Source organism: Mastigoproctus giganteus, chromosome 6, assembly GCF_048544385.1.
Source record: "Mastigoproctus giganteus isolate SK-2022 chromosome 6, ASM4854438v1, whole genome shotgun sequence".
NCBI classification, from domain to species: Eukaryota; Metazoa; Arthropoda; class Arachnida; order Uropygi; family Thelyphonidae; genus Mastigoproctus; species Mastigoproctus giganteus.
This window is the reverse complement of record NC_143580.1, coordinates 55,772,229-55,916,407: the sequence shown is the minus strand read 5'-3', so window position 1 is coordinate 55,916,407 and position 144,179 is coordinate 55,772,229. Positions and strand designations below refer to the sequence as shown.

The 144,179-nt window shown below is 37.7% G+C and overlaps 2 protein-coding genes across 2 annotated transcripts; both read right to left on the bottom strand.

Annotated features, from left to right (window-relative positions):
- Positions 1–1,016: 1,016 nt before the first annotated feature.
- On the bottom strand, positions 1,017–7,442 carry LOC150084295 (general transcription factor II-I repeat domain-containing protein 2A-like). Its single transcript, XM_090376176.1, has 3 exons — positions 6,952–7,442; positions 5,982–6,062; positions 1,017–1,164 (listed from the first exon to the last, which is right to left on the bottom strand). The coding sequence occupies exons 1-3, from the start codon at positions 7,440–7,442 to the stop codon at positions 1,017–1,019; spliced, it is 720 nt and encodes a 239-aa protein (XP_090232302.1).
- A 46,878-nt stretch (positions 7,443–54,320) lies between these two features.
- LOC150084294 (uncharacterized) lies at positions 54,321–137,430 on the bottom strand. Its single transcript, XM_090375970.1, has 6 exons — positions 137,386–137,430; positions 125,949–126,051; positions 119,806–121,130; positions 117,341–117,425; positions 95,830–95,879; positions 54,321–55,134 (listed from the first exon to the last, which is right to left on the bottom strand). The coding sequence occupies exons 2-6, from the start codon at positions 126,038–126,040 to the stop codon at positions 54,542–54,544; spliced, it is 2,145 nt and encodes a 714-aa protein (XP_090232096.1). The 5' UTR covers positions 126,041–126,051; positions 137,386–137,430; the 3' UTR covers positions 54,321–54,541.
- Positions 137,431–144,179: the final 6,749 nt, after the last annotated feature.

The following is a 144,179-nucleotide window of genomic DNA, read 5'->3' as shown; positions in this document are numbered from 1 at the left end:
CCTCTCTTCTACTTTCCCTCAAAAAAAAAAAAAAAAACACACAAGAAAGACAGAAATCAGTCGCGTACAAAACAAACATTGTTCCATCTTGTCTGCATATGTGATATAATTCATTTAAAACTTTCTTAGTTTTTAAATTATTCTCTAACTGAGCATTTATACACATTATACTAATCGCGTTACCCTTCTTGTAATGATATACAGTATTAATGCTCTGTATATTATATGTAAATCCAAGGGCAAGACCCCCAGCTACCACCTGTAGAGCATAAGTAGGGAATGTTCTGCATACACGATGCATAGCCAACAAAACTGCCCGTTGTATCGAATGAAGTTTGTTCATAAACCTAATCTTGATTACCAGGTTGATGATCTTGATTGTCTTTTTACTTAAATCCCAATCTACTCTAGTAATCCTCATTAATGCAGCACAAAATGCCCTGGCTTTATTAGCCAATTCGTCCAGATAAAGCGAAAAGTTTATTTTGTCGTCTATTATTCCTAAATATTTGCAGCTTTTTACGTATTTTATTTGCTTATCGTAGATTAGGATTTTTGGTGGACGGTCATAATTAGATGATCCTTTAAATGTCATCGTTTTAGTTTTTTTTACTAGATATACCTCATCCTAGAGTTCCAGGAATACATATGGTCAGATCATCTGCATAAGCTATTCGATGACAGTGTTCATATTCATTACAAGATTCCAGCATACTGGACCCAGGACTGAACCCTGGAGACACCCCTCTGTATACCATTGCATCATAACTAAGATGATTTACCTTCCCAGATATTTTCCGATTAGAAAAATAACTACGTAAAACATAATTGTCTGGAACAATTCATTTTCACCAAGGCACTTAACGCACTCTCCCACCACAATGAGTCAAAGGCTCCCTCAAAATCAATGAACATCGTCCAAACACATTTATTTGTGGAAGTTCTATAGTAACTAATTAAATCTTCGATATCTTTTGCAGATTTCTCTTGTCCAAAACCATATTGGTTAGTTCCATCTAACGCAACTCATGTATTCGTATTGCTAATAGTCTTTCAGATACTTTTCCTAAGTTAGCCAGTAATGAAACAGGCCTATATGCCTTGGATCCTGAGAACTCATACCAGGTTTCTGTATTATTTTTAGTATTGCAAAAATCCATAATTCTGGAAATATAAATTCCACTAAATATTTATTATACATATTAAGAAATATGTCTGGATAAATTTTAAATGATCTGACTATAATCTCATTTTCAATCAAATCCCATCCAGGGCACTTTTTAAACTTTAAATTAGAAATAATTGTTTTTAATTCTTGTAATGTAAAAAGATCTGTATCAGATGATGCGTTATATAATTTGTTTTTCAGTCTAATTTCAGATTGCACATCAATATCTTGATCCTCAACGTCTTCTTGATAAATATTTCGAACCATTGCATTAACTGAAGATGTCCAGTCTAGTGTCTGCACATTATTTATCTTAACACTGTAGAAAATATCACCTGGTTGAATTTTATTTCTAGATAATTTGTATATTATTCCCCAAGAATCTTTATTCCCTGTCTCCTTAACTAATTGTCGCCATGATTCTATTTTGTGCTCCTTAATTGCCATATTGTTCATCACAAAGCATCTGCTACCCTCACCATGCGAACTCCACAAAGACCACACAATGGGAATATAAGGTCTTCACGAAAGCCATTGAACTCGGACGCCAACTAGAAAATATAGCTGTGTTGGTGCTAGGAATACAAAGGATGGAAGCAGAAGGGCTGGAGCAAGCCATGTGGTCCGACGAATCCCAAGTTATGATTTTCATATGGAACTTCTTAAGTTATACATTATTCTCTGATTATATTCAAGCACGACTACACAGATTTACGGGAGTTTACAATTAATGATTTTGACAATTAATGTTATCATTAACCATATTTAGCGGTCACGTGGATTCGAGCAGACGGCTTGCTCAAATGTTTGCTACTGTTCGTGTAATTCTGAACTGACCATTGCATGTCAGACGTGGAGCAGCTTGTAAGATATAAAATTCGTTGGTCCATTCTTTTTTCACTGGCACCACGAATCCAGCTTGATGAAACTGGAGTCAAATGAGAGGGTCACGTGAAAGATAGAGTCCTTCTACATTATTCACTTCCAGATCATCTCTGGCTAGATGAAATACTTAGAGAACGGTATGGTGGATTGTTGAGGTGTGGAGGGCAGTGAAGCAGAATCCGAGCCAGATTTCAATCCCCTGGACTTTGCTTTCTTGAGTTATGAGGGGGGGGGCTCCAAGTACGTAATACAGTGGTTTTCAACCGGGGTGCCGCAACAACATTCCAGGGGTGCTACGTAATTTGGGTTTAAGTATATATATATAATCGGATCTAACAGGCAGAAAATTGAGTAGGGGTGCCGCAAAATAAAATAAATTACTTAGGGGTGCCGTTATTAAAAAAAAAGGTTGGAAACCACTGACCTAATACAATGTCACGATAGCTCTTTTGGCACACCGTGTGGGAAGCTTCGGTTCAAATCTAGTCGAGACCGGTAGAATCTTTATGGCATTTTAGGTGTGTTCTCCCTCGTAGGTGAGACACGAAACAGGAGACACCAACCACGGGGGACACAAATATAAAATCACAGTGAATAAGAAGATTGGATCTCATAAAATTCATCTGTAGACAGCGGATTATTGAACACTGGAATAAGTTCCAGGTTTGACTAAGTTTAGAGCAGAATTCGATATTGTGGGAATGGAAATAGCATGATTGTTGTTATTATTGTTTTAGAAGCATCTGCGACTAAGGCCTTGTTTTTCCATGTATAATTGTAATGACTGTCTGTAAATTGTGTGTGTTCTGAGGTCGAGTTTCGGCTCTCTGGACGAAAAACCCGAGTTTCCTGGAAAAAAATCCATGCTCCCCTTGCCTGAGACCAACTAACTCAGCCACGTTGTGAAAAATACCCATAAAAATTCCTCCCGTCATCGACGGGATGCGAACTCAAGATTCAGGACCCAGGTCTATGGGGGAGGACAGTGATCCTTCCAACTGTGTTACCCACGAGGGCGAAATAGCATGAATATTTTGTTTTATACATTGTGGGAATGGGAGTAGTATGAATATTTTGTTTTATTATTATTATTATAGCTTTTCCTTCTTTATGGGATTTTTTACACCACGTGATGTACACCCCACTGTACTGGTACGAACAGTGGCGTAGCTACCATGTAGGCAGGCAAGGCAATTTCCTCCGGGCCCGGGCCCTTTAGGGGCTCGGCGTCTTTGGTTGTCTTCTCTTTTTGCTATTTTCATTAAGTAGGGGCCCGAACATGTTCTTTGCCTCCGGGCCCGAAAAAGGGTAGCTACGCTACTGGAAACGAAATGCATGGAATAGGCGAGAATCTCTCTCTTACTGTCCTACAGGTGTTCAGGATTGCGGCTTTCTACAGTTCTATGTAAATATTCTCTAAGAGGCGTATTGTTGCTAGGTTCTTATGGAGGCTGTTTGACACCACCATGCTGATGGTTCACACAAGAATCGGGATGGTCATTACTTGTTCCATATGTCACATATCTTTGACTTCATCGCTCCCAGGGTACACGGTATTTTCATTATTAGCATAAGTTAAATTAAAGATTTGCACATAACATTAAAATAATTTTCTATATCTTTGACTTCCTGATCTTTTCCTCGTATGTTTTCTGGAGGTTATTGGTGTTGGGCACTGCCATGTCAATCAGGTAGGTAGCCATTTCCTTCTTCTCGATGAGGATTATGCCTGGTGTGTTGTGCGGGATCGTCTTTTTCGCCATTATGGCACGGTCCCAGTATATGTGAGTAGAAGTCCCTAGTATGGCCTGAGGCTCGTACTAGACTTCTACTCATAAACTCCCTTTGATCAGTTGGTATTTTTGCACTAGCCTCTGATGTATTATCCTAGCCACCTGGTCGTGTCTATGAGTGGGTGATCACCCTACATCCTGCTGTGATGCGCTGGATTGTAAATGCGATGTATTTGTATTTCCTTTAGGTCCTAGTGTTGATTACCTGGTCTTGAATGACGAACATGAATCCTCTGGTCCCGGGAAAGAGCCCCCCGTTCGTAAGCTAAGCGATGGAAGCCACCTTATCTATGTAGTCTTGACGAAGATCATTGTAGTGTCTGCCATGGAATGCCTTCTTCGCCCATCTTTCTGTCTTTGTTTCTTCTGTCTATGTCTTATTAATAATATTTAATTATTTTTTTATGCTTGATGATGCAGAAAAAGTTTGCTTCATTTGAATCATTTGGCTTTACTTATACTAATACATAGTACTTACGTACAAGTTAGTGCAATTGCATCATTTCTGTACGTATCCAATTACTTAAGTAGTTACGAATTGGCATCATTTAAGTATATCTCATATTGTAAATATCTTCACAACAAGTTACCATCATATTGCACTACCTTGAGTAAGTAACGATTCACCAAAGGAGAAGACTAGTGTTATTTATTCTCGGCGGATTGTTACTTATTCTGGGTTGTCATCATTGCAACACCAGGGTACTTGCCCACCCACCGATGAGGGGCCAATAAGCTCCTACACGGTGCCATATGGATGGTGGTATTCGCCGAGAATAAGTAACAATAGTCTTCTCCTATGGTGAAGCGTTACTTATTCGAGGTAGTGCAATATCATGGTAACTCGTTGTGAAGGTATTCACAATATGAGATATACTTAAATGATGCCAATTCGTAACTACTTAAGTAGTTGACTACGTACAGAAATAATGCTATTGTACTAACTTGTATGTAAGTTAACCTCTTTTGTAAGCTGAGGCTCTAGACCTAAATTACATTGTAATCTAACAAATAGTACTTAACTTCTTCAAGAAAATTAGAAGTTCTTGGTAACTTTACCATTTTTTAGTGATATATTTGCATATTAATTTGATCCACTGTAATTAATATTATGCATTTTCTGTCATTAGAATATAAACACTAGTTTGAGGACGAGGCCAGAAAGATAAGTCTACACAAGCGGGAGCTATAATTGCCAAACTAAATACACCACTGTGGGAGGTTCCTGTAAATGTTGCTTTTATGCGTCGACAGCTGGGGTAATTACTGTTTCCTGATCCCGAAGGTCTGCAAACTCAATCCAACAGTGACAAACTTCCTAGAAGCAGCCATGGCAAAATGGTTTGGTTTGTTCTTGGTTTTTGTGGCGCATGTGCGACTAAGGCTATGATGCGCTTCGCAAAATGGAGTACCACCATCAAGGTTGAGAACATTACAACCAGACGGATCCTCATCAGGAGAGAAATCTTTCAGGGAGGTGCCTTGAGCCCACTGTGGTTCTGTCCAGAACTCAACCCGCTATCCGCCTTGCTCAACATCAAGTATGGATTTTTTCAAGGAAGAAACAACTTGTACACCCTCTCCCACCTGATGTACATGGATGACATCAAACCCTAAGCGGCGACCGAGAAGCAACTCCAACAGCTACTCCAGATCACCGAAGAATTCAGCAATGATATCAAGATGTAATTTCAGCAATTAATTCGACAATGACATCAGGATGGAATTTGGACTAGACAAATGCAAGACCCATTGATTGCATCAGGGAAAACCAGTCGCCCGAAACTACCAGTTGCAGACTGATAAAGAAATTGAAGGAATGACAAGGGAAAGACCTATAAATACCGAGGGATGGTGCAAGTTCAGCAGTTAGAGCACGGAGAGATCACGGTCTACGTGACCAAAAAATAGTCGGTCTCAGGAGTGGACAGCAAGGTTCCCCCTCGGAAACTAGGGTTTTCGTCCAGCATAACAGGCAAATCGACCAGAGAACATACGCAATTTATGGACATAATAAACATGGGCAAATGAGTTAGTTCTCGAAAATTGGATTTTCTTTTAATTTCATTAAAAGAAAATCCTTTTCTTGACAAAGGTCAAACTTGAGTATTTCGGATCTCATCTCAATAACTTACAGCCACTGATGGTAATCCAACCATACCCTTAAACCACCGCCTCCAAATGTCTCTCTTTCGGCAATGTCAGCAGGATGGAATCTGAAAAAAAAAAAAAGCTTCGTAATCGTTAGGTTTCTTTATATGGACGACCACCTGTTTCCCTTAACCTTTATACACAAAAGATTTCGAGTGAATCCTGCATCCCGACGCATTACTGGACACACCATCTTGTAAACTCCTCTGTCTGTGGCCGTCTCGGAGTATACACAGATTAATTTAACTGGTGTTTTTTGCTGATTACCATTGGGTTTTGAGCACTAGTCGATTCAAAATGGTTTAGTGTGTTCGGAAGCAAAGAGGATTGCGGACTGCCTAGACCAGGCATGGGCAACCTTTCCTAGTTCGGTGGCCAAATTATCATTCTGTCTCAAAGTCAAGGGACGGACCAAATTATTAAATAAAATAAATTAATATTAAATGAATTAAAACAAGTTGCTACTTCATATTTCATTTATTTATAATATAATGCTTTGGTATAAAGCTCTACAAAAATTTTATAATATAATGAACGACATAACAATTTAATGTGAAGATTGGCCTTGTACTTGAACTACAAGACTATCAATATTGACGTTAATATTACTTAAGGTTAATCGCATAGAATTTTCGAGGTTTTCGTCCGTTATTCTTGTCCGAATTTTTGATTTATTGTATTTCATCCTCGAAAAACACTGTTCACACATATGTGCTGACAAAAAGACAAATGATTTTTCTTGAAAAGGCGCGTAAATTTGTATATTTTTATTCCACCAAATAAAATTTATAAAAATCCATCAAAGCAATGTTGTTAAATTGTGATTTTAGCACTAAATCCACCTGAAGCTCAATAAGTTCTATCTGTAAGTTTCCTGGCACATTATTTACATCAGCATCCATCGGACGAGCAAATATAGCGAATGTGGAGTCTTTGTTTTGGAAGTCGGCAAACCTTGTATCAAATTGCTCTATTAGTGCCTCCAGTTCTTCTCCATAGCAATTATAACGGATATTTTTATCAGTTGGTAGAGTAGGAAAATGATAACAATTTTTAGCTCTTATCTGACTTTTCAACAATCTTAGTTTATTACAAAAAGCTTTGACATGTCCATGCAGTTCATGAACCAATTGTCCTTGTTTTTGCAATTTGAGATTCAGTTCGTTTAGGTATCCGGTGACATCTACAAGAAATGCTAAATCACACACCCACTCATCATCTTTTACTTGGTTAATTGTGTTTCCTTTTACATCCATAAAATCTGCAATGTCTTGTCTCAGATCATAAAATCGTTTTAACATTTTACCTTTACTCAACCACCTCACTTCACAATAATAAGACACATCTTCATAATCCGAAAATAGGTCTGCCAAATACTCCTTAAATTGGCGGTGATTAAGTGCACGTGACTTAATAAAGTTAACACTGGCTACTACAACTTTCATAACATTTGTGAATTTAATCGATTTTGCACACAGATTTTGTTGGTGGATAATGCAGTGAAAATTTGTTAAATTTTCATGATGGATCTGTAGTTCTATTGCTCTTTCATGAACTATTCCAGTAAATCCCTTCCGTGCACCAATCATTGCAGGGCTCCATCAGTGCATATGCCAGATAGTGAACTCCATTTAAGCCCAAATCTCTCGAAGACTGTGCTGACTGTTTCAAATATATCTTCACCGGTAGTTGTTCCTTTTAACGGCCGAAGGGCCAATAATTCTTCTGTGATGTTGAAATCCGCATCAACTCCTCGAAGAAATATTGCTAGTTGTGCTGTATCGGAGGCATCGGTGCTGTCATCCAAAGTAATTGAAAATGCTTTCAATCTAGCAATCTTCTCTTTTAAACTTTTTTTTGATATCATCAGCCATAATTTCTATCCGTCGAACAACAGTACGTGTCGACAAACGAATATTCTCGAAGTCTTTTCGTTTCAGGACATATTATACTTGCAACATCCAGCAGACATTCTTTGATAAATTCTCCTTCACCAAATGACTTAGAATGCTTAGCGATTTTTTCGCTTACCACAAAGCCGGTTTTGACAATGCTGTGGTGCAGCGTTCTTTGCTTGTTGAACATTTGCTGCTGGGTATCCAAGTTCTTCTTCTTCAACTTCTGTATTTCATCTTTTCGTTGTTGTTGTTGTTGTTTGGTTTTTTTTAGGAGCATTAGCAACTAAGGCCATATTGCTCCAGGATATGCGGTGGTCATTCCTTAACCTTTCCGCATCCTCCGTATTTGGTGGTGACGGGCTCGAACCCCGGTCTAATCAAGAAGCGTGCGCTACGCACTGCTGCTCCTTCCCACCTGGCTACGGAGGCGCCCTCATCTTTTCGTAGTTGTCCATCAATTTTTTGGTGATCCGCATGTCTCGAAGTGAAGTGTCTCTTCAAGTTGTATTCTTTGTTGACAGATACGGATTCCTTGCACAGCAAACATACAGGAAATCCTTTATTCAGAATAAAATAATAATCCTCCGTCCAGTTGTCTTGAAATTTACGATTCTCTGCATCTACTTTTCTGTTTTTTTTACATTACCAAACATGACAATGTTTGGTAATGTAAAATTACCAAACATTGTCATTTTTTACATTACCTGACATTGTCCCAAATTTATAAGCGATATTCAGAACTGTCTTCTACACCGCAGGCACTGAACAGAATACAACATCAACGCAGGCACCGAACAGAACACACATCAATGCAGACACCGAACTGACACGTTGTAACACGTTCACACACGCCGCTAGTCAAAGTGAGAAAGAGACGTTGGTGGGAGAAAACATGGTGTGTTTTGGGCAAGACATATGATGTCAGCTTAATGTGAGTTAGTAGAACACGCCATGTTTTCTCCCACCATATGGTTGTTGTTATTTGGTTTTTAGGAGCATTAGCAACTAAGGCCATATTGCTTCGGGAATATGCGGTGGTCATTCCCTGACCTTTTCGCATCATCCGTATTTGGTGGTGACGGGCTCGAACCCCGGTCTAATCAAGAAGAGTGTGCTACGCACTGCTGCTCCTTCCCACCTGGCTACGGAGGCGCCTCTCCCACCATGAATCAGACAAGCTTCGCTGAAATAGATTAGGGCCGGATCAAAAGAAGTAGAGGACCGGGTATTGCCCATATGTGGCCTAGATGTTGACCAAATACAGAAGTGCATTTTGTCTGCAAATTGCTTGTATGCTCTGCTCGGTTTTTTTGTTGTGCTAAATGAAAAAATCCGAGTTTCCGGACGGAGGGGAGAGAAGAGAGGATTGTCAATCATCAATATCACTGATCGGAAATCGGTTCGAGTCCTGTACAGGCGCGGAAGAACTTATTTTCACTCGGATCTGAGTTAGTTAATCTGTCGGGAATAATAATTCTCACATTTAACTTTGGCCATAGCGCACCTTATCTTGTGGTATGCCAGTTCCTATGGTCTTAGGTCTTATATCTGTATAAATGAGTATTCAGGGCAAATTGGGCTATCGTGGATGCACAGTTGGTAGGATTGCCGTCCTCTCCACAGCGGCTAGGAAAGATCTCAGCTCGAGTCCCGTCAATGACGGAGAGGACTTTTATGGACCTTTTCACAATGTGGCTGAGTAATATCTTGGAAAATTGGGTTTTTTGTTCAGAATACTTGGATTTTTTTTTGTCCAGCAAACAGAACATCAACCTTAGAACACATGCAATTTAAAGACACGGAGCAAAATGGCTTTAGTCGTTGATGTTCCTAAAATCCAACAACACCTATTGGAAAAGACCTGTAGTTCGAATCTCGTCAATGACGAGAGCAATTTTTATGGTCTTTTTCACAACGTGGCTGAGTTAGTCGGTCTCAGGCGAGGGAAGCATGATTTTTTGTCCCTCAAATTTGTATAGCAAACAGCAAATGGACCACAGAAAACCGCAATTTATAGACATATTATACACAGTTCAATATGGCCGAAGTTGCTGATGCGCTTAAAACCCTACTACAACCAACCAACCTGGGCAGATTGGCTTGTTGTGCGAACTGAAAAAAAAAACCCTGTTTCTGTTCCTTGAGACTGGCTACTACAGCCTACAGACACGACTGAAAAGAAACCTTTAGAATTTCCTCCAGTCTCTGACGGAATTTTAATCGTGACCTTTCCAAGCAAGTGACAAGTGGTGAAACACTCGGTGGCAGTCCCATAGTGGGTGTCACGACAATTTGGGAGTGTCGTATGGTGTTCAAAAGGAGGTCACCACATTTTGTCACATATCAGCATTGTTTTTCCATTCTGATCTCCTTTTATCGCGTATACTGAAAACGAACTTCCCCTCCCAAAATGATAAATTAATATGTGCTTCTCTCCCATGAATAAAATTAAGATTTTATTTGGTTGGAGTTGGGCAAGAAATAAATATGCTTTACTTTTCAATAATTAAATTGTAATCTACATATAATTAGGACCCTAAACAACTTTAGAAAATAAAAACTGTTTCATTAGAAATAACCAAAAAAAAATTATAACCTGAAGTAAAATTTAAAAAATAAATAAATTGCAATTATCGAGGTTGTTGTAGTAGAGTTTTAGGAGCATCAACAACTAAGGCCCTGATGCTCCGTGTATATTGTCTGTAAATTGGTGCGATCTGATGTCGGCTTTCTGTTTGCTGGGCCTGTTTGCTCGCCTGAAACCGACTAACTCAGCCACGTTGTGAAAAACGTTTTGACGGGACTCAAACAGGTCATTTCCACCCGGTGTGGTAGGACAGTGATCCTACCAACTGTGTTACCCATGAGGGCCTGATTTTCGATGGGTTGTAAGTTAAGAAACCCTAGATTAATGTATTAAAATTTTGCATTTATTTCTTCAGGTGCTTCATAGTTGGAAACCAATGTGTTCCAAACACATTACTTCTCTTTGAAATTCAATAACTGACGTCATCGATTTTAGCTAGATTTAAGGGGCTAGATTTCTTTATATTTGTCCAGTGACATGAAAAATAAAAGCATAAACCATTATTATAAAACAATTAATTAATACAGTTTGGAAAGAAATATTTCCAATTTAAAGAGGGGGGGGGGTTAAATGAAAGAAAGCCTAATACGAAGAATATCATTATCTATTTATTACGGGTTGTATTTTAAACCTAGTGGCAGTTTTGTAGGGTTAGTCCTAATTTCACAGACATGTATAAACAATCTTTTGGCGCAAGATAGCAAAATTAGTGGTCAACGGCATTCTGTCCCACCCTTTTTAACGAACGCTGTCGGTAGATAGATGAGCTGCTGTCAAGAACTATCGTAAGTGACAATCGCACCCGGATCCACCTGCAACCGTGACCTCTTCTGGAAGCAAAGGAAGTTGTCAAAACTGACGGGCCGAGAAACAAGGCGTACGCTATTTCCGCAGTCGATTATAAAAACCCCGGAGGCTGCAACATTCCAAACACTCGAAATAGCGTACATGAGAGTCATCAACAGCAAGTAACCCAAGTTGATGGAGGACGCTTCACGGCAACACCTGTGTAAACAAAACAAAAACAAAAAAGAAAAAAACAGTAATTTCGATAATCAACGTGTAATATGAGCGGAAGGACAAATAGGACGTTTTGAAACATGTCAGCAATATCCTGGCAGATGTCATTTCTTCAAACGGCTTGTGGAGGATAGGGTAATTAATATTTAAGTATACCATTTGAGCTATTTATACTACTCGTGCTTGTGGCGCCATCTAAAGGTCATTATTTAAAATTAATCTTACAAATGGAGAATTTGTAACATTGATTTAAATATTGCTAAATTTTTAAATGTTTGTTTCATTATCAAATATAAAATTGTATGTTTTTAATAAAATGAAATTACACTTAAGCCGTGTGTTTATTATTGGCTAATAATAATATATTAATTAAATTCAAACAAGACATAATTAGGTTAAAACGACAGGGGCTCACATCGGGTGAGTAAGGGCTTATACTCACCAGTCCTGAGTTGAACATCATCAATCTTCTCTCTCTCTCTCTCTCTCTCTCTCTCTCTCTCTCTCTCTCAGGGTAACTCGGAAATTTTTTTTGGCTGATGCAGCATAAGCCTCAGGCTTCATTGCACAGTTACACTATATGGTGTACTATAATACAAGTACGAACCCTAGGTAGTACTGGAGACCCGAACCCACAAGCTGTACTGTGAACGCGCCATAATAACGGATAGGACAATCCCGCACAACAGATCGGACTTAACCCTTGTGGACAAGAAGGAAAAGGCTACCTATCTGATTGACATAGCGGCACCCAACACTGGAAACCTGCAGAAAACACATGGAGAAAAAATCAGGAAGTACACGAACCTAAGACATGAGATCAGAGATGTGGCATATGCAACAAGTAACGACCATCGCGATCATAGTGTCAACCACAGGTATGGTGCCAAAGACCCTACATAACAGCAACGGGTCTCCCAGCGAACACCTACAAGGAACTCCAGAAAGTCGCAATCCTGAACACATGTAGGATAGTCAGAGTCCCTCGACCAACAGTAACACCAGACATAACAACGACCACCCTGTGTACTTCGTAGCAATACGCGTCACGAAGTGGAACCCTTAATCAGGGATAAATAATATAAGAGCAATAATAATAATATATCTTGTTGGTTGGTTTGGTTGTTATAGGTTTTTAGGTGCATCAGCAACTTAGGTCATATTGCGCCGTCTGTAACATGTTGTAAACTGCGTGTATTCTCCGGTGGATTTGCTGTTTGCAGGACGAAAAATCCGAGTTCCCGGTAGGAAAAATCATGCTACCCTCGCATGAGACCGACTAACTCAGCCAAGTACTGTGGTGAAAAAGGCCCTTAAAAAAATTCTTCGAGTCATTCGAACTCAGACCTGAGTTCGCACCAGAATCCGAACTCAGATCTTTTCCACCGCTATGGAGAGGAAAGTGATTCTACCAATTGTGCTACTCACGAGGGCATCAACTTGTATTGTCTTCCTCGTATGATTTCTGTGGAATTTACATTTAAAAAAAATAAATTGTATTAGTGTTAGCCCTGTGGTGCACGGAAGCCTCAGGTTTTTGCTGCGAGCCAAAATAATAATAATAATACCATCCCGACCATCATGTCAACCACTGGTATGGTGCCAAGGATCTTACCTAAGAACCTAGCAGATATAGGTCTCGATGAGAACACCTACAACGAACTCCAGAAAGTCGCAATCCTGAACTCCTCAAGGATAGTCAGAGAGTTTCTCGACCAACCGTAACGCCAGATATTAACAAGCACCCTGTGTACTTGATAGCAATACTCGTCAAGGGATGGAAGAACCCCCCAATCAGGAAGAAATAATAATTATAATTATAATTATTATTATTATTACACCTATGCAGTCTCAGTGCTAACATACTCCTTCGGGGTCATAACTAACACTGAACTGGAGGTTATTATGAGAAAGTCAAGGACAATGATGACCAAGAGCCGCCAATACCACCCGAAATCTGCCGTGGAGAGACTGACAATTGCACGGGAAGGAGGAGGAAGGGGCTTGACAGACCTCATTGAGCAACAGAAGACAGCGATAGTTAACCTGAAGGATTACTTCCAGACACACACAGCAGTACTCCACCAGGCCATAAGGAAGATAGACAAGCAGCATATCCCACTCAACCTAAGCGAGGAGTGCCCCCCCCACAACCAGGAGGTACAAAGAAGCTAGAAAGATGGGCAGAGAAGTACTCCATGGCAGACACTACAATGACCTCCATCAAGATCACAGATAAAATTGCTTCCAAAGCATGGCTCACAAGCGGGACGCTCTTCCCCAAGACTGAAGGATTCATATTCGCCATCCAAGACCAGGTAATCAACACCAGAAACTATAGAAAATACATCGCCAAGGAGCCCAGAGTGTCCGATGACATATGTCGACGATGCCACCTGGCCTCAGAAACCATCCAACACATCACCGCAGAGTGCAAGGTGATCACTCAGACTGAGTACACTCATAGACACGACCAAGGTAACCAGGATAATACATCAGAAGCTAGCAAGGAAATACCAGTTGATCGAAGAAAGTGTACCGTACTAAAAGTACGAACCCCAGGCAGTACTAGAGACCCGAACCCACAAGCTGTACTGGGACTGCGCCATAATAACGGATAGGACAATCCCTCACAACAGACTGGACTTAACCCTTGTGGACAAGAAGGAAAAGGCTACCTATCTGATTGACATAGCGGTACCCAACACTGGCAACCTGCAGAAAACCCACGGGGAAAAAATCAGGAAGTACACTAACCTAAGACAGGAGATCAAAGAGATGTGGCATATGCAACAAGTAACGACCATCCCGATCATCGGGTCAACCACAGGTATGGTGCCAAAGACCCTACATAACAGCCTAGCAGTAGTAGGTCTCCCAGCGAACACCTATAAGGAACTCCAGAAAGTCGCAACACCTGTAGGATAGTCAGAGAGTTCCTCGACGAACAGGTAACACCAGACATAACAAAAGCCACCCTGTGTATTTGGTAGCAATACACGTCACGAAGTAGAATCCCCAGTCAGGGAGAAATAACATAAGAGCAATAAAAATAATAATTATTATTATTATTAATGCAGTAGAGAGACAAACAATAGCTCGGAAAGAGAGAGGAAGGGGCCTGATAGACCTGATAAAGCAACAGATAACAGCGATAATTAACCTGAAGTATTACTTCGAGAACAACACAGCACCACTCCTCCAGGCCATAAGGAAGATAGATAAGTGGTATACCCCACTCAACCTAAGCGAGGAGCCCTCTCCCACCCAGACGGCACAAGAAACGAAGCTAGAAAGATGGGCAAAGAAGACACTCCACGGCAGACACTACAATGACCTCCATCAAGATCACATCGATAACGCTGCTTCCAATGTATGGCTCACAAGCGGGACGTTCTTTCCGGAGACTAAAGGATTCATGCTCGCCATCCAAGACCAGGTAATAAACACCAGAAACTATAGAAAATATATCGCAAGCGAGCCCGGAATGTCAGATGTCACACGTCGACGATGCCACCTGGCCTCAGAAATGATCCAACACAGGAGGACGTAAGGTGATCAACCAGACTGAGTACCCTCGTAGACAAGACTACGTAGCCAGGATAATACATCAGAAGCTAGCAAGGAAATACCAGTTGACCAAAGGAAATGAACCATACTACAAGTGCGAACCCCAGGCAGTACTAGAGACCCCAACCCACAAGCTGTACTGGGACCGCGCCATAATAACGGAAAAGACCATCCCGGACAACAGAGCGGGCTAGCCGGGTGGGTAAAGTGCCTGCCTGGCAACCCAAAGGTCGCGGGTTCGAATCCCGCCTCGGGCTTGGATCAGAGTAGAAAATGCAAAAACCTTGGCAGGTGCAATATGGCCACAGAAGCCGATGCAAAAAAAAAAAAAAACAGACCCCAGACATAACCCTTGTGGACAAGGTGAAAACAGAGGTGCCCAACACTAGCAATGTCCAGAAAACTCATGAGGAAAAAATCAGGAAGTACACGAACCTGAGACATGAGGTCAAGGAGATGTGGCATATGCAAGAAGTAACGACCATCCCGATCATCGTGTCAACCGCCGGTATGGTGTCAAAGACCCTACATAGCAGCCTAGCAGGAATAGGTCTCCCAGAGAACACCAACAAGCAACTCCAGAAATTCGCAATCCTGAACACCTCTAGGACAGTCAGAGAGTTCCTCGACCAACAGTAACACCAGACATTACAACCACACAGTGCACTTGGTAGCAGTACACGTCACGAAGTGGAATCCCCCGAACAGGGAGAAATAATATAAGAGCAACAATAATAATAATAATAAAACAAATTAATAAATTAATAAAATTCCAACACGATCGAGTAGGATCCTGGAATTAGCATAAAAATGTAGCAGCAGTAATTGTCGCAGGTTCAAATGTATAGAAAATTCTTTGTGCGCTGCAATTCTATTCATATCAGGTGCAGCTAGGGCAGCTTTTCGAAAAGATGATTTTCATCTGCCAATCCTGTCTTCTCTTTGTCTTCTGCACAAGTGTATTGAACCACCTTTTCTTCGTTGTCTATTTTTCATGGATGAATCACAATTTACAAGAGATGCAAATCTTTAATTTTCGCAATCACGAATGGAGAAGGGAAAATCCTCCGATTGTATTATCAACCAATCAGCAAAGTTTCATTGGGTTGGTATCACTGACTACTTGAATAATACATTCTACCTGCCAAATGCATTTAATGGAAAAATTACAGGCATTTCTTTTTGAAGGATCTCCCTGCATTGCTGGAAGGTCAATACTACAGGTCAATGCTGAAAAAAAGTCGTGAGTTAGGGTTAAATTTGAAAGTGTCTGCAATTCTGCCCAAACACGATAGAACGGAATATATGACGAGAGCTTTGTCAATCAATTCGGCACTAGAGAGATTATGCAAGGCTCAAGGGGTAGAATTTTTTTCAGCGTGGTCTGTGCTTGCTATCAGAAGAGACTCCAACAGGGATGGGATACACTTAATTAGAAAGGGTGCAAAAATATTTGGTGATGCTATCGATGCAGTGTTAGGTGAGTCGGCTACCGTTAATCTTTTATTCTCAGAATAAAAGGTTAACGGTAGCCGCAAGCAGAAGCGAAAGTGATTCTAGCACTGCTTCTATTGTAATGAGCAGTAGCCTAGACAGCAAGTTGCTGGGAATTTCAAGAGCTGCTGGGAGTCATCATGGAACAAGTAAATACATGGGCTGTGTTAGGGTAACTAAGAGTGAGAACAAGTGCAGGTATACTTGCATGTACACTAAGGCTAGAAGTACAGTAAATAAAATTGATGAATTTGAATTTGCATCAACGACAGATATTGTTCGGATATCAAAGACATGGTGTCACATAGATATAAGCAGTGCAGAATTGGAATTTGGGGAGTACAATGTGTACAGAAAGGACAGAGTAGAATGTGTACAGAAAGGACAGAAAGGACAGGCAGGGTAGGAAGGGAGGAGGGGTTATGCTGTTAGTTAAGAAACAGATAAAAATCTAAGGAAGTGCATCCAGTTGACATGGGTGGACAATGCAATGTTGAGTCAGTTTGGTGCGACATAAACACTGGGGAAGAGAAAATGAGAGTAGGAGTATGTTATAGGCCTAATGACGCTGATGAGTACAATGAACAGTTGTGCACAGAAATAGAATTGGCCAGTAAATCAGAATGTCTTGTAATGGGGGATTCTAACTTTCCAGATATTCACTTGAACTTGCGGTTGGTCACTTGCACGCTAGCAAGACCTTTGCGGACTTACTGGAGGATTGTTTTCTACAGCAACATATTCGAGGGGCAACCAGAGGGAGTAATACCCTTGATCTCATTATTATCTGCAGTGATGACACATGCATTAGGAATTTGCAGATAAAGGACCCGCTAGTTGATAGTGATCACAGTGTACTGATGTGGGATTTACCTAAAGATGTAACTACGATCAAGAGTAAAGGGAAAGGTTTTTGTTTTCGTAAAGGTGATTACAGAGGTCTCAGATAGATTTTATATTCTATAGAGTGGGATCAACTGATGATGTTACCAATGGTGAATTCTAAATGGGAAGCCTTCGGGGACTTAATCTTGGAGACTACTAGGCTTTTCATACCAACTAAGAAATACTGTTCAAGGTTCAGGCCTAAATGGATGTCTGATGAATTAATGAGGTTCGTGGCAGAGAAGAAAAATGCATGGGATGCATATAAATTAACAGGCCACACAGAAGCCTACAACAGATATAAGCTAGTCTGTAATCAAGTCACAAAGCAGGTTAGGCAGGCGAAGGCAGGTTGCGAGAAATCTTTGGCAAAGGACGCAAAGAAAAACAGCAAAGAGTTCTTTACTTATGTAAACTCTAGAAGGAAGGGGATGAATCAGATTGGTCCATTAACACAGATGGTTCGACTATTGATGATCCTGCTCAAGAACCTGATTAACTGAATGAGCATTTTGCATCGACATTCACACATGAGGAGTTATTCAAGGAGGGGAATGCCACAAGTTTATCAAACTATAACATGGACCTAAGTGATTTTGTGATAACTGAGAGCAAAGTGGAGGAGAAATCGTTGAAGTTAAACATAAAAAAGGCATCTGAGACAGATGGAATCTATTCAGTTACAATGAAGGAGGCAGCAAAGGGAGTAATAAAACTCTCAGCCATAATTATGAGAGCATCCTTAGAGTTAGGGGAGGTCCCCATGGACTGGAGATGTGCAAATGTATCTCCAATTCACAAAGGGGGTTCAAAGGGTGACACAAAGAATTACACACCTGTCTGTTTAACTTCTGTTCCGGGGAAAATAATGAAGTCACTGGTTAAACAGGTGATACAGGATCACCTAGATAAGACTGCAGCAATAGTTCAGACACAACGTGGGTTTGTTAAGGGGAAGTCTTGTCTGATCAATTTGATTGGATACTACGATGTGGTCACAAAGGAACTGGATTCTAAAAAGAATTTTGATATCATATACTTGGATTTCAGGAAAGCTTTTGATACTGTTGCACATGGAAGACTGCTGTACAGATTGGAGCGATATGGCATTAAGGGCAAGTTACTGCAATGGATAAAGGGATGCTTGAGTGGGAGAACGGCAGATAGTGGTAAAAAATAGACACTGCTCTATGTGGACTAATGTTATTAGCGGAGTTCCCTTGGGAACTCCGCTAATAACATTAGTCCCATTAACATTAGTGCTGGGCCCATTGTTGTTTTGTACATTTATCAATGATATCGATGAAGGTATACCAGGCTTAATATCCAAATTTGCAGATGATACAAAGCTTGGTAGGGTTGTTAACGACACTAAAGACAGTATGCTACTGCAACAGGATCTAGAAAAGTTAGGCAGTGGGCTGAGAAGTGGCAACTGAAGTTTAACATTAACAAATGCAAAGAACTGCATATGGGTAGCAGTAACCCAAGAAAAACGTACGAACTCTGTAGTACTACACTCAGGGAGGTGGAGAATGAAAAAGACCTGGGGGTAATTGTGCAGTCAGATATGAAGTTCTCTGAGCAGTGCAGACAGGCTGCCAGAGCAGGTCATGGAGTATTGTTAATGATGTACAGGAATTTTGCTAACAGAGACAAAGAGAGAGGTCATTATCCCTTTATATAAAGCAATGGTCAGGCCACACCTTCTCTGGAGGCCTCATTTTCGGAAGGATGTAGAGTTGCTAGAGCGAGTACAGAGAAGGGCAACAAGATTGGTGAGAGGAACAAAGGGGTGCGCTTATGAAGAAAGGCTTAAGTTCTGCAAGTTGCAGCATCTGGAGACTAGGCACCTGCGAGGTGATCTGATTGAGGTGTATAAGGCCTTGAATGGTTTGAGCAGGCTCAATGCTGATGGGATATTCCCGCTTGCTCAGACTAAGAACCTGAAGGGGCGTAGATTCAAATTGAGGAAAGACAGTTGTAGAATAGATGTGCGGACGTTTGCCTTTAGCCAACGGATAGTTGATTGCAGGAACAGACTTCCATCTGTTGTTGTGGAAGTCGATAGCTTAAATAAATTTAAGGCTGAACTAATACAAACATTTGGAGTGACCGGATGGGTGAAATGGGAACTGTTTTTTTTTTTTTTTTTTTTTGGCTGATGCTGTATAAGCTTGCTTTCTTGCATCATATGCCTCAACTAATGCTAATGCTAAGAAGTTCTATTGGGAATACGCCACGAAATGTGGTTCATGCATGATGGGGTTTACCCATTTTAGTCTAACTTATTGAGAATAAGAATCGTACATTGCTAAAAGAAGACCAATTGCATGGTCATCAGTTTTAAATCCACTGGAAACACCTTAACGCTCTTGTTTACGCTACCTATGTTCGTATTGTACATTTCTCCGAGAACGGATTATGGGTAGCTGTCAAACAAACTGAGAAAACAGTATTATGAAAATTTCAAATGTGTTCAACAACACACGAGAAGACACTCTGAGGTGTACTGCTGTTCAAAGAGGCCATTTCAAACACTTGCTCTGAAGTAGATATAAAGGAAATTGCCCTTCGTTCACTTACGGCGTATGTTAATTAGTTAAAAAAAAAAAATTAGCATGACGAACATCCTTACTTCAGGCGAGGACGTAGACTCAGAAGGGAAACGTTTCCGCACTTACGTCCATATGAATGCCCTGCAGGTAGCACACTGGATGTCTTCGCGCATATTACAGTTGATATAATCACTGTCTCCCCTCTATTTCCACACTGAGCGGAAAAGATCAGATTCGAATCCCGTCAAAGATGTGAGGACAACATGGTTTTCTTTTTTTCTCCCAGAAACTTTGACTTTTACTCCAGCAAAACTGGCAAATCGACCATAACACACGCCATTTAGACATATTACACTGATCGTAAAAATTAACAGAAAAAGTTTTTCATGAATATTTTATTGTGAACAACGTCGGCGAAAGCGAATATTTGATATAATAGGCATCGTGGCATGCAAATTCCGAGTGTCCAAGAGAAATCGATCCACCACCTTACAGAGCCGCACATTATGCAACTTATTCATGCCTATAAAAATACGGGTTCCGACAACATCTCCTCATTCCCGTTTGTTGACTTGCTCAGTGGAACAGACACAACTCCAGTACTCAGGATGGCAAGTCATCGGAAGCCGGGCAGTCGCAGGTGGAGGTGGCACGTTAGCTTAATGTGTCGTCGGCACTATGGAAGTAGTTTCAGCAAATAGGAACCACTAGAAGAATTGGCAAAGGTCGCTCGAGGGCAACATTAACCAGAACAGACCGATATCTGGCTCTAACAGCAACACGGAACCCTACGATGCCCTATCATCAACTGTTTTTTGACGGTGCTGCGACCACAAGTGAAAACCTTTCGAACTGGATTGTGTTAAGAAGACTCAATTCAAGTGACTCTACGCAAGGAAGCCAGCGGATTGTGTTACATTAACCCAAAACCACCGCAGAGCTCGAAATTGGTACCATGAAGATGTGACTTGGAGCCCTGAAAAATTAGTATTAGCATTAGTACAGGCATATGATGCAAGAAAGAAAGCTTATCCAGCAAAAACAAAAAAAAAAAAAAAAAAAAACACACTTTCCATTTCACCCGCCCATTCGCTCCAAAAGTTTGTCCAGTTCTTCCTTAAATTTATTTAAGTTATCAACTTCCACAACGACAGATGGAAATTTGTTCCAGTAATCAACCACCAGCTGGTTACAGGCAAATTTCCGCGCATCTATTCTATAACTGTCTTTCCTAAATTTGAATTTATGCCCTCTGAGGTGCGTAATCGGAGCAAGAGGAAGAATCCCAATGGCATTGAGCCCAAACCTTATACACCTCAATCATATCACATCGCAGGTGCCTACTCTCCAGACGCTGAAATATGCAGAAATTAAGCCTTTCTTGGTAAGAGCAATCCTTTGTTTCCTGCACCAATCTCATCGTCCTTCTCTGTACCCGTTCCAGCAGCTCTACATCCTAAAATGAGGCCTACAGACCTGTGTGCAGTACTCAAGATGTGGTCTGACCATTACCTTATATAATGGGATAACCAGTTCCTTGTCCCTGCAAGCAAAATTCCTGTATATCTTTGGCAAAACTCGTGAGAGGACAGAGCAGCCTATCTTCACTACTCAGAGAACTTCATATCAGACTACAAAATGACCCCAGGTCTTTTTTATTTTCCACTACCCTGAGTGTAGTAGCACACGGTTGGTACATTGATCTGGGGCTACTGCAACTCAGATTCAGTACCCTGCATTTGTCAATGTTAAACTTCAATTGCCCTTTCTCAGCCCATCTGCCTAGTTTATCTGGATCTTGTTGCAGTACAATACATTCATTACTGTCATTAACCACCTTGCCAACCTTTGTAACACTGAAAACTTAAGACATTAATCCTGATAGACCCTCATCAATATCAATCACAAATACAGAAAACATTGGGCCAAGCACTGAACCCTGTGGCGCTCCCTAAAAACATTAGTCGAGGAGAAGCAGTGGATATTGATAACCAGCCTTCTCCCACACAACTATCCCTTTATCCATACAGTAACTTTCCCTTAATGCCACACAGTTCCAATTTAAACAGCAGTCTTTTATGTGCAACAGTATCAAAAGCTTTCCTGAAATCCAAGTATATGAAATATGATAAGGGCACAAAAGGTGATATCATTGCACACGTTGGCACTAATGACATTAAGTGTAGGAGATCTCCGCATTTACTTAGCAAGTACAGGTAAATTTTTTTAAAAAAAGTCGCGAGTTAGGGTTAAATTTTAAAGTGTCTGCAATCCTGCCCAGACACGATAGGAAGGGGTATATGATGAGAGCCTTGTCAATTACGGCCCTGGAGAGATTGTGCAGGGCTCACGGGGTAGAAATTTTCACAGCGTGGTCTCTGCTTGTTAACAAGAGAGATTGCTTCTACAGGAATGGGATACACTTAAATAGAAAAGGTGCAAGAATTTTGCTAATGGTATCGAGGCAATGTTAGGTGGGTCGGAAAACTGCTAGCGTGGGGGGATTCACAGACTAATAGATTAAGAGTAGCCACAGGCAGAGGTGGAAATGATTCTTGCACTGCTTCTACTGGAATGAGCAGCAGCCCGAAAACCAAGTTGCTGAGGGTTTTAGAAACTACTGGGAGTCATGAAACAAGTAAATACATGGGCTGTGTTAGAGTAACTAAGAACAGGTGCATGTATACTTGCATGTACCAATGCTAGGAGTATCGTAAATAAATCTGATGAATTTAAGTTGCGGGTTGTCATCCAAGGCGGATATTGTTGGGATATGAGAGAAGTGGTGTTACTCAAGATATAAGGGATGCAGAATTCGAATTTGGGGAGTACAATGTGTGCAGAAAGGACAGACACAATAGGAATGGGGGGGAGGGGTTATGCTGTTATTTAAGAAACACATAAAATCTAAGGAAGTGCATCCAATTCATGCAGATGGACAGTGCAGTATCGAGTCAATTTGATGTGGCATAAGCACTGGGAAAGCAAAAATGAGGATAGGAGTCTGTTATAGGCGTAACGACTCTGATGCGTACAATGAACAATTATATACAGAGAAATAGAGTGGACCAGTAAATCAGAGTGCCTTATAACGGGTGATTTCAACTTCCCAGATATATACTGGAACTTGTGGGCTGGTGACTCGCACAGTAGCAAGGCTTTTGTGGATTTATTGGATGATTGTTTTCTACAGCAGCATGTTAGAAAGGCAACTAGAGGGAGTAACATTCTTGATCTGATTATAAGCAGTGTTTATTCAAGCATTAAGAATTTACAGATAAAGGAACCACTAGGAGGCAGTGATCACAGTGTACTGATGTGGGATTTACTTCAAGATGTAACTGCCATCAGGGGTAAAGGGTAGGGTTTTTGCTTTCGTAAATGTGATCAGTGGTCTCAAAGATTTTTTAAGTTCTATACAGTGGGACCAACTGATGTTACCAACAGCAAATTCTAAATGGGAAGCATTCAAATAAGTAAATTTGGAAGCTACTAGGTTTTTTGTTCCAACTAAGAAATACTGCTCTAGGTTTAGGCCCAAATGGATGTCACATGATCTAATGAGACTCGTGGCAGAGAAGAAAAATGCATGGGTTGCACATAAATTGTCACGCGACAGAGAAGCCTATGGTAGATACAAGGTAGTCTGAAACAGGGCTCCCACTCACAAATTTAAAAAAAACTTAGATTGCAACTTAAATAAACCCAAAAAAACCCTAGTTTTCATCATATAGTATAGCAACACAAATAAGATAAAACTTACCATGCAAAAATATCTTTTATTTAATTGTAATCAGAATTTTCATCCCATTCAGTTCCCTCCACATTTATTTTTTGAAGTTCTTTCATTTTTTTCAAACGTTCTTCGTATCTTTTATGACAAGTTCCATGTATGACTTCTTTTTCCAATTCTGATTTAGGTTTCCATGTATAGCAATTTTGATTAGATCTATTTATCGCCTGTTTTGCCATTAGTCGATTTTTCACAGTTTCTGGTTTAAGGGAGTTTGTGGCTTTTGTTTTTATAGGGTTTACTTGGGAGAAGATTCTTTCTATGCTTGCCGAAGAGTGAGGTAAAATAGTTAGACTGGTCATAAAGTTAGATAAAATCTCATATTTAGAATTATTAAAGCCATCTTTTACATTACGTAACAGATACCAAAACTCAGGGATGGTTTTGTAAGAGAAATCTAAATCTTGATTTAAACGAAATGATCTCCATTCATCATCTAGAAGATCTAGTTTGTCTTCAGAAACAAGGTGAGGGAACTGCATTGCTAAATGGAAAATTGAGCATGGCGAATTGGCACAATCATGTATCACTGCTGGGTCAAGAACATTGAGACTGGTGATAATTCCATCATTTAGAGGAAATCTTTTTCTGATTTCCATACAAAGTTCAACAAGAAATTTTAAACAATCATTTTTAAACCTGCTTTCACTGTCACCTTATTAAACTGCCACATTTTTAAACCTGCTTTCACTGTCACTGTATGGCCTTATTAAATTCAACTGGTGTTGAATTTAATAAGGCCATACAACGGCCTCCCAAATATATTTTATTCAGAGGTTTATGATTTATTGCATTGCTTGGATCAATTTCAACCAGCTTGCACGAAGTAATGACTTCTTTTATGAAAAATCTAAGAATATTTTTATACTCAATTGAAACCATTGAATGAAGTAAGTGCAATCTGAAATGCTCAGATTGAAATTCAATATTCAGGCAGTTTATTTTCTCCAGTACATATCCTAAAAACAACAACATATGCTTAGTTCCTTTGGTGATCATAGTATTGTAAATATTCCCTGCACCATCGATTTTATCAATTTTTGATTGAGACTGAAAATAAAGAACTAACGCATCCCACTGCTCAATAATAATTTTTATTACATTGCCACGGGATAACCAACGTGTTTGTGCTAATTTGGGGATTTTATGCTTAGCAGTATCTACAACATCTTGAATCATTTTGAACTCGTTTAATCTTTTACTACTATGGGAAAAATAACAAGAGATATCTTTTATAAATATTTCTAGATATGATGGTAGTACCTTGACTGAATGACTAGCGCATAATGCAAAAGAATGGCAAACACATCCCATTATAAATACTGATGGTACATCCTTTTTTAGCAATGACTGGAACTCACTCTTAGTACTCATCATAGTGGCACGATTATCACTATCAAAGCCAACGAGATTACTTATTTGAATGTTTTTTTCTATGAAAAGATCTTTTACAGCTTGATAAAGCCCTTCTGAAATACCATTTTCAACACAAACAGTGTCAAGTAACACATCTACAACATCAAGTTTTTGAATATCAAAATATCTAACAACAACAGCTAGAACTTGTGATAAAGATAAATCTGTACTTTCATCTATTATCATTGAAAACTTGTTGTTTCTGCATATGTTAGAAATGTATATTTTTTCATGATAGGCTATGCCATCTTGTATAAGATAAGAGACTTTAGTCGCCTTCATCTGAACTTGTTTTGCAATATTGCTATTATGAAATGCTTTCTTACATGTTTCTATAAGGTGATCACATTGCGCAAATGGAACATTATGCTCAGAAATGAGTGCAGCAATTGTTAACTCTGCCTTTGTTACGTCTTCATTCTCGTAGGTTTACGTTTTGTGAAGAACGTGTCTAACGTTGAACTTGTCTTAGCAATATTTGCACTTTTTTTTGTTTAACTGTATTTTTATGCGCTAGTAACATCGATTTATTGGCATTCTTTAATTTCATATCACAACAAATACAGTAAGACGCACCTTTTTCATTACTGTCTTCTTTCAACCAATCCTTTAATTCCAGATCTTCTAACCATTCATTTCTAAAATTTTGAGTATACCACCGTTTACGCAAAACATAAGCCTTTCTTCTTACGAAGAAAGGCTTAAGTTTTGCAAATTACAGTGTCTGGAGACTAGGCACCAGCGAGGTGATCTGATAGAGGTGTATAAAGCCTTGAATGGTTTAAGCATGCTCAATGCTGATGGGATTCTTCCTCTAGCTCAGAGGAATCACCTGAGAGGGCATAAATTCAAATTGAGGAAAGACAGATGTAGGATAAACGTGCAGAAATTTGCCTTTAGCCAGCGGGTGGTTGGTTGGTGGAACAGACTTCCATCCCTTGTGGTGGAGGTTGATAGCCTAAATAAGTTTAAGGCTCAGCTGGACAGGTATTTTGAACGAACAGAGGAGTGAAGTGGAAGTGGTTTTTTTTTTTTTTGGCTGATGCTGCATAAGCTTGCTTTCTTGCATCAAATGCCTCTACTAATGCTAATGCTAATGCTAATGTTTACTCATCTTTCTCTGTGGGGAACAAGTTTCAGACATTGTGGGCAATTTGTGGGTATGGCTAATTAGCAATTATCTTATTTAAAATGTTCTATAAAATAAAAAAATAAATCACTAATCCATTAACATAAAATAGAAATAGTCACTACAATTTAAATTTATTATATCACTGTATGTAGTATACACATAAATGTAAAAATCACCCCAAATAATGCAATAATACCACGAACGATCACAAAAGACTGTGCAGTAAAGACCGCCTTCCGCCTGCTCAATAGGCTGCGCATACATGTTAGTAGCACGATCATGTATGCTTACATGTATGAACATGTAAGCGTAATTTCATAGTGTAGAACCCTGCGAAAACTTTGAAATCCTTTTACATTTGTAGTATTTTGTACAAGCACTTGAGATATTACAAATTATGATTAGAATATAAAATTAAGAAAATTGTAAACTGTTATTAAATGTATTAAATTTTATTGTATTTACAAGAAATAAAAATAAATTTTGACTTAAAATTAAAAATTACCGAAAAAACCCAGATAATGAGATATTTTTGTGAAAAAAACCTATCAACCCAGATGACAATCAAAAAACCCAGATCTGGGTGGAAAAACCCAGGAGTGGGAGCCCTGGTCTGAAATCAAGTCACAAAGGAGGTTAGGCAAGCGAAGGCAGATTATGAAAAATCTTTGTCAAAGGATACAAAGAAAAACAGCAAATACTTCTTTACATATAAAAACTCTAAAAGGAAGAGAATGAATCAGATTTGTCCACTTGATATCAATGGGTTGACTGCAGATGATTATTCTCAGATAGCTGCCGAACTAAATTAATATTTTGCATCTACATTCACACATGAGGAGTTATTCAAGGAGGAGAGAGCGCGATGTTTATCAAACTCTATCAGGGAGTTAAATGATTTTATAATAACAAAGAGGAAAGTGGAGGAGAAATTGTTGAAGTTAAACTTAAGAAAGGCACCTTGGGTAGATGGGATCTATATAGCTATATTAAAGGAGGCAGCAAGGGTAGTAAGCAAATTATCAGCCATAATTATGATAGCATCATTAGAGTTAAGGGAGGTCCCCATGAACTGGAGATGTGCAAATGTATCCCCAATTCACAAAGGGGGATCAGAGGGTGATAAAAGTAATTACAGACTTGGTAGTTTGACTTCTGTTCCAGGGAAAATAATGGAGTCACTGGTTAAAGAAGCATTGCAGGATCATCTAGACAAGGCAGCAGTAATAATTCAAACACAGCATGGAGTTAGCAGTTTGTCAAGGGGAAGACTTGTCTGGCCAATTTGATTGGATACCATGACGTGGTCACAAAGGAACTGGATGCAAAAAATAATTTTGATATCATATACTTCGATTTCAGGAAAGCTTTTGATACTGTTGCACATGGAAGACTACTATACAAATTGGAGCAGTATGGCATCGATGGCAAGTTGCTACAATGGATAAAAGAATGGTTGAGTGGGAGAAGACAGAGTGGTAATCAATTGATACTGCCATACATGGACTAATGTTATTAGCGGTGTCCCTCAGGGTTTGGCGTTGGGCCCATTGTTGTTTTGTATATTTTTCAATGATTTTGATGACGGTATATCAAGCTAAATGTCCAACTTTGCAGATGATACAAAGGTTAGCAGGATTGTTAATAACAGTAATAACAGTATACTGCTGCAACAGATTCTGGAAAAGTTGGAGAGATGGGCTGAGAAGTGGCCACTGAAGTTTAACATTGAAAAATGCAAATTACTGATAAGGGGAGCAGTAGCCCCAGAGAAATGTACCAACCGGGTGGTGTTACACTCGGGTAGTGGGGAATGAAAGAGACTTGGGGGTAATTGTACAGTCAGATATGAAGTTTTCTGTCAGCATAGACAGGCTGCCAGAGTAGGTCATGGGGTCTTCTCAACGATATACAAGAACTTTGCAAGCAGGGATAAGGAGGTTATTATCCCCTTCTATAAGGCAATGATCAGGCCACACCTTGAGAACTGTGTACAGGTCTGGAACCCTCATTTTAGGAAGGATGTAGCGTTACTAGAACGAGTACAAAGAAGGGCATCAAGTCTGGTGAAGAGAACAAAGGGATGCCCTTGAAAGGCTTAAGTTCTGTAAATTGCAACTTCTGGAGGCTAATCACCTGCGAGGTGATCTGATTGAGGTGTATAAGGCCTTGAATGGATTGAGCAAGCTCAATTCTGATGAGATTCTCTCTTGCTCAGATTACAAACCTGAGGGGGCATAGATCCAAACTGAGGAAAGACAGTTGTAGAATAGATGTGCTCGAGTTTGCTTTTAGCCAGAGGGTGGTTGATTGTTGGGACAAACTTCCATCTGTTGTTGTGGAAATTGATAGTTTAAATAAATTCAAGGCAGAACTAGACACACATTTGGAACGAATGGATCAGTGAAATGGGAAGGTTTTTTTTTTTTTTTTAAGGCTGATGCTGTATAAGCTTGCTTTCTTGCATCATGTGCCTTTACTAATGGTAATAACCAAATTATTTTTTGCATCCAGTTCCTTTGTGACCATTAATAACACATTAATATCCTATCAAATTGTTCAGACAAGACTTCCCCTTAACAAACTGATGCTGTGTCTGAACTATAACTGCAGTGTTTTATAAATGATCCTGCAATGCTACTTTAACCAATGACTCCATTATTTTCTGCGGAACAGCAGTTAAACGAACAGGTGTGTAATTGCGCTTATCACACTTTGATCCCTTCTTTGTGAATTATATTTGTACATCTCCAATCAGCGGGGGCCCTCTCCTGAATCCAAGGATGCTCTCACAATTATGGCTAAAGGTTTGCTTACTTCCTTTGCTACCTAATTTAATATAACTGGATAGATCGCATCTGCCCCAAGTGCCTTTCGTATGTTTAGCTTCAACAATTTCTGCCCCACTTTGCTCTCGGTTATTATAAAACCATTAGGCTCCCTGATAGCGTTTGATAAACTTCTGGTCTCTACTTGCCTACAAAATTCCGCCATGTATGAATGTAGATGCAAAATACTCATTCATTTTGTTAGCTACTTGAGTAGGATTATCAATAGCCGAACCATCAATATCAAGTGGACAAATCTGATTCATCCCCTTCCTTCTAGTTTGCAGAAGTAAAGAAGCGTTCCAGTTTCCAACAGCAAGAAGGGAAGAAATGGTCATTTCAAGAGCAAGAATAGGTCATACTCATTTACCTCAACTTCATTTACTCACAGGAGATGATCCACCCGTGTCCACATTGTTCTGTAAATCTGACTGTTAAACACATTCTCATTGAATGCCCATACTATAAACAAGACAGAAATACAACCCTGCTATCATTGATTAACCTTCGGAAACCAGTAACTCTAGAGAATGTCATTGGTGTTTTTGTTGTTTTTTCTTTGCATCCTCTGCCAAATATTTCTCCTAATCTGCCTTCGATTGCCTAATCTCTTGTGGTGATTTGATTACAGACTAGCTTTTATCTACCATAGGCTTCTTGTGTGTCTAAAAGGGGTACAGTTCTGTTTCTGATGAGTCCTGATTTAGTCTATAAATAGATTCTAGATGTTATTTCATTTGGAGATACGAGGAATATGGTACCTTCCCTCCAGCATTAGAGGAAGGAACATTTATGGTGGAGAAGATGTTCTTGTGTGGGGCGGAACTATGATCAACGGCCGCACTTCACCATGTTTTTGAGAGGGGTTCCTCAACTTCGCAGAGGTACCGAGAACATACTGAAACCCTACTATGTGCGACTTTTTAGAGGTGCGTTTGGTCCAGATTTTCTTTTCATGCACGACATCGCCAGTGCACACAGAGCTCAAGTACTTTCTTTTTTTTAAGTTCTTGAGTCAGGGTGGCACCTAGGCATATGCCCATCTCCACCTCGAACACCTGCGACAACACAAAACCTCTATGAAACGGCCAGAAAAAAGTGTATCAGGCCTCTTCAAACTAGCGAGCAGCCAACACCTTGGCAGCTGCCGTCTAACGCCCGTCCCAAGCTCAAGAAGCCAGGTCCGGGTCCATTATTCACCGTCAGTGCTCAGCGCATTAAAACCCCGCACCTGTCGGAAGTAGTGCAATACCGGTGGGTACGACAGCTCAAGTACTTTCATTTTCATTTGAGTGAGCTTCCATCTCGGTTGCCACCCGGATTTCCATCCATATGCAACCAATTCTCATTTAGTATATCAGTCTTAAACCTTAGTTGTAAAAAACCAATATATAAAGACCAACTGGTCAACTCAAAATCAATAAATCAAAAACTAATCGACCATTCAGCCTTGTGGTGGGGATGGGCAATCACACCACACACCACAAGTTACCGTCCCCACCACGAGGAGGTAGGTCACTACTACCACCCGGGCATCGCCCGGCAGCGACTATAAGCCATTTTGACAAAACTTAAAAAAGAACAAAAGAATTCGTAATTTTCAAAAATATACATCAAATTTGCTTCTGTGAGAGCCAGTGTCCCAAAGTCCAACCTCGCTCTTAAATCCTCATATAGAGGACAATATAGCAAAATGTGAAGGCCAGTCTCAGTCTCTCCACACTCACAAGACTCCGTAAGGGTCAACCCCAAACGAAACAGCCTTGACCTCAGGCCATGCCCCGTAACGACAGCAGCAGTCGCAAACCCAAATTGGAGCCAGGAACATCGTTCCCTACTCACAACATGGACCAAGGGCATAAAGGTATACAAATGACGACCTTTCTCAGAGTTTGTCCATTGGAATTGCCATATGGTACTCAACTCATCATTGATTCGCCCCCGTTCCGCTCTTATACCAGGGAAACCAGCCAGCCGCCCCACCGGGCACGACCGGACGCCAAAAATCACTCTGGTAATCCCCCGCTTAAGGGCATATCGCAGAGCAAACTGCGCCACAACCAACTCCACAGGCATCTTCCCTGCAAGGACGCACAGAGCATCCGTGGACACAGTTCTACAAGCCCTGGTTATACCTAAGAGAGCAAATCTCTGTGCCGAAGACAAGATTCTACGAACATGAGAATGTTCTATATACCCTCCCCAAGCCCCAGCAGCGTAAGTCAGAATCGGGATAAAGATATTATCATAAAGTAGGTGGAGGGCACCACCCTTTATACCCCATTCAACGCGCGTGACTCGCTGGAGCTTGGCATATAATCGTTTCACCTTATCTCGGACATAGGCAGCATGTGCTACCATAGAAAGTCGCTCTCCCAGGACAACACCCAGGTACCTAGTCTTTTTAACCACTCTAAGCGAGAGATCACCAGAACGACACAAAGGAGGGCGAGTTCCACTGAGGCGTCCCCTCAAGAGAACTGCTACAGATTTTTCAGCTGAGACCTCCAGCTTATGCTGAGCAGACCAATCTAACAATTGGCTTAGAGAAGCAGCTACACGCTCCTCGAGCATCCGGCGGGACTCTCCACACACCAAGATAACTAAATCATCAGCATAAGCTATTCTGGTCATACCTTCCACTGCTTGCATTTGTAGGAACTCATCGAGAACCCAATTCCAGAGAGTCGGCCCCAGAACCGAACCCTGTGGACATCCTCTATGCACTCTTCTCTCACACTTCATGAAAGGAGTACAAATGAGCACATATCTCTCTCGGAGATAGTCCTCAAGAAGACGGTATAAGTTACCCGGACAGAGGGACGCCCTAGCCCTGCGCAGGACACTGCCCCACCACAGAGCATCAAACGCCCCCTAAAGTCCATGAACAAGCCCAGGACATATCGACCAGGCAGCTCATTAACACCTTTAATCAAATTATAAATGGCATTCTCAGCAGAGGAGCCAGCCTTAAAACCGTACTGATTGCTGGCCACCAGCCCCCGACCAGCATAATGAACCATCAGCCGACCAAGAACCAGCCGCTCCAGCAACTTTCCGATAACTGACAAAAGAGCTGTTGGGCGATATGAACGAGGCTCATCCACGGGCTTCTCAGGACTCTTGAGAATTACCCTCAAGTTAGCCGTCTTCCATACTGCCGGAAATACTCCTTCACGAAGACATGTATTGAAAAGGTCTAAATACACATCAGGACTCGCCTGACACGTTTTCCTTACCACAGCAGTATCAATATTGTCCAGTCCCGGAGCACGACCTTCCCTGGTCTGCTGTAAGGCTAACTCGAGCTCAGCGGGAACAAAAGGAGACTCGCTCCCACAAGTAACATAATCTAAATTCTCCTGAACAATCTGACTCTGCAGCAAATTATTAGGAGAATCTTCAACTAAAATTGAATTGATCAAGCAGGAGACGGAGTCAGCCCATCCCAAGGTCACTTTGTCAGACACCACAAACGTGGACATAATCTCACCACCATAGATTTTATCGGTGACAATCTTATAGACAGAAGACCAAGGATCAGCCGAGCTCCTCTCCTGCACATAATTTCTCCAAGAAGCTCGTTTTAACAACATAATCTTGTTCTTATAATCATTCCTTTTAATCTGATACTGCAAACGCAGCTCAAATGATTCCTGAGTAACACCTCCTCTCATATTGAAATCTCTTACGCGCATGTTGCAGATCTTTCCGCATACGCGTAAGTTCTGGTGTCCACCAGGGTACCGATCTTTGCGGTCTTCTCTTCTTCCGCAAACACTGCTTACACAGGTCCTGCAATACACAAGTTAATTTCCAGGCTTTCTCTGACGCAGTCAGATCATGCCACATATCTAATTGATCAATTTTGGAATCCCATAGAGCGAGAAACCTGATCCAATTAACACCACGCATAGAGTATCTATCGACATCACTCCAGTGCCTCATAGGCTCCCCTGTTGCAATATCAAATGAAATCACTCTATGATCACTTGTTGTGAGACAATCCCGCACCCTCCGATTTTTAACTATCCTCAAGATGGATCTCGAACAAGCAGTAACATCTATAAAGGACTCCCCCATTACAGAGGAAAAAGTTGGCAGTTGCTCTGAATCATTAATCACCTCCATGTCTGCAGCAGCCAAAAACTCTTCCAGCTCTACACCTCTATCATCAGAGCTCTGGCCACCCCACAGAGTAGATCCAGCATTTGAATCCATACCAACAATTAATTGAACTGATTCAAGCGTACTCAGAGCCTGCTCAAGATATCTTATATACACCGCCATTAATTCCGATGGCCTACAATACAAGGACACAAAATACACTCGACCAAATCCCCCAATGACCTCCACACATACACCATATGATGTAGTCAGAGTAGACACAACAGTTACTGTCAACCGTGAGTCAGCTATTATTATTGCGGCACTGGGAGATCTGGAAGCAGCTACAATTCTGTACCCTGATGGATAACAGACCACCTTATCTCTAAGCACATAAGGCTCTTGAAGCAACACTAGATCAGCTCGTTCCTCCTCTATAACTCGTGTCAACTGCGAGGCCACACTAATCGCTCTCTGACCATTTATCTGAATTATGGAGTAACTATTCTTACTCTCCATAATCTATTCTGCGTTTCAAGATATCTAAAGCCCTAGCATGTTCTGGACATATCTTATCAACAGCAGAATGGTCAGAGGGAAGTTTTCTCCTCCAGCAGTTAACACACTTCGGAGAGTCCTCCCGCTTTTCACAACTTCTAAAAGAGTGCCCCCTCTCAGAACAGTGACCACAGAACGACTCACCTTTACAATGTTTAGCAACATGGCCAAAGGCCATGCACTTATAGCACTGTGTGGGAACAATCAGATCCCTCACCCTATGCACACTCCAATCCACATATATTCTTTCCTGGGCGATCAGAACTCGCCTGATCAAGCCCGAAGTTTCAACAATAAAATTATAGCCAGTTTTACCTCTGGCTTTATTCTTAGTCACAACAGCCGTCTCACTACGAAACTGCTCCTCCGAAACCTCAGTTCCACTAAGATTACGGGTCCAAATCTCCTGCAGGAGATGTTCTTGATTGACATCCTGGTCTAAGTCAAAAATAACAAGTTTCGGTCTGATCTTTAGAGACTTTTCCACTACCAAGCCTAGTTCACCAAGCCGGGAGCACTCCTTGATCTTACGAATGCCTTGTTCTGTGGCCGCCTCCAAGGCAACCCGACGATCCCGAATAGGCCTCACACCTATCACTTTTGTATCACTCAAAGCCGGACGGATAGTCTTCAGGAGCTCCGACTTCACATCTTCACTGGTCCTGAATTTCTCCGTTGTAGCCTTAATGATCACAGTCTTTGTCGCAACTCTCTGAGTGGTAAAAGCCATTACCGCATCAGAATATGTCCTTTCAGCTGGTAATCCATCAGCAGTCCTCTCCTTCAATAAAGCTTTCAACACAGCATTATCTACTAGAGTCTTTTGAACCACCTCTTCAAGGTGGTCCCACAATGTTAACATCTCATCTAACGCCGTTGCCGGCACTTTATGTCGCAAAACTAAAGTTCGGAAGCTTTGTCTCACTTGCTTAAGGTCCTCAAACCCATCACGGGGAGTACCCTCTTGACTTTTATCATGAGAACCAACTTCCTCAGCTGTTTCTTTTCCTTTAGCCCGAGGGCGCAAGGATCTTGTGACACGAGATTCACTCATATCTTCTTCATCCTGCACCTTTTTCTTAATCTTATGTTTTCGCTTCTTTTTAGGGACAGCTCCCTCACTAGGCCCAGCAGCTTCTATCTGATCTTCCTGAAGCTGAGATCTCATCATAAGTTCTTTTCGCTGTATTTTCTTTGAAGCCATAAAGATCAAAACAAACAAATTAAATAACAATATAACTATATTAAACCTAAAACAATACTAACTAATTACCAAATGATATGAAAGCTCAAACAAATTTTAAACCAAAAAACGAAAAACCAAAAACACGAAATTTTGAAGTAAACCTAAAAAAGCTCACTCTGCCAGCTGGGGAAACCCCAGCTGCCCGGCCCAGACCACTTGGAGGTGGAGCTTCTTCAGAACAAATTGATCAGCAGGGAAAAAGCAAGAAATAGTCGATTAAACAACCAAAAGAAAACACTATAATCACCTTGCAAAAAACCAACTGCTATCAATAAACGCTCTGGCACCTGGGCCATGTCCGGGTCCATTATTCACTGTCAGTGCTCAGCGCACTAAAGCCCTGCACCTGTCGGAAGTAGTGCAATACCGGTGGGTACGACAGCTCAAGTACTGGAGGAATATCTTGAAACTGAAGATATCCGACTGCCATGGCCAGTACGATCACAGACTTAAATCCTATCGAGCTTGTGTGGCACGCCGTTTGGCGTCGCATTGCTCATTGACGGCCAACTCTTTGATTACTTGGTGAGCTAAGGTCTGTGCTGGTGGAAGAATGCGATTTATTGCCAAAGAACCGTATTGACACCCTTATGTCGAGAATGGTTCACCACTGTCAGACCTGTTGACTCATTTGAAGGGATCGTACGCCATACTATGTCATGTTACCCTATTTTAGTGCATCTTGTATCGACTTCTGTAATGAAGAAACAGCTAGAAACTTCGGACTGGTATAAGCCCTATAATTGTCTCTTATACCAGTCCGAAGTTTCTAGCTGTTTCTTCATTTCATCCTTATTCTATGGTACACCACACCAAATTTTCTCCTGCTTCATAAAAAGCTGCACGAGTTACATCACGTTTTCTATTTCTGCAAAATTTACAGAACATGTTTTTGTATTCTGTTAATTTCGCAGTGGCAATCGTGCAGTATATATAATGCGTAATATAGTCTGTCATTGATCCGCACTGGATGAAAGAGGCCCGCTAAAATCACACTGGATGAAAGAGGCCCGAGTTCGACTGCCATCCGTGATGAGAGGAATATTTGCGGTCTTTGGTTTTATTTCACAATCTGGTTGAGTTACTCTCATGCAAGGATTGCACGTTTCTTTCTCTCGGAGACTCAGGTTTTTTGCTCAGCAAACAGGCTAAATAATACTCAATTACAGTTGACGCTCCACAGCCTTAGTTGGTTCGGCACTTAATGCACACCTAAGCTATTAAGACACACACCCAACTTGCTATTAAGCCATTAAGCAGAATCCATATGAACGTTTTTCATCTCTATGCTCGGCAGGGCATACTTGCAAAGCCTGACAAGTTAGGTGCTAAGCACCAAAACAACTGATTATGAGGCGGTGGTATATCATGTCTGTAACTGGGTGTATTCTTTGATCGGTTTGCTATTTTTCTAGAGAAAAAAAAAAAAAAAAACGCGAAAACCTTGCTTGAGACCAATTAACACAGCCGTTATGAAAAAATGTCCATAAAAATTCCTCGCATCATTGGCGGAATACAAACTCAAACCTTTTCCATCCAGTGTAGGACAGTGATTATAACCCCTCCACTAGCTGAGAGGGCAAGTTTGATGGGATCTTACAAGACACTGTATAAAAGTATTTACAACTTTAGATGAGGTATAAATTGCACTGTGCTGTGAAAATTTCTGAAAAATGTCACATTAGAACGGTACCTAAAATATCAGACCATTTTTCATTTGTTTCAAAAGTGCACAATTCTTTTCCAGAAGAATGCCTTTTCCCATTGTTGCAGCAAACATAATGTATGAAACTGTTGTGAAACTCTTTTAGAGATTCTGTTTCTGTCTTAATTTTTCCTCCTAGATTTCCTCCACGGATAAAACGCTAGTGGGTAAAACTTTGAAGTTCTTCACCCTTTGAGTTCGCTATCAGCTTGGAACACCAACTGATTTACCCATCTTGGAGAATTTTCTAATCTCAGGCATGGCATTATGTAGAACTTGGCTATTTTGCACTTTTGTCAACCCCAAAAAAAAAAAAAGAAGCAAAAAATTTAGAACAGCAATATGGACTTGACATGATTCTGATAATCTGAAGACTTGTCTACAGAAGACTCAAGAGCCTAGAAACTATCAGATTCTTGGAGTCTGCTGTATAATGGACTTTTCCATCTATTTCTGAAGATTATTATCACGGTTACGCTTCTTACATAGTAATAAGAGCATTCACCACATAGCCCACATAAAAATAAGGATGATTACGTGCAAATTCACAAAGGATTAAACTGTGTGTTTATATTAATATCTGATTTTAAAAAAATAAATTCTATATTTTCCCCACAATTCGAGAAGCGGACCAGCAATAAGAAGTGCAAGGGCCACGCTTGGCAAAGACGTTGCTTTAGCTAGAAACAATACACACAACATGTCTCTTTGGGAAATTGCGTTGGTAACTCACTTCAGTTATGACCTCAATCTACCACTTAGTTTTACACTTTGTAGACGGTCTAGCTGTTTTGGTGCCCTGAAACGTAACCCCTCCACAGTAAATTTCCATCGTGAGCTGAAATGTATTTGGTACTCATCTTTTGTTTAGTTTTTCTGCAAAAGCACTCTTGAAGGTATATAATAACTACATATTAATAAAAATTTGAATGGGACCCCAAGAAAATACTGTTTCCCATCTTGATTTTTTAAATGGAAGATTTTTAATTTATTTTCCAGTGCTGATACCGAGGTGTCTCATTCGCAATAAGAGATACTTCAAATATATTATGTCTAAGCAAAGGCCATTTGTTTGTTTGGTACTTGCACCTAGTGCTGGAATTCTCAGTATCTTCGTAGCATCCAATTTTTTTTTTTTTTTTTTTTTTTTTGCAATTTCAGATCTGTTGTGAGTCTAAATAATTTGGGCCAAAATTGATCTGGAAGACAACTACCGTTCATGCGACCATTATCGTATTTCGATTCGAGAGGGCAGCGTTTTTCTTCATTGGTAATCATTATTTTAGACTCTAGAATCTAACTTTTTCGCTCGCTGTGTAATTATCCACTTATTTAATCACCTACATTAATTCTTTACGCGACATTGTTATTGGGTTTTAGGAGCATCGGCAACTAAAGCCATATTTCTCCGTGTATATTGTCTGTAAATTGTGCGTGTTCTGAGATCGATTTTCGGTTTGCAGGACGAAAAACCGACCCCGAAACCGACTAACTCAGCTACGTTGGGAAAAAGACCCATAAAAATTCCTCCCGTCAGCGATGGAATTCGAACTGAAGTCTTTTCTACCCTGTGTGGGGAGGACGGCGATCCTATCAACTGTGCTACCTATGAAGGTACAACGCGACATGTATCACATTGTAGAATTATTGTAGGTCAAGCATGTCAGACTGGTGGTCGGGGGCAAGCACGACCCTCAAGCGTGATTTGTGTACCCCCAAGTGTTGTCAACTTTCGCAGCATATAAATAACCCAAATGTCAACACTTAAAGGAGATACACTAATATACAATATTAAAAAAAAGTATATATACACTGGTGTTCAAAGAAAGTGCATCACCTAGGAATTTCACATTTCTAACCCTTTTTCGCGATGGTATGTTATATAAGGCAAAGCTAAGTAATATTTGACAGGTGCTCTCAAAATATTCCAAAATGAGCATTTGCAACCTTTATACAACAGCTTTGGTAAACACGACAATTATGGCTGAAATGTTATCAGAAGCCCCCAAGTCTTTATCTTCAGTTTATCATTTTAAATGGAAAACAAAATGAAAAGTTCACCAGGTGTAAAGTAATATTTAGTTGATGACAGCACCAGGTACGAACTAATATTTAGTTGATGACAGCAGCACACTGTCGAGGCATTGACAAGATCAATTTCTGAAGTTAATCAACTGATAGTTCGTGGTTCCAAACACGAATTATGGCTTCCTGAAGTTCACGAAGGGTCTTTGGTTTCTTTCTGGCAACTGCAGATTCCACACAATGCCAACAGTTCTTTATAGGATTCAGGTCCGGGCTGTTTCCTGGCCAGCTAAGAGTAGAAATGGACCGTTCTTCTAACCATTTTTTCACCTGTAACAAATGTAAACACATTACTGTTGAACCTTTAATGCCGAAATGAAGCTAAAGTAACTATAGAAGTGCCTACTTACACTTTTCACCCGATGACAAGGAGCAGAGTCTTCCTGAAGGATGCAGTTACTTAGCAGGTTGAAATGGTCTCTAATGGTTGGCAGCAATTTGCCTTCCAATATAGCCAGGTATCCATTGGCATTTACAGAACCTTTTATAAACTGCAGGTGACCTACTCCGCGATACGAAATGCACCCCCATATCATTTGACTGGTAGGGAATTTCGCTGTAGACACCATACAGTCTGGATGGTAATCTTCACCGTGTCTACGGCGAATCGTTTGTCTGCCGTCAGAGCCATGCAGGTTGAATTTCTTCTCATCCGAGAAAATAACTGTCTTCGACTGCTCTGGGGTCCATTTGACATGCTCCTTACACCAAATTAATCGGGCCTTTTTTATTTTTTGTGTGAGGAGGGACTTTTTCTTAGGACGGTACCTAAATGGCTACAAGTCCATTTTTGAAGAGGCATCTTCTGACTGTTACTGCACTTGTTACCACTCCTGTATGTTCTTCCCATTCTCTTTTCAGCTCAGACGAAGAAACTTTATGGTTTTTAAGGCATAAGCGCTTCAAAACACAGTCCTGTTTTGGCATAGAGACTCGTTTGCATCTGATTCCTTTTTTCATATTAGCAGAACCAGTATTCTTGAGTTTGCAAAGAAATCTACTCAATGTCGAATGATTGCAAGACACTCTATAAACAATATGACGGGACAAACATCCTTACTCATGTAAAGCAACAATAGATCGCTTTCTTCGTGGCGTCAACTGCACGTAACTCGCCATCCTGACACAAGCAAAGAATGACAGAACTCTTGCACGGCATGCTTATATAGCTGATGCAATATTACGTCACTCTCATCTGATGCAATCTGTAAGAAATATTGTCATATACCTACGCTATTCGGACGGCAATTACAATTTTAAGGGGTGATGTACTTTCTTTGAACACCAGTGTATAAAGTTATATAAACCTTCACATAAGTTCATTATGAGATCCCGTATTTTTGCGCAAGGAGAAATTACTTAATATATTTTGATAAATCATGCCACTGATATGTTCTTTGCATATTAGTGTGGCTCAATAGTTCCCTGATCATTTATGAGTTTGACACCCCTACTAAGAATGAAACAACTGAGTTACTACTGAATGTACAAATTACGGTAGTGGAACCGAAGGTGGGAGGGAAAAAAGGTGGGTCAGCAATGGTCCTACGCATTGTTAAGGCTTTTCTAGGGCCCATGCTGCCCTTGCAATATTAATGTAAGGATAATTCTGCTACAACGAGACGACACTGGAGATTTTTTTTTTTTTTTTGTGAATTTTCCCCCATTCATTCTAATGATATATACTTAAATTGTTTGAACAACCTAAACTGAATAAAAAGCATTGTATCCTCAATAATGAATACAATTCAGTTGAAAGAGCCTGTACATCATTCAGTGGTCAAATGTTTTGTGAATCTTTACTGTTCTGAACATGATCTGTAATATTTCTTAAAGCATTTCCAAAGTTTTTTGTTTGACTTCCAAATACTGTTTCCGCATTTTTGATAATAAAATAAAAGCGCTGCCATAAATAAATGCGTCATCTGATGCTCAACACTGGTAGAAAATCTACCTATCAAGGATTACTATTTATGCTGAACAGGAAATAAACATGGCTATATATTAAAAAAAAAAAATGTTTCTCTTGAAAAGTAACAAGTTGTTCTTTTAGTGCCATGGTACTTAGGTAAATCGAAACGGAAAATAGTGACTATCTAAGAAATGCCGCCTGAGTAGGGGGAAATGTCTTTATTTACCTTGTAATGAATGATTAATTTATTATTCATATCACGTGACACTGTAGGAACTACAATAGGAATTTTGGAAAGAAATAAGACCTATACTTTTATCATTTAGCGTGACACTGTAGTTCTTACAATACATACTATTCTTATCATTTCGCGTGATCATAGTTGTTACATCACGCGATATGATAAAAAGTACTATGTTTGGGTATGATTTCTTTTTCGATGTGCCTTAATTGGCGATCCTCCCTCGCGACGCCCAAAGTGATCGAAATCCCCAAGGTTGTTATTGTTATTTGTTTTAAGGAGCATTAGCAACTAAGGACATATTGCTCCGGGGATATGCGGTGGTTATTCCCTGACCTTTCCGCATCCCCCGTATTTTCCCCAAGGTTGTACACCCTGTCATAAACAGTCTGGTAAACGACTTTTTTGTTGTGAAGTATTAGGTGTCTGTGCATGTAGCATAGTGGTATCGTCACAGTCCTCCCACACCGGGTGGAAAAGGATCGGGTTCAAATCCCGTCGATGACGCGAAGAATTTTGGTGGGCTTTTTTTCACTCCATAGCTGAGTTAGTCGGTCTCAGGCGTAAATAGCAAGGTTCCCCCACCCAGCAAACAGGCAAATCGACCAGAGAACACACACAATTTACAGACAAAATAAATATGGGTAGATGTAATCATAAGAACATCTGGTGTTACTACTACTGTGTTTGCATAAAAGCTTCAACTGTTACCTCCTGCATTTTGTCTCACAAACATTGATACATTGTGTTGGAAGTTAAATCCTTATTGACTGTGTTCGAAATTGTAAATAGTATATATAGTTTGAATCTAGTGCTTCAGCTGTGCCATGCTCTTGTATACTTATTGGGAAGTGAATAACTCCTTTGCTGACTGTTGTTTACCATGCATGATTTTAACTACATAATGTCACAATTACTCCATATTTCTATGGCATTCTGCCTCACGAACATTGGGCGATCTGACATGCCCAAAATATAAAGCTCTAGATCTGCAGTGTTAGTTTTTTTTTTTTTTTTTTTTGATACATAGGGTAAATATATCGGAAATTGTGCTCCTTGGTTTCAAGATGAAGACCACTGACTGGAATGCTGGTTGTTATGCTATATCTGGAACACTATATCAAGCTGTGGTAATTTATCACGTTGCAGTTTATCTAACATTGAAACTTAGGATTACTACAACTACCGAACCTCCTCCTGGTCTGACAAGGAGTTCTGTTTTTGCCTTTGCTCCTAGAGGATTTTCCTACTGAATTGATGGGACTGCTGAAGAAATCTATGTTGGAAGAGTTACTCTTCAAGCTCTAGGATCAATTGAGGAAGTGCCTCAACATCTGCTAATCCTGGTCATAGGATAGGAATTGCTAATCCTAATTTAGGATAGGATTTTACCACGATATGTGGCTAGTAAAAAGGCTGAAAATTGCCTCAACTTCCACTTTTTTCTTTTCTCGACTTCTCTTAACTTCCATTAATTACGGCGGGTCCCTTCTCTGACTCCCTGCACTTCTTTTCCCTCCCCAACTTTTCCCATAACTGTCTATCCTGGAAGTTTGTCCCGGTCTAGACTAGCATTAAGGGAGTAGATCCTGGCTGCCTCCACGTGGCAGGGATAGGGGGTAGGACGTGGTGACCAGGTGTTGCTGCTTCCCACCTGCTAAGAGCCAGGTACCGGCCAACAACATAACATTTATACACCACATACAAATGGCTGGTTTGGCATAAGCTTCAATACAAGAATTACAATAGCAGCTAATGGGGAAACCCTGGGGCATGCCACAACAACACACGAATATCTCCTGTGAAGTGCTAGATTGCCTTTTCAGATGCTACAGCGGAATATACGAGAAGCTCTAGAAACTGCAATTAAAACAAACACACCTTGACCATGTGAAGTGTTAGAGCACCATTGTAGTTTTCATTCCGGAATGTATGTTTTCTATTGATCATTCATTACAAAATATTAAAATTGATTATGATTATTTATTTGGGGGAAGGATGACGACAGTTTGTTTGTTTGGTTTTTAGGAGCATTAGCAACTAAGGCCATATTGCTCCAGGGATACGCGGTGGTCATTCCCTGACTTTTCCGCTGTATTGGTGGGCACAGGCTCAAACCCCGGTCTAATCAAGAAGCGTGTGCTACGCACTGCTGTCCTGCCCACCTGGCTATGGAGGCGCCAGATGGATGACGACAGGGCTTAATACCAAGGCACATAGCATCCCTAATGACAGTGACAAATAACTTGTTCAAGGTGAAGGAATTAGTAGAACAAAGGCAAGAAAGGGTAAGGTACATGTATCATGGTGAAGGCCGAAAACAGTAGGGCTCTAGAAAGAAAATAAAGGGGGAAAACGTGTCCTTTTTATGTATGAGTTTGCAGAGCGTGGCCAGGTGGTGCCCAAACCTGATATACTAATCTCATCCCTCCTGATGCTAAGAAGTAATGAGTTGTCCTTGGGAGGGCGAGTAGCTGTACTGGAAAGGTAAAAATTTAGAAGCTTGGCTGTTAATCAAGCGTCTAGTACTAAGCCAAGTGATTTTTCCGAAGGGCCGGACATCAGGAATGGAGAATACGCTGGTTGCAAGTGAGGTAATGTTAGTGGGCAATTCAATTTTGAGGGAAACTGGGAATGTATTTTGTAATTGTGCCAGATGGAACAGAACTAGGGTATGTCGATCAGGTACTAAAACTGATGTTACTAACTAGCTGCCACTCCTTAAGGGAACCAAAGGAGTTCCCTATATTACATATGGGAACTAATTACAGTGGTACCTCGGGTCACGAACTTAATTCATTCTTTGACTCCGTTCGCAAACCGAAACAATTTTTCCCTTTGAAATTAATGCAAATTCAATTAATCCGTTCACCCACCCCAGAAACATATTGTTTTTTTACTTTTTTATGGATTTATGTGGGGAAAATCTATATATACAGTATAACTTTACCTTTGTGGTTGATAGTTGCTGGCACAGGTCGATGGTAGAAGAGGAAGACTACTCCTTCAAAGGAGAGTCCCATTCCATAATAACGTCAGGCATTTCTGGTGTTTTTTCTCATTTGTATCCTGGGAAGTGGTTCGATTTCTGGCCCGGTGGCTGGTGTTTTCACAAGATAACGATTCAGAGACATTTGTCCGAAAATGGGACATCACATTGTCATTTAAAATGTCCACTGCTCTGCAGGCCACAGTTTTGTTAGGGTGATGCTTCTCAATGAAAACCTGCACTTCACTCCACTTGCTACAAATTTCTTTGATCTCAGCACTTGAAACACGTACCTCTTCCTCCTCCTCCTCCTCTCCTGAGTGCTCCTACTGCATAACTTTCATCTGTTCACGTTGCAACTCAACAAGTTCTTCTGTGTTGAGTTCTTGTCTGTGGTCCTCCACCAGCTCCACCTCGTTGACCTCCAAGCCCAAACTCTTGCCAATGGTCACAGTCTCGTTTACTAGAGTTACATCTGTCTCCTCGAAGTCTCTATCAGGCACACAACCTGACCAAAGTCTCCTCCAGGCAGATTGAAACGAGCGGTTAGACATTGTTCCATGCCTTGTCAACGAGGTTTATGCAGTGGAGGATATGGAAGTGATCCTTCCAAAAATCATGCAGGGTCAAATCCGTGTCGTTGGTCACCTGGAAAAAAGAGCCTTTGTATAACTTCTTGAAGTTGGAAATTACTTGCTGGTCCATGGGCTGGATGAGAGGAGTGGTGTTAGAAGGCAGAAATCTGACTTTTATGAGGTTGTATTCAACATCGTCTTCTTCCATACTTGGAGGATGGGCAGGAGCGTTGTCCATAACCAGTAGACACTTAAGGGGCAAATTATTTTCCTCAAGGTATTTCTTGACAGTTGGTGTAAAAACTTCAGTCAACCACACCATAAAAAGTAATCTTGTTACCCAAGCCTTGCTATTCGCTCTCCACAATAACAGAAGTTTACCCTTTGGCACTTTATTGCGTTTAAAAGCGTGCGGATTTTCAGAGTGGTAAACTGAAAGAGGCTTAATCTTATAATCCCCACTTGCATTAGCGCACAATAAAATTGTAAGCCTGTCCTTCATTGGCTTGTGTCCAGGCAGTGACTTTTCCTCTTGGGTTACGTAGGTCCTCGGCATTTTTTTCCCAAAAAAGTCGTTTCATCGCAATTAAAAACTTGAAAACTTTATCAACCTTCAGAGTTGATAAAGTTTGCAAATTCCTCCACATAGGCATCTGCTGCTTTTTTGTCTGAACTAGCTGCCTCTCCAAGCCTAACACTATGAATTCCAGTTCATCGACGAAACTTCTCGAACCAGCCTCTATTTGCTTTAAATTCATCAATGCTAGCATCACTTGTATTTGGCGTTTTCACCACTAAATCACCGTGCCCTAATATGCCTTCTTGCATATTAGGGCCTCACTAACTCTATTTCCAGCAAGCTGCTTTTCATTAATCCAAACTAACAATAATTTTTCTACTTCTAACACTTGAGACCTTTGCTTCGTTAACAGTCACTCCTTTAGCCACATCAGCCGTCTTTAGCGCATCTTTGTTCTTTAAGATAGTACAGATCGTAGATTTAGCCATGTCATACTGATTGGCGAGATCAGAAACACGAACACCATTCTCATGTTTAGTTATTATTTCCTTCTTCGTTTCTACTGTAATATGCTTAGGCTTCTTTACACCACTGTCACTAACACTTTTCACTTTCTTGGGAGCCATAATGAGGGTTAATTGAATGCAAAAAAAATTGTATCAAGAACAACGCAACGACAATGTTCACAGCGCGCAAACCTGAGTAAAACTGATGCTGTTCGCGAACCGAAAACATGGCGGCAAAGCCACATTTGTGTGCCGAGGCATTGTTCACGAGTCAAGTTAAAATTTGTTCGGAAATTGTGTTCGTGGGCGCTGATTTGTTCATGACTAGAGGTGTTCATGACCCGAGGTACCACTGTACTTAAAAATTAACTGACAGCTTGGTCAATAAATAAGGTTATGCTGGGAAAAAAAATGCCACAAGATATGTCAATTTTTCTGCAACTCTGTTAAGACATAAGAGAATCTATATAATGGTCTTGTGGAAAAACTTAATACTGGAGGAACCCTGCAAGGCCTTATGCAGAAATTGTTTTCTGAACTTGGCTTGTCCTAGTTAACAGAAGGGACTATTATTTTTATTTATTTTTTTTTTTTTTGTAAGGTGGGAAATTCACTTGAACAGAAGAGGCAAGGGTCTTTATTAATGCTATAGAAGCCTTAAGGACCCAGGGAATCAGCCAATCGGGAAAGGGGAATAGAAAAATCACCGATGACTTGGATAAGGGTATTAACCAAGCGTAAATGTACTGTCTGTAAATAGCGTATTCTTCAGTTCATTTCCTGGACTAAAAACTGACATTTTTAGGATATAAATCATGCAGCACTCGCCCAAGAAAAACTCTGCCACGTGTAAAATGCAATAAAAATTTATGCCACTGATGGAGTTGCCATAATATAAAATTTCTTCCAGAGTCGAAGTTCAGATGATATTGTCGCATTATATTCATTTTTGTAGCCCTTTCTTAAAATTCATTCAATTCTGACAATGTCACCTAGAGCAACTCCAGATCACAATGGAACTGCCTCAATGCTTGACTGTAGGCACAAAACAATGGCAACATTTTTGATCATCTCACAAACCCTATGCCTGGATCCAAAATTTATAATTATCCCTCCACGGTACATTTTTCCCCTCTTCAATTGTGCAATGTTGATGGCTCTGAGCCAAAGCCAACCCCCACTGGATCAGCGTGGCAGATTACGGTCCCTTTCCCTCAACATGAATCATTGAGGCTTCCATCCTGCAATGGATTGATAATGGCTATAGTTTACCTTACATGACCATGAAGTCCTACTTGTTTAAGACGAAATTTTATAGTGAGACAGACATGGGAGTTTCCCTGTTGTTACTGAACTCAGTTCGGATTTCGGTGAAGTCAGTCACTGATTACGTTTAGAAGTCAGTGTCACGATCGTATCTTGTGCTTCCGTTGTTAAGTGCAGTCATCCTGATCATGGTATGTCCTTTAAACTGCCAGTCTCGTTGAATTGTCAAATGATAGTTCCTTTAAATGAAATGTCTAGTTTTTTGCCAATATTTCTCATGGAATAACTTTCTTTATACAGTTATAATAGCACTTCTTTTTTCAACATCAGTTCCTTATTTCTTGCCATGCTTATCATGAAACACTTTGAGTGACGGTTGTTCTATTTTATAAGTTACAGCTCTTACTCTTCAATTTATATTGCAAAACACTAGAATTATATACGTTCTACAACGTTCAGGAGCCTTCTACACCTTACTAGAATATTCTCAAATACTCTAGAAATTTCTTAAATATTCAAGTTTTTTTGATTTTTACATAACAGAAAATATTTTAATAAAAATTGGTAAACAAGTTGGTTCTATTTTAATAAAAAGTTTGAAAATTTAGAAAAATGAAACATAAAATTCAACTTTCAGGCAGGAGTGTACATGGAAAGACCCAATGAATTAGTCTCCAGCAATTATATGCCATAGACAAAAATAGCAAAGTCACAAATAAAATGACCTTGAGTTTCTGGTCAGATCAATTAATGCTGATGTAGAAATGATGAGAATCAACCAAAAGAGCAAGCTGGCTTTAGGATAGGATTATCAACTATGGATCCCCTTCACGTAACATCACAGCTAATGGAGAAAGCAAATGAATATAAAACACCATTATGCTTGGCATTTGTGGATTATGAAAAGGCATTTGACTCTATACAGCATAAAGCAATGTTTCGGGAACTGGAAAGACAAGGCATAGATACCCCATATATTATGATTTTGAAGAAAATATCTGAGAATGCTACCTCCTTTATTAGACTAGACAAAGACAGCAGAAAATTTAAAATTGAGAAAGGAGTCCGACAAGGAGACACAATATCTCAGAAGTTGTTTACTGCTGCCCTTGAAGCTTCCAGAAGATTAGACTGGTCGCAGAAAGGAGAGTACCTAAACCATTTACGATTTGCAGATGACATTGTGGTTATAAGCCACGATCCCAAAGAATTAGAGGAAAATCTTAATCGGTTATGCAGAATAAGTAAGGATTTTGGACTAAAGATGAATATGGCTAAAACAAAAGTAATGATGAACAAGTACGCTACAGAAAGAGATATAATGATTGAAGGAGCAGTAATTGAAAAGGCGGAGTCATACTTATCTGGGACAAGTCATTGGCTGTAATAATGATAAATGGCTGGAAGTCAAGAGAAGAATAAATTTTGGATGGATAGCATTCAGGAAATATAGTCACATGTTGAGGAGCAATATCCCAATTTGTCTGAAACGTAAAATAATGAACCAATGTATAACCCCCCACCATGACATGGTTGTTATTTGGTTTTTAGGAGCATTAGCAACTAAGGCCATATTGCTCCAGGGATATGCGGTGGTCATTCCCTGACCTTTCCGCATCCTCTATATTTGGTGGTCACGGGCTCGAACCCTGGGTCTAATCAAGAAGCGTGTGCTACGCACTGCTGCTCCTTCCCACAGAGGCGCCTCATGACTTATGGAAGTGAAACTTCGGCACTCACCAAAAGAATGGAAGAGAAGCTGAGAACTACACAGCGAAGAATGAAACGAATTATATTGGGAATCAGACTTTTAGATAAGAAGAGAAACACATGGATTAGGCACCAAACTCAAGTAAAGGACATTCTTATCAAAACTAAAGAACTAAAATGGTTTTGGGCAGGACACAACTCGAAGACATGACAGCAGGACTAAGAAAATAACAGAATGGTACTCAAGAGGAGCTAGAAAAAAACCTGGAAGACAACAACGGAGATGGATAGATGAAATTCATGAGTTTGTGGGTAGTAAATGGATGGCCATTGCACAAAACAGAAGGAACTGGAAAGTTGCTGGAGAGGCCTTCATCCTGCAGTGGATTGAAAACGGATGATGATGATTGTAGAAATAACTGAAACATGGTGTCATCTCAAAACAAGTTTCATTAAGATCAGTACTGTGTTTAGAAGAGATAGGGATAAGCAAAGCACTCCAACTATGCTGCCTATCAGAAGCAGCTTGAAAGTAACAAGATGGTTCTCAGAACCTAACCAAGTCCAGGTAGACATCAAATCCATATGGTGTGAGATGTCTACAGCAGGAACAAAAACATGTGGCTAAATCTCATCAATGGCAAATATGGTCACTCACTTGGCCTTTTCTTTCTCGGCATTAGTATGGAGAGGAGGGACAAATATGAGTTACTTTGAGTTTCCCCCTGCTACAAATTGTATTTTAAAAAATTCCAAATGTATGATAAAAATCTCTTCAGGCAACTTCAATAGTCAGGGAGCAGTGAGTGAATCGTTATCGGTGAATAATTTCCTTCTGACAGATGAAACAGTGGACATGCAGTACACACAGCAATAGTTCCTTTGACCAATTGGACTGGTATTTATTTCAAAGCATTGTTCCTTGACCTAGTTCTCACCAATTATCCAAGCAAGAACAAAAATTTGAAAGTTCAGGCAGGAGTGTGCTGCCAATTTGTTAACTAGGGGCTTGCTTAGAATTTAAAGAGTTATCCCTAGTAAAAATAGCCTGTTAAATTTTATCAAAGTAATTTTTTACCCAAAAGGGCTCAAATAATCCCACCCCCCTCCATCCACTGTGCTCAATTTTAAGCAGAGTGGTACAAGTAAAAATTTTGGTGGTCAAAGGAGGTCAGATAGCAAAAATCATGCAGGCAATGATTAATGCAATTCAGAGCCAACTTATGGTCCACATAGCTTATGAAAACAGTGCACAGGACCTGACAATAAACTTTTTTTTGCACAAGGAACAATCCCATTAAAAGTGATGGGAGATATGCCTATAAAAACCTAATGAATACTATATATGTTAAGTATGTGTACACACTACAATATTTAAAAATGATTATTAATATACCTGAATGCATAATTTAATATTTTTGTGGTATATGGCCTCTGCCTTTAGTCAAGGAAACTCTTATCTTGGCCATTTTCCAACCTGTGGTCCACAACTTGAGTGTTCTGTGGGACTGACAACTTTTTTTTTTTGTGCAGTAGGCAACAGTTCTAATAAGTGAGGGAAATATACAAGCATGCCTATAACAATCCAACGTACAGGGTGTCTATAAATTATCCACTTTAGTGCAAAGCTCAATAAAAATTTTATTGTAATAGATATTGTAAAACTATTTGCTGCACTTAATAAAGCAACTGAAGGAATTTCTTATCACACAACTACACTTCAGTAAACCTCCAAATGGGTACTTTGGTAGCACATAGAATGTCAAGAGACAATAGCTGATTTCATTCCAAGCATCTCTTGAGAAATCAAAAGTCCCCGTATGTTTAATCAGATCTTTTAACTCTGCAATGCTAGCTTTTCTGCATGCAACTCGTCCTTTACATAGCCCCATACAAAGACATCCACAGATGTGATATCTATGGATATCAAAAAAAAAAAAAAAAAAAAAATTAGAGGAAATAATGCTCCTACATTAAAGGTTGGAAAAATTACCTGTTTTTCTTCCATGGCCTGGCTGAAGAGCAGTGCACACCACACATTTACCTTAGGTCTAGAATATTCGAGTTCATGGAAGGGGGGGGATTTTCAGATCCTCATGTGACAGTTTTGCTGTAACTTCATTACTGAAAAAGACATTTCAGGAAGTGCTCATCTTCCTTACACTATAACTGAGAATGTGAACAGCAAATTCTTCTCATTGTGGTTTGTCATTAGGCTTAATTTCTTGGATGATTTGCACTTTGTATGCACAAAGTTTCAATCCCTTGCAAAGCACCCTGTGCAATGTTGTTTGCAGTATATGCAGCTACATGTTTACCCAGCTAACGGATAAATTTTGTAGGACTTTGAGTAAACCCTTCCTGAATTTCCTAAACTTTATCTGCAGATACACTAGGCTTATCTATACCTGCTCCTTTCTGCTGCAGCACACCTGGTTTCTTGAAAGTATTTCAACTATTGCCTCATTGATTGTTCCACAGGTGGATCTGTCTTGGATTCCCATTAAAAACATTTTTTTACAGTTACTGGAGATTTGGCATCCCACAGCCACAACACACATTTGCCATTCTCCTGCTTTGATAACTACAGCAAACCATTTTAAGATACCACTACGATAAAATTTTAATCTAGCTTCATAATTAAGTTATAGACACCCCATATAATTACATGTATTTTTTTTTTTTTGTGGTCCATGGCTTATATTTGTAGTCCTCAGATATAAAAGAGGTCATGATTGGAAAAAGGTTGGGAATCACTGATCTAGACATAATGGGTTTAAAGGGAACACAACATATTTTTGTAAAGGGCAAACTTTAATAAATTATAATAGTAATACTCATTAGCTGGATACACAAAACAATGCTGACAATGTTTATTTCGATGTTAGCAAAACATTCAGCTTGGTCCTTCCCATGAGAGCTATATAAATGGCACATATTTGGATCATGGACAAAATCATTAGATTATGGTATTATTCTGATTAATGGAAGGTTGTAATCAATGACTTCTCTTCAGAATGGGCTAAGGTCAGAGATGGGGTTTCCCCAATCATCTGCAGGTTTTGATATTGTGCCCTGTGTCCTTTCATAAATTTTATATCAGAAAACTGCCTGCAATGTTTGAGCTGCCTGAGGTCCGCAAGGCATTTTTCCCTCAGAAAAGCAATGAAGGAACACAAGGGCACAATATCTGTTGATGTGAAGATTGGGAATAGTTAATGACACCAAGCAGCACTCTTTCAAGGTGAATTAGTGATACATTTTAGGGATAATCATATAAGGGCAAAATTTTAATTCTGCAAAATTCAAGATTATTTGCTAATACACTTGGGAAATAACACCAAAGTAAATTATAATTCCACTGAGTGTTGAAAACAAATTGTAAATAGTTCAGCTGTGTTATGAGCCAGATCTGAAATATTTAGCTGTGCTGATGTTATACTGAATTGAGTAGTCTCAGACACAAAATAATTTGAGAAACTTGCTTAGATTTAAATAGTCTGGATCCTTAATTCTGGTAAAGAAATTACACATATACACAACTGTTTTTATAGTAGAGCAAGAATGTTCTGTTCAAAATATTAAGAAAACACTGGATGGGTGAAAGATATTTATTGATTACTGATAAAATGTTTCCACTACAAAATCAAAACAAAATATTACATACAGAAAATAAATTATAACCAGATTAATAATAACCAGCATTAGAATAAAGACATGCATACACCTACTTTAAAATTATGATTATAATCATTAAGTGAATATTTATTGATACAATCACATTTTGTTAAATATTTAAAAACTGCACAACACAACAATTCTGCAAATGCAGAGATTTCATCCAACAGATTTTTTCCCCCTATATTCACTGACATTATTATACACTGAAAGAAGGATGTGACAAGTGACAATATCCAAACACTAATGAAGTACTCTTTAGACAAAGAGTTGTAAATCTTCAAGTTTCACAAGAATATAAAAGATCTTGTTTCAGTTATATGCAAGGAACATATATATCAGCTATTAAAATTGGTAAAATTATTGGTGGTGAGAAAAACTGAAGTGGTTTATTAAAACCACATTCTGACAACCACATAGTTAAAATTGAAAATCAATATAATACTGAATTTCCATTTATTCCTATTTGACTTTCAGATTTTATAAACATCTTAAAATGCTAGTATGATCAGAAATTGGCACTTCTCTTTCTGTTGAATAACTAAATACTATACCAGTTCCAACTGCCTTATCTGAGTCTGATATTGACAACTGAAATAAATTCTGGAAGTCAATATTTACAAGTTTTCTCAAAATGAAAGGCAACAGAAAGCAGTTGCAGACAAATTTTCAATTACATGAATTTAATACATCAGTAATTGATAATTATTAGATATTTAATCCAGTATGGCATTTTGCCAATTTCAATAGCAAGAACATTAAAAAAAAAAATGCTGTCTCTGAAAGTTACAAATTTATGCTTTGTAAATTTCAGAATTAACTGTAATTGTCCTGAGTATAGACTACTGACAGAATCACTAAATATACCATATCTTTGTCAGGCCTATAAGTGATGCTGGCATCATAAGGTATGAACACTATTCTTCATAACTGAAGTGGCAAGAATCTCAGAACTACAGTCAGCTAACCAGCAACTAGTAGAACTATCTCAGAACTACGGTCAGCTAACCAGCAACTAGAAAAACTGACATAAGCTCCACCACATCAATATTTCTATTACTAACGAGCAACAGAAACATTCAGAATTTTCAAATTATGTCTTGTAATAACTGAAAAATAACCCACATGTAGCGAATTGGCTAGGACATCCACATGATGTGGACTGTAAGCAATTTTTCATGCCAAAACATGAACTTCCACTGTAAGAAAGTACGGACTGAAAATATTTACCACAATCAGTCTGACTGGCTATACAGTGGCTAATACTGCCTTTTTTCAAACTTTCATTGAAACAAAGATTTAAAAAATACATGTGTGTATGGGGAAAAATGTGTCAATAGTCTGACAGTAATAATTCCCACCACCAAGAATGATACTGCTGACCCAATGCTGGACAGCAAATATGTAAAGGGCTGTTTGACTACCAGGAGGATGGCTACATTTTTATACAACACTGTCTGGCTGCTACCTGTTTATATTCAGGCCAACAGCCTTCACAATTTCATAATTATATTGTTTTTGCCTCCTATAATTAGATGGCTAACCACATGTATGGAAATGTGGTTTGCCTCTCTACTTAAAGATGTTAAAAAAAATATAACTGACCGTGAGTCAGAGATTACAGTGATTGTATTCTCAGACAACTTGCTGAAAATTTGTCATTCATTTCCTTTTGAGGATAGGAATGAATGAAAATTCATTCCTATCCTCAAAAACAGTCTTTCCTTTAGAATGCTGCAGAAACATATCATTATAGGCCAAAATACATTTGGTACACAAAAGGACTATTTTCCAATTCCATTGTATCAAAGGAATCTATGCAGATTCCTTTGATACAAGCATACATATAAAAATGCACACTTATACATAAAAATAAGACCAAAACTTTGAATGTTAAGTATTTTACAAAGAAAAATCACAAATACTGCAGATTTGACAGATTTTTAACTAACAACTAGCAGTGTCTTAAAAGTTACAAAAACAGTGATAATATAACACAATAGACTTACAAAAAAAAAAAAAAAAGCATTTTTAGAATGTACACAGTAAGGTCATGGTGAAATTAGACACCATTAAAGACCATCTAAAAATGCTCATTTATTAAACTTTGTTATTTTTAGAAAAGATTACCTGAAAGCCATTCATTATGAATTTTACATGTGTGCCATATTCACATTTTAGCCCACATGTACTGCACAAGCAATACTGAATGAGTCAGAGAAAACAGCTTAGCTTGGTTAAGCAAGTCTTCTCAAATCAGGCATTTCATTTGGATTTTACATTTTCAGAAGATATAACATCTTGTTTTTCAACTTCTGGGGGAGGATTATCAGGAACACTTTGCAAAGCTGTAGAAGAAATTTCTTCTTGTTTTTCATTCTGTGAAGTTGAGGTATCCATGGTCCCTGTTACATTAGAGGGTTTTTCTTCTGACTTACTAATAGAAAGAATTGTTTGGGTAGTAGAATCATTAACATTTGGATCCCGTTCCCAATCACTAGGAGCAGCAAAGGGACCAAATTTTGGGAGTGGGCGACCCCGTAAAGGCCGAGGTTGCTTTTTCCAAGGTTTTGAACAAAAATACACACGGAGAGGCATATTTGGACCATCATAATGACACCAAGTAGCAACATTTCTTGTGGTTAAACCCCACAGTATAGGAATTTTGGGTGTCTGTAGGCTTTGGTGAAGTCTTCTCTTTTTAAGTCTTCTAAGTCTCCTAAGTTTTGACTGAGAAGGCTTTGGAGCATCTGGATGATCACCTAATAAAGCTTTCCGTTTCCGTGGAAAAAAAGGGCGTCGAAAAATTCGTGGTGGCTTATCAGGCTGCTGTGATGACGTCTCTTTTAATGCAGCATCTGCAATGATGGAAGTTATCAATGAGATATAATAACGAAAGCTGTCATATTGAATTTAGCCATATCTACATTGGGAGTTCATTGTTTCAAAGTTATTCATGTGAGTAAAATTTATTTCTGTGAGACAAACAAGTCCATAATACAGGCAACCCCCGTATAGCATGGTACTTATATAACACGGTTTAAGAATAGCAAGAAATCTCACATAACACAGTATTTTTGAGCTTTTGTGATGGGAAAACCTTGCTATTATGTTTGATGTAATTTTCAAAATTTCCATTCCTTTTTGGGAATCGCTGCTGTTGACTCGCTAGTCATTATCGCCTTCATGGTATTTTTCTAAAGCACATTTCTGGAGGTCACTACCATAAAACAATTTGCAGTTTCCGGTTTATTGCTCTTTTCTGTTAGTGTAATCAATTATAAACGTGTAGGAAACTCAATCTTCTTGCATTTGCTATAGTACTGATAACTGGAATTCTGTGGGTTTTCATGTTATTATGGTGAAATGTGTTTCCCCTTCCACGAAATATTCAATCATAAAAAACAAATTTTCAGAAAATCATTACTCCCTATCTCACTAGTGCGTATCGTGTTTCTTGCAACTTGTGTGTGCCATGTTCTTTGTTATTAATTGTTCATAATTTTTAATGTTTTAAATTTTACAACAAAAAAAAAAAAAAGTCAGCAAACAGAAATATCAATTTTGTACAGCACGCCCTCGTTATAACGAAGTTTGTTCTACGCTGATTCGTTATAATGCTGTTCTTATATTATAACCCATATCTCACTCTAACACTGTCACAACTCATTATAATGCTCTTTTACCAGGGTACAGATTAAATTTTTGGCATGTTTAACGAAAATATTTCATCCGATGTAGTCGATAACTTGAAAATGAATGGCAAAGTTTCCGACGCTCAGTGAAATTTTGTCCCACGCTAATTTAATTCCATTATGGTGACTTTTTACGTAATTCCGAGATCAACATTTTAAAAAATGATCAAGTATATTTCTTGTAATATTTGCGTTATATGCATTTATCCGAAGTCTAGTCATCACTCCACACAGTGTTAGACATCATCCGTAACTGACACTTTACTCGAACATTGTATCATAATTAATGCAATGCAGTTACATTTTCAAAGATTAATAATGGTGGATAAGAATTAAAAAGGAACGTCTGAAAGTGGTACGAAGCCTATTAAGGTAAGAAAAATACTGAACTTTAAAATTAAATTATATGTTTTGAAGCAAATCTATTCCGTTCAACAACAAGTGGATGTGTGCAATAATTTAGGACCAGCAGGTTCAACTGTAAGAACAAATATAAAAAATAAATTAATTCAGCAGTGGGAAAGACTGCTGTTCCACTGCAAGCAACTAGGCCGGATATTATAATTGAAATGGAGAGACTTCTAAATAATTTTATCGAAGACAATATCCAACACAGAATTCTGTTAAGTTAAATATTATTAAAGAAAAAACGATTAGCGTAATGATGATCTGAAGAAAGCTCACATTTAAAAAAAAAAAAAAAAAAAAAAAAAAAAAGTGAAACCATTTAAAGCTAGAAGGCCTGGTAAGACGGATTTAAAATCCAGGGAGAAGCCACAAATGCAGATCAAGAAGGAGCCAAAACTTTCAAAAAAGAACTTGTTAAAATTATTGAAGAGTGGTGTTAAACTTCTCAACATAGATGAAACAGGACTTTTTTGAAAATGAATGACTAAAAGAAGAAAAAACATGCCAGGCATCAAAGCAGAGAAGGATCGGTTGACTTTATTGTTGGGTGGTAATGCTGCAGGGATTTTAAAGTAAAACCCCCTTTACTTTACTAGGAAGACAGCCAAAGTACAACCCAAAAATCAACCAAAGTTATGAAAACTCGGCAGCACAGGGCCACCGGATTAATAAATTCAAGATTTTAATTGGCATTTTAAGTACAAATGTTTAATATTAAATATTTCGACTGACATTTGTGTCTTTTCACTACCGCTTATTATTGATTAGGAAATATCCTATGGCATAGACCGCGACTCACAAATACATGTTACATTACAGGAATACGGAGCTCGTGTAGCACTCCGTTTTTCAGGAACGAATTATCAGTATTAAGCAGGGGTCACCTGTATGTACATATTACAGTACGTATTAATTAAGCTATGTACATAAGCATAAATTTATTTTTATTTTGCTAACTGGAAAATATTCTTCCTATTTTCACGTATCATTTAACTTTGTTAATTGATAAGGTAATAAAGTTAAATTTGTGCTTTATATCTAAGTGGGGGATCCCTGGGTTAGGTTTTGTGCTTGTTTGAGACCATAAAAAAAAAATTGCAACTTCAAAGCATGCAGATTGTGACTTTTAAAGAGAGCATTTGGTACACGAAATCTAGATGCTACAGAAGAGATTGTGCTTAGCAGCGATGAAGAGGAAGAAAATTAAATGAACATACATTATCTGACATAATGTATCACAGTTTGTAAGTTAAGATGTTAGTTCAGTTATTACTATTTAAGTTACTATTATAAAAATTAAGTTTCCGATAATTATATACAAAAAAAAATTGTGTATTTTTGTCAGCTTTTGGAGCGTAACCCCCCTTTTGTTTTGGTTCTTAGTCCCATATAACAGTTTTGGATTACACAAGATTTTGTAGGAACCAAACTACCGTGTTATATGAGGGTTACCTGTATTGTAATTTAACAAGTGCTAAAAATTTGGATATTTTGATTTAGAAATATTTCTTAAGTCAGTCCAGCGAGTTTGAATAGTGAAAGGACGGTGACTGGTGGTTTGAACCAGTTAGCGCAGCGGTTCCCAACCAGTAGTTCGTGAACCCCTGGGGGTTAGCACAAAAAATTCTGTAATGGAGTCTGCTTAGATTTACATAGGTATATTATTGTACAAAATATAACTAATAATAAACAAAGTATAATAAAATTAAATAAAAAGTAAACAGGTAAAGAAAGAAACCACATCTCCCACAGTTCCTTATAATTAGTTTACTGTCTTATAGTATATCATGTTAATTAATGTTTTCCATACTAAATTTTCATTCTCAAGGACCATTGTTTGTTATGTACAGGTACTTTTTTTTTTTTTTTTTTTATTAGACTTGAAATTCTGTAGATTGTAATTTTCAGGAATACGAAATACGTATGAAGGAAGGTTGTTCCAGAAAATTGAAGTTGAATGAATAAATGAGGAAGAAGAAAAGTTGGTTCTGTGAGTTTGAACTCTAACAATAAAAGGATGTTGACTGATTGCAGCACGTGTTCAGACTGCTTTGAAAGAGAGAGCAGGAATTATAGAAGCCAATTCAGAAGAACAGTGCCCATGGAAGTATCTATAGAAGAGGTATGCAGCAGAAACAGAAAGTGGAGAGACTATTAGAGATGAGACATTAATTAACCTAACTGTCCCCTTCTGAATGAAATCTAGAAGCCTGAGAGAGGTTTTGGCATTGCCCCAGATGTGAGAACAATATTCCATGGCAGGCTGGATTTGTGATTTCTACAGAATCAACAATTGTTTGGAAGAAACTTAACGCCGAGAGCGAAAGAGAAAATCCAGTTTTTTTGATGCAGAAGAAACATTATTTGTAATGTGTTTTATGCCAAGAGAGATTAGAAGTCATGGTTTGGCAGTGGATACTTAAGAAGTTGAAGCTGTTTGAGCAGGGCAAGGTTTCTCAAACTGGAAGGTGAAATGCAATTTGCTATCGTCAGCAAAACTGTGGATAGGATTTCCGGTCAATGGAAGGTCATTAATATACAATGAGTGGGAGAAAGAATTAAACCATGGGGAACACCAGCATTAGTGGAGAAGTTAGAAGACAGAGACCTGTATACCAACACCCGCAGTAAGTGATCAAAGAGAAAACTGGATATCCAATTACAAAAAAACAGCTGGAAAACCATAGGATGGAAGCTTATTTAGAAGACCTTTATGCCAAACACAATCAAAAGCCTTTGAAATGTCAAGAGCAATGGCTTGAATTTTAACAAACTTTTCCATTGAATTTGTCCATAAATGGGTAACATAAGCCATAATATCACCAGTGGATCGACACCGACTGAATCCATACTGGCGATCGTCGATCAAACGAAAGGTTTCTGGGTAGTTTAAGAGCTGGCAATTAATTGATTTCTCTGTTATTTGGAAAGAGTAGAAGTAATCACAATGGGACAATAATTGGATGGAAGGGATTTGTCATCCTTTTTAGGAACTGGCTGGATATGAGCAAATTTCCAAGCAGATGGAAAAACACCTTTGGAATAAGAAAGTGAAAAAAGACAACACAAAACAGAACACAAACAACACAAAGAGTAGGTTCAGGGGTACAGGTTTCGAAAACGTGGAGAAATACCATCAGGAAGCATTGAATGGAGTGTACTGGGAATGGTTTAAGGTGATTTACCAAGATCATCAATACATGAGTTGGAAGAAAAATACAATGCTAGCAGGTCAGCTTTATCTTTGGCTGATGTGGGCAAAAATTGCAGCCAATAGCTTTGGCAAGAGACCAGAATGCTTGGCTACCATTTGGACAAGAAGAAAGTTTTCTAATCTTAGCCTGTTCAAAATCTAGTTTGGACTGATTAATAACTGCTTTACAAAGTATAAATAATACTTAATTTTTATTATTATGCCATGTTGCTTATCACGTAGCACTGGAAATATTTTACAATAAAAATAAAGAAATATTATACAATTTCAGAGAATATAAGCTTAGTTGTTTACATTAAAAATATTATGTTGAAAGGGGTTTGTGATAAAAAATATTACACTGAAAGGGATTCGCGAGTCAAAAAAGATTGGGAACCACTGGTTTAGAGAGATAAATAGAAATGCATGCATGTTATGTGATAGAAAGTGGAGAGAGTTTGTACGTAGATAATCATTAAGTCAACTATTCCCTTTGGCTTTTGATAGTGTTTGGGAGTTTAAGAAAAGTTTTGGGCACCATTTCTAGATGTGTGAAGAATAATTTCATTGTATGATGAAGCTACAATTTATACAGGGTGTGTAGCTGTTTTTTTTTTTTTTTTTTTTTTTTTTCCCAAAAAGTAATGCTGAGAGAAAACCTAATTCTCCTAGTAGGGGAAGCAATATTTGCAATATACTTATGTCACGAAATCAGGGTTATAATCAGTAGAGATATGTAAACTTGTCTAGATATCTGAGAGTTGAAGGCATGGGAACACTAGCTTTTAAAAAGATATACAAGAAGATAGGACTGAAGTTTTCTCCCCATTAAGAGATCACTATGTAAAGAACTGGTGCAGCTACTTTGAAAGTTAAATGTCTGAACAGAGTAAAGGTCTCCAAACCTAGGTCATTAACATATAGTAGGATAAGAGTAGAGTAGATCGATATCAATCTGCAAGAACAGAATGATATCTATCAATGCATCCAGTGAGTGGTGAGTTGTGGAGGAGAATTAATAAATAACCCCCCCCCCCCAAAAAATAAGACTCTTGGCTTGTTCTTTACTAATACTCAAATTTTACTACATTTCAATAGGCTTTCCCTCATAATTGATAAAATATATGGCTCTTACATACTAAAACATATCTTCTTGCTCTCTTTCTTTGGAATTAGCTGATGGGCCTGATTGATTTAACCATGTGTATACATTAATTTTTCTAGAAATTCTGCATCTAGACTATCCAATTTCTCAATGCTGTCTAAACTTAGGTGGAATCCTGAAATTAGTGAAGTCTTCCACTCAAAGCAAAAATTCTTCAGAATCAAATCCAGATCTTCTTCTCAAGAGAATATTAGAACTACACACAGAGTTAGGTCTCGCTTCACACATCTGGATAAGAAGGGGATCCCATCTAGCTCTTCCTTAACTTTAAACTCTCCTCTGGTAAAAATATCCTTGGTTTTTCTAAATCACCTATTTAGACTACATCACAAGAGCTGATTGCCTTAGTCTCCCCCAGTGAGTGGCCAAATATGATTTAAAACCTCTAATACTCTCCACAATTTCACTTTTTTAATTCAATACTGAAGAAGTTATAAGCATAATCAATAAACTTGCTAGTTTATATATTTTACATCCTATGGTCTCCTTAAAACTTCATCTCCTTCCATCTTCATGGTCTATGTATAATGCCTTTCCAATACCAAAAGTTAAACTTCTCCTTGCCTAAAGATTTCAGGCCTACTGCTATCTCCTCTTCAATTCTAAAACTGACTAAAAAAAATTCCTTCCCTTGCTTACATGTCAAATTCATTTCCAAATATACATTATGGAAAGGAGGATACATCTACAATTACTAATCTCTTATGAACCTTTTTTTTCATTACTAATGCATTTGAACAAAAAGTCCAGCTAGATATAGTCTATCCAGATTTACAGTCGGCATTTGATTCAGTTAACTTTGATATTCATTTTTCCACTTAAGAAGTTCTATGGTATCACAGGTTACTCTTTATAAGGGCCCAAACTAATTGATATTAGTCTGAATTTTTTTTTTATATAAAGGTTGTTAATGAAATATCTTCAGTGGCATACTTCAATGTGGGACCCTGTCTGCACCCTTTCTCTTCCTTTATTCCTACATTGATGTTATTAATAACATTTTAGACGAAAAGGGTTTTTTAAGGCAGAGAGTGTCAGACTACGGAAAATTCACTAATCGAACAAGTTAGTGCATAGCCTCATTTTAGTTTGTAGTAAATCACAGAAGTAGGCAAATAATTAATAACATTTTAGAAACTGTTGATCACCACAAATCCAAGACAAAATACTGTCCTTAATAACAACTTAAGATTCTACTCCAATACACTTTTAGTTTTTAATGATTTCAACATATGACTATGAAATATGGTGCTATTCTGTTGAGTGCCACTTTCGGAAATTTCACATCATACCAAAATTTCTACATATATTTCTGTGTTTACCCATCTGTATATCTTACTACATAGGGAAGCTGATACCTGATATAATGATCTGTTGTATATTGACCTGTAAATAACATTTACATGTGCTTACAGATGGCAGTAATGTTGAGAGGGCTAATATGTTCAATGTTGTCGTCTATTTCCCACCTCTCAGCAATAGAAAGACAGTTGTACTGTAGGCATGTATACAGTTTATCCACATATCTATTGCATAAATTGTTTGTTTCTGCTGTGTCTTACTTAGCAGCATTGTATTGTTAAAATGTTTAAGCAGAAGCAAAGGAAGTGTACTCTGAATTTCTGCTGTGTGTGTGTGTGTGTGTGGACAGTTCACAACAAAAACTAAGAGGATAAAATCCACAGTATTACTAAACTGTGCAATTTCTTTTACTTTGGTTGCAAGATTGGTGTTCAGGACAAAACTTTGGCTCCATAATTTGCTACATTATCTGCCCACAAATCTGAGGATGTGGCTAACTGGGCATAATTAAAAGTATGCCTTCTGCTGCGATGAGAATCATGTACCCACACCTGACTATTGTTATTTCTGCATGACAAAAATATCAAGTACAACTAGAAACAGCAAGCACAGCATGAAATATCTTAACATATGATCTGCAATAAGACCTTTTCTGCATAATGAAGACCTGCATACCAGATTCTCCAAAATCTTGGATTAAAGGAAGCAGGGATGAAGGATGAATATAGCAACGATTCTTGTTGACGAACTTTACTGGACCACCCACTTAAACAAATTTGGATTATCAATCAGAAAATCATAATGCACCAGTTTCATTAAACAGAGTCGAATGATTTAGTTTGTGATTTAAATTTATCTAACGAAGCAAACAGGTCTCTGGTTCCAGATTGCTAAAGTATTTGAAGCAGGAACTAAAATTACAATACATACTTAAAAAAAAAAAACAAAAAAAACACACACCTTAAAGTGTTTTCAAAATTTTTTTGTTATGGAAGACTATACATAAGTGTTTCAGTAATGATATTAGTAAATGACTCTTTTCAACAAACTGGGGATTGAAAGTAAGCCAAACGAATGGCATTATTTATTGATGCCTAAAAATTAAGTTTAAAAGCAGTTTTGCTGCACAATGGAAATGCAATCCCATCAGTTCCTTATGCTGCTGGCCTGAATGAAATATGAACCCCAAGTGCAATGAAGTACCACAACTTTGCTGCTTGGAATGATCGTTGTGATAACTATGGTAGCTGGATTACTGGTCTACAGGCTGGTTTCACAAATACAGGCAACCCCCGTATAACACTACTTCAACATGATTTCACTCTAACACAACTGATAAATTGCGGCAATCCTCTCACAACATGGTTAAAGAACTGTGGGAACCTCACATAATTTGGTATTTTTCAGCTTTCGTGCTGGGATATCCTGCTATTATGTTAGATGTAATTTTTTAATGTTTCCATTCCTTTTTGTGAATCCACTGTTGACTCACTAGTCATCATCGCCTTCGTGATATTTTTCTAAAGCACATTTCTGGAGGTCACTACCATAAAAGAATTTGCAGTTTCCAGTTTATTGGATTTGTGTTAGTGCAATCAATTATAAATGGGTAGTAAACTCAATCTCATTACATTTGCAATAGTCTAATAGCTGGAATTTTGTGGCTTTTCATGTTATTATGGTGAAATGTGCTTCCCCTGCCATGAAATATTCAATCATATAAAAAACAAATTTTCAGAAACTTATTGCTCTGTATCTCACCTGCGCATATCGTTGTAACTTGTGTGTGCAGTGTTCTTTGTTATTAATTGCTTATCATTTTTACTGTTTTAAATTTTACAACCAAAAAAAAAGTCAGAACAGAAATATCAATTAGTATGTACATATTAGAGTAGGTATTAATTAAGCTAATCATGAAAGCTTAAATTTATTTTTATTTTGCTAATTGAAAAATATTCTTTCAATTTTCACTTATCATTTAACTTTGTTAATTGGTAATGTAATAAAGTTAAATTTGTACCTGATATTGTGCCTGTGGATAATATTCCTCCTACACTGAAGTCCCGCTAGTCTGAACTAATTGGGACCGAGCCCTGTTCGAATTAGCAGAATTTCGGTTTAACCGAATAACTGCAATAATGCAGAAGCAAGCAGTAAAACAGGTCTGGTTTATTAAGGAATGAATGTATAGTAGGCCTACTAGCGTTTGTACGCGAGCGTGACACACCAGAAGCAAACCCTCCCCCTCCATGCTATGACTCATTGCACACAACATTGTGCATTAAACATGAATGTTTAAATCTTCGCTCTACATTATTGCAGTTTAGTTCAGTCTGCTGCCACAATGGCCACAAAACGGAAACACACAACGTGTACGTTGAAAGATAAGCTGGAAGTTTTGAAAAGGCTGGACAAGGGTGCAAGTGTAACGAAATTGGCAATAGTTTGGAGTGGGCAAGGCCACAATAACTGACTGGAAAAAAAACTGCACAAAGATCGAGCAGTTTTGTACCTCTAATTCAGAAAAATCAGTTGAAAATCAACAAACAGTAAGGCCCTCAATGTTTGACAAGCTTATTCACGTGGTTCACTCAGGAAAGAGAAACACCCCTAAGTGAACCTCTTGTTAGAGAAAAGGCCATTCATCTCAACAAACTAATGAAAGGTTATGAATTATTTAGTATGAGTACCGGTTGGTTTGATCGCTGGAAGAAGCGCCACGGGATTTGCCAGCTAACGATCACTGGGGAGCAATTATCAGCTGATCACGCTGCAGCAGAGAAATATTTGGGTGAGTTCGCTGATTTGGTATCACATTATTCACCTCAGCAGATATATAACACCGATGAGACAAGTTTAAATTTTAAGGCTTTGCCCACAAAAAGTCTAGCATCTCAACAAGAAATGCGTGCCCCAGGTTTTAAAATGAATAATGAGCAAGTGACATTGATAGCTTGTAGTAATGCTTCAAGAAATCATAAGCTACCTTTGATGATGATCGGAAAATCAGTGAAGCCGAGAGCTTTTAAAAATATGAACATTAACAATCTTCCAGTTCATTACAAAAGTAAAAAAAAAAAGCTTGGATGAACGGACAGCTTTTCACTGAGTGGTTTCATAATCAATTTGTCCCAGCAGTGAAACGTTTCAGCAACGAAAATGATTTGCCACCTCGTGCCATTCTCCTCATAGACAATGCGCCGTCCCACCCAGACATTTCCCGAGTTGACATCAGGGGATATAAAGGCAGCTTTCTTACCACCTAATGTAACACCGTTATTACAGCCTATGGACCAGGGGGTGTTACAGTCTATCAAGACTGCATACAGAAAGAAATATCTTAGGTCCTTGATAGAAGATAACACCAATTCACTTTCTTTACATGAGAAAATGAAACAAATGAACTTAAAAGATGTTGTATATTGGGTTGCTGAGTCGTGGGAGGATGTAACAGAGCAGTCCATACAAAGATCATGGAAGAAATTATGGCCCTCTCTCAGCTTTGTCGATAGTTCTGACAAAAACAATGACACAGAACAATTAATTCAGCTCGTACAGAAAATTCCCAGGTGCGAGGAAGCAGTAGAATCTGACGTTAACGAGTGGATTGCAGCGGATGGAATAGGTCATGAAAACCTGTCGGATGTCACCCAAGAAGACTCCAAGCAGAATGATGACGAGCTCGGTGGTACTGCGGAACAACTTGTGTCGCACGCAGATGCGGCCATTGACCTCACTTTACGCTACTTAGAACAACATCCCAGCGCTACACCGGCAGACTACATGTTTATGAAGCAGTAGCGAAACATAGCATCTTCTAGCTGATTTTCATCGTTACGTCAAAAGAAACTAACAGAGTTTGTTACTTCTGAAAAATGACTTTTGTTCCTGTTTTGGTGTGTAAGTATAGATCTGTAGTTTTAATAGGCCATGTCAAACATCGATTTATTGATTTTGTATTAGTACAGTACTACAATAAAATACAATTTTTTTGTGGAATTCTAGATGTTTTTGTACCATTAATACCATTTAAATTCAACTGGAAAATACAAAAAAACGTATATTTTGTGAATTAAAAAAATTCCTATCCGCCGACCGAAACGGATTAGGTGGACGTTCAGATTAGAGGGAGTCCACTGTATTTTCGCTTATTAGAAACACAGTTTAAAATGGTATTTTATTATGAAGAGTCCATCATAAAGTGATTTGATTACAGTGAACCAATCACAAAGCAGGGGTCCACTGTATTTTGTTGGGAGATCCCTGGGTTAGGTTCCGTGCTATTGAACTTGTGCTTGTTACAGACCACAAAAATTTACTTCAAAGTGTGCAGTTTGTGAGGTTTTTATAAGGTTATTTTGGTTTTTATTTGACTGTTTATAAATTTTTCCGGGTATGTATTACTAAACTTTGTTCTTAAGAACCATATTGGAATAATTTCTTTGTTGTGAATTAAATTACAACCCTAAATTATATCTAAGGAAAGCAAAAAAAAGCACCACTTAAAAGAAAATTTTCTCTTTAGAATCAAAGATACAAATTTTGGATAGTCTTAAAAAAAGGGGAACAAGTATCATATATTGCAAAAAAATTAATTTAAATGAAGCAACAATCCGGACCATAAAGAAAAATGAACAGAAAATTAGAACTACTTTTGCTGCAGGATCTTTCTTTTCCGCGAATATGACAGCTCGTCCCCGAGCACCAACAATCGAGAAAATGGAAAAGCACTCAGTATTTCGATTGACGATAGCAGTAAAAAACGGATCCCATTAGACAGAAATGTAATTAAACAAAAAGGCACTAAAAATTTATAACCATTTAAAATAAAATGGAGAATCTTCTGTTAACCTGGAGTTGTTGCCAGTAAAGGTTGGTTTGAGCAAAATAAAAACTGCTTCTCATTACATAACATAAGAATTCAAGTGGAAAGTGCATCAGCTCATAATGAAGCTGCCAAGCAGTATGCAGAGGATTTTCAAAAAATTACTGAAGAGCACAGATACATACCACATCAAGTTTTCAATGCCAACGAGACAAACAAACTTCCATCTGTCATTGTAGAAGTTGATAGCTTAAATAGATTCAAGGCAGAACTTGACAAATATTTGGAGTGAGTGGATGGGTGAGACAGGTCTTTGGTTAAAAAAAAAAAAAAAAAAAAAAAAAAAAACTGTACCAGGTTTTAAGATATTAAAAGATCGTACAACATTACTTACAGGGTCCAGTCACATTACTATGATCACCTACCTAGTATCCAAAATATGTGCCTTTCGCAGCATACACCGCAGCCAGCCGCTGTGGGAGAGACTCAAGTCTGCGGAAGATTGCCATGGGTATCTGTGACCATGCAAGACTGCACAGTGCACACTGAAGCTCCTGTAGGTTCCTTAGTAGAGGGTCCATCCATCTGATGTGTCAATCAGGGTGGTCCCATAGATTTTCAATTGGGTTAAGATCTGCAGAATTCAGTGGCCAAGGGAGTAGGTTGAAGTCTCAGTCGTGCTCATCAGACCACTTATGGACAATTCTGGCGACATGGCATGGCGTATTGTCTTGCTGACAGATACCATTGCCCCCAAGGAGCACTGTCAGCATGTATGGGTGTACCTGATCGGTGACGATCGATAGGTAACCACTTGCGTTCAAGGGTGCCTTCCAGAGGTATCAGCAGACCCAAGCCATGCCATGAAAACATTCCCCAGACAATAACGCCATGCCCACCAGCATGCCTTCTGCCAACAATCATGTCCGGGTGTCTGTTCTCTGAGGCTTCACGCCTAATACACCACCGTCCATCGACTCGGCTGGGGTTCAGCGTCAGTATTGCTTGCAAACTGATGCTGCGGTTTGCGATGAACGGTCGCCAGCATGGGTGCTGTCACCAAGCGTCTGCTCTGGAGCCCAATGTGCAACAGGGTTCACTGCACTGTTGTGCTGGAGACTTTTCTGGTGGCCCCACGGTTCATTTGGACGGCCAGTTGAGCAACAGTAGTGTGCTGACCAGTCCCAACCAACCGTTTGAGCCGACGTTCACCTCTCGGATCAATGGCGCATGGAGCTCCACAATTGGCATGTCGGGTTGTCAAAACTGTTCCATTCATCCAGTCTTGATACACTTTCACCACTGCAGCATGTGAGCATTTCACAAAGCATGCTCTTTCGGAAATGCTGGCACCCCTGGCCGGATAGTCAATGATCATGCTTTTTTCAGGTTTGATAGGTCGTGTGCTTTGCCCATGCACATCTGTGTTCACGGATGCCGAACATCAAGCCATATATGCTTGAAGTGTGTGAACTTGACACGTGCACTGTATGATTCACTAGGTGTGTGTTATGGCATCAGATTACATGATAAAACCTATGGTGGTTTACAGATCCTTTAATCCTTATGTAATGAAAGGTGTAAATAAAAATGAGTTACCGGTATATTGGAAAGCAAATAAAAAAAGCTTAGCTAACTACCGATTTGTTTAAAGAATAGTTTCTAAATTGTTTTGTGCCAGCTGTGAACAAGTATTTAAAGCAGAAAAATCTATATTTCAAAGTTTTATTACTATTGGATAACATGCCAAGCCATTCAAAAGTTGAAGTAATGTTCCTACCACCTAATACAACTTATTTAATTCAGCCATTAGGTCAAGGCATTATACCTACCTTTAAAACTCATTACATCAGAAAATCGTTACAATGGATTTTGGAAAAAATCATTCCAAATCTATTGAAGTGATGGAGGCATGGAAACATTTTTCAATTGTGGACTGTATTGGAATCATAGCTTCATCACTCAAAGAAGTAAACCAACATTAAATGCATGTTAAAAAAAAATGTATGGCCAGAGCCAGTTCATTCAGGAAATATCGTTGATCCGACAGAAAACGGAATTGGTGCGATAGTAAAACTTGCTAAGTCAGTAGGAGGGAGAAGATTTTGATGACTACTGAAGACGTTCACAAATTATTGGTAGAAAAAGAGAATGGTGAAGCAGATTTGGTGGAAATGGTATTGGAGGTAAACCAAATCAATTCAGAGTATGATAGCGCAGTTAAAAATTCTCAAGTTCCAAATTTTACGCTAAAAAGCATAAATCTTACGCAGATCCTTCTACTGAAAGCAGCACAAAGTTCAAAAGGGAGCTTCAAAAATGTTTAGTTCTATACCAAAGAAATTTACAAAGATATATCAAGCAAAAGCAAGCAAACAAACAAACCCAGATTAGATTTTTTAAAGAGAGCAGAAGGTATACAAAATCTAGATGTTGCAGAAGAAAGTTCAGAATGTGAAAATATTCTGTTAGATTGTGCTTAGCAGCGATGAAGAGGAAGAAAATTAAATCAAATCAATGTACATTATCTGACATATATGTATCACAGTCTGTAAGGCAAGGCATTTGTTCAGTTATTATTATTTAAGTTATTACTATTATAAAGTTTCCGATAGTCATATATATATATAAAAAAAAAGTGTATTTTTGTTAGTTTTTGGAACGTAACCCCCCCTTCGTACTAATTCTTAGTCCCATAAAACATGGTTACCCTTAATCTTCTCAAATTCAAGTTTCAATTTATTAATTACTTATTTTAAATTACTACTACCTTCAGTTGTTGTGGTTGCTGCTGAATTTCAGGTGCAACAGTGACAGACCATATTTGCACCAGCTGGTTTTACTATAGGAAGATGAGTAAAAGACAATGGAGTTTCAGATATTCTACGATGAGTTCAGTATTAATGCTACTGAAAGTGAATTGTTAGTGTCCAAGCGGGGGTCAAAATTACTCTTCATGCAGGGTTAGCTCTATACTTTATTTAAGAATAATGAATATATTACAGTACACCAAGTGGACAGAAATCATGGAATACCTACCTAGTAACAGGAAGGCCCACCTTTCGCCCAGATAGGGCAGTCACGTGGTGAGGCATTGAGCCCACTAGTTCATGAAAGCATTCCACAGGTATTTCCATCCATGCTTGCTGCACAGCGTCGCTTTCCTGGGTGGAGGATCCGATCCAAAGCTTGAACGGACCTTTCCACAGCATCCCAAAGATGATCCACAGGGTTCATGTCCAGTGAACAGGGATGCCATTATATGGTGGTAAAATCTGTGGAATGCTCTTCAAACCATGATCTAGTCACCACGGCTCAGTGGGGAGGTGCACTGTCCTGCTGGAAGGGTCCATTGACCTGTGGTTGCAGGATGACGACGAAGGAAAGCAGATGGTCTACAAGGATGGACACGCAACACGGACCATTCAGAGATACATCTAGACGTACCATAGGTCCCAACATGTGCCAGTTGAACATTCCCCAGACCATTACCGACCATCCACCCGCCTGAACAGTTCCTTGTTGACATGGTTGGTGCATAGCTTTGTGTGGTTTCTACCAGATATGCACCCTCCCGTCCTCTCAAAATAACTGGAAACTGGACTCATTGGACCAGGAGGACAGTCTCCAATCATCCAAGGTGCAGTGCCGATGTTCTTTCAACCAGTTGAGGTGTTAGCAATGGGATTCTGGTGGTTCATCGACTCCCATAACCTATTATGGCTAATGATTGCCTGATGGTCTTGGTGGAGACATTTCTGGCACCTCCTTTGTTGGTTGGTGGCGATTTATGCCGCTGTCAATCTCTGGTTGGCTGAAACAATGCGAGACAGACGTCGATGGCCACATTCTTCCACCACCTTTCTCCGCCCACAGCGCTGTCCACAATGAGATGTTATTCCGGAAATGCCGCATTTCTGATACACTCTTGATACTGTCGAATGGGATAGTGCAATTTTTGTACCACCTTTGCGACAGTGACCCATGCATTGGGCACCTTTCGGAGCAATATGGCCTTAGTTGCTAATGCTCCTAAAAACCAAACAACAAGCGTCGAGCACCCACTATCAAGTCTATTAACTCATGACGGTTATCCCTACTGACGTTGAATTACCATCTATGTGAATGCAGTGTATGGATGTATTTGCCAAGCGGTGGGTTCGTCCACTAGCAAGATGGGTGACAGCATCGCACTGCCCAGGAACCCACTATCCTATAAATTTTTGTCCTTTCAGGGTAGTTCATTTATATGGAGAAATATCAAAGAAATAAAAAAAATATGGATAATGTAAAAATTTACTGGCTAAGCATGCTTGATCAGACTTAATGGAACATAATAAATCAACAGCAGAATTAAAAAGGAACTATTTTAGTGCATCAAGAGAGCTTCCTGAACAAACTTTTGGTAAAAATATTAAACACATGAAGGCTGATTAGTTTAATACCAGGAAATACTGGGTAGAAGGGCAGTTTATTCTAAGAAAAGGCAAGGAGAACATATATTGAAGACAAGAATTAGCACAAGGAACACATCGTGGAATAAGGGTTGGAGGAGTAGGAGAATGAATAAAATAAGTAAATTATAAATTTTTATTTACAATTTACTTATAATCTTTACTCCTGAAAAAAAAAAAAAAAAAAAAAAAAAAAAACTGAAGTTTATATCACAAACACTTAATTAAATGAAAATGGTTGCGAAGAGCATTGTAATCTGTGATGGAACCCCATATTTCTCGAAACAAAGAAATAGAAATTTTAATACATTTGACTAGGTCCAAAAGATATTTGTTGGATGATCACATAATAGCACAAAAGACAACAGGTAAAACTAGTTGCTCAAAGGATCAAAAAAAAAAAAAAAAAAAAAACCACCAAAAGCAGAGGCAGCGCATTTAATAAATGCCAAAAAATCTTTGGAAATAATCAGTGATGGATGAAGATAGTGTCACATGGTAACACTAATCTTTTAACTGATCAACAACTCTGATCTCTGCCTGAAAGGCACAATAATTCATAAGTACTGAAGGTTTAAGCTGGTGTTTGGGGCAAGAGCAGCCATACCTTGCAGTGACTGTATTTAAACACATTGTTTTCACTGAGCCAGTGAGACAAGACCATAATATATTGGAGGCCGAATTGAGATCAGCAAACATTTGCCATTTGACACAAATGTTTGGAGAGTTCAGTCTGGTTTGCAGACAGTCACATTCTTGATGGTATGACTATCCAACAGTACACCAAACAGGGTCATTTGCAAATGAGTATGATTTCTATACAGTTTGTCTGATATCAGTATTTCCCCAACTGTACATGTTATCATTTACTAAATTGTATTGATTAACTTTGTTTATTATGCTGGAAGACTGAAATTTTTTACAGACATGCCACTATTCCAGTTCATCAAAACAAGGTGCATTTATTAGCAAACATATTACATATCACTTCAAACCTGTGGTATCTATTGATGTCAATCCATCAAGCTTTCCCACTTTCATTTGTGGGTCAGTTTTAGACTTCCATTACTTTTCCAATAAGATCATTTATATTTGCAATTAACATTATTTGATGGAGACAGTACTCAAACAATCTGTTACCTACTTTCACCAATGAAAACATGTGATGGATTGTTTACTTGCAGAAATACAAGGCGCGACTAAATAACAAGACTGTGCATGCAACCACTACACACCAAGCACCACCTGTGAAACTAAAGTGCAACAGTTGACCAGAGCCTTTTCGTAGTTGTATGCCAAGTCGCATTTCAATGTGCTCACTCGCCTTGCAATGAGACAGGTTTCATTACCTTGTGTTTTTGCAGCTTACTGGAAAAATAACAGACAGAAGAATCAAACAACGAATCAACCTCAAATTTTTAACAAAACTAAAGAAACCAACTGAAAGTTATGTCAAGTTTATGGGGAAGATACTATGTCAAGAGCACCTGTGTTTGAATGGTATAAAAGATTTTTAGAGAGAAGAGAGAACATGGAAGATGACGACGAATGGCCAGGACATCCGGTATCAATGAAAACTGACGAAAATGTGGACTGGATAAGGACACTGATTAGAAGTGATCGTCCTTTGAGCATTAGAATGGTTGCACCAGAACTCAAAATAGACAAAGAGTTAGAAAAATTTTAACAGAAAATTTAGGCATGAGAAAAGCGTGTGCCAAGATGGTGCCAAACATTTTGAATGAAGATCAAATGATCTTAATTTGCAGTGCATAATGCACTGCAAATGAAGTAATGCAGTGCATGATGGGATTTTATTTGTAAATAGCATATATAACATTTTTAATTTCAAGGTTTGAAAATTTACAGATTAGGCAATAAAGCATCACTGCATATCATCCTCTAAATTGTAGGTATCCTCAGACCAGTTTTTCTGCTTACAGCTTAAAAACTTGCACTTCCCCCTGATTGACTCACCCCTTTGAAAAGGCTTGTTAGGTCTGCCACGACAGAAGGTAACGTAGGAATTGCCTAAAGGCATCAACAGGAGACTAAAAATAAAGAAATGGTAACCTTCTATTAAGTATATATAATTTATTACTAGCTGGATGCAGGTCCAAAAAAGCATTGGGTACACGGTGGAAGTGGTACCAAAAAACATCATTATGAACAATGAGAAAGTGTGAAGGATGAACAACAATTGCTACCAAATCTCATCTGGCATGATACCAGATGAGTATGATTATTAATAAATGCACCTCATTTTAACAAACTGGAATAGTGGCATGTACATAGAAAGAAATTCCAATTTTCCAGCACAAGAACAAAATGAATTAATACAAATAAGCAACACAAAGTATAACATATAATTGAGCTAAAGTAGTGTCAGCAAATCACATCTGTCCAGGAAGTGCACTGTCAAGAATGTGACTGGTGGCAAACAGACTCGATACCAAGTTTGGAGTGCTGCTGCAAGGCAAGTAAAGTATATGAATGGTAGAGGGCTCAGAAGAGCACTGTGATATTCTGCAGGGGGGGGATTGAAGTGAAGGGTGAAGCCTCTTCAAGATATTAGTTATTTAAAAAATGAATTTAAAGTAAAGGTGGTAACACTCAAGACTGGAACAAAGCAATTTAAGGTAACAGAATTAAAAGCTTTGATTATGTCTAAGAATAGAGAATAAATCTGATGACTCTTAACCAGATTAATAAGCACGGAGTGTGACCACAAGTCCAAATTGGAGAAGGGTGATCCACAGGGCATAAAACCCAAATTCTTGAAGACTGTAGTTCAAAGATCCTAGCTAAAATTTCAATAATTGAGATGGGTTGGAAATTACAGGAATCAAATTTTGAACTAGCATGAACTTCTGAAATAACTATTATAAATATGAAAAACACCAGAGGAAATGCAGAAATTGAACAAATTAGTAAGAACTGGCTCATGTATTCAACCAATCTTTTAAACCATACGACTGGCAACTCATCAGAATCTGCAGAGAGATGATCATTCACCTTAGAAATAATTGTCAGGCTAAAGTTCAAATGAACCCACACAATCCTGAATGGATTGTCTGAGACCCCTGGATGGATTGTCTACTATTGACTGAAAATAAGTCAGGAACAGTGTAACCATTCCAGGAAGAAACTGAAAAAAAAAAAATTGTTAAAAGAACTGCCTTTTTAGAAGAAAAACAGGAATAATGCTCAAAGAGATTGGAATGAATCATATTTATGAGCCTATTAGATATCCAGTGGGAAAAGCCACCCCACCCCGAATTAGATCTGCTTAGCTTAATACGAGGACTGGTGCGAAAGTAATGCCTCCTAATTTTTTGCTTTCAAATGTGGTGCCAGAGATCATTTCACATGTCACTGAGTGCAGCACACGGATAGTTCAAAATGGTGGATGTTACAAATATACATATCAAGCAAAGAGTGGTGATTGATACGTATATCAAGCAAAGAGTGGCGATTGAATTTCTTACCAAGGAAGAAGTGATGCCTATCAAAATCCATACACACCTCAAAAATGTTTATGGCGACAATACAGTAGATGTGAATACATTTAGATGTTGGGTAAGGCACTTACCCAAAGTCGCCCAAGAGGGGGAAAAGTGACATTGTTGACAAGCCCTAAAGTGGTCAGCCAGTAACATCAGTGACAACAGACAAGAGCTGGATTGACATGCTGATCAAAGAGGACCGCTGCATCACAACATGCAAATTGTGCAATGCAGTAAGTATAGGGAAACCTGCTGTGATATCCATCATAAAGGAACTAGGCTACAAGGTTTGCATCCAGTGAGTCCTGAAAATGTTGACACATGAGCACAAAGAAATCTGGAAAGGAGGCCATTGCAAAACTGGGGTGTGCTGTTCTTCCTCATCCCTCTCATAGTACGGATCTTGCATCTTCCGACTATCACCTCTTCGGCTGGCTGAAGGATGTGCTCCGGGAAATCCATTTTTCAGATGACGACCAGCTCAAGCACAGTGTTCATGAAGCCCTCCACAGCAAGAGTAAGGACTTTTACAGGATTGTATTACCACGCCTGACTCATAGATGGCAGAAGTACATAGAAAATGGTGACTTTGTGGAAAAATAGTATTAATGATTGAGGATTAATTGATGTAAAAGGCATAGTTGTAGGAATTCAATTTTCCGGGGGGGGGATAGGGCTGGCATCTTAGAACAAATGACTGAATCCCATCATAGAACTTGTTCTAAAAGTAATCTGCGTAATAACTGACTGAACTGAAATCAAATAGGCTCTGTGAATAAGATATGAAATCATTGGTTAAAATATGCCAATTTGCTAATTTGAAACAACAGTTTTTCTAAAACTGTATCACCAAACACTATATCCTGGTCAGAAGGGATGATGACATCTTCCTGTGTCACATTAACGACAACAGAAACCTGTGTTAGAAACTGAATCGAGGTTAGAATGAGTCCCGGAGGGAAATGGACAAATCCGAATTAAATTACTGTTGAGCCAGTTATTTCTAAACCAAATAACAGCAAATGTAAGTTTGTATGCAGAAACAAAAGCACTGGAAGTACTGAAATGATTAATAATAATGGGGATAACAATGGCAACTTCATACCATGGTTTCCCTATTAAATTTTAGTTGTCTCAAAATGTCCCAAATAAACAGTAAATATCTTATGGGCGAAATTACATGAAATTGCAGGACTAAAGGCATAACCTCATTGCCCCACCTGCAACCATTACCACTTTAGTTGTAGAATGCTATTCTTATGAGCCCCCCACCACGAGGGCATAGTGGGGGAAATTAACAAGCTGTCCTTCCTTCATATCTTAGTGAGCGGGAGGGGAAGGGGAAAAAAAAAACCTACTTCAGCACTATAGTATACAAATTCAGATCATTTAAATTATTACTTTAATGACAATGCAGCAAATAAACTAACATCCATACACACATGTCTGCAGAAGTGAGTGTTCACAGGTTGATTTTCAAGTTGTGTAGGCTGAAAAACCTAGAACTCATGAGATGGGGGGGAGAACCATACTCCCTCTCCACCTGAAATTAATTAACTACAGCCTCAACTGAAGAGGCCTTTAGAATCTCCTACAGCCATTGAAGGGAATCAAAACCATACCTATCCAAATGAGTGGCAGGTGGCAATGAATTATTCCATCTAAGCCACCACAGAGGATGCTATGGTACACAGAAAGAAAAAGTGCACTGGCCAATATGCAGACTATAAATCAGGCATTTTCTTAGCAATACTGAGAATTGGACAGAATAAACCAAAATCCCAAATGTAATTCTTCCAGAACTTAAGGTGCATCTTCAAAGGAGTTAAAGGAGACTATGTTGATAACTGAAATAAAAACTTTCAAAAGCTGTAGTTTTTCTGATGAGTCATTCTATGAACTTAATGAACTACCCTAATAATCATAATCACCAAACTATACAACTAATAAAATATTAATAATATAATTCATATAACACTTTTTAAATAATCTGAGTCATCTTGTTCATGTGAGAATATACATTATTTGCATTTAATGCAAGAAAGAAATAATGCTGGAACATATTATATGAATGTATGAGAATTTGATAAATTACAAAGAATAATTTTAGTGTGGTTTATAATATTCTGGATGAGATGAATTTCACTATTCCCAAAGTAAAAATTGTTACTGATCTGAGAATTTCAAGATTATGAGGATTTAGAGGACAAACATTAAGTGCATTTTAGTCACCACTGTATAGCCATGATTGACTAATGCAAAAACAAGTATCCCACCACCCACAAGAGAGCAGTGTCATATAGAGTACAATTTAATACTGTATGATACTGCTCTGTTAGCTAAGATAAATAAGCCATAACCAAACATTTGGAACATCAGGCAAAGTATCAACCCCATAAAAATTAAAATTATTATCCAGCACCTACTGTAAGACTGTTTGATACCAAACTAGTCAGCTAGCACTGGGATAATGGGAGCACTTTTAGGTTCTTAGCAGTCACAAACAAATCCTGCCAACTTACATATAAGGACATATAGCTGGCAAGACAGACATGCTGATGAACAGAAAGCCTAGTTCCAAAAATGCTTTGTATTTATTACTTATTTCATTTTTTTCTGGTTATAGTCAAAGCTAAGTATTTCATATCATCTTATACCCAAACCACAGAAGCCTGCCCCCACCCCCAGTGCATACCAGAGTCCAAATGTACTGTAGCATACATGGACTCCACAAGGTGAGCCCATGCCAAAACATGTCATGTATTGCACAATGTGTCCAATAAAGCCAGCACGTTATCAGGCAGACAGCCATAGCTTTGGATGTCCTTTTCTAGTAGTACCTAAACATGCTTAAATGGGTTGTCTCCCCGAACACTTTCTTCTGTGAAGGAAGCATTTCTAAACAAACTAGTAAGAGGAATTTGGTGTGAAATAGTAGTAATACTAAACAGGGTGCAGCCTGTGAGGATATACTCCCTGGTATGCAGGTTAATGCTTTCGAACCCATAAATTCAGTTAACAATGTAACAACAAAAAAAAAAAAAAAAAAAAAAAAAAACCACACTAACAAATTTGATGTGCTGCAAGCAGAATTTTATTAAAAAAAAAAAAAAAAAAAGCTGGCTACCTGTCAGGTGCTGCATTACCCCCTTTGTAACAAATTGGGAGAGAACCACTGCCATGTTAACAGACTGCATCACCAAAAATGTGAATTCCATATTCACTTAAAACTCAAGGGACACTATCATGACAGCCACTTCAAGGCTTACTGCTGCTACAATCAGATGATGGGCAACATATTAGCAGACTTATGCCAACCAATGAAAAGCAAGCAAGTAATCATGTGGTGCATGGAAGAAAATTTTCAAATCAAACACCTAACAAAATCTGTATACCTTTAATCTCCTAATACTGGCCAAGCAAAGTAGTAAAAGATTATTCAAAAAAGGCACTGAAACATAACCCTGTAACCTTCACTTCTTTGCTGTGCAAGGCAAAGATGGCTCACCACTTTGCTTCACTAGACTACATATATTCACTGGTTAGCACCTAGTTTGCTAACAGAGGCTACCCACCATCTGATGAGAGATCAGTAAAGTCCCAAAACACCTATCACAATGTTATCTTGAGTTTTAAATATTTAAAAAAAATGAGCAATTTAGGTAGACTCATCGATGACAATTTTACTTCTAATATGAATACAAGCCTTGGAAGCCAAAAGCTGCTCTACATCACAGTAAGGACCAGAGAGTCCGAGAGAAACTAAACACAGAAATGCTCACAATTTAAATTATTTTGATATCTGCACCAAAATACACATAGTCAAAACTGTGTACGAACACTTTGATATGTTGTATCTCAGAAATTTTGAGTAAACATACCAAAAAACCAAATACATTAGATACATAGAAAAGGGATGAAATTATATTAGATGTTCAAAATGTTTGCCACCAGCCCGACATACTTTGGTGCACTTCAGCTGTAATTTCCAACAGCAGCACTACTCACAAATCATGCAATTTTTATATTTTATGCATGTACACACACTAACCTGCTGGTATCACATGCAAAAAAGTCTAGGAGAATGAGGTCTGAAGACCTTGGAGGACATTACAAAGCACCCCCCCCCACTACGATCTGTCCACTATTCAGGAAATTCACTATCAGAGATAGGAAAGGACATAAGAGTGAAAATAAGGAGGTACACCATCCTATTGAAAGTACACTAACATATCCAGAAACACGTTTTTGATGTGAAAACACCTTTGGCGGCACCTACTACGTTTTTCGACTGAAGAAAAGCCAATTGGCAATGAGATTTTCTTATGGAAATGACGTCACTTCCTAAATGGCACCAACTATGCTAACAACCGCAGGGTCCTGAACTGGATATCATCATTCTTCTCTTTCTTGATGATTCCCCTCTACTTCTGACAGACTGTCAGTCAGTCTCTCTCTCTCTCTCTCTTTCTCTCTCTCTCTCGGTAATTCAGAATTTTTTTTTTTTTTAAGCTGGTGCAGCATAAGCCTTAGGCTTCCTTGCACCATATGGCTAATGATAATAATAACTCTGTCACTAACATTGATTTGGTAGTGTAAGTAATGGGTGTGAGAATAAAACATTACATCGTTCATACTAAGAGACAGAAATGTCACTTCCTAAATGACACTAATTCAGTCACTAACGTTGATTCGGAAGAGTAGGTAGCGGGTGGTAATATTATGCAAGAATAAAAGCTTTCCACGCTTAACTCGGCCCAGGCCGAATTTGTTTTTCTAATTCATTACCCATACCTAATCCTATCTAAACCGATTTTTATCCTACTCCGACTGGTATTAGTTTCTGAAGTTTCATAATAATAAATTTTAAGATTCAATATTAATAATTATATAACAATAATAATTATCCAAAATAATAATCAATAAATCAATATTAATTGTAAAAAAAAAAGAAAATGTAATAAATTTTCGATTTAACATAATTCCAAAACGAATATATAAGCTTTTTATTGCAAATTGCTGTGCAGAAATAAAATAGTCAACACTGTCGCTACTTTTGGCACTCTTGCACTGCTGGCGGGTTATTTCCACAGAGTACAAACTTTGGTGAATTTTGGAGACAATTGGCGTAGTGCACCTTATTGGCCAATTAAAAGTGTCAACAGACAAATAATATACATTTTTTCTAAAAAAATCTTTAAAAATTTAAATTCATAAAAAAATATATGAAATAGCCCAAAGTGTTTGAAATGACAATTCGTTTTGATTATTTGTACCTGATCTGAGGGCTAGGCCCGGGTCCACACAGACCTCTAGTATAGGTAACTATTTAAAATTATTATCATATTACAAAGTGTTATGTTTAATTAATATGCATATTAATTAAGTTTTGTACGCAAGTATAAATTTATTTTTATTTTGCTAACCTGTAGATATTCTTCTGATTTTCACACATCATTTAATCGGTAATAAAGTGTAAATTTGTACTTTATATCTTTGGATAATATTCGTCAATTTTTGCTTATTAGAATCATCAAAATTCAATTTGCAAACATCATCACTATAACCAGGGCTTAACTATGAATAGGAGCATATAGTAGTAGTATAGTTTTTACTACTAACATTAACTAACAGCATATAGGAGTATTTGCTTGATTGTTAATAGTAGTAATAATAGTTAATATTTTAACTATTGTCACTGGAAGAGTTAGTAGTAATAGTAGTCATTAACTTTAATTACTACTAACAACTCTTCCAGCATTGGACTTCTTACTCCAAAGCCGAAGTAAGAAGTCGAAGAACCTCGTTGCCACTGTGGCGTTGTCATCAATAAATTGGCCATCACCTTCAGGATATAGAGTAGGGTTATTGACATTTGACCCACCACCGGTAAGTAGCAGGCGTGAGCTTACTCTACCAAATCAACATTAGTGACTGCATTAGTGTCATTTAAGAAGTGGAGTAATTTGCGTCATTTCCGTTTCACATATTTGTCAAAGATGCTTTCATATGAAACACATTTCGTGCATACGGGTACACATGCTTTTTTATTATGGGAACTGCAGAATTATCATGAATTCATTAACAATTCATGATAATTCTGTTCAGGAAAGAACCTCTAAGGCCTGATTATCCACCAAGAGGAATGTCACTGGCCCAGTAAACACAATCGTAATTCAAACATTGTTTTGTTTAACCACATTATCATGCCCTTAAAATCACCTGTTTCATTGTTCTTCTGACAGTACCACTCACAAAACTGACTGTGCTTGTTGATTAGTGTAGTCTTCCTGGATTGCACGCAACAGATGAGGTAAAAAAAGTTTGAACTTAGTCTTTTCAGATTCTCATGATACCTGACTGACTGAAATGCAGTTCTCAAAATGGAAATACCATTTTGTCAGGTTTGTTGATAACTGGTCATATACAGTTCCAGCAGTATGGATTTTTTTTTTGACTATGAATAGGAGCATATATTCTTTTCCTCTTTAATTTTCCTTTCCTCATTAATGTTATAAACAGTTGTATGCTCTCCAAATCAATCAGAGGTGGATTAATGTTAGATGAATTGGTGCCTTTATCCCATACTGACTTATCACAGATGCCGAGTCACTAATTTACTAATATTTCTGAATACACTTTCTCCGTTCAAATTTTGGTCGATTATTCTCCATAATTGGCCACCATTAATGATGGATAACAGAATTTATAATCACTTCATTCAATTATACTCATAAATAATTAGTAGGATGGACAAAACTGATTTATTTGATTATGGTCAGTCAGATTTACTTCAATAGCATTTTGGTTAATAACGATTATTCTCTTGCTTGGGTCATTCCAAATTGTTACTCTTCCTTGAGAGACTGCATTGAATAATTTTTATTCAATCAAATACAATTTTGACTTTTAATCAAGGAAAATTTATTTACCATTTGTGTATCAGATATGACATTACAACTGAACATATAACAACACTGGTAAGCATTAGTTTTCTTACATTCTTTTGCATATTCTGATAGTTTTTGAGGCATATTTACAAATGCATAAAGTGCTTACCATGGCTACCATGACTTCCAAAGAATGAAATTTTGATGAAATTTATACTTGGGGCTTTAGAAAGATTTGTCAAGTTACTCCAAATTTCATTAAAATTTGAACTAACAGAAATTTGGTATTTTTTTTCACCTGTAAAATTGAGTTCTTTCTATACATAAGCGGACGTATGTTTCAGATGTCTGACCGTTGCTCAAATGAATTTGAAATGACACCAAATTTCAGTATACCTCCACCCAAACAAAAGCCTCTTAGTTTCAAATGCTCAAGCATTACTTGAGAAGGAACGTCACACTAAATTTTCATTGCATGTTTTGCTGGGTCCTGTGGAGGTTTTAGGTCCACTTTCATAGCCCCAAGTTTCTGCCACCTTAGAGAAACATGATAAAGCTGGAACAGCAAATCGGGTTCTTTTTAATGTTTCAGCACTTATCACCTACTGGTAAAACTTCCTGAGTACAATACAGAAGTTTTTAACCATTCGAGTATGTTAAATTGAACACACACGAAATGTAGTATAATGTGTATATTACTGCATTTCAAATTTCATTAAAATCAAGACCAACTAAAATTTGGGAATTTTTCTTCCATAAAATTTCAAGTGTTCTCTGTACATGAATCTTAGTATGGTTCAGATGTTCAAGCACTGCTCTATATGGAAAAGTCAGACTAACTTAAGTTTTCTGAATCTTCCCTTTCACTCCTTTGTAAGGTTTCAGGATTGACAGACCAAAATCTGTGTTAGTTTTGTATGAGAAGTGTAACTTGAGAGAAAAAGTCGAACGAACAAACTTGCAGCACATTTTGTTTGTTCCCTGGAAGCTTTTAAGACAAATCGCAATCCCATGATCTACATAATATTGCTAAATCTTAAATCGAGTGTGTTCAAAAATCCATACATTCAGAGGTTAATAAACAACACCTCTTTGCATTTCACACCAATGGGAAGGTCAACCGACAACTGTCGAATCTGAGGCACCTAGAAACCTGAAGAGATAATTGAATATGAGCATGATTCACCAAAGGTGAATGTTTTCTGCACCTTGTCACGCTGAAAACTGTATGGACCTTTCTTCTTTGCAGAGGGCACTGTACCTGGGCTATCCTACCTTGATATACTTCAGCAATGGTTGATGTCTCAAGTTCATGAAGATAGTGATTACTTTATTTACCATTCTCCTCCCCACTTCCATAATGACATCCGGGCCTACCTTAACACCGAGCTACACAAGCACTGGATCGGACGTGCTGGAGAAAGGGACAAATGTTTCTTGATATGGCTGCTGAGATCACCGGACTTAACTCCATGTAATTTCTTCTTGTGGAGCTACATAAAAGGATTGTGTTTATGTACCACCTTTGCCATGTGATGTCCAGGAACTAAAGCAGGGAATTGAAGAAGCTACCACCATGGTCACACAGGATATGCTGGACAGGGTATGTCAAGAGTTTGATTACCGTGTGGACATTTGCCGGGTCACATGTGGTTCCCACACTGAATCATTGTGAAGTGATGCGATATTTAAAAAAAAAAAGAAAACGCACAACCACTTTGACATTTTCTCTTTCACAAGGTATGCATATGACACTGATATCTGTCCTAGACTTTGTGCAGTAAATCGCTGAAAGTGCTTCCACCATTTATAAACACCCTGTAGATTTAGCAACTTCAAAATGATACCTGCCTCATGTGAATAACCATCCATCAGAATATTTATGCATTAATAAATAGGACAAATTTGTTTAATAGGGTGGTAAAAAAAGACCATATCATTCCAGTCTGTACTGGACTCATTCTAAGTTCAGAGTATTGCCATAAACCTTTATGAACAAATGGGAAAGCAATTCTTTCAAAAACCATGTCTTGTTAACTGAAAAAATTCCTTCAGCACTATTTTAAAATTTATCAAGAAAGAGCTTAAATCGAATTAAAATTAAAAGTTAGAATTTAAATATAATCGCTTTCAAACAGCTTTGCCTTTCTTCTGCGATCCCATTAAGACAGTAATTAAAAGAAAACAACAAAAAAGTTGATATTATGAGATGATCAAAGTCTAACACATTTAGACTTTTACAGCGAGCGAGAGAGAGATTTCTCAGTTTATATATAAATAAAATTTACTGAATCCTCAGAACTGAAACAAAAAAAACTTTTAATTGGTTTTTCTGTTGGCTAAGTTCTTGTTTACATCTGACTGATTCAAAAGAGGAAAAAAAAAAAAAAAAAAAAAAAGGCCAGATCACAGATCCCAAATGTTCTTCCATCTTTAAATTGTACCAATGACCCAAAGAAGGACTAGTAGTGACAGTAGATGCATCACTGAAGTGACTACTAGCCCTACTTATGTTTAGACTGTTAAATAGGTTACTCTTTAAACAATTTAAATATAAATAATTTCAAGTATTTAAAAATACAACCAAGCTATATGGTTTTAGAAATAAATTCAGTGAACTGAAGGCTACCTTGTCCTTTAGTAAAGTTTAGTGGTTGGCAGACATTCAACATGTATGAGCTGCCGTGCAAATGAACTACTTTAAAACAAATAATAATAATATTACTGAAAGGATATTGTTACTCATTTAAGATATGAGACAATGCTATGGCAGCTTGCTTTAAAACTTACTGATCTCTAAACAGATGGTGGGTGGTCTCAATTAGCCTACCTTTGTGACTTTCAAACAAAGCAGTAACAGTGAGCTGCCATATTATACAAAGAAGTCAAAACTTCCAAGTTTTTAATATAGCAGAAGCTATACGGTTTGCAAATAAATTCAGTATACTGAATTTATTTGCAAAATCAAATCTTATGTTTTTTGGCCAGCAGGCTTTTGATTTCCACAGAGAGCAGAAGTCTCAAAATCTGATACCATAGCAGTTTCTTAGATTTTACACAAATAACAAAATAGCCCTTTATTGATTTTATTTGTTTACAAGTAGTGCATTTAAATGTGATGTATAGATACTAAAAGTTTTCTGCCAAGAACTTATTGTTAGAAAACAGAGTTTACAAAAGGTATTTGAAAAGCTTCTGGCCTACCTTATATTATTATCTGAAAATAAATACAATAATATTAAATTGCAAATATTTATATGCACTCCATCCAATTTTTTAAAATAACATCTTAAGTATTATTACTTTTAGGTTTAAAAGAGTCACATACAAGAAAACTCAATTTCACAAAGAAAGAGCCATGTGCTGTAATGAAATATCTGTTTTGAAAATTGTCTGGGAAGAAAAGCTGCAAGGAAATGGAGACATATGATAGTATCCATCATACAATATTATCAACAATTGGATGACCCGTGGCTGTGTCAACCATAGAAAATATATTCACGATCCAACTTTGAAAGATCTTTAGATTGAGTTGCAATAGATGGCATATACAATAAATATATCCAGTGAACAGGTATATCATACCATCCACAAAAAACTGAGAATGAAAAAAATTGAGAAATATGAACCAAATTATATGAATGCACACCAGAAGAGAGGAAGAGATGAATTGAAAAAGACAATTCTTATGAAATTTGCCCCATGAGTCAAACAAGTTTTTCAGCCAAATGTTGACCATGGATGAAAATTGGATTTGTTACTGCAATCCAGAAACCAAATAGCAGTCGATAAAGTGGCATCATGAAGAATCTTCCTGCCACAAGAAATTCTGAAGAGTGCCATCAGGAACCAAGGTGCCTAATAACACCCTTCAAAGCCAGTTTTTTTTGGAAAAAAGAAGCAAAAATGCTACCAGTTTTTTTTTGGAAAAAAAAGGAGCAATTTATTTTGATAACCTTCAGAAGGTTATGCCCAGTGTGGACTTTCCCTTTTGAAGGGCAAATGTCATGAGAAATTCTCCAGGTGGATGCTCTCCCTGTATAGCAATGCTTCTAGTCACAAGACTTAGATAACGAAGGTTAAAATGATACTGGTTATGAATTATCACAATTCAGAGGCGGACAGGCCATAAGACTTACCGGGGAAACCCCAGTGGGCCGGAGGCTGATGTGATTTTGGCCATAAACACTATTATGAGGCCGTTACAAGTTTTCCCCAGTAAGAATTTTTGACCCAGTCCACCTCTGATAACACCTATCCTATTCACCAGTTGTGGCTCCCTGCAGATTATCTATTTCATGCACTGAAAACATTAATTTAAAATACAAAGATGTTTTACACATGCATTTTTAATTAGAATAGGATTATAACACAATCATTTAATGTGTTATGCAAAGTAGGGTTACCGTTTTTCCTCTACAAATCTGAGGACAAAATTGCTTCACCATAAGGATATGTAAATAAAATTATACCATTTGTATTTTTGGAAAAGAATACAGTTAATAATAATAATAAATTATAAAATACTTAGGAGAACTATCCCCCCCCCCCCAACAAGACCAAAACTTGTCTGTCAATGCAATAGTCTTGATGCTTCAAATACAGTGCCAAAAGGTCAATTTACAATTATTTTAGAGATGAGAGAATGGCAGATTAAATTTTCTGTGATGTGATGATTCAGCCAAAAGGTTAATCTACTAAATACACTACTTTCAAACAAGCATACTTTGAAGTTTGCACATCTCCAGTCAGAACCATACTTGCACTTCTCTGGGGTCCCTTTTAAAGATACAAGTCCAGAGATCAAAAAAGAAAAAAAAACCTGCATATATAAATATAAGAAAAAAAAAAAACAACACACCAATTATTTTCACCAATCTGTTTAAGCACAAACGTCGTAATAAAAGATTGCTTTAAAAATTTGAAATTACAGAGGCCATACGAGGCCCCCCTCTATGGTGAGGCCCAAGCCTAATGCACCTGTTTATAACACTGTCTCCAGTCCTCACAGAGAGATGTGCAAATGTATCCCAATTCACAAAGGGGGATCAAAGGGTAACATGAGTAATTACAGACCAGTTAGTTTAATTTCTGTTCCTAGGAAAATAATGGAGTCACTCGTTAAAGCACTGCAGGATCATCTAGACAAACAGCAGTTATAGTTCAGGCACAGCATAGGTTTGTTAAGGGGAAAGTCTCGTCTCACCAATTTGATTGGATACTATGATGTGGTTACAAAGGAACTGGATGCAAAAAATAATTGTGATTTCATATACTTGGATTTCAGGAAAGCATTTGATACTGTTGCACACTGAAGCCTACTGTACAAATTGGAGCAGTATGGCATTAAGGGAAAGTTGCTACAATGGATAATAGGGTGGTTGAGTGGGAAAAGACAGAACAGTAATCAATGGACGCTGCTTTTCGTGGACTAATATTATTAGTGGAGTTGGGCCCATTAGGAAGGATGTAGAGTTTATAGAACAAGTACAGAGAAGGGCAACAAACGGGTGCTCTTACCAAGAAAGGACTAAATTCTTGCAAATTACAGAGTCTGGAGACTAGGCACCTGCAAGATGATCTGATTGAGGTGTATAAGGCCTTGAATGGGTTGAGAAGGCTCAGTGCTGATGGGATTCTTCCTCTGGCTCAGATTATGAACCTAAAGAGGCATAAATTCAAACTGAGAAAGGCCAGCTGCAGAATAAATGTTTGGAAATTTGCATTTAACCACCGGGTAGTTGATTGCTGGAACAAACTTTTAGAGTGAATGGTTGTGTGAAATAGGATTTTTTTTTTTTTTTTTTGGCTGATGCCATATAAAAGACATACGATGCTTTCTTGCATCATATACCTCTACTAATGCTAGAGTTGGGCAATACCAGGAACATTCCTCATTAAAGTAAAATTGTTCTGCTGCAAGCATTAAGACTATTGCATTAACTAGGAAGTTTAAATTCTACTGGTAACAAAAATCACAAGAGTCCTAACTGTAAATAATTGCATAGGCCTAAACAGTATTAGTTATTTCTTTTATAAATATTAAATCATTATACAAGTCTGTAGCTTTCATAAGACACTATATACTTTTCTAACAAACGATTTAAATAAAAATCAAAAACATATTTTTAAATAAATCATAAATTCAGATATTGTTTCTTTTCTCTAACTCCATTCAGCACCTGTAATACATCTTAATTATTACAGGTGCCAAATGAATCCATGGCATTTGTAAGCAAATTGATCACTATCGATCATTTTGAAAGAGTGAGTCATTACACAATATGAATAATAACCCCTGGAAAGACAAGTACATGATAATTTACAGTTATTGCAAGTTGATATTTTCAGGTACACTATGAAGACAATTTGTGGGAACAGGTGGTCAATTCCACAGAGTGTCCCTAGAAAGCAGGGATGCCTGATAACTCATTATCTGGCAAATAGAATTTGCCTGACATTGGTAAACTAAGCCAACATTTGTTGGCCCCTGGTTATATACTTACTGTTTGTATTAAATATAGTAGTAACTAAGAGTACAAAATGATAAATGTACTATCAACAAAAAAGGTTAGAACACAAATCGATCAAGAGTACCTGAAACTTGTGATTAATACAAGGATGCAACATAAGAATAAATAAAGAATAAAATGTGTGTGTGTGTGTGTGTGCGCGCGCGCACAAATGTACTCACACCTGATAGCAGTGAAACTCAACTGATTTCTGGACATGGACTGGGTGGAGAGCAAGATTTTATAATATGCAGTTTATACAAAAAAGTAAGTCACTGTTTTCAAAAAGTTCAGTTAGTCTCCGTGGCATCCTAAGCAAAATGAATTTTACCTCTGTCACTATCTTCTTTATTTAACAGAGTCTATTACATTGCTCTACATAGAAATTCCAAAAGAATATCAAGCTGACATCCACATGAACAAAATTGTGATTGTCATTTAAATGGTTCAAAATTTGTAACTCCATTTTGTTTCAACCATTTTGATAGAGACAGTAGGCAGTCTTCATTAATGCTTTGATCACTACTGTAAAATTCTTCAGATTTCCGAAAACAATTTACTGTTGTTACAGGTGTAACATTCATCAAATGAATTGAATCCAATATAGAAACCCTGTCATGTAATCCTTCTTCTTGTTGATCAATCTGTTGGAGAATTAAAAAAAAAAAAAAAAAAAAACCACCTGAAATAACCCTTGAAGCATTTAATAATGTCCATGTCCTTTGGCTGAAAAACACGGAAGTTGCACCTGGAGGCAAAAGCACCAGTTTCATGTTAGATAAATCCTGCATGTAAGGGTATGCCAAACAGTTATCTGTCAGGAATAATTTTTTTATTTTTTATTTCCTAAGCTTGCTCCACTTAATTAAATATTGTTAAAAGAATAAGAGGTTATCCATGTCTTCTTATTAAATGCATTTTCAATGGGAAGTTTCTTTACAATTTTGAAACAGCATGGTTTCAATGATTTCCAATTACAAGATTTCTTTTGTCAGTTCCAGTCATGTTCACACAACTATTAAACAGTTCTTAGGTCTTTTGCTGCCACATTATAAAACACTCCAGTTTCATCTGCATTGTAGATGTCATCTTCCCTGTAACCTTTTTTACATCCTACCCAAAATTTTTTTGCCCATTCATTTACCATTTTATAATTTGCTGATAGGGCTTTTCCATTGATTGTTGCATAAACAACTTTATGCCAATTTTTAAAAAGATCAAGCTATCCCCTGTTACATATGTAATTCTCATGCCTAACTGTTTCACAAATATTTCTGCAAACACCTTTAATATGGGGGTAGGCTGTTGATTGGGAAACCAGCATTCCTTGTTGTTATTATTTAGGAGCATTAGCAACTAAGGCCATATTGCTCTGGGGATATGCGGTGGTCACTCCCTGACCTTTCCGCATCCTCCGTATTTGTTGGCTCACGGGCTCGAACCCCGGACTAATCAAGAAGCATGTGCTACGCACTGCTGCTCCTGCCCACCTGGCTACGGAGGCGCCACCAGCATTCCTCTGCACCTTCAAACATTCCTCAGGCACTTGATCAATATCAACCAGGTCACTTTTCTTCATCTTCTTATTTTTAGTGTGGTTGTTTACTAGTGCAGATAAAATATTTTATTTGTTTGTCCATAAAGTTGAAATGGCAGATGATAAATTAAATTTTTTGCACTTTTTTTTTCTTACCTCTAACTCTCAAATGATATCAACTGTCATGAATAGACACACACTCATTGAGGGACAAAATCTTCACTATTTTTGTTACCAATGCCATAAATGTTTGGTAAAACCTGAATATTATATAGTACCTATGTGCTGTATAATATTCAGCTAAATGTGCACTACACCTGGGAACAGCAAAAGCCTATAAAGTGGCTTTCACTGTTCCCAACACTGTTGAAGATGTCACGTGTTGTTTACAAAAATTTAACCGAATTGCAACCGACAAATATGGTAACTTGTTCCTCTCTCAGGGACAAATGTTTACTTTTGTAAGTTTCCTGTATGCAGTTAATGTTCCATTGAAGTACTTTTTATTGCATCTCTAAATGGGGGAGATATGGACGAAACTAAATGTCTATAGTAATTAGCGCTCTCAGGTAAATCTTGTTCTTTACAAAATTTAATTGAAGGAAAATGCCACAGAAAGAAAATACAGTAACTCAGTGGTCTATACTTTGGAAATGAGGGTATTAAGTTTGCTCGATATATCCGTGAAACATACTTGTTGCACACACACGAAATTTTTGTATATATAATTGCTCAAACTTAAATTGGGGAGAGCATTTGCTTATTCACTACAGCTACGACCTCATTATATCCGCGTTCAAAATAATCAAGTTCAATTGTATATATAAAGTCCATAAAAAATAAATGTATTTTTAATATATTTATATATTAAACACGTACAAAATAAAATAAGTCCATGGTATATGACACATTTTAATGTGTCATATACCAAATACTAATGTACTATGTAACTTGAGAAGCAAAAACAAATTAAGAGATAAGTGTAAAATATGCTGTAATCAGTATATCCAGAATGGATGGTGCAACAAAACCATAAAATATAATTAACTTCTAATCCTTATCTGGCAAAATATTTGAGAATCAGAAAATTTAGTTCCTAGAATGACCAAAGCTGACTGTGAAGGGTGAAGACTTCAGAGTCAAAAAAAATTGTTACTCCGTTCCAACCACACTGGGAAATTCAGTAGCACATCATGGGATTGTGTAGTGCTATTTGTGAACATCTTACACACTAATAATCAATGATGGATTACTCAAAGTTACTGGATCCTGCAGTTCATATAGATACCTGGCTGGCATAATACAATTATCGAACTTTTTGATTGCCATGTTTGTAAACAACATGGCAACTCTTTCACTTGTATAAAAAAGTGGCCTGGAAGATTTTGATGGTTCAAAATACGAACACAGGTCATTACCTATTCTGGAAAGGATTGCATCGTTAAAGAAATTTAGCAGCAAAACTTCAGGCAATCGTGTGCAATTTTAGCAATGATTTATTGTGTGGTACAGAAAAAAAAAAAATTTTTTTTTTATTGTGCTGCACAATATATTTTTCCATGTACAGTATGTTACCTTTCTCTTGACTATAAATAAGCTTACAGTGCTATACATCATAATAAGGGTGCAAACAGTATACAACATTCAACTAATATGACCAAATTCCAGGCTCAGACAAAAAATAAGATGTAAAAGTTGCCAGATTCAGGAGGTTTGACTGTATAAAAATAAAATTCAAAAAAATTTATCAAAAATCGGTTAAAAGTGTTATTATGACAATTAGTTCTATCACTACTAAGCAACTCTGCCAGTATTGGCTAATGCTATTACCTTCAGATATACCATGGGTGTTACCATCATAACTACCTGCTGGCAAATATATCATTAGCAAAAACAAAGGTAAGCTTAATATCAAAGATTTCCAAAGTGATGTCAAATCACATTCCAAAGGATGTTACCAAATTTTAGCACCGTATCAGCAATATTTTTACTGATTTCCTTTCACTGCATATACAATTCTTGAGTAATACATTAAAAATATGAGATTTACTTCTTTACGTGTTTCATTAGTGAGAGCAACAAGCTCCGGATATGCTTCCTCTTTGAACACTAATAACTGATACAGCTGATCTCAGATAGCCTTGGTTAAGTCTGCACCCCAACCAACATGTTTTGGCCCAAAACAAAGGGCATTGTACTTACCATCAACATAAAAACAAGAAACAAAAAGTGGGGTATCAAAATATTTTTGGCACATACATAGTAGTTAGCATCAAAAAAGTTTGGAAAGCACTGCCTTATGTGCATATACAGTAAAACCTTGTTAATAGGGAAAAAGAGGTAGTCTGAATTAGAGAAAAGCTCAACTACAGAACACGAAGTGAATATTTTCAAGTAGTAGTTCATAAAAAACAAGCAAATGTAATCATATCCTAGCAACATGTTAATTTAAATGGTATTGAAGTAAATATAATAAAAAGAAAAATATATGAAAATGTTTATATTCAAAATTAAATATGATGATTTCAAGTGTCAACAGAACCTGAATAATAATTTTTAAACAAAAAATTGTTTTAAATATTAATAACTATGAATTTAATCACATGTTGACAGCCCCCCCTCTACAAATCACCTCTTTTTTTTGAAAAATTGACAATTTTCTGCCAAGTCAAGGTCCAACTGTATTGCCACTTCTTAACTTGAACATATTTCTCTTGGAGTCAGTATAAAAATAATTTTCGAACTCCATATCTGAATCAGCAGATTTCATAACTGCATCAATTGAGATAAATTATGGGTTCATGTAATTTTATTTTTACACACCCTGCTTCACCTAGAATTTTATTCTTCTGTCACCACTTAATATTCAGCCTCACTTTCATTAGCCACAACCTTATGGCCCCAAATAAAAATCCTTTTTTCCACTGTTGTGGAACACATCCTGACACTCACTGATCTATCTACATCAATAAGAACAATGTCACAGTTTAGTAGCCTCGTTTCACGTACTTATGACTATACAAGAAACCCTCATTTTGCGACAAATCACAATAACGACAGTTTTGAAACAAGAAGGCCAAAAATATCAAAAAAAACTATAAAAAATTTCAAAAATGCACAGCCAATCAGAGAGGAGAGCTATCCCCATCTACCGTCTAAGCCAATCAGGGATAAGGTGGCCAGAGATAAGAGAAGAGGAACACTCAATTCGCTTGTTGGTGTACTATTGTTGGGCCACTATTCTATAGCGTCCATTTGTGAGTTACAATTAAAAATTGTTGATTAAATTAATAAAATGAGAGACACCATGGCTAGTAAGAGAACTGAATGTGAAAATGTCACTAAAAAGACACATAGCTCTATCATGCTGGAAAAAAAAAAGGAGGTAATTCGTAAAATAGAAGATGGTCAGACATGTTCTAATGTGTGTAGAAGTACAGAATTGTCTCCATCATGTCTGTGAATACAATAATGAAAAATGCAGATGAAATAAAACAGTCAATGCAACACACTACAAAAATAAGTGTGATGCAAGTGAGTTATAGCAAAAGTAATCTTTTAGAGAAAAAAAAAAAAAAAAGGAGAAATTGTCATTGTAGATGGATGACAAATCAAAAAACATTCCATTGACTCAAGCTGTTATTACTGATAAGGCAAAGTCAATTTTTGAAGATATTAAGAAAATAAGAGGGTGGTTATGAGACATTTTTAGGTAGCAAGGAATGGTTCATGCAATGGTAAATCCCAAAGTAAGTGCTGCTGTGTGAAATTAAGTGGCAAGTGCAGATGCTGAGGCAGCTGCCTCATTTCCTGCAAAGTTTCAAGCCATTGTAGAGGAGAGCAATTATCCTCCTGATCTCATTTTTAATGTTGACGAGACCGGGCTTTATTCGAAGAAACTGCCATCATGAACCTTCACTGTCCATGAAGAGCAGTCTGCACCAGGTTTCAAGGCTGCAAAAGACAGGCTAAAACTTCTGCTCAGCACAAATGTCTGTGGCACTTTAAAACTAAAACCAATGTTGGTGTACCATTCACAGACACCACGTGTTCTCAGGGGCCTAAACAAAGCCACGCTGCCAGTCTGAAAATTGAACAGGAAGGCTTGGGTGGCACAAGAAATTTTCTTGGATTGGTACACAAACTATTTTTGCCCTACTGTGCTCCGTTTCTGTCATGAGAGTGAGTTACCAGCCAAGGCTCTTCTTCTCTTGGACAATGCCCCTGTCCATCCTGCAAACCTTGCTGAAGTCAGAACATCTCTGGACGTCAGTGTTGTTTATACACCACCAGACACCACTTCGGTTCTGCAATAAATTGACCAGAGGTAATAGCAACCTCTAAAACATATTACCTCTGCCAAACCTTCATGAAAATGGTGCAAGTTTTAGACAGGTCAGACAAAACCATCAGATTATTGGTGCTCATTTGGCATTTTGAAAGGCATTAATAATGTCACCACAGCTTGGGAGAAGCGTCAGTGAACTGTTTGAATGGAGTGTGGTGCAAACTTCTTCCAGGATTTATGCACAACTTCATAGGATTAAAGCCAGTGGAGAACATTGTTGAAGATGTTAGCAGGCTGGTGCAAGAAGCAGGATTGGACAAGGTCAAAGCTGAAGACGTAAGAGAGCTGTTGGACAGCCATGGACAGCAGCTTTCCAACGAAGACTTGGAAGAATTGTCTAAAGAACTAAGTCAACAGAAGGAGGAGAAAGAAAAATATGAAGAGCCTTGCTAAAATCTATGAATAAAAGCAATATACAGTACATCTTTTCAGCCATGGAGACACTCATTGATGAGCTCCGTGAGACTGACCATGACTGGGAACGAAGTGTGAAAGTGAAAAGGAGCACAATTGTATCCATTGACCTTTATTCTGAGAAAAAAAAAATAAATAAATAAAAAAAAAAATCTGACAGTCAACACTGTACGCTTTCTTAAAAAAAAAAAAAAAAAAAAATCCTCAACCACAGACTTCATTGGAGAAGTAAAATCCCTGCATTATGCCACTGCCAAAAAACATCAATGCAGGGGCCTTACAGTGGCACTTACAAAAAAAAAAAAAAAAACTTTCGGTCTGGGCTTTGAACATATAAAAGTAAATGTACAAAAATTTTTTTTTTTTAAATTAAATTTAGTTTGGTTATTTTATACTGTATTACACTTAACTGATTTATATTCATAAAAATGCTGTTTTTACATTCATAGCATTCATTTCAGAACTTTAAATGTAATAATATTATATTACTTATGTCAATTTTGAGAAGGGCCTAGAACATAACCCATTGACTTACATTATATAATTAGGTTCATTTTACACAGATTTTTTATTGCAACAGTTCCTACAGGAATGGAACCCCATCGTAAACTGAGGGCTACCTGTATTTTTGCTTTACTTTATTCCAACTTGCAGGCCAGCTGTAAACCACCAACTTAAAAATAAGTACTTTTTATGTGATACTATTTTTTTTTTTTATTAGCCATCTTTTCTCTTCAAGTCCTTCTCACAATCAGAATCACCAAAAACATTTTTAAAACAGTTTCTTTCAATATAAATGTTTACAGTTGAGAAATGACTCACTGATCCAAAGACTGTAGGAGACTGCAGTATTGGGAAGTAAGAAAAGGAACCTCATATTGCTTTATCACTTTAAAAAATTTCAGTTGAAGGACATGTACAGATGTCATCTAAAAATGCCATATTTTCATTTCAATTTAATTTTTCTTTCAAATGGCTATAATTCCTTAAAGTGATTGCAAAATCATTCCAGAAAAAAAAGTTCTCAATTGTATTGTTAAATTCTTGTTTAGACAAAAAAACCCATCCTGCATAAACATAAGTATACATAAAAAAAGTCTAAATTAATGAGGTTTACTAATATAATGATTCTGTATATGTACCTGCATATACAGATATCCTTATACAAAGTTATACAGATTTATACTAACAAAATAATACAATAACAAAACTCAAGTTCAAAACACCCATTTTTAAAAGGGTGTTTTGAAATCTCACTTTGAGAAGGGCAATGCCCCACACTAAAATACTTTTCTATTACTTACTAAAGGCTCCATGACCAGGTGGTTCATTGCTAGCTATCAAGTTCTTATCCCTAAAAATTAAAATAATATTGCATATAAATGAATTCTTATAAACATTCCATTTTCATATACACATACAAAATATTTTACTACAATAATTTTGAAGAAATCCTTAAATATACAATTTGGGGATGTCTGTGGTACATGGAAGCAGGTACTGAAAAGTAGCTTGCAAGGAGAGAAGGAAAAAAAAAAAAAAAAAAAATATATATATATATATATAAACAATAGGGATGAATATAAAAGTTATTAGCCAGATAAGATTAATGCCATCAATAGCAGATTGTACATTACATCTGCTGAACATGTATATGAACACAACAGTATACAGCTTACAGTAGGCCATAAGGCCAAACGATGGAAATAAACATAATAATTAGTAATGAAATATAAATATATAATACAATGATGATTAACTATTGTTGTAAAGATACATTGAAAGGGACTTTTTCAAGGGCTAACCCTCTCAATATATCCTACCAATAATTAATGGAGCTATCTGCTTCTGATTGCCATCTGCCTGTTTATCAGTGTCCAAATCTTAAACTTAATTTTGTTATAATTTAGTAGCAAACAGGCAAGATAACATTTAGCCCGACAGATACCTTCAAAACGTATATATAGAAAAAGGAAATAAGAAAAAAGAAGGCCAGCTATAATTTTCAATCTGTTGTGGTATTATTTTTTATTTATACAAAAGTAGGCTATAGCTAACATAAGGAGAAAGGAAGTAGGGATTAAGTATAGTAATAGTACCTCAATTTCCCCCGAATTACTCTAATAGATCTTGAGGTATGAAAAATTAGGGTTAGACAGTAAAAAGTGAAAAGTAAAGAAAAAAGCATTTATATAATTGTACATGGGATTTAACTGGGAGCGTAACTGCCCAACCCTTTAGTAAGGGATCCTGGTGTGTCTATAAGAGGACACTGTATGGTGTTAAATAGATAAAGATGAAATATAGAAAATTAGAGGAATAGCTAATTCCTAACACCCAATTAATAGCTGATTTATCATAAATTATCCCATTACACAAAATGGTATATGTTCTATACTGAACAAATAATAAAATAAAATGAATATATAATTTAGAATGACCAATAAAAAACGTCAGTATTTAACAACTGCTTACCACATTGAACTGTTCTACATGAAAGAACGAAAAAGTTGAGCACATGTAGAACAGTTCAATGTGGTAAGCAGTTGTTAACTACTGACTTATTTTATTGGTCATTCTAAATTATCTATTCTTTATTTTATTTGTTGTTCAGTATAGAACATATACCATTTTGTGTAATGGGATAATTTATGATAAATCAGCTATTAATTGGGTATTAGGAATTAGCCATTCCTCTAATTTTCTATATTTCACCTTTATCTATTTAACACCATACAGTGTCCTCTTATAGACATACCAGGATCCCTTACTAAAGGGTCGGGCAGTTACCCCCCCAGTTAAATCCCATGTACAATTATATAAATGCTTTTTTTCTTTACTTTTCACTATCTAACCCTAATTTTTCATACCTCAAGATCTATTAGAGTAATTTGGGGGAAATTCAGGTACTATTACTATACTTATCCCTACTTCCTTTCTCCTTATGTTAGCTATAAGCCTGCTTTTGTATAAATAAAAAATAATACCACAACAGAAATTGAAATTATAGTTGGCCTTCTTTTTTCCTTTTTCTATATATACGTTTCGAAGGTATCTGTCAGGCTAAATGTTATCTTGCCTGTTTTCTACTAAATTATAACATTAAGTTTAAGATTTGGACACTGATAAACAGGCAGATGGCAATCAGAAACAGATAGCTCCATTAATTATTGGTAGGATATATTGAGAGGGTTAGCCCTTGAAAAAGTCCCTTTCAATGTATCTCTATACCAATAGTTAACTACATAATCATCATTGTATTATATATTTATATTTCATTACTAATTATATGTTTATTTCCAGGGTTTGGCCTTGTAGGCCTACATGGGCTATTTTTGTCTTTATAAGTTATTTTGGCCTTATGGCCTACTGTAAGCTGTATACTGTTGTGTTCATATACATGTTCAGCATTTGTATAGTACTTATTGTGCTTTTACTATAATAACTATATATATATATATATATATATATATTTATTACAGATAGCTCATGTTGTTACTGATGGCATATATGGAAAGGTGCTAGCCCCAGTTGATGTGCCTTTCGATGTAGGCCTTATTCAGTAATGACATTATGGTAATACTGATTGTTTATTTTGTTAATATTTGAATTAGTATGACTTAGCTATATACTGAGACGGTTAGAGCCCTTTGTAGGTTATGGTTACACATTTTAAGCTTTATAGTTTGATATAAAAATAAATATCTCAAATTTTTGCAGGCTTATGTAATGTTCAATCATTTCTGATGGCATTAATTTGTCCTGTCCTGAATATATCAGTAGTTTAAATGATTTAAATTATCAAAATAATTTGGATATTAGTGTTAATTCTGCTTTCTTCTATATATATATATATATATATATATATATATATATATATATATGTGTGTGTGAAATATAAATTAGGCCTAGAGTAAATGAGTGGATGGACTGTGGTTCAAACCTGTGTGACTGCTAATGAATGATTTTACTCATTGTTAAAAATAAAAAATAACTGTACTTCTCTGACCTAGCATACACAGATGCAAACTGTGCTCTTTAGCATTATATAACACATTATATGCACACTAGCCCTTTAACATGATATAACATATCAACTATGGTGTAATAATGCACAGTTTTAAAACATATGGGTCCAATGAATCCAAGTGGAATCGGCAGATCACTGCCACCTATCTTTAAGTAAATCCCACATGAGTATACAGTGATCACTGTATACTCATGTGGGATTTACTTAAAGATGTAACTATCATCAGAGGTAAAGGGAAGGGATGTGCTTTCATAAAGATGACTACAGTTGTTGCAGACAGCAATTAATTTCATTAAGCATTCAAGGAATTAATCTTGGAAGCTACTAGACTTCATACCAACTAAGAAACACTGTTCAACATTTAGGCCTAAATCAATGTCAGATGAACTAATGAGACATGGTGGCAGAGAAGAAAAAAATGCATGGGATGCATACAAGTCATCAGGCAACACAGAAGCCTATGGTAGATATAAGCTAGTCTGTAATCTCACAAAGGAGTTAGGCAAGTGAAGGCAGATTACACAAAATCTTTGGCAAACGATGCAAAGAAAAACAGCAAAGACTTCTTTATGTATGTAAACTCTATAAGGAAGGAGACGAATCAGATTGGTCCACTTGATATCGATGGTTTGACTGTTGATGATCCTGCTCAGGTAGCCGGCAAACTAAGATGAGTATTTTGCATTTACATTCACACATGAGGAATTCTTTAGGGAAGTGTAAGCCAGAAGCTAATGAAACTCAAACAGGGAGCTAAATGATTTTGTAATAACTGAAAGCAAAGTTGCAGAAAAATTGAAGTTAAACATAATAAAGGCACCTGGGGTGGATGGGATCGATCCAGTTATATTAAAGACAGCAGCAAAGGAAATAAGCAAACCCTTAATTATGAGAGCATCCTAGGACTCAGGGGAAACACCCATGGACTGGAGATGTGCAAATGTATCCCCAATTCACAAAGGATGACACGAGTAATTACAGAACTGTTAGTTTAACTTCTGTCCCACAGAAGTTAAACTAACAGGTCACTAGTTAAAGAAGCATTGCAGATTCATCCAGACAAGACTACACTTATAATTCAGACTGTATGGGTTGTTATGGGGAAGTCTTGTCTGACCAATCCGATTGGATACTATGTGGTCACAAAGGAACTGGATGTAAAAAATAATTTTTATATCATATACTTGGATTTCAGGAAAGTTTTTGATATCATTGCACATAAAAGGCTGGTGTACAAATTGGATCAGTAACGGAATTAAGGGCAAGTTGCAGCTATGGATAAAAGGATGGTTGAGTGGGAGAAGACAAAGTGGTAATCAATGGTCACCACTCATAGTAGATAAATGTTATTAGTGGAGCCCCCAGTAACCCCAGAGTATTGAACCAACTGTGTGGTACTATACTCAGGGTAGTGGAGAATGAAAAAAAAAAGAATTGGGTAATTGTGCAATCAGATATGAAGTTTTCTGAGCAGTGCAGACAGGCTGCCAGAGAAGCTCATGGGGTCTCTTGTCAATGATATACAGTAATTTTGCTAGCAGGGATAAAGTGATTATTCCTTTGTATAAGGCAATGGTTAGGCCACATCTTGAGTACTGTATACAGGTCTGGAAGCCTCATTTTAGGAAGGATGTAGAGCTGCTGGAACGAGTACAGAGAAGGGCAACAAACAGTTGCTCTTACTTAGAAAGTTCTGCAAATTGCAGCATCTGAAGACTAGGCACCTGCAAAGTAATGAGGTGTATAAGGTCTTGAATGGTTTGAGCAAGCTCAATGCTGATGGAATTCTTCCTCTTGTTCAGATTATGCACCTGAGGGGCCATAAATTCAAACTGAGGAAAGACAGTTTTAGAATAGATGTGTAGAAAATTTGCCTTTAGCCAGCAGGTGTGGTTGATTGCTGGAACAAACTTCCATCAGTTGTTGGGGAAGTTGACAGCTTAAATAAATTCAAGGAAAGACTTGACAAACATCTGGTGCAAACGGATGGGTGAAATATCCTCGGTCGTGACATACATTCCCAATGAAGATGAATACGCATGAGCAGCTGCAAAGAACACTTGACAAGATGGCAAGAGATGACATGTTGTTCTTGTGGACATGAATGAGAGAGTTGGAAAGGAAATGAAGTGGAAGGGTGCTAGCAGAGAAGGAGAGGTGAGCATCATTTGCAGTTCTGCATGGCTAATGATCTCGTTATAACCTAACCTAACATAAGTTTATACATAAGTACACTAGAGTGGAATTGTTGAGGAATGAGAGGTCCATTATTGACTATATAACAGCAAAGACGAATAAAATGAAGTTTGTCCAGAGTGCTGTTGTTAAAAAGGGGTTCATAAATAAGCAGATTACCTTCTGCTGATTATGGAGTTAGTGTTTGAACACCCCGTGAAGAAGATCAAGAAAGGGAGAAGGAAGATAACTTACACAAAGCCCAAACCTATAAGCTAAAGCAAGTGAACATCCAAAAGAAATACCAGGAAGAGGTCATTCAGAAACAGAGGCAAAGCACTGGGGAGGGTCTGGGGACCTGGAGGCAGCATGAACATTCCTTAGGATAATTGTACTTGAAACTGCAATCAAAGTCTGTGGTAGTTCCCAATTCAGCCCACAGAAGAAACAAACAGTATGGTGGAGTGAATCTGTGAAAGCTGAGGTAGAAGAAGGGGGAAAAAAAAAAAAAAAAAAAAGTGGAAAGAGGTGTCTGTCATCAAGGACCAGCAGAAATTGAGGAATACAAGACACAGAGAGAAAAAGACAAGCAGACAATTATAGCAGCAAAGCCAAAGTCATGGAATAAGTTCGGGGGAATTCTTGGAAACGGTAAAGAAAGAAAACTAGAAACTATTCAACAGAGTCCTCAAGAACATGAAGGAACATCCACTGGAGTTCATCAAATCAAAAGAAGTTTCACTTTAATCGAGGCAGGTTAAGTTATGAATACGTGGAAGAGGATTTCTGGGAACTATCTGGCGGGGGATGAAGATCGCGACAGTGAGGGAGACAGCTAATGTGATATTGTAGACGCAGATAGCAAAGAGAACGATATCAGCCTAGCAGAGATGAGTGTGGTTATATAAAAGATGAAAGCCAGCCATACATGATGGCATAACACCCGAGATGAAGTATATGGGTGACGCAGGAATGGGTCTTCTGTTGAGAGTGATATAGCTGGCATGGAAAAGTAAGAAGATACTGTCAGACTGGGATTTATCAGTCATTGTGCCCATTTTAAAAAAAGGGTGACAACTGGGAATGCTAAAACCATTGAGGCATTTCCTTGCTTAGCATTCCAGGGAAGGTGTATTTTCTAATACAGTAAACCCCCGCTATTCGCGGTATCTGTATTCGCGATTTAATACAAAACGAAACCTAAAAAAAAAAAAAAAAAAAAAAAGTGAATTTTAAAGCGCTGTGAATATTTTTCCGCCATAAAAAAACATGGGCGTGGCTAAAATTATCTTTCCCGGTCAAAACAACGCTCAGTGGGTGGGGGGAGAGGGGTGACAAAATCGCGAGCGTGGATGTTTCTCGCTAATCCTTGTTCAGTATGTGTTATGCGCTTGTCATGGAAGGTTTCGTCGTTTGCTTTTAATTTATGTGCTTATAAATTGAATAAATTTATCAATTTATAAATTGATATGCTTACAAAAGTGATAAATCTACCGTTTTGCAATGTAAAACAGACTTTTTCAAGTGTGTTAATGGAAGAAAGTGACTTTATTGTGGACAAGTTCTTTCTAACCTGTACAAAAATATGGCTACGAATAACAAGGGAAATGTGAAAATATCAAAGAAAGTGATGACATTAGCAAATAAAATTGAGTTATTAGATAAAATTTCTAATGGGGAAAGTGTCTCCTCAGTGGCAAAACATTATAAAATCAATGAGTCAACGGTACGATCAATCAAAAAATCGGAAGAAAAAATCCGCCGTAGTGTCCGTGAAAACGTGCTAATTGCTTCAAAAATTTGCTCTGTAACTCGTGATGTTAAATTAGAAAAAATGGAAAAGGCTTTAAATCTGTGGATAGAAGACCGAACTCAAAATAAAATTCCGTTAAGTTCACTAATCATTTGTGAAAAGGCAAAACTCCTTTATCAACACTTTAGCAAAACTGGTGATAGCACTGGCGGGATAAGTTTTTTAGCTAGCAAAGGTGCTGGTTTGAAAGATTTGTTTGAAATTTCTAATAAATATTGCATTTAATATTAAATTGTTTCTTATTTTCATTTCGATGCCATATGCTTGCATTTCACCATGTACTGTCTATGTACATAGTCATATTATGAAGGTACATATAATACATAAAGACAATTTTAGACTAGTTTTTCTTATATATTTCATACTTTGGAATGGAACCCCTTTATTACTATGGGAGCCATAACTCAGTATTCGCGACATTTCTCAGGAACGTAACCCCCACGAATAGCGGGGGTTTACTGTACTAGAAATGAGGCTGAGGAAACAGATGGAAGGGCAGTTGGAGGGGGCACAGTAAGGGTTCAGAAAGGGAAAGAGCACATGAGATCTTATCTTTACACTCTGGCAGATTATTGAGAAATCCACTGGGTGTGATTTAGAAGTGCATCTTTGCTACCTTGACCTTGAGAAGGCATTTGACAGGGCTCCATGGTGTGAGTTATGGAGAGTGCTGGTGAAGAAAAATGTTAGCAGAAGCTTAATAGCTACTATTAGGAGTTACTACAAGTGATGCCGCAACTATATTAGAACTGGCAATGCAAAGTCAGAAGATTCTTGACAACATCAACTGTGAGACAAGGATATATTTCTCTCCCCATATCTCTCATCATCAAGGACTGCAAGGCACATTTCTGGTTGGGAAATTTCGCCATCTCTGAGCCTGCTTTCGGCAATGATGTGGCTTTGATAGCCAAATCACGAGAAAATTTTCAACATAACCTGAATGTGTGGCAGGAAGCTATGGAGAAAAGCAGAATGGCCATTAGCTCCAGCAAGACCAAGTCTATGGTAATTTCCTGCAAATCTGTATGACCATTGATCATCTTAGATAAGAGAAACATTGAGCAGCTTTGGCACTTTAGGTATTTGGGATCTATCATCAGCAAGGATGGCCAAATAGACAAAGAGTTAAATGCAAAGATTGCAGCCCCAAGATGCTTATACCACGCCATAAACCGAGGGCTTATCAGCAAGAGGACCAAGTTTGCTGTGAGTCATGGACCTTTCTCAGCATGAGAGCTGATTGCAGACTTCCGAGCTGAGGTACTTTCGTAGAGTGGAACAAAAGACAAGACAACACAGAGTCCAGAATCAAACCTCAGAGCTGCATTAAATGTATATCCACTTCAAATGCAGATCCAAGAAGCCCAACTTCAACAGGGCAGCCATGTCACTAGAATGGACAACTGGTTCCTGCTTTTTTTAACCTGGGAAACCAAACCCTCTAGAAATGGGAAGATAAAATCCATAATAGCCTGGCTGAGAGGGGAGTGGCCTGGAGACAGGTCAGAACTGTTGCTCGTGACCAGAAAAGATGGTGATCTCTGTGTGAAACCTCAACACCAGCTGGTACAAGAGAAGCGACTAAATATGTAAATAAGCTTTCTAAACTCTTGAGAAATATACATTTTCCCACCATAAGAACATAACAAAAAAATTCAGTTTTGTATAGTTGACATACTGTATATGGGCATTCAGAGTATCAGTTGTGGGCAAGATAAATTTAAGTTACATAAGATACAGGAGTGGACAAAATAATGGAATTGCTTTTAAAACAGCTTGTATTCTGCATGGAATAGATACAAATAAACCTTGAACTGTCTTACAAGGAATATTGGGCCATTCTTCATGGAGGAACATTTCATGCTCCTTGAGTGATAAAGGCAGAGGATATCTACTTTCTCACTCTGCTCTGCAAATATCTCCAGTGACTCAATGAGTATGGTGATTGCACAAGGCCATGGGAGATGTTGCTCAAACCTGGCTATGTGTATTGGAGCATTACCATCTAGAAACATGGCATAGTTGTGGGAAACAACATTTGCACCATGGCATGAACCCAGTCAACTCAGAATAACAAAATAATCAGTAGCAATAATTCACCTGTTCAGGATGAAGATAGGCCCTAAAGAATACCAAAATACTGCTGCAGAGATTGTTGATCCTCATCTATGTTTGACAGCTGGCACAAACAGCCAGGATATATGCTTCCTTTGGCATTTTCGAAATGCAAACTCTCCCTGATGTTGGAAAAAGTGCAAATGATGATCCGTCTACAAATATGATATTTCCAACGATCAAGTGTCCAGTTTTTGTGCTCCTCACACCATTCCATCCTCTTTCTAGCATTATCATCATTAACAAATAGCTTTACAATAATGGCTCTGCCATAAATTTCAGCCTTATGAAGTTCTTGTCAAATTGTTTAGCTAAACTGGATTGCTGAGACCTTGATTAAGTTCCATATTTATTACTTTAGACAGCAGTTTTGCTTTCTGGCCACAATCTTTTACAGCATACAGCAATCTCTTTCAAAAAGCTCAATTTTGCCACAATTTGTTCTATTAGATTTTGTTTTTCCATATTTGGTGACTTTAGACATCACTTTCAATACAGTTAGTAGTAATAGGGGCATGTGATGCAAGAAAGCAAGTGTATGAGCTTATGCAGCATCAGCCAAAAAAAAAAAAAAAAAAATCACACCATTCCCTCCAAATGCCTGTCCAGTTCCTCCTTAAATTTATTCAACCTATCAACTTCCACAACGACAGATGGAAGTTTGTTCCAGCAATTAACCACCCGCTGGCTAAAGGCAAATTTCCACACATCTATTCTACATCTGTCCTTTCTTAATTTGAATTTATGCCCCCTTAGGTTCGTAATCTGAACAAGTGGAAGGATCCTATCAGAATTCAGCATGCTCAACACATTCAAGATTATACACCTCAATCAGATCACCGTGCAGGTGCTTAGTCTCCAGCCACTGCAATTTGCAGAACTTAAGCCTCTCTTGGTAAGAGGATCCCTTCATTCCCCTCACCAATCTTGTTGCCCTTCTCCGTACATGCTCAAGCAAATCTACATCCTTCCTAAAATGAGGCCTCCAGACCTGTATGCAGTACTCAAGGCGTGGCCTGACCATTGCCTTATACAGAGGGACAATCACCTCCTTTTCCCTGCTAGCAAAATTCCTATATATCATTGACAAAACCCCATGACCTGCCCTGGCAGCCTGTCTGCATTGCTCAGAAAACTTCATATCTGACTGCACAATTACTCCCAGGTCTTTTTCATTTTCTACCACCTTAAGTGTAGTACCACACAGTTGGTACGTTTCTCTGGGGTTACTTCTACACATATGCAGTACTTTGCATTTGTCAAGGTAAAACTTCAGTCGCCACTTCTTAGCCCATCTGCCCAAATTATCTAGATCTTGTTGCAGTAGCACACTGCCATTACTGTCACTAACAACCCTGCCAACCTTTGTATCATCTGCAAACTTCGACACTAAGCCTGATATACCTTCATCAATATCATTGATAAATATACAAAACAACAGTGGACCGAACACCAAACCCTGTGGGACTCCACTAATAACATTAGTCCAAGAAGAGTAGCACCCATTGATTACTACCCTCTGTCTTCTCCCACTTAACCATCCTTTTATCCATTGTAGCAACTTATCCTTAATACCATTCAGCTCCAATTTGTACACTAGTCTTCCATGCGCAACAGTGTCAAAAGCTTTCCTGAAATCCAAATATATGATATCAAAATTATTTTTTGCATCCAGTTCCTTTGTAACCATATCATAATATCCTATCAAATTTGTCAGACAAGACTTTCCCTTAACAAACCCATGCTGCGTCTGAATTATTGCTGTAGTCTTGTCTAGATGATCCTGCAATGCATCTTTAACCAGCGACTCCATTATTTTACCCAGAACAGAAGTTAAACTAACCGGTCTGTAATTACTCGTGTCACCCTTCGATCCCCCTTTGTGAATCGGGGATACATTTGCACATCTCCAGTCCGTGGGAACCTCTCCTGAGTCCAAGGATGCTCTCATAATTATGGCCAAGGGTTTGCTTAGTTGCTTTGCCGCCTCCTTTAATATAACTGGATAGATCCCATCCACCCCAGGTGCTTTTCTTACGTTTAACTTCAACAGTTTCTCTTCCACTTTGCTCTCAGTTATTACAAAATCATTAAGTATCTCGCTACAATTTGATAACCTTCTGCCATTTTCAAACCTTAATAATTCCTCATGTGTGAATGTAGATGCAAAATACTCATTCAGTTTGTTTGCTATCTGAGCAGGATCATCAACAGTCGAACCATCAATGTCAAGTGGACCAATCAGATTCATCCCCTTCCTTTTAGAGTTTATATAAGTAAAGAAATCCTTGCTGTTTTTCTTAGCATCTTTTGCCAAGGATTTCTCGTAATCTGCCTTCGCCTGCCGAACCTCCTTTATAACCTGATTACAGATTAACTTATATCTGCCATAGGCTTCAGAGTCGCTTGATAATTTATATGCATCCCATGCATTTTTCTTCTCTGTTACGAGTCTCATTAGTTCATTTGACAACCATTTAGGCCTAAACCTTGAACAATATTTCTTAATAGGTATGAAACTTTTAGTAGCATCCACAATTAATTCCTTGAATGCTTCCCACTTAGAATTTACTGTTGGTAACATCGTCAGTTGATCCCACTGTACAGTGGGATCAACTGACGATGTTACCAATGTTGAATTATAAATGGTAAGCCTTCAGGGACTTAATTTTGAAGGAAACTAGGCTTTTCGTTTCAATTAAGAAATACTATTCAAGGTTTAGGCCTAAACGGATGTCAGATGAATTAATGAGGTTCGTGGCAGAGAAGAAAAATGTATGGGATGCATATAAAGTATCAGGTGACACAGAAGCCTATGGCAGATATAAACTAGTCTGTAATCAAGTCACAAAGGAAGTTGGGCAGGTGAAGGCAGATTACGAGAAACCTTTGGCAAAGGATGCAGAGAAAAACAGCAAAGAGTTCTTTACTTATGTAAACTCTAGAAGGAAAGGAATGAATCAGATTAGACCACTTAACACAGATGGGTTGACGATTGATGATCATGCTCAGGTAGCTAATAAACTGAATGAGTATTTTGCATCTACATTCACACACGAGTTATTCAATGAGGGGAGTGCCATAAGTTTATCAAACTAACAGGGAGCTAAGTGATTTTGTAATAACAGAGCAAAGTGGAGGAGAAATTATTGAAGTTAAACATAAAAAAGGCACTTCAGGGTGGAAGGGATCTATCCAGTTATATTAAAAGAAGCAGCAAAGGAAGTAAGCAAACCCTTAGCCATAATTACGAGCTTCCTTAGACTCAGGGGAGGCCCCATGGACTCGAGGTTTGCAAATGTATCACCAATTCATGAAGGGGGTTCAAAAGGTGACAAGTAACTAGAGACCTGTTAGTTTAACTTGTGTTCAGGGAAAATAATGGCATCACTGGTTAAAGAAGCATTGCAGGATCATCTAGACAAGACTGCAGTAATAGTTAAGACAGCATGGGTTTGTTAAAGGGAGGTCTTGTCTGACCAATTTGATTGGATACTATATGGTGGTGGTCACAAAGGAACTGAATGCCAAAAATAATTTTGATATCATATACTTGGATTTCAGGAAAGCTTTTGATACTGTTGCACACAGAAGACTGCTACACAAATTGGAGAGTTATGGCATTAAGGGTAAGTCGCTACAATGGATAAAGGGATGGTTGGGTGGGAGATGACAGAAAGTGGTAACCAATAGACACTGCTCTTCGTGGACAAATGTTATTGGTGGAGTTCCCCAGGGTTCGGTGTTGGGCCCATTGTTGTTTTGTATATTTATCAATGATACTGATGAAGGTATATCAGGTTTAATGTCCAAGTTTGCAGAAGATACAAAGGTTGGCAGGTTTGTTAACGACAGTAAAGACAGTATGCTACTCCAACTGGATCTAGATAAGTTGGGCAAATGGGCTGAGAAGTGGCAACTGAAGTTTAATATTGACAAATGCAAAGCACTGCATATGGGTAGCAATAACCGAAGAGAAACATACCAACTGTGTGGTACTACACTCAAGGAAGTGGAAAGTGAAAAAGACCTGGGGGTTGTTGTTGTTTGGTTTTTAGGAGCATTAGTAACTAAGGCCGTTGCTCCAGGGATATGCAGTGGTCATTCTCTGACCTTTCCACATCCTCCATATTTGGTGGTCACGGGCTCGAACCCCGGTCTAATCAAGAAGCGTGTGCTACACACTGCTGCTCCTGCCCACCTGGCTACAGAGGTGCCTGACCTGGGAGTAATTTTGCAGTCAAATATGAAGTTCGCTGAGCAGGTCATGGATTCTTGTCAATGATATATAGGAATTTTTCTAGCAGGGACAGGAAGTGATTATCCTGTTATACAAGGCAATGGTCAGGCCATACCTAGAGTACTGTGTACAGGTTTGGAGGTCTCATTTTAGGAAGGATGTACAGTTGCTAGAACGAGTACAAAGAAGGGCAACAAGATTGGTGAGGGGAACAAAGTGTTTCTCTTACCAAGAAAGGCTTAAGTTCTGCAAATGAGATGATCTGGTTGAGGTGTACAAGGCCTTGAATGGGTTGAGCAAGCTGAATGCTGATGGGATTCTTCCTCTTGCTCAGATTAAGAACCTGAGGGGGCACAGTTTCAAATTGAGGAAAGACAGTTGTAGTATAAATGTGCAGAAATTTGCATTTAGCCAGCGGGTAGTTGATTGGCAGAACAGACTTCCATCTTTTGTTGTGGAAGTTGATAGACTAAATAAATTTAAGGCTGAGCTGGACAGGCATTTAGAACGAATGGAGAGGTGAAATGGGAGTTTTTTTTGGCTGATGCTGCATAAGCTTGCTTTCTTGCATCGTATGCCTTTAGCCAGCTGATTGGCGGAACAGACCTCCATCTGTTGCTGTGGAAGTAGATAGGTTAAATAAATTTAAGGTTGAACTAGACAAACATTTAGAGTGACCAAATGGGTGAAATGGGAAGGGTTTTTTTTTTAATTTAATTTAATTTTTGGCTGATGCTCTAAGCTTGCATCATATGGCTTGGCTCAACTAATGATAATATCCACATAACTTTTCTTTCTTATTATAAAGGAAAGAAAATGATATATCTATACAATTATTTCAAGACAGAATATTTTTCTCCAGTAATAATACATCATTTATGAATTAGAGAACTTTTGATATCCTCAATTTAATTTAAGATATCAGTCTTAATTGATATTTTAACTGTAATGGTATGTACACAAATGGAAATTAATCCTAATTGTCTAGTTGCATTTTGTAAAATGCTGAAAATCAGTTATGTTTATTGTTCAGAGAACTTATTTCACTTTATAAAGGAAATTAATGCTCTATCAATAACAAATGAAACCCCTACCTTATTTTAACTATATGTACCCGAGTCTGCTGCATTTGTTTCATTATTTTGCTAGCAGCTGTTTTTTCTCTTTTCATTTTTGTGAACCACAGAAATGAATGCTTCATTTCAGATTTATTTTGCAAGAAAGTCATTTGCAATCATTTGAAGTTGTGCCCTTAATCTGGGATGAAAGAAACAAAAGTTATAGAATGCAAGTCATATATCACATATATGATTTTGTTGAAAATTTGTGACCATCAATCGACTTAATGATGGAAAGTAGTCATTCCTTACTGCAAGACTCAGGATTAGTGCAAGTCTACCATTAAGAGACTGAAGATGATATTCTTGACAGGGTACAAGAAAATCTACAGACTTGGAAAAACTAGTGCTATGGGTTTCTCACACACCAATTTGGTGCTCTTTGGAGACTAATTTTGCACTGCACTTTCTGGAGATGAAAGGGATGGCTGTAATGGCAAGGCAGTCTTCCCACTGAGCCCTTAATGCAATGTGAATCCCCCTTGACTACTTCCTTACACCATTCTTAGCACGCCCACTTTAAATTAGGAGTTATGTTTGTACAGTATATCCTCATTAATTTGATATTGAATTATCTGAACTGCAATGTACTACAAAATTATTACCATCCCCAACCAACAGGTTTATATGCCTTTTATTATGGATTATTTGAAATCAGTCTACAACGAAATTCAAAATAGGTTCTGCAACTTGCCATTTCAGAATGAATTGGCATGTTAAAATGAAACTGAAGAGAGCCATAAAGAATATTTGCTGGTGTAGTGCATACAGTATGGTAACTTTAAATTTCTATTCTCCCCAATAATTGGGTGTGGATCTGGTGTGCACATGTAATTCATTTTGTTTACATTGTTGAAATCGGAGAGAGAGAGAATGCTTGTCGTATCGGCATAGCTGTAAAAATGTACACTTCTGATTACAGTCATGAAAATTTACATTGGTTCTGTGGAATTAAATCCATTTTTTTGTGAGCACAAAATTTAGTCGCTATTTAAGATGGTGATTAATCAAGATACTGCTTTATGAATTCCTTATTTTTCGTACTACCTTGACAGACAAAGTTAAAGGAGAAAAGATAAAAATTTTCATAGTTGATTGACAATCATTTTTCAACTTTGCTGTTATCATGTGAGTTTCAGATACAAGTCCAACTAAGGCCAAAATGTTTCTTAGACAGTCATTACTACTATATCCACTTTAGTTAAATATGGTCAGAACATTAGGTTTGTTATTTGAAGACATTTAATACACACAGCATTCACTTAGGTTTGTTTTATCACTAAGTATATGAAAGAGAGCAAGAGGAGCTTGCAGGTTTGTTGCAGATTGAGAAGAGACTGTACAGGTGGCTCAGTAATACGGACAATCAGAGTAGAGGATTGTCTCTTAGATATGTGTAGGAAAGGTATGTCAGTACAGTTTTGTCAATATTACTTCCCGTCTATCTGTCCGTGAACTAGAATGTTAAAAACACGGATTTCTTTTTCTTCCCCCCATTTCGGCAGTTTTCTACACAGTTGTGTCCAAACAGAAGTGTATTTGCCATGAAGGACACCTCTAAAATCTGTAAACGAAACAAACTAAAAGTTAACATTTATATCATGATGATAATGTGCATGTGTGCGTGCACGCATAATTTTATAGGTTGGTATGCTAATTTAATAAATGACGTATTTTTCTTTTTACTGAAGCCCTTACTTCGTTCAATAAATGTGTAAATTACTGAATGGAACTGAATTTTATCTACCATTAAAGCTCATTCTCCTGCCACATCTGCTATTACCGTATTTCTCTCAATGACTAATTCCTACAGTCAAAGCTGGTTCTTCTTCCGCAAATGTTACGGCAATATGATGTGTCAAATTTTTCAGTGACGTTCAAGAATACCTAGGTTTTAACATTTGTCGCTTTATACAGGGTACTCCCCTACAAAACAAACGCCTGTGATTATTAAATATTGATCAGAGGTAGGGGTGTGTGTGCGTGCAAGCACTTTGTTCCTGCCGGTGGAGCTGGTTTTCACACCACACATACTGGCCATGTTTCACAGCAACTTTTTTGCAGTCCACTATGCTCCTCACCAATCACAAAAAGATTACAATTAAGTCTCAAATTTTTACCAACGATAAAAGAGAAACCTAGCTTTTAACTTTTGTTCCTCTATCTGCTCAGGCTGATGGGAAAAATTTTTAAGTAGTACATGGGCTTTGCATTCCAAATGGAAGTGATTTTCATTCAAAGATCAGATGCACTTTTCCATGGCTGATATGACTGCACCGAAAAAGCAATTCTAAATCACTTATTTTTTCAGAATGTTTTTTAAAAAGCACCACCGAGAAGCAAACAAAAAGTATTCAGGTCCTCAATGAGGTCTCTCCACAGGTGTCTAGTTTCCAGATGCTACAATTTGCAGAACTAAAGTCTTTCTTGCTAAGAGTACCCTTTTGTGCCCCTGACTAATCTTGTTGCTCTTCTCTGCACTCATTCCAATAGATCCCTACCCTTCCTAATATGAGCCACTCAGAAGCCAAACTAATCAACTCCATGAAATAAAAAATAAAGAAAATTGAAGTTATATTGTTTTTTAAAATTTAGCCTGAAATATATGTACCAACAAATATTACATAGTGTATTATTTAAGATCTAGGTGTTATATTACAAGATATAAAATTCAAAAAAATAAATATATATAAAAAAGATTTGTTTGTGTTTTTACAAATTTTCTATGAATTATGAAGTTAATCAATTTGGCAAACTGAAAATATGGAAACTGCACAAAAAATAAATACGGCAAGTCATTATAATATTTATTATGAACCTTTCAACAGAAAATCGATATAGGAATTGTTTCATCATTATTATAATCAACATAAATAATACCTTCAATGTCAGATGCATCCAATGTACTGTCACCTCGATTTGTCTTTAAATTTTTTTTAATAGTCATGTTTAATGGGAGGAATGTATTCAATAGGTCCACCACGTCTTTTCTCTTTTCTTTTGTTACAGATCTACCAGAAGGATATAACAATGGCTGGTCTATGTTTTACAGTATCGATGGTCTACCTGCTTGCAATTTTATAATATTTATTGAGTAAAACTCTATATTTTCGTTAAACTTGCTTTTGAATTGTATTGTGGTTTCACCCTCTCAAATTTAATCCACTGCATATTGAAGCCAGTTGACTGATAATCCTATAATTGTTTCCTTTCTGTTAGTGATACAATCTTCCAATGGTTTTATGGAACGAAAGCCCCGATGAGTCATCTCAACCACAAGCAGTTTTTTCTTCTTACATGTTCTGATGATTTCTTACCAATCAGTGGGAGAAAAAGTTTTGATTCTTCTTTGCAAGTGATTCAATAATGGCAAAATCTGAATCATTAGGCAAATAACTATGTCCACTTACCAGAAATTTCATTTCAATTGATTTGGCTTTTATGTATGTACTTTGAACCAGTTTTAATATTTCTGTTTTGTCCGGTGCACAAATCTGAGTACATTATTTTTTTTATGATTTTCCGAGCACACTGACATGGTTTATCTTGAAATTCTTTTGCGGCATTAAACATCCATTCCTATTTTTGCACTACATACCTTGTAGCCTTTACAGTACTGAATATTTCGAATCCACTTGTCATGATTCCGGCTCAGTTCCCATCCAGTATTTGAACAATTTGTTCTGGTAGCTGGGTTATGGGCAATATTTTCCTTGTTTGAATCTGACTATGAATCTGAATAAATATGAAGCATTTCCTTGAATTGGGTTTTCTGAGTATTGTAGGATCACTATCTGATTCATTACTCTGCATGTTGCAATAATAACTACTTTCCACCTTTATTTTACACCCATAAATTGTTTCTTTTATAAAACAATGTACTTTTATAATTAATGACGTTTCTTGTTTAACACTTCACAATAACCTCGATTATGAACTGTTGACACCAAACTGGAGTTAATTGAAATGGCTTCTGAAATATATTAACTGTTATTCAGAAAGAATAAATAATCCTGCCATCTTGTGATGATAAATAGAATTATTGAGGGTAATAGTTTGGTTTCCGAAAAGTTAAGCACTAATCATGTGCTCTGGCACTAAAATTGAGAAAATTACAGAAAGTGAAGTTGATCAGTTTGACTTCTCAGTGGCCTATATGAGTCTTCCATATCTATAGGCAGAACCCAAGATGAAGCCTAACTACTACCTCATATAATGGAATAAACATCTTGTCCCTGTTGGCAAAATTCCTGTATATCATTACCAGATTTTAGTATATTTAGCATTATTTGTATATTTTAGTGCAGGTAAAATACCTCATATAACATGGCAGTTAGGTTCCTATAAAATCTCGTGTAGTGTGAAACAGGACTAAGAATCAGTGCAAAAATGGGGGGGGGGGTTACATTCCAAAAGCTAACAAAAATACATCATCTTTTTACAACTATCGGGAACTTAATTTTTATTAAAAATAGTAATTGCTGAACAAATGTATTTTTGTTCAGCAAAAATTTATGTCACATTATCTGACATATGTATCAGTCTTACAGACTGATACATATGTCAGATAATGTGCGTTCATTTAATTCTCTTCCTCTTCATTGCTGCTAAGCACAATCAAACGGGAATGTTTTCTCTGTTGCAGAAAATCTTCACCTTTTGAACTTTCTTCTGCATCATCTAGATTTCATGTATCTTCTGCTCTCTTTAAAAGAAACCAGTAATCTGGGATTGTTTGTTTTTACTTGATAGATCTTTGTAAATTAAATGGTATGGAGCTAAGCATTTTTGAGGCTCCCTTTTGAACTGTGTGTTCCTTTCAGTTGAAGGATCTGCATTCAAAAAATAAGATTCTAATTGCTCAGCTAAGTTTAAGCCTTCCTGTATGTTTTTTAGTGTAAAATTTGGAACTTTAAAATTTTCATCTAGACTCTGGCCACACATTTTTCCAACACTCATTTAATGTTGACTGTTTAACTTCTTTTAGTGACAAAGCTATGATTCCAATACAGTCCACAACTGAAAAATATTTCCATGCCTCCATCACTTCAATAGATTCGGAATAAATTTTTTCAAAAATCCATTGTAACAATTTTCCACTATGAGTTTTAAAGGTAGATACAATGCCATGATCTAATAGCTGATTTCAAGTTTTATTAGGTGGTAGGAACATTACTTCAACACTTGGATGACTTAAATCTTTGGACACGTTATCCAATAGTAATAAAACTTTGAAATCTAGATTTTTCTGCTTTAAATAGTTTTCCACAGCTAGCACAAAACAATTTAGAAACCATTCTTTAAATAAAATCGGCACTTACCCAAATTATGCCAAGTTCCTTAGGCATAATTTGGGGCTGGAAATTAATTCACAACAAAGAAATTATTCCAATACAGTTCTTAAGAACAAAAGTTTAGTAATACACACCCAGAAAAATTTATAAATTATCAAATAAAAAGCAAAATAACCTTACAAAAACATTTGAAGTCACAAACTGCATGCTTCGAAGTCACAATTTATGGTCTCCAACAAGCACAAATTCAATAGCACAGAATCGGTGTCGTAACTAGAAAAAGTGGGACCCAATGCATGTGTTTAGTGTTCCTACCCCCTGAAAATATTTGTTTTGGTAAAAATAAAAAAATCCTTAAATTGCCATGGAATAGCAGCTATGCTAATCCCATTTCATCTCTATTCACTGCAGTTTCACTTGTGCTGTGCAGCTAACAATAAACATGGCAATTCGTGTGAAAAAATTATTGTTCAAAGACATGGTAAATTTTATCATAAACATAACTAAAAAACATATTTTTACTCAATTAAATTTTTTCCTGTTTTGGGCAGGTGGGCAGCAGGCTACCTTTCAGCCGTGGGCTCAAATGCAGTGCATTGGCATAGTTATACCACTGCACAGAACCTAACATGGGGATTTCCCAATAATTTTTTTTGCATAATGACTAGCAAATCAACAGCAGGGATTCACAAAAAATAATGGTAATGTTGAAAAATTACATCCAACATAATAGCAGGTTTTTTTCTGCACAAAAGGTCAAAAACTCCGCGTTGTGCAAGGCTTGCCGCAATTCTCTAACCATGTTATATGGGGGTTGCCTGTATAGTTACATGCAATATTTTCCTTTCAAGCAGTGTTCATGGCTAATCTTTCCCATAAAGACTTATTTACATGCACAAAAAACAGATTTAATTCTACACAGCCTAAGAAAAACTTCATAACTATATCAAATTTTTCAGCTAGCCTTACACACTAGCCATTTTATGTCTACCATTTTTAGCCAATCTAAAGTCAATCTAGTCACTGGATCATGCAGTGTAATTAGTAAGAGCAGATTGTGCTTAGTTACGAAGTTTACAGATTGATGAAAGGGAAATATTACCCCCCCCCTTCATGGATTACAAATATTAAACAGCAAATAATATCCCAAGATATGGCTAATCTCTCTTTAGCAAAATATAAATTTCTGAAACACTGAGGAAGTTCCCCTACAAAAGAGAGAGAGAGGGGTGGAGAGCCTAGGAATTCCCCCCCCCCCCCAAGAAAATATTTAGAAAATCATGTGCCAATGGTAATAGTAATTTATATTTTAAAATAAATTTTTTTATTTAAATATGATTTTTTAAAATTTTTATTCCTATTTAAATTCTGGAACACCACTATAACATGTTCCAGAATTTAAATAGAAATAAAAAAAGCCATGTTTACAAAACTATACATAAACAACATAATGCTTATTTTAACTTAATAACATGCAGTTTGTATGCTTCAAATCATATGACTAGTAATGGCAGCAAAAATAAAAAAAAACAAAAAAACTTAGTAATCCTGTTACCCATGTATGAGAAATTAATTGAATTTATCCACAGTACATTTGTTGGCTTTCTCATATCGACCAAATTAATGCATTAACCATCTATTCATAAATGTCTACCACAATGAAAAGAAGATTATTAACATTTTAAATGAGACTTAAGAAAATTCTGCTCACTGCTAACTAAATTTTCTTAATTAGTACTAAGATGTTCCAAACGTATACAAATACTACAAACAAAATACATTTATATTTAAACAGACATATATTTCAGCATGTCTGTTTAAATATAAATAGGTTTGGAGTATTCAACATGAACTTTAAATTATACACCAGATTTCACCAAATACCTACTTGAAACTTTAAATGTAACAACTCAGAAAGCAAGCATCTTTGGACATGTTTATAGCAAACCACTCCCCACCCTTTAAATACACCCAAGGATTATTCTAATTCAAATAAGTTTGAATCCATGTCGGAAAACCAAACATACCTGAACATATTATCAGATGTTTTCTGAAATGACTGTCCCATAGAAGACTGCTGTTGAAGTCCTAGACCTATATTCCATACGGGTCCTAAAAATAAAAAAGGATGTAGTGGATGTGAATAAAGGATATCAGGTGGTGGAATATACAAACAAACATAAAATGAAAGTGGAGGGGGGGTACTACAGTAACCTCCAATTTATGAACACCATGCGTTCTTGAAAAGTAGATTTTTTGTTTATTAATGTGTTTTGTAATCTGCAATATATTCTTGTTTTTTAAAACAAGACTGTTTATCCTTACTTAATTTCACAAGATTTCAAACAAAAGATCAATTTTATGGTGAACTTTTGGTGACAGATTCTATGTTAATCGAAAGTGGGACACCAAATACCAGCCAAAACATTTAAACATCTTTCTTAGAATTAAGTCAAAAGCAGCACAGTAAGGTTCTGTATGACATTAAGGAGTTTTAAATTATTTTTTTTAGTGAGGATTTTTGCAGACAGTTTTTCACCCTAACTACCATTCAATTTATGGTTAACCATTCTAACATCAAACACTAATGTAAACACTTGCAACTATAAATGATGTAACAAGACAGGCAGGTCCTCTAGAGACTGAAGAGAACATGGGATGCTTGTTACAGTATGGGTTGGACCTTTTCTAGCTAACTTCTCATTTACTTGAAGTTTGAAAGGGGCATTTATGGTCTTGAAAGTGGCCAGATCTGATCGAGTCATTAGAAAAATAGCCATGAAAGATGGCTATCCAGATATCACACACACACACACACACACACACACACACAAATCACTCTTTTCATATCTAAAAATTAAAGAGAAGATAACTATGATGAACAGAATCCATAACAATTCCAGACATCCCAAAAGGTCATATCACATCAACAGTGGTTGTAACAACTTAACTAAGTAGAATCATGTGCAAGGTCTGTAGTTAGAATAAGGGAATACAAAAAAAAAAAAAAAAAAAAAAATATATATACTGTGTTCCCTAATAAAAGCGTTTCATACTTTATAGCATGACAATGCATGGGATTTTTTAAGGGACCTATTTCTGGATTCTTCGTTCCACCTCAGCTGTGCCTTCAAAAAAACTATTCGCAAAATGTTTTGAATCAGCCACTGTGAACTAGAAGAAAGAATTCAACTCAATGTGGAATATTACAATATTTGGGATGAACTCAAAGTGAACATTTTGACGTCATCCACACAACTTCAAACTGTAAACTATTGTTAAATTAGTGTTGGCAAAATAATGTAAGGAAGAAAAGCTTACACAGCATCAGCAAAAAATAAATAAAACAAAATAAGTGCGTGTATGTGTGTGGAGGGAATTTCTATGGTTAGGTCAAGGTGATTCACCAGCTATTCCACAATACATTCATGTTACAACTCGACCCTTATCATCAACAAACTGTTGATCTAAGAAATGCACTGCTTACATAAGCAATAAGCAGTTGGCACCATGAATTATATAGGTGGAAAGAAGTATATGGAATGAAAAAGAGGGCATCTAATAATGACCTTCAATCACCTATGGAAAGTCCTTTATATCCAAGTAGAATGGACTATTTATAGTGGCACCACGAATGGCAAATATGGTCATGGGATCAAATCTTGTTTCACAGTTTATTACTAAATAATAAACTATGTAACTTTAGGGGAAGTGACATAATGTAATGAAGCCATAGTGCCTCATGTCCCTATCAAAGCCTCTGATGGCAGTATTTTGGTGTTTTCAATGTTTACATGGAATATTACTAGTTCTTTCATCACCTAAGGGTTCTATCAACTCCTGTGTGTGTGTTTTTTTTTTTTTTTATGAAAACCCCAAGCACGAAAGGTATCAAAACCTATAGTACTTAGTACCGTGCATGGGTTGAAGGAGAAGTATGGGGGGAGGGGGATGCCGGAAACTTTGCTCTAGAGACTAAACATGGGTTTCGCCACTTCAAGCCTCCAATAAGCTAGTGAAATAGAAGGTGCAAAAGAACGTGTGTTACTGATGTACCCAGATAGCAAAGGAATGCTGTAAGATAAGGCCTGTCCATGAATGGTTTCAAGAACACTCCAAACCTTCCTAGATCCTCTACGCCCTCAAGATTTAAATCCAATCACCACTTGTGGATAAATTAGAAAGACATCACTGAGTGGTAAACACTGATAAGCCTACTTTAACTTATGGGAATGGACTAATGCCACCAAGGATACTTGCACAAAACTTATGGAATCAGTACCATTGTCACTGAAGGAGAACATCAACTCGATATTTAGATCCTCTAATATTTTGGAAAACTATAAGTCACAAGATTTTATTAGTTGGTAAGGTCGTGTGTGTTTGTTAAGGAATATATAAATTTGATTTAATGTTTTAGTTTAAATAAATAAATATATTCATATTACCAAGACGTGCATTTAGTAATCACTGAGATTTAATAGCTACATACCTGGTGGCTTTCCCTCGACTTTATTGCCTAATATTTGTGAAGGATTTCTATCAAACATTTCAGATGGATTGGAGCTTCTCTCAGATGCTCTCATTTGACTTCTTGCAAATTCTTCCTGCATTAAGGACTGTATCTTCCCAAAGAATGATGAATCAGGACTTTGTTTATGATGTGAAAATTCTCTTCTTTCTACTAAACCACTAGAAAGGATATCTTTTCCTAGTTTCTCATCTAACCTCTGATCTGGTCTCCCATATGATTTTATTTGTTCAAACTTGCTTCTGTTTAACTGTTCCATACTTGGGGGACTTCTCCGGTCATATAATTCTGACGTGGTAAGCTCTCTCTGGCCAAACATTTCCCCAGAATACCCCCTAGTATTCTGAGGCATCCAGTTTGGAGTTTGTCCTTCAGATCTGTCTATAGGAGCAGGACTTCTTCTGAAGCCACCTTCAAAAGGAAAAGACTTCCTGTTGTCACTGGAAAAAAATGAACTGGCATTTTCTCTATTATTCATTTCAGGTGGTGAATTCCACTTACTGGGTATATCTTGAGTGGACATATTCATCTGTTCACGTCTTTCAGGCGGCGAATTCCAGTTACTGGGTATATCTTGAGTGGACATATTCATCTGTTCACGTCTTTCGGGTGGCGAATTCCAGTTACTGGGTATATCTCGAGTGGCCATATTCATCTGTTCACGTCTTTCAGGTGGTGAATTCCAGTTACTGGGTATATCTCGAGTGGACATATTCATCTGTTCACGTCTTTCAAACAGCATACTTCTTTCGTTATTTATGTTATTAGGAAAAGATAGATTCCTACTGAGCATTCCATATGAAGGGGTATTTTTCCTATTATATGCTTCTTTTGATTCAAAGGAGAATCTTTCAGAATTGTTTGGTAGATTATTTCTTCTTTCATTCATTCTTTGTGCTGCAGAATTTCTGAGATTCTGAACTTCAACTGCAGAATCATTTCTAACGCATATACGCAATGGAGAAAAATTGTTATAAGAGGCAGCTGCAGAATGCATATTTTTTTCATAGTCACTAGAAGCAGTTGGTCTGTTACGCATTTGTGATAAAAAAAGATTGGATCTATCAGACATATTTGTAGATGAAGGTTTTCTTCCAACAAAGGAATATCTTTCATCTGACATTCCTGAATGAATTTCACTTCTAGTGGGCATACTTCTATCAAACATCTTTTGAGAAGAATCATCATACATTCTTTGTGGAGATCTGCTTCTGAAGACATTTGGTGTTGGGTTTTCAAAACGTTCCCTTTGCATAAAGGAATTATCAGCAAACTCTGATATGTTTCTGCAAGAATATACACAAAATTAAAATGGAAAGGCATGGCCAAGAAATTCAATATTACACTAAATAACTTTAAATAAGTAAATACATGCAAACAACAACAAAAAAAAAAAAAAAAAAAAACAATACTGTATATCCAAGGCGCAACTTTACAATTTCAAAAGTATTTCTAGAATTATTCTTGAAAATGACAAAACTTATCTTTATCCCGATTAATTCATGAACATATATATGAAGGCCAGAGATGAAAAAAAAAAAACTTTCCTGTGCAAAAACTTAACATTCAATTTTCCCACTAAAATCTTTACTACCTGTCAAGGATAAGGAGTTTAGGCTGATGGCAATCAGCATGTGCTGATTGCACATGATAACAGAAAAATAGAGCCAGGTTTTGGGGTCATAATGATGTTAATATGACTTTGAGCACCACTTGTTTAAGCAACTTAAAAATCTTAGTGAAGACTTACTTAGCAAAAGTTAACACCAAGTACAGTGTTAGCTGTTCTGCAGAAACAATAGGCTTTTGCAACTGAATTAAAGTTTTTTCTTTTTATCCAACAAAATAGAAGTGACCATTAGTACACACAAGAAGTAATATACAAAATGCACAGCTTTTACTGCTTCTTTTCAAAGGCATTCAGAACTCACCAAAACATCAGTTTTTATAGCTTAAGACTGATTTTTTTTTATTAATTATTTTTCTATTCTTTTAAAATTAATGCAACACTAAAGAAATTTAGAGCGATAGTCCCACAAGCACAAGATTACTGCCATAAAAAAAAAAAATCCACCCACTTTTCCACAGCACAACACTGTAGTCCTATTTGTGAAAAATAATCAATTTTTTTTTTTAAATACATATTCAAGTCTACTGTTGAGTACAGTACACTTGATGCTATTATACTCTCAACATTTCTGAACCAACTGCAGTTAACAAAAGCACTGTTATCTGATGTGATTGGGACTATTAGTGTTGGTTGGTAAATCGAAAAAGTCAACTAAAGTGGGGAATCATAAAAAAAAAAAGTATACATATGCACCACAAGAATTTTATTTTCACATTTAATATATACATTCATTTCCATAAAATCAGTAAATTTAATGTATCTAGACCAGTGGTTCCCAACCTGTGCTCCGTGGAGCCCTAAGGGCTCCCCGTACACTTCCCAGGGGCTCTGCGGCCACTCCAGGAAAATAAAATAGCTAAAAATTGAATGAAATTAAAGAATTAGAAACATAAATAAAATACAACCACAGGTGTCTCATTAAATATTTATACGTTATTTTATGTTATGTCTTAATTTAGGTTTACTGTAAAATATAATTTTATTGCATGGATGGGCATTGTATAATTGTTTAAATATCTCTACTTTACACTCCCTTATTATCTATCCCCTCTTTCCCCCCATAACACTACTCTTAAACATCATTAGCTTGAAAACATAGGGTAAGCATAAGGGGCTCCCCTCCATAGAAATTGATTCTAAAAAGGGCTCTGTAGGTCAAAAACACTGGGAATCACTGATCTAGACAATGAAATAAGGCATTTTTCTGCATAGTCCTTTCATTTTTTCTTATAAGCACCACATTACTGAATTAGGCTGTTGTTCAATATAGAAGTAAAGGGACATTTTTAGCAGTTGCATGAGAAACTTTTGGCCCTTGGTTCGACTATCCACTTGTTTCCATCACAATGGGTACACTTTCTACATCAATTTAATTTTTCAATAAAGTTATCAATTTGTTGGAAAATGCTGGTGAACCTATTGCTAAAATACCTGCAACCTTTAATTTGCCTGAAATCAGTTAATAAACTACTTATTTATTAATTATATTTATTATTAGCTTTGTCAACCTTTGGTCAAAGTATCCGGCAAAAATTCAGTAAACTTTGAATTTCAAATTGCATTCCATGTTAGCGTTATATTGTTTACTCCTCTTTGATGTTGATGACTTAATGATTCTATGAGACCTCTATTCATTTCTTCCATTTTTAACAAAATTGAATAATGTCACCTCTTTAAACATTCTAGAAACCTCGATCCACAAGTTTGTTTGTTGTTTGTTATTTGGTTTTTAGGAGCATTAGCAACTAAGGCCATATTGCTCCGGAAATATGCAGTGGTCATTCCCTGACCTTTCCGCATCCTCCGTATTTGGTGGTGATGGGCTCGAACCCCGGTCTAATCAAGAAGCGTGTGCTACACACGGCTGTTCCTTCCCACCTGGCTATCCACGGGATATGGATCATGGCTGTTACATTCGGCAATGAAAACGTCCTTTATACTCACTCTGAATGGCTCACAACTATAATGTGTAGGAGTCTTACCCAAAAAGAAAAGCAATTTCAGTAACTAGTGCAGTAACTGCACTTTGTTTTCTTCGAGTCTTTCTTTACAGAAGGCACAAATTCATGGGGGGGGGGAATCATTAACGAAGATCCCATCAATGCTGATTTCTGTGATTGGTAGTAAACTGGAAAAGTGAACAATTTTTATTTTTTTAAAAGTTCCAGGATTACAAAAAAAAAAAAAAAAAAAAAACAAAACTTGAAACAAAAAGCAAAAATCCTAGATTTCTTATTCTTTCCCAAATCTTTTATGGTTATTTCACTCACACCTAATTCAACAGCAATTTCTTTTTACAATAATGAATCTACATTTATCTGGACAAGAGCCAGTTATGATATGCACCATTCTTATCTTAAACAGCCTTATCACATCAGTGGTCGCCAACATATGACCCATGAGAAAATTTTGTTGACTGACTTGAGAAACTACGGTTTCTTTCTAAAAATGAAATCATGTAACTTATTTTTTTTCAAAAATAGTCTCTATAATACCATAATAAGGATTGTTATATGTACAAACAAAATTCTGCCTGAACTTGAATACTGAGCCACTAGTTAAACTCTGGATAAAACTAACAAAAACTGACTCACTATAAAAAAAAAAACATTGATGGCCACAGGTTTAGATAAACACGAGATTTTAAGATGGATTGAAGAATAAAGTATTTCATCCCCACAAGAATAATTTCAATGACACATGGACAAAACATTGACATCAGAAGACTTAAAACAGTAATCCAACCAAGGAAAATAGAAATCTCACAGGTCATTCCATTTTGCATTCATGTAATGCTAAACAACATAAGACTGAGAAGGACCTCTAGGCATCCCAGATCATACTTATGATCAATCATGTATTTTGAAGGGCTGATTGTAAAAAAAAAATCAAGAGTGCTGGGTATGCCTGAGGACTGTCTGGTATTCTCGTAGGTAAACAAACAATCTGTGCAAGGTCATTAGCTATTGCAAAGCCTCAGCATCTTAATCTGTTGGGGTCTGTGTAACTAGAAAACTGAAACCAGCTGACACAAAAGTTCAAATTGCCAAGAAATATTAACTCACTGCTAGGAACATTGGACAAGAGAAAGGCAAGTTTCAAAGAAAGGAAGTCAAAGTTTCAAGTGATTAGTGGAACTGGAAGATCGATAGAGGAAACAGATGAATTGGACAGAATAGGGTAGAGAGATTTTAGGCCAGAGAAGATTCCAAATTATCAAGTCTCTGATGTGGAATATCAGAGTGGACATATGCACAAGTACCACAGTTTAAGCTCAACGATTTGTACAGCAAAAATAATTAGGAGCAAATAACTGAGATGAGCAGTGGCTAAAGCAACTGATAATTAGGACTGTCAGAAAAAGTAAGTGGGCTTTGCAGGTTGTAAGGGGAAATGAATATCACCAAGACCACCTACATTTGTGAAAAGAATGAGGAAGTGCTTGGGAGGTTTAGATTATTTAACAGACAAAGTTTGGTCTGTTAGCTTGACTATTCATGATGCATTCAATAGATAAAGTAAAGGGATGGACATGCTGTATGAAGTAATGAAATTTTTGGATATGGCGCGTGCGCACACACACGGCAAGAATATGCCCAGCTTCTTGACATAGTCTCGACAATGACCCCCACTCCAAGTGCATTATAAAACCGTGAATCTGATGACTTCCACATGACATACTTCATAACAAGAGAGTTGGATGGTTGTACATCTAAATGGTGCTGACCAATGCACACTAGTGCAATCAGCAGTCCCCCAAGAACTGGTTGATAGCCCTCTATCCCCCTAAAAACTGTTTATGAGCCCATGAGCACTTCTGAGTTTGACATACTTATTCTACATAATTTTCTCTCTCTGTTATCTACATTTCACTCCTGCATTACTGCATTTACTTTTCTATTTCCCAATATGCACTCACATCCTATAACTGGAGTGTATCATCCATAATGTTTTGTAAAATAAATAAAAATTAGAGAGCAAACTATTTCATGTAATAATTCAAATTTAAAAGGAGCATTATCCAACTTTCCATAGCAGTAGGTCAACTCTCTAATAAGAAAACTGTTCTTGTTTAGACAAAGCTGTAAATAAAAAATTGCAACACAAAAAGTGATGTGGGGACTGTCATTTGCTCGTTATTCATATTTTAGAATACATATTAATCTGTTTAAAAACTACTCAAGTCTGTATGTATAATTAGGAAAAAGAAGACAAGGCCTACAGTCAGTAATCCCGAAACAGCAATTAGTACACAACAGATTTTGGTTAAGGGCCCATGAGGTGTGCCATTGCAGCATGGTAGGCTTTTATCTTTGGAGAACAGCAAGTTACTGCTATTTATTACTTTTCTCTAAGACTGAAAAAAAAACAAAAAAAAAAAAAAAACAGCATCATGGATACCAAAGTTACAGAACTACCATTCTTGACATTTTTTTGGGAAAAAAAAAAAAAAAAAAAAAAATATATATCTTACCTTCCTCTGGAAGTACTGCTCAAGCCAAATGCTTGGTCAGAATCCTGATTACGTCTAAAGAAAAAATTGCTTGCATTCATCATCTTTAACATCAAACTATAATCTGGAAGGGATATATATAAAAAAAAAAAAAAAAAAAAAAAAAAAAAAACACTGTTTACAGCAGCATTTCTCAAACTTCTTTTTCAGATCATAAAATATTAAATGAATAAATATATATATATTTTTTTACATGAAATTATAAAAATGTGCTTCAAAAAATAAGGGCAGATAAATATGAAAACAACCAGAAACCTACAATGCAGCACAAAACATTATTAAATAATATAATTAGGTACCATAAAAATCAGGAGGCATTTATTGCTAATTTTAATAACAGAAAATATAATAATACAGTGTCAAAGCATAAATCTTAATTTGATGGATGTGCTTGCATGGAACTGAATATATCATCAATGTCTGAGGATAAATAAAACAGAGCTATAATGCTCTGTGAGTTCTATATTTATGTTAATATATAGAAATAAAGAGGAATTTACCTCAATGCTGTTTTGTAGAATGCTTCACTACAACATTCTCCCAAATTTAATCAGATGTAAAATTATTTCTCAATGGCATCCTTCCCTCAAAGACATACGAATGGTCCAACTTATCCACGATCAATTGTCAAGATCTCCCAACTCGACCACCAACACATCAAACCACCATCACATAACCTCGAGAGTCAGAAGACATCTTGTCTAATAATAAAATCATTAAAACGGTTGCGGCATAAAAAGTTAATCTTTAAATTAGTTAAACAGTCAGGAACAGAAGTTATTCAAAATTGAGCTGAATTACTTTAGCTAATAGGAGATCTTGACCATTGATCGCAGATACGTCGGACCATTCATATGTCTGTGAGGGAAGGAAGCCATTGAGAAATAATTTTACATCTGATTAAATTTAGGAAGGTACTGTAGTTAAGCATACTACAAAAAAGCATTGAGGTAAATTCCTCTTTATTTCTATACATTATCAATGTCTGGAGTAAGATTGGTTAAAGTTTTTTTTTTTTTTTTTATGAAAACCAAAAACACGAGAGGTATTAGAACCTACAGTACTTAGTACCGTGCTTGGGTTGGAGGTTGAGAAGACGAAAGAAGATATTTGTTTGATATCAGAATTGAACTTCTGTAGACTAATTTTCAGGAAATACGTATTAAGGTTGTTCCAGAAAAACAGCAGTTGAATGAATAAACGAGGAAGATGAAAAGTTGGTTCTCTGAGTTTGAAGTTGGACAGTAAATGGATGTTGGCTGCACATGATTGGACTGTTTTGAAAGAGAGAGCGGGAATTATAGAAGCCAATTCAGAAGAGCAGCGTCCACAGAAGTACCTGAAGAAAAGGTATGCAACAGAAACAGTTCATCTATGAGACAAAAAATGGAGAGACTGTTAGAGATGAATCATTAATTAACCTAACTGCCCTCTTCTAAATAGAATCTAGAAGCCCGAGAGAGGCTTTGGGGGCACCACCCCAGATGTGGGAACAATATTCCATGGTAGGGTGGACTTGCAATTTGTACAGAATGAACAGCTGTTTGGAAGAAAAGTAACGCCAAGAGCGAAAGAGAAAACCATAAGATGGAAGCTTGTTTAGAAGACCTTTATGCCAAATACGATCGAAAGCCTTTGAGATGTCAAGAGCAACTGCTTGTGTTTCACCGAACTTTTACATTGAATTTGTCAATAAATGGGTAACATAGCCAGAATATCACCAGTGGATTGACACTGATGGAATCCATACTGGTAATCATTGATCAGACAGAAGGTTTCTAGGTAGTTTAAGAGTTGGCAGTTAACTGATTTCTCCATTACTTTAGAAAGAGTAGAAGTAATTGCAATGGGACGATAACTGGATGGGATGGATTTGTCACCCTTTTTTAGGAACTGGCTGGATATGAGCAAATTTCCAAGCAGAAGGAAAAACACCTTTGGAATAAGAAAGTGAAAAAAAGGAGGCAATGAACAGGAGTAAGTTCAGGAGCACAGGTTTTAAGAATAAGTGGAGAAATACCATCAGGACCAGGTGCTTTCTTAGCATCAAGATTCATCAAAATCCTTCTGACATCCTTTTGATGGAAGACCACAGGAGGAATTGAATGGAGCGTGTGGGGAATGGTAGGAGGTGTTTTACCAAGATCATTAATACATGGAAGAAAAATGGGATGCTAGCAGGTCAGCTTTATCCTTGGCTGAAGTGACATCAGAACCATCTGGTTTTGACAGAGGTGAGAGCAGAGATGGGCAAAAGTTGAGGCCAATAGCTTTGGCAAGAGAACAGAATGCTTGGCTACCATTAGGGCAAAAAGCAAGTTTTCTACTCTTAACCTGTTCACAATATAGTTTAGATTGATTAATAACTGCTTTACTATTATTGTGAGCTTTGGTGTAAGCAAAAAATTAAACTGAACAATTTGAAACAATCCAATTACGATAAGCAACATTCTTCTCTTGAACAGCCTTAGCACATTTACTGGAAAACCAAGGTTTAGATAAAGGTCAAGATTTTAAAGTGGAGTGTGGAATAAAGGATTCCATTCATACAAGAATAATTTCACTGACACAATCTGAGCAAATGTTGACATCAGAAATTTTGAAACGGTAATCCAACCAAGGAAAAGAAATCATGCAAGTTATCCCATTTTGCATGCTTGCTATGCCAAACAACACGAGGTTGGAAATAGCCTTGAGATAAAGGCTCGATTGGAGAAGAAAATCACCAAGTTGTGATCTGAGGTGCCTAAAGGACCACTCCTTGAGTGGTCCTTTAGGCACCTCATTGAGACTGTGTATTTAGAAGGGTTGTTTGTGAGAAAAAGATCAAGTGTTGGCTGTATGGTTAGGATTGTGCAGTATTCTGGTAGGTATATGAACAATCTGTGTGAGGTCATTAGTAATTGCAAAAGCCCCAGCATCTCAACTAGATGGGTCGGTGATTAAAACACGGAAGCCAGCTGGAGTTGTGAACATTAAAATTGCCAAGAAAAATTACCTCACTGTTAGGAAAGTTGGACTGGAGAAAGTCAAGTTGCAAAGAGTTCGAAGTGATTAATGGAGTTGGGAGAACGGTAAAGACAGCAGATGAATTTGACAGAATGAGGTAGATTTTAAGCCAGAGAAGATCAAAAAGAGGAGATTCCAAATTACCAAGTCTCTTACAGGAAATATCAGAATGGACATATGCACAAGTACCACCTTCGAGGCAAAAGGAATCATACAGCAAATAATTTGGGCAACTGAGATGAGCAGTGGTTGAATCAACCGATAACAGATTCTGGGAGAAAAAAGTACATGGGGGTTTGGCAGACTGTAAGTAGAAATGGACATCACTGAGACCACGCATATTTATGAAATGAACCAGGAAGTGTTTGAGGTGTACAAGGCCGTCAATGGTTTGAGAAAGCCCAATGCCGATGGGATTCTTCCCCTTGCTCAGATTACTCACCTAATGGGACATGAATTCAAATTGAGAAAAGACAATTGTGGAATAAATGTGCAGAAATTTGCCTTTAGCCAGCAGGTATTTGATTGCTGGAACAAACTTCCATCTGTTGTAGTGGGGGTCGATAACTGAAGTTCAAAGCAGAACTAGACAAACATTTGGAATGAATGGATGGGTGAAATGGGAAGGTTTTTTTTTTTTTTTTTTTTTTGGCTGATGCTGCATAAGTTTGCTTCCTTGCATCATATGCCTCTACTAATGCAAGTGTATTTATAGAACACAGCAAGGCACAGACTATAAAAACCACTGAACATTGCAGAGGATATGTTATTTTGTACCACATCACCAGGACTGCATCCCATAGATCTACATTATTCTGTGTTGAAGGATCCAAATTCCAGATCTGTTGATCCGTGTAATCTTAGAATGTTCTATGGGGTTCGTATTGAGTGAATTCAGCAGCTAAGATAGCACCTGGAAGTCACTTTCATGTGGTCACCAAACAATACCGGTAACACAGCAGGGGACATCCTGTTGGAACATGCCTGTACCAACCAAGAAGACAGCTGCCATGAGTGGATATACCTGATCAGTCACAATGCACAAGTAGCATTTATCATTCAGATTGCAGTCTAGGGGGTACAAGTGCTCCAAGGGATTCCCAAGAAAACATGCTCCACACCAAAACACTGTCACCACCTGCCTGTTTCTGCTGGAGCAGGACATCTGAATGATTACTCTACAATTTTCTGCCATACTCTATCTATTATCCACACAGCATACCTTGAAACACGATTCATTTCCAATGAATCGTTTTTTCAGGCATGCTGTGCGGATAATTGTGTATGAACTTTTTCCCAATAATCAATGGTCCAACAACACCATTCAGATACAAACTTTAGGTGTCATCGGTGATAGCCAGCCATAAGCATGGGTACCTCAATAGGTGCCTACTCCAGGGGAGCCCATGCAGAGCAAGTATTGTTAGATTATGGTCTTGGAAACACTGCATCACATCCTGTTTAAAGTCCATGGTCAGTCAGCTATTCCACTGCTTTCCAGCTATTGGCTCACAAGGTAGGACAGCCTACATTCACCACAACCATCAATGAGGCATGGGTGTCTGCCATTGACCCAGCGACTACTACTCTGTACAATAGCTATCCACCCTTGGAACACCTTAATTACAGCACACAAGATTCAGTTTCCATAATACTTCCACCTTTCGGCAGCTCCTTGTGCTCCTAGCTTTCCTAAACTGAGTTCCTAGTACTAATAGATTGAGCAGATGTAGCTCATCGCAAAGAACTGATTGAAACCAGAGTTTGGACTGTCTGATTTTTAATTATATTTATTTTTGTGAAATTTGATTATTTTCAATTATATCTGTTTTGGTCGTGGCAGTCTTTCCCTACCTGTAATTGGGCAAACAGGAGAGACAGTATATTAGAGTACTGCAAAATTATCTGTAAATGATGGCATGGTTGCCATAGGTTGGCTGGGACTGCCTTAATAAATAATACTTCCACCCTACAACCAGTACCGGACAATACTTCTTTTCTGAAGTCCGTCAGATCACATCCCTTGACAATGTTGATCAAGTACTTCATATGGACCACATACCACAAACCAGCAGTATAACATTTAATGGTTTGTCCCATGACATGTTTCACTAGGCAAGCAGAAATGGCAAAGTGCTGAAACAAGGGTGATTTTAATGTTTTGAATGAATGAAATATGATAGTGTTAACTGGTTCGGTTATAATTGGTGCTGTTCTTTGTTATTTGGTTTTTAGGAGCATTAACAACTAATGCCCCATTGCTCCGGGGATATGCAGTGGTCATTCCCTGACTTTTCTGCAACCTCCGTATTTGGTGGTCACGGGCTCTAACTCCGGTCTAATCAAAAAGCGTGTGCTTTGCACTGCTGCTCGTGCCAACCTGGCTACAGAGGCACCAATAATTGAAGCTGGCTCAGTTAATTTCTTTGTACTGTTCCTTCAATTATAACTGAATTAGGGTTCAATTTGAAAGTGTCTGCAATTCTGGCCAGACACAATAGGAGTGAGTACACGATGAGAGCCTTGTCAATCAATTCGGCCCTGGAGGAAATGTGCAAGGCTCAAGGGGTAAAATTTTTTTCAGCCTGGTCTGTGCTTGTTAACAGGAGAGACTGCTTCTACAGGGATGGGATACACTTAAATAGAAAGGGTGCAAGAATATTTGCTGATGCTATCGAGGAAGTGTTAGGTGGGTATAGGGGATATGTTAGCTTGAGGGGATTCACGGACTAAAAGGTTAAAAAAGTAGCTGCAGGCAGAGGTGAAGGTGATTCTTGCACTACTTTTATTAGAATAAGCAGCGACGTGAAGCGAGGGTTGGGGGTTTCAGGGACTGATAGCAGTCATCGTGAAACAGGTGGGTATATGGGATGTGTTAGGGTAACTAATAATAAGAATAGGTACACGAATACTTGCATTCAATGCTAGAAGTATAGTAAATAAATTTTAAGTGTTCGTCAAGACATCAAAGGCAGATATTGTTGGGATATTAGAGCCGTGGTGTCACACAGATATAAGGAATGCAGAACTGGATTTTGGGGAGTACAATATGTACAGAAAGGATAGACAGGATAGGAAGGGAGGAGGTGTCATGCTGTTAATTAAGAAAAACATAAAATCAAAAGAAGTGCACCCAGTTGATATAGATGAACAGTGCACTGTGTAGTCAGTTTGGTGTGACATAAGCACTGCGAAAGCAAAAATAAGAGTAGGAGTGTGTGTTATAGGCCTAATGACTCGAATGAGTACAATGAACAATTGTACAGAGAAATAGTGGGCTAGTAAATCAGAATGTCTTAATAATGGGGGATTTTAACTTCCCAGGTATTGACTGGAACTTGTGGGTTGGTTGGTCACACACACTAGTAAGACTTTTGTGGATTTATTGGATGATTGTTTTCTGCAGCAGCATGCTCGAGAAGAAACCAGAGAGGGTAATACTCTTGATCTAGTTATCAGCAGTTATCTCATTTGTGTATTAAGAATTTGCAGATAAAGGAACCATTAGGTGGCAATGACAGTGTAGTGATGTGGGATTTACTTAAAGATATAATTACAATCAGGGGTAAAGGAAGGGGGTTTTGCTTCTGTAAAGGTGACTATAGTGGTCTCAGACAGTTTTTTAATTCTGTACAGTGGGACCAAATGATGTTACCAACAGCAAATTAAGTGGGAAGCATTCAAGGAATTAATAGAGGAAGCTACTAAACGTTTCATACCTATTAAGAAATACTGTTCAAGGTTTAGGCCTAAATGTTTGTTTTTTTTTTTGGTAGTTGTTGGCGCATCGGCTTCTGTGGCCATAATGCACCTCCCAAAGTTTTTGCAGTACTTTGATCCAAGCCCGAGGCGGGATTCGAACCCGCGACCTTTGGGTTGCAAGGCAGGCACTTTACCCACCCGCCTAGCTCGGTCGGCCCTAAATGTTTGTAAAATGAACTAATGAGACTCGTGGCAGAGAAGAAAAATGTATGGGATGCATATAAATTATCAGGCGAAACAGAAGCCTATGATATATATATATAAGCCAGTCTGTAATCAAGTCACAAAGGAGGTTAGGCAGGCGAAGGCAGATTACGAGAAATCTTTAGCAAAGGATGCTCAGAAAAACAGCAATGATTTCTTTACTTCTATAAACTCTAAAAGGAAGGGGATGAATCTGATTTGTCCACGTGATATCGATGGTTCAACTGTTGATGATCTTGCTCAGATAGCAAACAAAGAATGAGTATTTTGCATCTACATTCAAACATGAGGAGTTAAGGTTTGAAAATGCCACAAAGGTTATCAAACTGTAACAGAGTGCTTAATGATTTTGTAACTGAGAACAAAGTGGGGGAGAAATTGTTGAAGTTAAACATAAGAAAGGCACCTGGGGTGGATGGGATCAATCCAGTTATATTAAAGGAGGCGGCAAAGCAACTAAGCAAACCCTTAGCCATAATTATGAGATCATCCTTGGACTCAGGGGAGGCCCCCACGACCAGGTGATGTGCAAATGTATCCCCAATTCACAAAGGGGGATCGAAGGGTGACACGAGGAATTACAGACCAGTTAGTTTAAATTCTGTTCCGGGTAAAATAATGGAGTCACTGGTCAAAGATGCATTGAAGGATCAACTAGACAAGACTGCAGCAATAATTCAGACACAGCATGGGTTTGTTAAGGGAAAGTCTTGTCTGACAAATTTGATAGGATATTTTGATGTGGTTACAAAGGAACTGGATGCAAAAAATAATTTTGATACTTGGATTTCAGGAAAGCTTTTGACGCTGTTGCGCATGGAAGACTACTGTACAGATTGGAGCAGAATGGTATTAAGGGCAAGTTGCTACAATGGATAAAAGGATGGTTGAATGGGAGAAGACAGGGTGGTAATCAATGGGTGATGCTCTTCTTGGTCTAATGTTATTAGTGGAGTCCCACAGGGTTCGGTGTTGGGTCCACTGTTTTGTATATTTATCAATGCAGGTATATATCAGGCCTAATGTCCAAGTTTGCAGATGTTTGCAGATGCTAATGTCCAAGGTTGGCAGGGTTGTTAATGACAGTAAAGACAGTACACTACTGCAACAGGATCTAGAAAAGTTAGGCAGATGGGCTTGAGAAGTGGCAACTAAAGTTTTACATTGACAAAGGCAAAGTACTGCATATGGGTAGCGGTAACCGAGAGAAACATACTAACTGTGTGGTACTACACTCAGGGAGGTGGAAAATGAAAAAGACATGAGTAATTGTGCAGTCAGATATGAAGTTTTCTGAGCAATGCATACAGGCTGCCAGGGAAGATCATGGGGTGTTGTCAATGATATTCAGGAATTTTGCTAGCAGGAAAAAGGAGGCGATTATCCCTCTGTATAAGACAATGGTCAGGCCACACCTTGAGTACTGCATGGGTACTTAGGGGCCTCATTTTAAGAAGGATGTAGATTTGCTTGAGCATGTACAGAGAAGGGCAACAAGATTGGTGAGGGGAATGAAGGGATCCTCTTACCAGGAGAGGCTTAAGTTCTGCAAATTGCAGCAGCTGGAGACTAGGCACCTGCGAGGTGAACTGATTGAGGTGTATAAGGCCTTCAATGGTTTGAGCACACTGAATTCTGATGGGATTCTTCCACTTATTCAGATTATGAACCTAAGGGGACATAAATTGAAATTGAGGAAGGACAGAGGTAGAACAGATGTGCAGAAAGTTGCCTTTAGCCAGCAGGTGGTTAACTGCTGGAACAAACTTCCATCTGTCATTTTGGAAATTGATAGGTTAAATAAATTTAAGGAGGAACTGGACAAATATTTAGAGGGGATTGTTCTGTAATTTTTTTTTTTTTTTTTTTTTTCCAGCTGATGCTGCATAAGCTCATATACTTGCTTTCTTGCATCACATGCCACTACTACGACTCCATCCCCCCCCAATTTTGTTCTTTAACATGCAACCTTCGGCCCTCAAATTCTGTATGCTTCTTGTATTCTTCCTTCTATCCAATATTTATAGTAATTCTGGCAATTTATGGAATGCCCACTACACCTAACATTGTTGTATTTCATATTTTTAAAATATTTATTTCTTTTATAACATATATTTCAATTTCCATAACCATTTTAAAAACTGTTTAAATAGAATATACAGTGTCTTTCATCAAGTAATGAAATTAATTTTGTTACCTGAAGAGTATTACGTGCATTTTTCAGCACTTTTAACCAATTGCCACGTCACTATCAGCAGCGTAAACTCTGACAGCAGGCTTTTCTATTTTTACCCTCTGCTCAACTCTGTAACAAACTTTCCCATTCTTACCTATATATATAAGATATGGCTATTAAATAACAAGACCCTTGCAATTAAATAAATAATGAAATATTTCATACCTTAAAGGTTAAATCCTTCAAAATAATTGCCTTGGGCACACACACTGTACTATACATTTTTAACAAGCACAAAAACTATTTCTGGAAGTCATCTTCTGTAAGCCCTTTTAACACTTGGTTGTTTTTTTTTTTTTTTTTTTCTGAATGTCTTCAACGGACTGAAAATGGGTTGCCTTAAGTACTATTCAGTTAAGGGAAGAAAAAAGTCAAAAGGAGCAAGGTCTGGCAAGTGGGTGCATGTTTACACAAGGATTTGTTTTTTTCCCAGAAATTGGTGAACAGCAAGCACATCGTGTGCTGAAGCATCCAACCATCCTCCCATAACTCAGGTCTCTTCCTTCAAATACTTTTACACATCCTTGAGACTGATTTAGCAGGACACGTTCAGCCAAAATAATTCCTTTAATATCAAAGAAAACAAGAAGCATACTTTTCATTTCTGATCTTGACATTCATTTTTTTTTGTCTGGTGGACTGTTTTGTCTTCCACTGCAAATAATTACAGTACTCAGAAAGTCTGGATCTTCAATTTTTTTTTCCAAAACATCTTCACAAAATTAGTCTTCTCACTTATCTTCATTCAAAATTTTTGGCATACACTTTTCTCATGTCTAAATTTTCAGTTAAAATTTAGTCTGTTTCTTTGTCCATACTGATTTCTGGTGTACAGATTCAAATGCTTAAACAATAATCACTTCTAATTAATGCCCTTACCCGGTCCACAACTTTAACAGTTTTCATGGTTGCCCTGGCTATTCATCATCTTCCACATTCTCTTTTCCTTCTAAAATCCTTTCATACCATTCAGACATGAAAGCTCTTGACAAAGTATCTTCCCCATAACTTTCAGTTAAAGCTTTTAGTTTTATAAAAATTTGCGGTTGATTTCTTGTTCCATTCTTTTGTCTGTCATTTTTCTGGCAAACTGCAAAAACAAAGTAATGAAACCCTGTCTTGCTGAAAAGCAAATGGGTGTGTTGGAACATGACTTGGCAGGCAACTAAGGAAAGGTTCAAAATCAACTGCTGTGTCTTTGCTTCACAGGTGGTTCTTGATGTGTAGTGGCTGTGCGTGCACAGTCTCATTATTTAATAGCACACCTTGTATACATTTATGAAGTTAAATCAAAATAAACGTTTATAGTGATGTGTTCAACTGATAATATGGGCAAATATGAACACTAAACTATTCATCATTAACAAATGTAAAACCTATATTTGACGAAGTGAGGTTAATCTTTACAAGCTGATTGATCGTTGCGAGTAGCAGTGACTGACATGCTTAGCCCGCTATGGCTAGTCTTAGGGTGTTTATCCGCCCCTTGCCGCTGTTTTAGAATCGTTAATTTAAAACAGCGACAAGGGGAAGATCCTAAGACTAACCATAGCGGGCTAAGCATGTCAGTCACTGCTACTCGCAACGATCGATAAAATGGGGTACCAGCTTGTAAAGATTAACCCAAAGGGATTTTAAACTCTACTCCCCGCCCATCTAACCTTTACTCCTCACTTAAATGTCATAATTCACACCTGTGACTTCACAACGACCTTTGATATATATATCTTACAAACACTAAATAAAACATAAAACTTAGGAGAAAGGATGAAAGTTATTTTTTTGGAACGATTACTACAGCTTAAGCGTATAGTTCTTTAAAGATGTCCGCCAAGGTTCTGGAAATAATGTCTACATTTTTAAAATGAACATCAGTGACACATATTTTTATAGCAGGGCACGTCTGCTATCAAATTTTAGAAAATGAACACAACGGTTATCAGTTACATTTGTAATTTCATCATATTATTTTTCAATTGTAAATGGAGGTACCACCCGGGAACTAGAACAACAATGGTGTCCCACATACGAATTCTCAAAACCCAGACTACTCACAAAGACTATAAACTTGGTCATGTGGCGACCGAATCGAGACTACTATAAATAAATAAATATTTTCTTTAAAATCAGATTCACGTATTATGATATACAATTCTCACTGTTCGACACAATATAACTTAACCATACCTTATTTCAAGAGAGAAATTGAATACCAAACACGACTAAACGATAAACCCATATAGCATAGTTCCAAACGATCGCTTATTTTTATCGGTTCTAGTTCAAAAAACTGCTGCTAGTCGTCCAACAATTGGCTCGATTAGCCAAATTAGTACTAGCTTCATTTATCTCCCCGTCGTCAGTCTTAATGAGAAATTTGTCCCCTGAATGAACTTAATGATGATGATAATAATAATAATAATAATAATAGGCTTAAGCACAAAATATGCAAAAATAGGATAATAAATATATGAATTCAACTGAACATTAAAAAAAAATTAACAATGTAAAATGCTTGAATAACTGAGTAAAGCAAGCCTTACTTCCCCAGGAGCTCACATCTGGTGAGTATGGGCTTGGCACACCTAGGGTTCTGAGCTGGATATCATCATTCTTCTCTTTCTTGGTGACTCCCTTCTACTTCTGACTCTCTCTCTCTCTCTCTCTCTCTCTCTCTCTCTCTCTCTCTCTCTCTCGGGGTAATTCAGAATTTTTTTTTTTTTTTGTCTAGAGCACATAAGCCTCAAGCTTCCTTGCACCTTAAGGTTAATAATTAGAACATACCACTGTAAGGGGTTACTTTAATCTCAAACCTTACCCTTCTTAAGATCAAAATATGTTTAAAATTTTTTACGTGGTGCACTACACTGTTAAGATATAGCCCATCAAGTATTGCAATATACTAAATGAAAAATAAATCTGGTTAGCAGAAGTAAATTAATAATATTACATACAACCCCAGGGACACACATCTGGTGAGTATGGGCTTGGCACACCCAGGATCCTGAGCTAGATATAATCATTCTTCTCTTTCTTGGTGATTCCTTTCTACTTCTGTCTGTCTCTCTCTCACTCTCACAGTAACTCGAGATTTTTTTTTTTGGCTGGTGCAGCATAAGCCTCAGGCTTCCTTGCACCATATGGCTAATAATAATAATAATAATAATAATAATAATAATAATAATAATAATAATAATAATAATAATAATAATAATAATAATAGTCTTTCATGACAACAAAGGACATTCCTATCATGTAAAATAATGGAGTCACTGGTTAAAGATGCATTGCAGGATCATCTAGACAAGACTGCAGCAATAATTCAGACACAACATGGGTTTGTTAAGGGAAAGTCTTGTCTGACAAATTTGATAGCATATTATGATGTGGTTACAAAGGCACTGGATGTAAAAAATTATTTTGATATCATATATTTGGATTTCAGGAAAGCTTTTCACACTGTTGGGCTTGAAAGACTATTGTACAAATTGGAGCAGAATGGTATTAGGGGTAAGTTGCTACAATAGATAAAAGGATGGTTAAGTGCGAGAAGACAGAGGGTGGTAATCAATGGGTGCTGCTCTTCGTGGACTAATGTTATTAGTGGAGTCCCACAGGGTTCGGTGTTGAGTCCACTGTTGTTTTGTATATTTATCAGTGATATTGGTGAAGGTATATTAGGCTTAATGTCGAAGTTTGTAGATGATACAAATGTTGGCAGGGTTGTTAATGACAGTAATAGCAGTGTGCTACTGCAACAGGATCTAGTTAATTTGGGCAGATGGGCTAAGAAGTGGCAACTGAAGTTTATCCTTGACAAATGCAAAGTATTGCATATGGGTAGAAGTAACCCCAGAGACATGTAGCAACTGTGTGGTACTACACTTAAGGTGGTAGAAAATGAAAAAGACCTGGGAGTAATTGTGCAGGCAGATATGAAGTTTTCTGAGCAATGTGAACAGGTTGCGAGGGCAGGTCATAGGGTTTGGTCAATGATATATAAGAATTTTGCTAGCAGGAAAAAGGAGGTGATTATCCCACTATATAAGAGAATGGGGTGGGGCAGCCCTGACGCCTTGGTGCCCGACTGAAGCCACCCCACATGTATGCCCTGTTGGCAAATAGGCCAGCTCCCTTGCCTGGCCTACTTTCTACCCCTCCCTGGTGGGGGATGAGGGGACAGCCCTGCTGTCACCTCCCCTTCTCGCCACCCCTTCTTTTCCTTCTGGTGGGGCATGGGCATGCCCCACTGTAAACTGGAGTTGTCTTCCCTATCGGCTCCATACTTCTATCTATCTCCCCCCCCAGTCTTCAGTCTCCCTCCCCACTCTACCTGCACCCTAGTGAACGCCCCACACAATCTAAATTCCACAAGTGAAAATCAATTTCGCCCACCATTTCTTTTGACCTCCTAGTACTTCCTCCTCAACGTGATCACATTTTTATTTATTTATTTTTTATTTATTTTTATTTTATTTTATTATTTTTTTTTTAGGTCCTAGCCACTGAAATCTCAGGAAATTAGGTGGCAGGACCTGCCAGAGTGAACTATATTCAAGTGGATACCTGGTCTGCCTCCACGGGGCGAAAGTGGGGCAACGTCGGGCCTCAGTAGAGGTCTGGCGGCTAAATGACCAGATGAACAACGGTACAAGGCATCACACATATACAAAGTCCATACACTTTTAAATCTCTGGCTTTTCCAGTAAACTGGTTCACATACAATGTAACCTACGCGGAGATGGGGGAAACCCCTGGTGCCGCTTGAACCTAAACACACTTTACACTTTACACTATATAAGAGAATGGTCAGGCCACGCCTTGAATACTGCGTACAGGTCTGGAGGCCTCATTTTAGGAAGGATGTAGATTTTCTTGACCGTGTACAGAGAAGGTCAACAAGATTGGTGAGGGGAATGAAGGGATCCTCTTACCAAGAGAGGCTTAAGTTCTACAAATTGCAGTGGCTGGAGACTAGGCATCTGCGCCGTGATCTGATTGACTGTATAAGGCCTTCAATGGGTTGAGCTCGCTGAATTCTGATGGGATCCTTCTACTTTTTCAGATTACGAACCTAAGGGGGCATAAATTCAAATTAAGAAAGTGCACATGTAGAATACATGTGGGTAGAAATTTGCCTTTAGCCAGCGGGTGGAACAAACTTAATTGCTGGAACAAACTTCGATCTGTCGTTGTGGAAGTTGATAGGTTGAATAAATTTAAGGAGAAACTGGACAGGCATTTGGAGGGAATGGTGTGTACATCGCCAAGGAGCCCGGAGTGTCCAATGACATATGTCGACGATGCCACCTGGCCTCAGAAACCAACCAACACATCACCGCGGGGTGCAAGGTGATCACTCAGCTGAGTACACTCATAGACACGACTAAGGTAACCAGGATAATACATCAGAAGCTAGCAAGGAAATACCAGTTGATCGAAGAAAGTGTACCGTACTAAAAGTACGAACCCCAGGCAGTACTAGAGACCCGAACCCACAAGCTGTACTAGGACCGCGCCATAATAACAGATTGGACAATCCCGCACAACAGACCGTACTTAACCCTTGTGGACAAGTAGGAAAAGGCTACCTATCTGATTGACATAGCGGTACCCAACACTGGCAAACTGCAGAAAACCCATGGGGAAAAAATCAGGAAGTACACGAACCTAAGACAGGAGATCAAACAAATGTGGCATATGCAACAAGTAACGCCCATCCCGATCATCGTGTCAACCACAGGTATGGTGCCAAAGACCCTACATAACAGCCTAGCAGTAGTACGACTCCCAGCGAACACCTATAAGGAACTCCAGAAAGTCGCAATCCTGAACACGTGTAGGATAGTCAGAGAGTTCCTCGACCAACAGGTAACACCAGACATAACAAAAACCACCCTGTGTATTTGGTAGCAATACCCATCACGAGGTAGAATCCCCAGTCAGGGAGAAATAATATAAAAGCAATAATACTGATAATTATTATTATTATTATTAATACTAATAATTATTATTATTATTATTAATGCAGTAGACAGACCAACAATAGCTCGGAAAGAGAGAGAGGAAGGGGCCTGTAGACCTGATAGAGCAACAGATAACAGCGATAATTAACCTGAAGTATTACTTCGAAAACAGCAGAGCACCACTCCTCCAGGTCATAAGGAAGATAGATAAGTGATATACCCACTCAACCTAAGCGAGGTACCCCTCCCGCCCAGTCGGAACAAGAAACGAAGTTAGAAGGATGAGCAAAGAACACATTCCATGGCAGACACTACAATGACCTCCATCAAGATCACATCGATAACATTGCATCCAATGCATGGCTCACAAGCGGGACGCTCTTCCCCGAGACTGAAAGATTCATGCTGGCCATCGAAGACCAGGTAATCAACACCAGAAACTATAGAAAATACATCGCCAAGGAGCCCAGAATATCAGATGACACATGTCGACGATGCCACCTGGCCTCAGAAACCATCCAACACATCACCGCGGGGTGCAAGGTGATCACTCAGACTGAGTACACTCATAGACACGACCAAGGTAACCAGGATAAAAATCAGAAGCTAGCAAGGAAATACCAGTTGATCGAAGAAAGTGTACCGTACTAAAAGTACGAACCCAGGCATTATTAGAGACCCGAATCCGCAAGCTGTACTGTGACCGGCCATATTAACTGATAAAACCATCCCGCACAACAGACCGGCTTGTGGAGAAGATGGAAAAGGCTATCTACCTGATTGTCATAGAGGTGCCCAACACTAGCAATGTCCAGAAAACCCATGAGAAAAAAGTTATGAAGTACACGAACCTGACACATGAGGTCAAGGAGATATGGCATATGCAAGAAGTATCGACCATCCCGATCATCGTGTCAACCACCGGTATGGTGGCAAAGAATCTACATAGCAACCTTAACAGTAATAGCTCTCCCAGAGAACACCTACAAGGAACACCAGAAAGTCGCAATCCTAAACACCTGTAGGATAGTCAGAGATTTCCTCGAGCAACAGTAACACCAGACATTACAACTACCGTGTGTACTTGGTAGCAGTACCCATCACGGAGTAGAATTCCTCAATCAGGGAGAAATAATATAAGCGCGACAATAATAATAATAATAATAATCCCGCTATCCACCATGCTGAACAGTTGCATGTACGGATATAACCTCAAAGATGGAAAGAAGAAACTGCACACCCTCAACCAGCTGATGTACATGGATGACATCAAGCTCTACGCTGCAACCGAGAAGCAGCTCCAGCAACTACCCCAGATCACCGAAAAATTCAGCAATGATATCCGGATGGAATTTGGTCTAGACAAATGCAAGACCCATGGATTGCACCACGGAAAATTAGTCAACCGAAACTACCAGCTGCAGACTAGTAAAGAAGTCGAAGTAATGGCAGTGAGAGAGGCTTACAAATACTTGGGGATGATGCAGGCTCAGCAGTTACAGCACAAGGAAATTAAGGCCTGCCTGACAGAAAAAATACCCTCAGAGACTCAGAAGCCTGCTGAAAGCAAACCAGAACGTAGTGAACAGAGTAAAAGACATAAACACCTATGCTGTCCGAGTCCTAACATACTCCTTCGGAGTCATAGATGGACTAACACCGAGCTGGAGGATATCACGAAAAAAACAAGTCAGTGATGACCAAGGGTCGCCAACACCACTGGAAATCAGCCTTGGAGAGACTGACAATTGCCCAGAAAGAAGGAAGAAGGGCCTGATAGATCTCATCGAGCAAAAGAAGACAGCGATTGCTAACCTCAAGCATTACTTCCAGAAACACAGAGCAGCACTCCACCGGGGCATAAGGAAGATAGACAAGGGGTAAATTATCCCCACTCAACCTAAGGAGTCCCCTCCGAGCCAGGAGGCAAAAATGAAGCTAGAAAGATGGGAAGAGAAAATACTTCATGGCAGTCACTACAGTGATCTCCATCAAGATCACATAGATAAAATTGCTTCAAATGCATGCCTCACGAGCGGGACGCTCTTCCCTGAGACTGAAGGATTCGTGCTCGTCATCAATGAACAGGCAATCAACACAAGAAACTATAAAAAAATATATGTATATTTTTTTTTAGCCACCCGAATAATTAAATCCATCTGCCGTGCTGTGTCTTTTGTCTGTTAATTCAACACATCACCGCGGGATCAATGTAACCACCCAGACTGATTGCATTCATAGACACGACCAGGTAGCCAGGATAATACATCAGAAGCTAGCAAAGAAATACCATTTGATCGAAGAAAGTGTACCGTACTACAAGTACGAACCCCAGCAAGTACTAGAGACCCAAACCACAAGCTGTACTGGGACCGCGCCATAATAATGGACAGAACAATCCCGCAGAACAGACCGGACATAACCCTTGTAGACCTGGAGGAAAGTCTACCTATCTGAATGACATAGAGGTGCCCAACACTGGCAACCTGCAGAAAACCCATGGGGAAAAAGTCAGGAATTACACGGCCCTAAGACAGGAGATCAAAGAGATTTGGCGTATGCAACAAGTTATGACCATCACGATCATCGTGTCAACCATAGGTGTGGTGCCAAAGACCTTACATAACAGTCTAGTAGCAATAGGTCCTAGCGAACACCTACAATGAACTCCAGACATTCGTAATCCTGAACACCTGTAGGATAGTCAGAGTGTTCCTCGACCAACGGTAACGCCAAACATAACAACAACCATCCTGTGTACTTGGTTGCAATACCCTTCACGAGGACGAACCGCTAATCAGGGAGAAATAATAATAGTAATAATTCGTTGGGGGTTAAAATCTAAAAAATATGGAATAATCCTATCTTTGTAATAGTCTCATATGATTGTTTATTCCTTTTCCAGGTTTTTTGCCATGTAAACATTTTAGATATATATCATACTGTGATTTTTTTTTTCTTCCTACCAAAAATTTATTTTTTTTCTCAATTTTTTTCTTTTTTCTTTATACGTAC

What these genes read in the sequence shown, in the direction of transcription:
- LOC150084295 (XM_090376176.1), bottom strand. Translation starts at nt 7,442, where the DNA reads ATGAAAGTTGTAGTAGCCAGTGTTAACTTTATTAAGTCACGTGCACTT. An exon ending in ATAGAGCAATTTGATACAAG is followed by an intron (nt 6,063 to 6,951) that starts GTTTGCCGACTT and finishes TTTTTTTTTCAG; the next exon opens with ATTCCATCCTGCTGACATTG. An exon ending in TTGGATTACCATCAGTGGCT is followed by an intron (nt 1,165 to 5,981) that starts GTAAGTTATTGA and finishes TTATATTTCCAG; the next exon opens with AATTATGGATTTTTGCAATA.
- LOC150084294 (XM_090375970.1), bottom strand. Translation starts at nt 126,040, where the DNA reads ATGTTAAAGATGATGAATGCAAGCAATTTTTTCTTTAGACGTAATCAG. An exon ending in AGCAGTACTTCCAGAGGAAG is followed by an intron (nt 121,131 to 125,948) that starts GTAAGATATATA and finishes ATATTCTTGCAG; the next exon opens with AAACATATCAGAGTTTGCTG. An exon ending in ACATCTGATAATATGTTCAG is followed by an intron (nt 95,880 to 117,340) that starts GTATGTTTGGTT and finishes TTTAATTTTTAG; the next exon opens with GGATAAGAACTTGATAGCTA.